Below are 144179 nucleotides of genomic sequence, written 5' to 3'. Positions count from 1 at the left end.
CTTTGTTTTGCCAAAGCATAATGTCAAATAAAGTAACAATAATGCAATGGAAAAGTGGGATGAACAAATAAAAATAATCTTACACGAACATATTAATTGTGTTTTAAAGGGGACATTTCACAAGACTTTTTTAAAGGTGCACAGTGTGTAATTTTTAGAAGGAACTCTTGACAGAAATGTTAAATTATATACAAAACTATATTGTCAGGGGTGTATAAAGACATTTTTATAATGAACTGTTATGTTTTTATAACCTTAGAATGAGACATTTTTATCTATATACACAGAGGGTCCCCTTACGTGGAAGTCGCCATTTTGTGCCACCATGTTTCTACAGACCCCCTTAATGGATAAGTTTTCTCCGTCAATTACACGTTTTTTCCAATGGCATCTACCGTAGCTTCTCTATGCGTTTCAAAGCGAGGGGTGAGTAGTGGACTGAGCCGTTGGTTGCAATTCACAGCCTCACCACTGGATGTCACTAAAATTTACACACTGCACCTTTAAATCATTCACCGCCATTGACGAGTTATCTCGTCATTTATGAGTTCATATTTAACTAATAAATATGCCTTTCTGGACGAATTTCAAAGTGAAAGTGTAATACCGCGTTTATCCACCAGATGGTGCCAAAACGAATTGATCAAAAATGGAAGTTAAAAAGATTTAATGATTTATTTTAACTGCCTTTATGTTTGATAGTCATTCTGAGTCTGATCTCTAACATAAATTTCTTTACAAAACGCAATTTTTTAAGCTTTTCGCTCAAAATGTTGTATTTTTGAAGAGAAATATCCATATTTCAGTGGTTAAATTAAGTAGAAAAAGTAAATATATAATGAAACGTTTTTTCCCCATTTGGTTTGTTTGTTTGTTTGTTTATTGTTTGTTTGAAAGCAGAGGGTGTGTTCTTTAATTTGATATAATTTGTATGTTTATATATTTATAGAAAATAATTTTTCCTGCAAGGAATTTTGTGAAAATTTTGTTAAAATCACAAAACTGCAGGTGGGCAACTTTTCTCAAAAAGGCTGGCGGTGAATGAGTTAAGATGTAAAATAAATCTTTGGTGTCTCCAGAGTACATACAGTATGTGAAGTTCTAGCTAAAAATATCCCACAGATAATTTATTATAACATGTTAACATTTGAAGAGTTTGGTTCCAAAACGCAATAAATCCATTTTGACAAATTTCGGTAAAAACGTGTTTTCTATACCAAGAAAGTGACAAGATGAAAACCAGTATTTTCTGTTACAAACTTTCACATAGCATCTTTAGGTTATAAAAACATAAAAAATTCAAATTCATAACTTGATTTTCAAAGATTTATTATAAAAACTAATTCTTTTTTCCACAAAATGCAATAAATCCATGACAGTTTTTTATTTCAAAATGCTATAAATCTATTAAATCAATGTATAAATGTGCATTCATCTTTACCATTTTATATTTATTTAGTTGATTAGTGGTATACAATGATTAAAAAATAAACATTAATGGCATTAACCAAAACACTTACTTTGTTATATTAAGAACACAATGTTTTAGCATGAGAAGCTTGATGCTGTCTGGAGAACAAGCAACCGAGTGCCTCTCGCGGAAATTATTAGCTGTTGATGGCTTACGTTTCTTTCCCGTCACAGAAAACCATCACAGGTTTGGCAATGCTATTAAAGTATTATTTTGTTTTGTTTGTTGATCACGAAGTACAAAGTAGATGAGGAAAACTAGGACTCCGTGTACTCAGCGCGCCGCCATGTTTGTTTACATTGCGTGAATGGTCCGCTGTAATATCAGAAATGGATTTATTGCATTCTGTAAAAAAGCAGCAGTGGCGTTTGTCGCATTTTGGGAAAAAAGGGAGAAAAGATGACAGAAGATCACGGCGGGTATTGGATTTTGCGTAAAATTAATTATTTACTTTTAACTACTGACCTGATATAATACTGATTTTGGCAGTAACTCATTTTTTTCAAAAATGGCGTTTATTGCGTTTTGGAACCAAACTCTTCATTTATTTACCACTTTGTAGGTGTGAGCAAAATGTGCATTTTTGGGTGTGTCCTTTAAAATGCAAATGAGCTGATCTCTGCACTTAATGACAGTGCCGTGGTTGGATAGTGCAGATTAAGGGGCGGTATTATCCCCTTCTGGCATCACAAGGGGAGCCAAATTTCAATTACCTATCTTTATCACATGCTTGCAGAGAAAAGTTTACCAAAACTAAGTTACTGGGTTGTTATATTTTACATTTTCTTGCACTGGGGACCCAATTATAGGACTTAAACATGGAAAACATGAAATGTCCCTTTAAATTAGATAATTAGATAATAAGCTATGCATATTTTCTTAATGCTAGCCTGAAAGTTTATCTGGTTTGTTACGACATTATTGCAACAAAATCTCATGGCAATATGTAACTACATTACTTTATGGAGTGGCTAATTCGTGTGATCTTATTAGTATAGCAAGTTTTTGTATAATCTACTTTCGCTCCAGTTTCGCCCTGGGTCTTCATTACTGCAGTACTTCTTTACGGCTTTGTATTATTCACATTGTAAGAATTAATGTGACTCAAAAAATGGCTAAAGTAAAATAAATGAGATATACAGTGGTATTGTACAGATAAAAAGAGTCTGCCAGAGGCAAAAATGTAAAAATAAAGACTAAATGCACCAATGATAATGATAATAGCGATAGTCTCTCTCTCTCTCCCTCTCTCTGAAGTGAAGTGAAAGTGCTTCATTGGCATTAGCATTGCTGGTATGATAGTGTTGATGACATGACTTTATTGGCATCTCTCTGTTTCATTCTGGCTTTTAGAGCAGTGGCTAAATTAATTGCATTAATGCACCCGTCCGGCTGTGCAATGCTGAGTCTGAGACACAGGTACCAATCTCGGTAGAATCGATTTCCAGCTGTCAGGACGCCAGCTGCGGAGAGCAGATGGACCCTGATGCCTATTCCTCCAACTTCCTGTTCACTGTGCTTTGTGCACAAATCTAAATACCCACGTGGGCACTGCGTCTGCTGTCCAAATCTGTGCCCACATCAGACAGGTGGGTAGAGACACAGGCCTGGCTAACATAAAGTGACATAAGTGACAAGCAGACGTTTCTTCATTTATTTTTTACGTTGTGCTGCATCTGTGTAGTGCGATTTGGAATATGCATAATGCAACTTGAGTAAAGCGGTGGTGTTGTCCATATGTTCAGTTGAGTTATTTAAAGGCTTTAGTATGCCTTGAGAAACAAAGGCAAGATTTGTATATCCTTCTGGTACAATATGGGCCACACATCTGTCAGTGGGGTATAATGGTGTAATGTCGTGGGGTGAACTTGTGCTGGGGATTATATTTGCTACCGGATTTAAGCACTGCAGGTAAAGATTAAAACTTTGTGCCCAAAACATCATAACTGCACTGACAGATAAGACACTCTAGAATTAACCAACAAACGGTGCTAATTTACAAATTCATGTCTCCTGTTGGATTTATAGCTTCATGTTAGTAAAAGTCTGTCCAAACTGTTTGGTCAAAGGATTTACTCAGGCATTAAATAAACAATGCCTGAAGTATTGTGGGTCTTAACATAGTTAATAAGGATTTGTGTGCTATTACACGTGTGGGATTTTTTCTGTTGTTTTAATTGTATGGACGCACCTGCCTGTGATCACCCAAGTACGCAAGATGTGTTTGTCTATTTAATTAATTGTTTGTGGAAAATGTAATATTAAAACCTGAATTATAAAATGCATTTAAAGCTTCAGTCATGTTTTCGGCTAAAAATAAACGAAAGTCAAGTTGTTTGGCAAGTACATAAAGAATCAGTAGCCATGTTTCCATCACCATGATTTTATGTGCATTTTGAAGTATCGCATCGAAAACGAGTGATCCCTTGAATCGCAAAAAGTTTTTACGCTCGCTTGCGGTGGTTTTTGATTTATGCGAAAAAATAAATGCGAATAATGGGAGATGGAAACGCATTTGCCGAATGCTAGGTTATTTTCAACCTGTATGCAAGTTGGGGTAAATTAACCCAGAAAATGTTTTATTTGACCCAACAATGGGTTAAAATAGCCCAGCATTTTGGGTTGAAACAACCCAGCATAGGTTACATTACAACCCAATGGGCTGCGCTCATCTCTTTTTGACCAAATGCTGGTATTAAACTAACCCAGCATTTTTTAGAGTTTATATACATAAATGTGACTTGACATGATTTATAATTCATCTGATTATTTTTCAATGAGTCAATAAAAATTAGGGCTGTCAAAATAACGTGTTAATTTTGTTGAATTAATCTGAGAAAAAATAACGTGTTAAAAAAAATAAAGCAGGTTAATCCATTCCGTATTGACCTTTGAACCTGGAAACGTTCTAGCCACCATTCGACTGTAAAATAAAGAAGGGAGCGAGAACGTGCTGGCAGTTTTTCTTGAATTTTTCTTGAATTTAGTGTTTAAGAAAAATGTTCAAGATTTTTTGCTTACCCCATTGGCAGATTTTTTTTTGCTTGTTTTATGCAAAAAATCACTTAAATTTGATATTTTTGGTCTATAACTAGACTTATTTTCTTGGGTGGTTTTGCTCATCAAAAAAAGCATCTTAATTTAAGAATTTTTAGAAATTCTTACTGAAATCAAGACACAAATACTAAGATTTTTTTTCTTGAAAATAATTTTTTTGCAGTCTGGAACATTTACTTATTAACAACGGCCTGAAGGAAGTGATGATAAAAATAAAGTTGTCTGCAATGTCTGCAGCAAAGAATTTGCATATCACCAGAGTTCATCCACTCTAAAGTACCACATCAACGCAAAGCATCCAGGAGTTAACGTTAATCCGGAGGTACGACCTAGCACATCCCGTAATACCAAAGGGGCTGACTTTTTATTTAAGGTTTATGTTCAATTGCACAAAAAAGCCCTGCAATTGATATTACACTGTTAAACTTTTGAATTCTGATGTTGTGTGCATTATGACTTTAACCTGAAACAGCAGACCCTACTGGGCAGAACCCTCAACCATCAGAGCAGAAACAGGACACCATACAATTTGTCACAAACATGCACATCAGTGGTCTTATTATACATAGCTACTGTATAAACCAGGTGTCTCCAACCCATTCAACTGCCATCCTTTAGGCTTCATTTCCAACCAAGCTCCAAAACACCTGTCTGTAATTATAAAGCAACCCTGAAGACCTTGATTAGCTTCTTCAGCTGTGTTTGATTGGGGTTGAAGCTAAAATCTGCAGGAAGAGGAGCAGGGCTGGAGACCCCTGGTACTGTAAGACTAAGTCTAGACTAATAATTAAGCGATTATAGCTAAACATCATAGTTCTCCAATCTCTGGCACAAAAGGTTAAGTGCATTAATGTGGGAAAATCTAACCCATGCTTTATGACTGACATTCTGTAATTTATTCCAGTGAAGTGAAGAGCTAAATACCTGAGGCCAGTTGAACAATTAGGATTAATAAGAGAGCGGGTAAATTAAGAGAGAACAAGGGCGGTGTATTCGCCGAGACTCTTTATTATAACGTACGGCTGATTTGAAAATCGTTTCCATGAATTTGTAATGTCAGCAGATGATATTTACTTCAAATGTCAGCTAGAGCGAGTAGCTGTTGTCACAAGAGTTCATGTTAAAGAAGTTAATTTGACACATTAGCAGTGTCTGTGTGGGCAGAACCGACCGCAGAGGAATTAACACTGTGAGGTTTTCATAGCACGACTGACCTTGAGTTCATCTAACAAGATCAAACCACCAAATTGGATCTGGATTTCACAGTTATAAGGCTCAACGGTGACCGCCCCTTTTTTAGTGGCCTGCATTCTGAATTGTTTATTTTTCCTATGAGCATTTCAGAAAATTAATAAAGAATCCTACATCTGAAGCTCGGAGATAAATTAAAACAATTAAGGCAAAGCAGAAAGTGATTAAAAATTGAAAATAAAACACAAGGAACATAATGCAAGACTATATTTACAGCAGATGTGTGTATTTTTTAATATAATAAAACTTTCTATCACAAATTACTGTGCAGATTCAACTATAATTGAGACAATTAAGACAACTATTTAATCAAATCAGTCCACTGTTTTAATGCACTATGGCATGGTTTGGTATAAATACAACATGCTGTACAATACATATCATTGGTAGTTCTAATTTTGGTTGCTATCAATAGCTAATTACAGCTATAACTGTACCACTGCTGTTTATTTCTTATTTACTACTTACTTGTGTTAGTCTGCAAACTCATAAACAAACAAACCAAAGTGCATAACAATTATGGAAATTCTACCTCTTACTCACTATATGTACTATCCATATATTGCACTTAAACTGTATAGACGGTTTCATCGGACGCACGTGCAGTGATGCAATGGCGTGTCTGGTCTGAACTTTACTTCCGATTTCTGTTTGTTTAATGGTCTGACTAGTTGCTAAACTCTTGAACCAATACCTCGTCGAAAATAACAAATGTTTTGGTTTCCTAGGTAATCTACGTGTTGTTTATTTTGCTTGTTAAATAAATAAACTACTTTAAAAGGACTTTGTTGTTATTTTTTCTTAGCTGAGTTTACCAGAAGTTACGTGTTTTCCACGAAAGTCGCTTGTTTATGTTGTTACTGCTAAAACCGAAAAAAAATTAGGAAAAGTGTAATTTTAAAGGATGGAATTTTGATTAGGGATGCACCGATATGGAAATTTTGCCCGATACAGATAACCGATAACTCTTTAAATTTAGGGCCGATAACCGATAACTAAAGGCCGATAATTATTCATATTATTTTCACAATGAAAAACTCGCAGGCCGCGGACATCTTGTCTTTGCGCTAGACTAGCATACTCTTCTTAAGCCCGCAACACATGTCATCTTCGTGCTATGTCACAGAAAGCACCAATCAAAACTCCACATGGTCAGCAATGAGCAAGTGAAGTGGTTCAATAAACCAAAATAATTCATCATTTATCGGCTTTCATTTATCTGCCTAATTTTGCTATCAGACCGATAACCGATAATATTAAAAATAAGCAGTTATCGGCCGATAACGATATGTCGGCCGATATATCGTGCATCCCTAATTTTTATTAAATGTAAAATGACTTCAATATAATTTCACTTTGATCATAAGTAGCACGTTGTTACTTTTGACACTGTTGGCTGGGATGAAAGTAATTCACAGGTGGGTCAAAAGTAACAAAACAAGATAGATTTTTGTGTTACACTTGTTTTTAGTAAATATACATGACTATGACATTGTTAATGTAACTGCAAACATATTTTGTCATTTACCTTTGCAAAAAAATAATTAAATTACATTTTCGTAAAAAAAATTAAGTTTCATTAATTTTTTCAAAAGCGACCCAACAGTACAAACTTGAATTGTTGAAAAAACTTTTTTCAACAGTATAAACACTATAAAAATTTCATTAAATCAAATTAGAAAAATATACATTTCTAACATACTGCAACAGTATTTGCAGCAGGGAATAAATAAACAAGTATTACTTTCGTCCCGACAGGAACTCCTGACTCGATTTACTTTTATTTTGAAAAACTCTGAGAAGTCAAACTTCAGGATGTGTCAGAGCAGTGGTTCCCAAACTTTTTCAAAGAAAATTTGTGACAAAAAAGTTATAAAACTCAGCATTTTAATAAAAAAAGCATTAAACTATACAAAAAAGTTTTTTTATGTTTAATTACACAGAATTCATAATAAATTAATGTATTTCATAAAATGTTATAAAACTGGGGCCCCCCTGGCACCATCTCGTGGCCCCCAGTTTGAAAACCACTCTTTAGAGCCCTAAATAACCTGTAGATTGATCAGTACTGTAACATGAAACCAGAAACACAAGATATTATAAGAAAAAAATACCACTTTAGGAATTTACTTATCATGGTTGAAACAGCTTTCTGGAACTACACGTGCAAAACGGTGAGGAAATAACACAAAATTTGTCAGCTCTGTCAAGGGTTGTGGGCTAATGCTGTGTTCACACCAGCCGCGGTACAGGCGTGAAGCGCGAGTGATTTCAATGTTAAGTCAATGTGAATGTCACAAGCCAGGGGCTGGCCGCTAGTATTTAAGCCACGCCCCTTCTAAACTTCCACCTCGAGGAGGTCCCCAAAACCAACCCAATGACCAGACAACAACGAGTACAGGTAAGTATAAAATATTCTTTATTTATTTAAATAGTTAAAATGTGGGGATTTGGGGAAAAGGGGAATTAAAACTAAGGTCAGAATCTGTCCTCCAGGGGGGCCGCGGCAGAATGGAAGACGGAGGGTAAGGGGAGGGGATTTTGCGTCAGGGAACTGGCTCCCGCCTCTGGTTCCCTCTACCCGTGGCGCGCTCCTCTTCCTTCCTGGAGGCAGAATAAATCACAATGAGTGTTGGTATGGACTTTTCCTGTCAGTGTACCTTTATTCAGCGCACGGCGGTTCGCCGCCTATTTCCCACAGCTCCTTGCTCGTTGACTCACTCTCCTTTCCTATTCTCTCTCTCTCCACAGACTCTGCTGGGACACAAGGACACAGTGAATCGATTCCAAGGTTTTCTCTCTCCTCGGTGCTGGTTACAGCTTCTAGGTAGGTATGGCTCTCTCCACAGCTCAATATCTCAGTGTTCACGCTGGCTCTCTTTCTCTCCACAGACGACTGCTGGAATACAAGGACACAGTGAATTGATTCCAAGGTTTTCTCTCACCTCTGTGCTGGTTACAGCTTCTAGGTAGGTATGGCTCTCTCCACAGCTCAATATCTCAGTGTTCACGTTGGCTCTCTTTCTCTCCACAGACGACTGCTGGAATACAAGGACACAGTGAATTGATTCCAAGGTTTTCTCTCACCTCTGTGCTGGTTACAGCTTCTAGGTAGGTATGGCTCTCTCCACAGCTCAATATCCCAGTGTTCGCGCTGGCTCTCTTTCTCTCCACAGACGACTGCTGGGATACAAGGACACAGTGAATCGACTTCAAGGTTTTCTCTCACCTCTGTGCTGGTTACAGCTTCTAGGTAGGTATGGCTCTCTCCACAGCTCAATATCTCAGTGTTCACGTTGGCTCTCTTTCTCTCCACAGACGACTGAGGGTGGCGGGCTTACGCTGGCTGGCTATGCAAATGCGCCGATTGGACAGTGGTTTGCAATGGGACGCCGGGGACCAAGACCCTCTCGGCGAACTCGTTGGTTGACAGAGGGGCGAGAACGTCGCGCCGGCACACCGGGTCGAGCGCTGCCCTTTCCTCGAGACCCGTTGGTCGATCGAAAACTGGACCGGGGCGCCCTTTCGTCGAGACCTCGGGCCGGCGGATCTCGTTCGCCTCTACTCTGTGGTGATGAAAAAGACACAGGTGAGTTAACACAGTAGATATAATACTCACACACACCGCCAATCGCACAGTTCTTCACCGCCACTCTGTGGTACTGTTGGACTGAAACACACTACAGCATAATCGTACAGGTGTTCTCTAGCGCCGTTTTTCCTCTTCGTCGTCCCGGGACGAGTGACTGAAGGCGGGGTTACGTCAGACAAGACACACTGCAATACACGGCATTACACAGCACCACTTCAAGTGAAAATTTCTACATCCAAAGACTCACCCACCACGCTCAGTGCACACAATAGACACCCGTCTTCTTCCACTTCGCTCTGGGTGAGAATAGGGAGATGGTAGACGGCCTAGTATTTGTTTGTTGTCGTCACTGTAGCTGCTTCCACACAAGAACCCTTCGGCTCACCCACCACGCTGGTACAGGGGTAGGGCCACTCACTCTCTCTTGAAAACACTCAAAACGATGTATAGGTCAAGTACATACAAAGCACCTACTTCAAGGGATTTGGTTACTCACAATTTCTGTCTTTCTTCGTCCTAGGTCGACTTCACGCTGTAATAACTCCAAACGCATAGACAGGGCGTTTTCCAGCCACCAACACCACTTTTCCACAGGTGTATACTCACAACAGTAAGTTTTCCGCTTCCTTCGTTTCTCTCATCCAACGTCAGTATCCGTCTAGTATTCCACCTATAAGGTCGTCGATATCCTTGTTAGTATAGATCTACGATCCAAACGAGAGAGAGAGAGAGCAATACAGCGATCCAAATAGCGTATCCGGCGAGCCCAACTCGGCGCTACGATACACATCAACACACAGCGGATAACATCAGCCAAGACTGTGGTTTAAACTGTTCTTAAATACTCCCCTGGTGTTGCTCTCGTCCAATCACCCGGCGCTCCTCTTAATAACTCCCGGCTATGTGTAATTTGGCTGATTACAGCGTTCGCGACGCTACCGGATGTCCGGTGTTTTCCCTTACCGGTCCGGGCGGAACCAAACTTTCCCAACTTTTGGTTCCGCCAAAAAGATCGTCACTCCTGTGACATGAAGATGCGTTGACGAGCGTTTGGAGGTCTCGCAGAGCGAATGAGGCATTTAGTGTGGCGCGGTAGACACGATTCCGCCTCATTCACGCCTCTGACGCGGTACGCGTGAATGGTGTATTTTTTTTGCATTTTGCGTTTGACGCGAATTTGCGCCTGACGCCTGAAAAAATTTAACTTTGGCGGATTTTCGTGACACGTTAACCAATCAGGACCCTGCTCGGAGTTACTCATACAACATGGAGGAACAGGACCTCGCTTGGAAGAGTGTCAGTGAGGACATCGGGCAACCTGGTAAGTTTTTTTAGATGCGCAAATGCATTCAAAATGTTCAAGCGGCAAACTAGACGTGGTAGACACGATTTTCACGCCTCAAACGCGGCTGGTGTGAACCAACGGTTAAGATGCTGTCATAGTTTGAAATGCAAATGTAGTCAGGGCTCTGAGAAAATCACTTTTGCTGAGTAGTTGTCTCCCCTACTATAACACTAAACTAATTGATTCATTAATTAATAGGTAGCTAGCTAATGTAGCTTACCTCCACTAACCTTAAAAAAGACCTATTGCTGTGAAGATTGATGTGATTTCCATGGTAACAGCAACATCTGATTGACAGTTCTTACTTGAGGATTATGGTTATTGTACTGTAGCACTTCAGTGAGCATTATGCAAGTGAACACTTAAAAAAAATGAAGCTGAAATTACACTGACTTGTTTACTGCAGACAAGTATAAAATTGATAGTGTTCTTATGTTCTTGAAGGTTTATATAGGTACTTAAATACCTGAATAGCATTATTTTTATACGTCTATCAGTGATCTATATGAAGAAGAGCATCAGCGTAGCCGAGGGCCCTTCAGCAGCTCTCTGTTACTGTATGTATCATATACTCAAACTGAATACTTGAGATTATGAAACAGGTTTGTACACTTAATGGCCATTGTGACATGGCAGTTGTTTATACTAATTATATAAACAGAGTGCTAGCAATTTGTTGTCTACTTTTAACAATACAACTGACCAAATCCAACCATATTTCCTTGAGATACATTCTGCTGCAGTGTTTACTACTGTACACAAATTGACAAACCATAAATCCAAGTCAGATGTTTATGAATAATTACTGTGGCAAATTAAAACGGCAAGTCAGTTATGCAGAATGTGTTTATTTAAAGCATCCATGAATATATGTGGCAGCTTAAGTGGATGCAAGTGGATGATCAAGGCTGCTAACAAAAACATTATGTATTTAATTCCAAGTAAGGATAGCCAAGAATAAAATAATTGCTTTACAATCATAATGGCACAAATAAAGTTTGCCTTACATTTAAAATATCTGTGAAATGCCAAGTACCTAACTAGCATAACAACCAGTCTGACGGACAAACAGACTGGAGAGAGAGAGAGAGAGAGAGAGAGAGAGAAAATGAACAGACAGACAGAATCGATGGATGGATGGATGGATGGATGGATGGATGGATGGATGGATGGATGGGTAGATGGACAGGCAAACAAACTCAGTAACAAATAGAGAGACGAAAGATCAGAAAGAGATATGACAGACAGACAGACAGACAGACAGACAGACAGATAGATAGATAGATAGATAGATAGATAGATAGATAGATAGATAGATAGATAGATAGATAGATAGATAGATAGATAGATAGATAGATAGATAGATAGATAGATAATATGGATGGAATGGATTGACAGGCAAACAGACTATGAAACAGAGAGAGACATACAGACAGAAAACATTGGATGAAGGAATAGATGGATTAATGGATGGATGGACAAAAAGATTGAAGGTCAGACCGTTTCAAACAGACAGACAGACAGACAGAATCAATGAATGGATGGATGGATGGATGGACAAGAGAGAGACAGACAGACAGACACAGACAGACAGACAACTTTTGATGGATGGATGAATGGACAAACAGATTGAAGGTCAGACAGTTTCAGACAGACAGAATCAATGGATGGATTGACATGCAAACAGACTGAGAAACAGACAGAGAGATAGACAGACAGAGAGACAGACATAGAAACAGACAGACAGACAAACAGACAGACAATATTGGACAGATGAATGGATGGATAGACAAACAAACAGATTGAAGAACAGACAGTTTCAGAAAGACAGAATCAATGGATGGATGGATAGATGGATGGACAAAAAGATTGAAGTCAGACCATTTCAAACAAACAGACAGACAGACAGAATCAATGGATGGATGGATGGATGGATGGATGGATGGACAAAAAGACTGAAAAACTAAGAGAGACAGACAGACAGAAAGACAGACAATCAGACAGACAACATGTTAGGATGGAAAAATGGATGGGCTGACAGGCAAACAGACAAAGAGAGATGAACAGACAGATAGACAACGTTGGATGGATGGATGGATGGATGGATGGACAAACAGATTGAAGATCAGACAGTTTCAGAAAGACAGACAGACAAAATCAATGGATGGATGGATGGACGGATGGATGCATGGATGGACAAACAGATTGAAGATCAGACAGTTTCAGACAGACAGACAGACAGACAGAATCAATGGATGGATAGATGGATGGACATGCAAACAGACTGAGAAACAGACAGAGAGATAGAAAGACAGAGAGACAGACATAGAAACAGACAGACAGACAAACAGACAGACAATATTGGACGGATGAATGGATGGATAGACAAACAGATTGAAGATCAGACAGTTTCAGACAGACAGACAGACAGACAGACAGAATCAATGGATGGATAGATGGATGGACATGCAAACAGACTGAGAAACATTCAGAGAGATAGACAGACAGAGAGACAGACATAGAAACAGACAGACAGACAAACAGACCGACAATATTGGACGGATGAATAGATGGATAGACAAACAGATTGAAGATCAGACAGTTTCAGAACGACAGAATCAATGGATGGATGGATGGATAGATGGATGGACAAAAAGACTGAAGAACTAACAGAGACAGACAGACAACATGTTTGTATGGATGGATGAACAAACAAACTGTAGAACAGACAGAGATAGACAAAAATCAATGGATAGATGATGGATGAATGGAAAACACACTAAAGAACTGACAGAGACAGACAGACAGACAGACAGACAGACAGACAGACCGACAGACCGACAGACAACATGTATGGATGGAAGAATGGATGGATTGACAGGCAAACAAACAGAGAGAGAGACGGACGACAGACAGATAGACAACATTGGATGGATGGATGAATGGATGGATGGACGGACAAACAGATTAAAGATCAAACAGTTTCAGACAGACAGAATCGATGGATGGATGGATGAATGGATGGATGGATGAATGGATGGATGGATGGATGGATGGATGGATTGATGGATGGATTGACATGCAAACAGACTGAGAAACAGACAGAGATACAGACAAACAGACTATATTGGATGGATGAATGGATGGATAGACAAACCGATTGAAGATCAGACAGTTTCAGAAAGACAGACAGACAAAATCAATAGGTGGATGGATGGGTGGACAAAAAGATTGAAGTCAGACCGTTTCAAACAAACAGACAGACAGACAGAATCAATGGATGGATGGATGGATGGATGGATGGATAAAAAGACTGAAAAACTGAGAGAGAGAGACAGACAGACAGACAGACAGACAATCAGACAGACAACATGTTAGGATGGAAGAATGGATTGGTTGACAGGCAAACAGACAAAGAGAGATGAACAGACAGATAGACAACATTGGATGGATGGATGGACAAACAGATTGAAGATCAGAAAGTTTCAGACAGACAAATCAATGGATGGATGGATGGATGGATGGATTGACATGCAAACAGACTGAGAAACAGACAGAGAGACAGACAAACAGACTATATTTGATGGATGAATGGATGGATAGACAAACAGATTGAAGATCAGAAAGTTTCAGACAGACAAATCAATGGATGGATGGATGGATGGATGGATGGATGGATGGATGGATGGATGGATGGATGGACAAAAAGACTGAAAAACAGAGAGAGAGAGACAGACAGACAGACAACATGTTAGGATGGAAGAATTGATGGGTTGACAGGCAAACAGACAAAGAGAGATGAACAGACAGATAGACAACATTGGATGGATGGATGGACAAACAGATTGAAGATCAGAAAGTTTCAGACAGACACATCGATGGATGGATGGATGGATGGATGGATGGATGGATGGATGGATGGATGGATGGATGGATGAATGGATGGATAGACAAACAGATTGAAGATCAGACAGTTTCAGAAAGACAGAATCAATGGATGAATGGATGGATGGATGGACAAAAAGACTGAAGAACTAACATAGACAGACAGACAACATGTTTGTATGGATGGATGAACAAACAAACAAATTGTAGAACAGACAGAGATAGACAAATATCAATGGATAGATGATGGATGAATGGAAAACACACTAAAGAACTGACATAGACAGACAAACAACATGTATGGATGGAAAAATGGACGGTTGGACAGGCAAACAGACAGACACTCTATGATGGATTCATTTGTAATAACTTGTGATTATAAAGGGGGGTTGGTTATTTAAATCCGCTCCTACTTTTGTTTAAAATGACCACCTGAGTCGAAGACATCAGCGATGAAATGACTCCTCATTAAAATGTGACTAAAAAAGAGATGAGCTCATTATAGTGCTTTCACTGCTGCCGTTAAAATATCAGGGAGTGACAAAACCTGCTGCAGTAATGCGACAGTCCTAACGCAGCGCTCCTGGCCTATGGAGAGTTTTGCCCGCTTATTCTCCAATGCAAACAAGGGCACCGACTGCCCACCGTGACCCCGTGAACGCCAGGGGCGATGGGAGCGGCATCACAATCTCCTGCCACAGTCAGCTAATGAGAACCAGGGCTAGAAAATACCCACACAAACAATGATGCTGATGAATATGAGCACAAACAATAAAAGCGCACACACGAGCACAACGACACAGACGGACATTGAGAAAAATAATTAAATAGCGCACACACACCTGCTTGATCCGCTGGCAGCTCAGAAAACAGAAAAAGCCCCTTCGATTTTTCCAGCAGGGCCGCAGTCAGGCGTAACTGCTCAAGATGGGCGTCTGTTACGGTGCCAAAAACTCTTCTCTTTAAACACAATGCTCTCTGGGAGAAAAAATACAGAGGCAAATAACAGAAGATAAAAAATGTATGTGTACCTCTACCGTTATGACACAGCAATGAATATAAAGTATGCTACTAAAGACAACAATTTACTGTGTAAAGATTTATTGCCTCCCGTGGAAACAGATTGTTGAAACGAGGTAGCAAAGGCAACGTTGTGAAGTCCATGGAAATAAAACACACGGACCATCACGCTTTTGTTTTACATATTTAGTATTACTAACTTTAGCATTAGATTATTATTATTCCTAGCTTGCAAGGCATGATAAGCATCACTACTACAGCACATTTAAGTACATTTAAAAGTTTAGTCTGCATTGCGGTGATGCTGGCACTGTGAGTCCAGAGAAACCGGTGAGCATTAAAGTGACCAAAAGTGCACATCAGGATCAGACGGTTTGTCATTTAAAACTGCGACTGTGTCATGTGATTTATCTGTCTGCTGGTCTCTGTCATTATAGGGCTGATACATCAGTAACTCCAGACAGAACCAGTTTGTTTCTGTCAGAAAATACATTATGATTTACACAGGGATAAAGTCTAAGATGGTAAACTTTTCACGGTCATTTATTTTGACATTTGTTAATAAAAGTTTGGAACGAAATGTAAATACCTGGAATGATACTAATAATAAATTATAATAATAGTGATGTGCAGATAAGAAAAATATGGTACACTTTGTTTAATTTATATTAATTCAATGCACAAGCCATCTTTTATCATTACTGTATTGTACAACTTGGTTGATACTAAGAAAATATTTGTGTAAAATAAAATTTAAATGAAGAAATGCACAATTGAAAAATATCATGTCAACTATTCTTCTATTGCTTGGGTAGTGAATGATTTTCCCATGTCTGCCATATGGAAAATAAGCAGCTGACATTGTCCTTCAGATGACACATCAGGGTCCATCCACTCCTATCATATTCACAGACAAATGACCCATATTGATTTTATGTTATGTTCATGCAGTATGTTGATTTACTGCCAAGAAACAAAATAAAAAATTCAAAAGAGCATAATAAAAACCATAATCATAAAGTATTATAAAATACTCATTAAACTCAATGAACTGTTTTCTATCTACTAAAACTATTCAATAGATTTTTGTGCAGTTAAAGTTGGTTTTCCTTAAAATCTTTATCACATCTGTGTTCACATAAACTAGATAAAGGTTTGTTAACCAGTGTCATGGCTGGTGATGACACTGGTTTAAAATGATGCTATATTCGATATAAAAATTGGTGGGCTTATTTTAAACCATGTTGGGTAAATATTATACAGAAAGCACTGCTGGGTTAAAATTGATCCAATGCTGAGTTGTTTTAACCAAACTGCTGGGTTATTGTCACCCATTGCATAATAACAACCCAACATGAGGTAATTTTTAACCCAGGATATGTTCTGTCCAATATTTACCCATTATGGGTTACAAATAGTCCAGCCATTTTTAGAGTGTTGGAAACAAACTTAAGCTTATTTCCCAGTGCCATTTTGCAAAATACTATTAAAAAATGCCATTTGGAGGAATTTGGGGGTTAGAAATATTTTTATGAATATATCTCCAGTGTAAGCTTCTAACAGATGTAACATTTTTTTTTATAATGTATCATATTTCAATTTGACTTCAAACGATGTTCTTCTCAGACACATTTATAGATGGCTGTGCCAAATATCCACTGACCCCAGAACTGCCCCTGGCATAAAGTAACTTTAGGTCTGTTAGACTTGAAAACGCACCCACATGTAAGATGTCTCCACGGTCACAGCTGGAAGCCTAATATTTATCACACCAGCCCACTATACAGCCAGCAGGGGCGTTTCTCCAGAGGGCATCATTACACCATCCATGCTGTCATTCATTTACTCTGACCTAAGGAAAAATCCTGTTAAACAGAGCCAAAATCAAGCAAATAATACAAAGTGGATATTAGCCTATTACTAAATCAACTAAATCAAGCCTATTATCTGAATCAACCCATAGGAAAGATAAAAACACCCACTGACTTAAACAATAATGTGAGTTTGGGGTGAGATCCATTTTTACCAATTGAAAGAACATTATGTACATTTTTTTAATATTTATTTGCATACTTAATATTTTTGCACTTCCTTTGGCCGATATCATAGTGAAATTAAACAGAAAATACTTTACTTCCAGACATACAAATACTACAAATATTTTATCTTACAAATAGACAAAATACCAGCGGTGTAGAATTTCAACTTTTAGTTTTAAAACATCTCAAACATTCAAAATGAGCAAAACATTTTCAGACAAATTACTCTAAAACTACATAATCTGAGGTTATATTCATATTAATATTACAGCACTGCATAAGAGCATTTAAAACAAATTAAAGTAAAAACTTTGAAAAAATACGCATTTAAACATATTAAAAAAACATTCATCAAAGTTGTTCTAAGACAAGAACGGGTATTGGGTTTTGTTTTACATCATTAATGCACTAAATTATTAAATGTGTTTAAATATATATATATATATATATATATATATATATATAGAGAAAACAGCAACAAGCTCAATTAGGGCAGTGCTAATATCTGCATTGACATATTGAAGCACATCCAGCTGAACTTAGCCCTAACCTAATCCTAACTCAAAAACATACCTTTAAAGTTCTCGAGCTCTAACAACATTGTGTCTATCAAATTATAGCTGAATAACAAGGTTGTATTCCAAGGCAAGATAAGAAAATTCAAGTGAAATTAGTGAACACATACATCAGCAGAAGGAACAGCTTCATAACACCCTACAAACCGTCTAAAAATCTTTTAAAAAAGACTCAGAATACAAACCAACCAGCAGCCATCAACCATCTAGCTGTGCCATAGCAACTGCATCACTGCAACACTTCACACCAGAACCCAACAAGAAAATTGACAACAAGGCAAAATGAGTGTTCCTAGAGCGCTGTGTTAGTGTAACCGGTCCTCCTTGCACTCGCACTGAGTGTTACTCGAACGGGTCCGGTTTGGTATGGGAGTCGAGCGCTCTTACAAGAAGGCTAAAGGCCATGACCTCTAGTGTCTTTTGTTACAGCATCTCTTGAGGTTCACTTTACCGCAAAGCTCTTACAAGCTGGCCTCCATTACACTCACCCCCCCTAAATCTCCCTCCCATATCTTGGTCATGGCACCAATGTAACCGTCCTTCTTGCACCCATCCTGAGTAGGACTTGAACCAGTCAGGAATAGAAGTCGAGCGCTCTAACAAGGAGGCTAAAGGCCATGAAGCGTCTGTCTCTAAAGCACCTCTTGAGAAAAACTTTACAACAAACCTCACTCCCATATCTGGGTCACGGCACCAATGTCTCCGGTCCTACTCCCACCTGTCCTGAGTGTGACTCAATCCATTCTGGTCTGGAATGGGAGTTAGGTGCTCTAACAAGGAGGCTCATGACCTCTAGTGTCTTTTGTTAGAGCACTTCTTGAAGTTTACTTTACTGCAAAGCTTCCTCTAGCTTGCCTCTGTTATACTCACCCCTCTAAACCTCACTCCCATATCTGAGTCACAGCACTAATGTAACTGGTCCTACTCGCACCCATCCAGAGTGGAATTTGAACTGGTCTGGAATAGGAATCGCGGCGCTCTAACTAGGAGGCTAAAGGCCATGACTTCTAGCATCTGTCACTAGAGCACCTCTTGAGGACTACTTTACTGCAAAGCTCCCACTAGCTGGCCTCCATTCCCTCACCCCCCCAAACCTCACTTCCATGTTCGGGTCACGGCACCAATTTAACCAGTCCTACTCACACCTGTCTTGAGCGGGACTCAAACCGTTCCGGTCTGGACTGGGAGTATGACGCTCTAACAAGGAGGCTAAAGGACCTCTAGAGTCTTTGACCTCTAGTGTCTTTCGTTAACGGCACCTCTTGAGGTTTATTTTACTGCAAAGCTCCCACTAGCTGGCCTCCGTTACACTTATCCCCCAAACCTCACTCCCATATCCGAGTCAATGTAAGTCAGGCACCAATGTAACAAGTCCTTGGACTCAAACTGTTCCGGAATAAGAGTCGGCGTTCTAACAAGAAGGCTAAAGGCCATGACCTCTAGTGCCTTTTGTTAGAGCACCTTTTGAGGTTTACTTTACTGCAAAGCTCTCACTAGCTTGCCTCTGTTACATTTCCGGGGTCATGGCACCAATTTAACTGTTCCTTCTTGCATCCATTCTGAGATGGCCTCAAACCGTTGTTGTCTGGAATGGGAGTAGGGAGCTCTAACATGGAGGCTGATGGCCATCACCTCTAGTGTCTTTTGTTGGAGCACCTCTTGAGGTTTACTTTACTACAAAGCTCCCAATAGCTGGTCTTTGTTACACCCCCCCAAACCTCACTCCCGTCCTGAGTGGGACTCAAACCATTCCGGAATGGGACTAGGACACAAGGGTGCCAAATGACCTCTATCATCTGTCGCTAGAGCACCTCCTGATTTTGGTGAATGACATTTACTTTACTGCAAAGCTCTGACTAGCTGGCCTTGCACTAGCCACACATAGGTTGTGGGTTTGAAGCCCACATACTGGGTTAAAACACATGTACAGTGTATTTTGAATGCACTGCAAATTGTTCTGGATAAAGCTGTATCCCAAATGTAAACATTATAACAACTAAGCAACAACCACTCAGCAGCCTTTCAGAATGCAGTAACAATAAACAGTGAAAAGCGGCGACAAACACAAAATGATGATGAAAACAATCAGTCTAGCTCCAATATTATGCAACATAAGGACAAGTACAAATTATTTTCTACAGCAATCTGCTAGTTATTTCCATTGCTGTCTACTTGGTTTTATATAGTTCACAACACTGACTGTAAGTTGTGCTACATGGGAATTAAGAGTGTGTCAAAGCTTAAAGTTATTTGACAAAAAATAATCTAACTTGGCAAAACAACAGAGACCCAATTATCCTGTTATAGCTGAAGATACACTCAGTGTATGATTTTTCCACACTACTGTGTGTTTTTAAAGTACTATGCACAAGCCCATATACTGTGGATGATGATGGCCTGCCTATCATACTTAGTTCCAGCTGACTGCCAGGTACCTTCACCCCCAAATGATAGAGGAGGCATCTAACGGGTCCTGCTGTGTGCCTGTTTCTACTGACCTTCTACACTCATTCATGTCTGTATTTCCCGTTGATCACAGGTTTGTGTTGACCCAAGCATGATTTTTGTCTGAGTCAAGAACTTGCATTGACACCCTCAGGGTCTTTGGGGTTACTTTATATAGACTGTTATTGAGGGCGAATGGGCGCCTATGGCACGTTGTGTTCTGCGTGTTGTCATGAAGCTCTGATTATCAAGGTCACTGATACTCCACACAAGAAGTACCTCTAGTATTTAGCACTGAGAGCACAATAAAAAAATAAAACTACATTTTAATATTTTCAGGAGATGCTGCACTGTCAAATTAACATATATTGTAACAAATTAAGATAAACAATTTTAACTTGTTTTTTTAAGTTATGTCAATTTATTACAAGTCAAATTCAACCAATGGTGAGGCTTAACGACAAAGACAGGGTGACGCGGGAGCCAGAAAGTATATCGCTATCTGAAATATTGCAGAAGACGGCATTACAGGGACGCAGGAAGTATGGCAAGAGAGAAAGCGAACAGTTTAGCACGTGTGCTTAAAAGGCTAGAATTTTTATAATATTATCCTACACTACACAGATAATAATATGGATTTTTCCAGAAAACTTCTTGCATCAAATAGATTCAAGCACTTTCAATTATCTGTATCTACGAATGTATATTTTCAAAAACTTTCCAGGGCCTTGAATTTCCCCCCAGATTCACAAACTTTCAAGGATTTCAAGGACCCGTAGGAACCCTGTATATTTATATTACGCTTACAATCTTTCTGTTGTATTGTGGCCTCATGTAATGACTCAAACGGAGCCGTGCTGATAACCAGTGTATAATAGCACTCGGAAATGTTTGGGGTGGGGTTAGACGGCCCATCTGTTATGCTGTAGCTCAGGAACCAATGACCATCTTAAGACACCCCTGATTACTTTTATAGCTCGAGGGCAATTTGTTGGTCAAAGAACATAAGTTAGTGTGTGTGTGTGATAAAGAAAGAAATGTGAGAGAATGACTTTTGGATGCAAGCCAGGCTATTTGAAATTCGCACTGAGCAATGACTGCTTGTTTTGGCAGGCAGAACTGTTGCAGGCGGCACCCAGACGATGTATTGCACACACAAGCTCAAAAATAAACATGTGCTTGCTCATTTAATGGAGGGAGATGCCACCAAAAATACTCTGAAATACAAACTGAAACAGATACAGATGCATTTTTCATCTATGCGTATGCAATGACATGAAACGGCATCAGCAGGTTACGCGAATGTGCCGTGATCTCCCGGTACTGTAGGAATTTCGGGTAAACTCGTGTGCATTATTTCAAAGAGCCTCTGCCGTGTTCCCAGCTGGTCCTCGAGGGTCTGGCTAGATTTTGTGAAGATCATGTGTGAACTGATTTGAGCTGATGTGCTTCCAAAAATAAATGCACTCGGTTTTCTGATGCTAGGACACAGAGACAATTCAATTGCATGTTCTTGCCATGCAAAATGTCTCATCATTGTACTACGATGTTGGTGCATACAGTGCATGATGAGTTGCATGCCAGAGTTACTTATGATTAGAAGATTTAGAATTATAAGATATTGATTTATGTAAAAAAAAAGTGTACTCAAATTTGTATCAATTTGGATTACAGTGTCCGCTAATTTCTCTGTAAATCTTTAACCCTAAGCATAAGCAATTCAATTATTAGCACTGGAAATCATAGAGACTACAGTATAGTATGTCATCAATATTTCATTTCTGATAACAAAGCATTTTTTCTGAATGACCCGAGGCCGGGCTTAAGCACATTTGAAGGAAAGGTTTACATATAATATGTGCCGAGAACATTCGGTCAATATCATTATCTCATTTATGACGGATGTGGCGCTTAGCTGCATTTGCATCTGAGCTCTTTTTATATCCTCTTCTAAAAATCTTCTAAGAGGTCCCAAGAATTTCCCTAGTGAATTTTAAGTATAAGAGCTCCTCATTATAATGGCAAAAGCCGAATTTCTCAAATCAGCAGATGTTGTCAGTTTGTATTTGGATTTTCAGAAATGAGCTCACGATCAACGACCGCGTCACGTAAGTGAATCTCCCACACACAACTCGATTAATGAGGACTTCCTACAAGCTGCTAAATTTACACCATAAGACGAAAACCTGCTTACGATGCAAACAAGCTTATCATGAGAAATAGCTTACCATAGGAAATTTTCTGAAATGAAATGGGTGTGCAAGTTTGCTGTCAAATAGCAGGAAGCAGGAAAACGGACGCTGTGCACTGAATCATACGTGAATCAACTAAAAACCCACGATGGCCTATATCTAAAAATATATGACAAGGCAAGCAATGTTATATAAATTTAATATAAGGTACAGTTAGATATCGGAACGGTCCTTCCAAATAAAGTACAACCATGCTCTCTATTTTTCAATTACAAAACCGTACCTTAGTTCTGATCCTGATTTGAACTTTACGACGTCTTCATTATTCAGACCTCAGTAATGGTCCATACAGCAGGACGTCTCTGTGAAAAGAGCTCTGTCTCCATCAAACAAGGACATAAGAGTCATTTTATTTAATGAAGTCTAGCAACCGAGTTTGATTTCATCTTTTAGATTGTAGTAATTCAAGGGGACTTTTATATCTGCTCTTGTACTGTCGTCTGATTGGATCAAGCCCCTCATCATCCCAGTTAAAACCTTTAGAGCGATTTTCTTTTATCCATAGTTTCCCATGAGAGGGATTTCAGAGCACAGTTGGAGACTGGAGAAAGTGAAGTATAATTTTCTCCTCTGACAGGCAACAGGTGAGGAACATGCCTAAAAAAATCATATTTAAGTATGGCTTGTCCCAATGATGACACACCTGATCCCTCTTAAAAACTCAACTATATTTTTTTCACATTTGTTATAACCCATAAAATTTTGTTTCAGTTTATGCTGCATCCCAGCAAGCAAAAACCAAGAAGGCTAACTAGACCCAACATAGTTTGGCTATGAATAACCCACTTCTACCCTAAATAACCTTGAATTTGGTTACATGTCTTTTTTGCCAAAATAACAGTATTACATCATGTAAGCTAAGTCAAAAGGTGTTCAAGGGGTTTGCTTCCAAAATAGATGATGTGTTATATGCATCATCTATTCTTGGGCTATGGTTAGACGTCTATTACAGTTTCACTGATAGCCCAAATTTTGCCTTGTTTTAGGCAAAATTGCTTGCTGGGATACTTGTTGGTGTCATTTCCTTTGGGATTAGTTTCTAAAATAATAAAATAAAAAATTACTTTTAATTTTAATGGTACTTAATACCTTTAAATATTAATTTATGCATTTGCATAATAATTAAAAATAATATGTTTTGTGAAGACACCCATCCATAAAGAAATACGTTTAAGCATTACTTTATAAACCTTTGATGAGCTTTAAGAACACAACATACACATTAGATGCAGAGGTGGGTAGTAACGAATTACATTTACTTCGTTACATTTACTTGAGTACATTTTTCGGGTAACTAGTACTTTTAGAGTAAATTTAAGGATGGGTACTTTTACTCTTACTCAAGTACATTTCTAGTGAAAAAACTGTACTTTTACTTCGCTACATTCGGCGGCGTTACTGCGCTACTGTCAAATGGTAATAATTAATGAATATATATTTTTTTAAAGTCTATAGGGCGTGTTCGAAAGTTGCGCGAAAAAGGCTGCATCACCCTTTAGCGCGCGACCGCGAGGTCACCCTTTTAGCGCGCGAAACCGCGCGGCCGCGTAGGGGATAGGAGAAGCAGATGAGGGCGCGTGTGCGTTGTGCGAGTTATCGGAGGCAGATCATGCGTGGCTTCAAGTTCGGTCTATGTTTTCACTCCAAGAGGTCAAAAAGAATAGTTTCATAATGTGATGCATGCTTTGTTCAATAAACGAGCTGACATCTCAGCGAACAGGAATTCAAGATCCAGCCTGAAGTAAGTGTCACAGTATTGTCTATTTGAACACTATTAATGGTCATTTCACACACTGTCCGAGTTTTTTTGCCATATGCACTGTTGTGCAAGCGATTACAAATTCTAATGCAAGTTAAACCATACAAACAGCACGTTCACATCTGCACATTTCCATATAATTTCCCCACAACTAAACAAACTTAACAGCAAATGACTGCATTTATACACAAATCCGGACACCTCACTAATGTGTAGAAAATACATTCAAATAAAAACGGGATTGTATTTTATTTAAATCCTTCCTAAAGAATGAATGAATAAAAATAAAAGAATAAAGATTGATTTGAAAGAAACATGTATTATAAATTATAATAAATGTAGAGATGATTTGCAAAAACAGATACTGTAAGTTCCATATGAAATTCTAAAATGATCATTTTTATTAAGCTCCTGTTTATGTTCAGTAATTGCACTTTAATGGCAATGAAAATAACCTATTCATTTAAAAACATAATAACAAACAGACACACACGTTCTTATTTGTTTACTGTTTGCATGTTTAAAGGCAGACGCTGACAAGTTTGTGTTGTGAACATGAAAATAAATACAGAGTTAACAGTCAGAAAAACATCTGTGTGTGTGTGTGTGTGTGTGTGTGTGTGTTTGAGATTTTTTCTCAAATGACACGTTATGTGATGTTAATGTACCCATTGCAGGACTGAGATAGGCTGCTTACTTGTATATAAGCAGAACAATGAGACTCTTAAGGAGAAGTTTGTGAAAACCCTCCAAGAAGTCTGAAATTCAGTGCTTTTGCGCTACTTCTCTATCAGATCAGAAGTAACGAGTAACTAACTACTTGAGTAGTTTTTTCATCTAATACTTTTTTACTCTTACTCAAGTAAATAATTAGATTGATACTTTTACTTTTACTTGAGTACATTATTGTATAAGTACTTGTACTTTTACTTGAGTACAGATTTTGGGTACTCTACCCACCTCTGATTAGATGTGTCTAAACTATCAACCCATCCTATATGTTATTTTAAAGTAGCTCAAAACATAAAATGTTCTTATTATAGCATTAAGCTGTAAGGACATTTTTGTTTTAAAATTAAAGTATTAAAAACCAACACATTGATACATTTGTTATTTATACAGTAATATTTTGCTAGGTGGATAATTTATTTATATATATATATATATATATATATATATATATATATATATATATATATATATACAGTATTGTTCAAAATAATAGCAGTACAATGTGACTAACCAGAATAATCAAGGTTTTTAGAATATTTTTTTATTGCTACGTGGCAAACAAGACAAAAATGCTAAAAAATGGCATACGCCAAACTGTATTAAGACTTATAAAACAAAGCAATGTTCCCTTTACAAATCACAGATCACCTGCAAGTGTGCGTACATGAATTATCCTCACATCCCACCCTGCAAGCCCATTCTCCTGTCAAGTTTGTTTGTTTTTATAGATCACAACCTTTGCATAGAAGCTGGTCTATGCAAATTTCAAGACCCGTTTTGTGCGTACACACGCTCTATAAATGAGACCCCAGGTCCTTCTCTTACTATATTAATTAGCACCACCTGTTCCCCAATCACCACACATTATATAAACCTCACTCATTCATTCGTTGTCTAGTCTCATAAACTAACCCATGTTTCTGTGCAGAAGTTGTCTACTAGGCACCCAAGACATTCTCCAGCGACCGCCTTCCTCTTCGGCGCTTTCCTTCTCCATTCACTCCAGGATTCCCTACACCGCGATTAAGGACAATTGCCATGACCCGGACTCCTGTGACTTTCCCTGTGTGTGAGGGTGTTTGTGCTGCAACGTTCACGATCATTTTGTTATACATCTGCTTCAATAAATATACATTCTGTTTTACTTATCTCTCTGTCAGACCTGTCTATATCATTACACAGCCCAGAGTCCTGCACAGGTAAATTTTTGTAGACCCACCCGTACCCACAAAATTCAGGACCAGAACCGACACATTACCCTTGATGATATAAAAATGAAATCCGCACCCGCCCAGACCCATTAATATTTGGCCCGTTACCCGATCCGTGCCCACAATAAATCACACAAGCTAAAATCATTGTATGTATGTTTTTTATTTCACACCTCTCTCAACATCACAACAGCATCATGGATGTGCTAATGAAACAGCCTAAAGTGTGCTTTGTTTTGCGCCATTCAAGTAGCCTACCACCGGCACCTATAGGCTATGGAACCCGATAACTATACGCAAATAGACCTATTAATAAAAGAAGAACCTCGTATTACACCACACTTTCTCTATACATCAAATTTTGCCTTTAAAGACTTGTTGTCAACAATTTTTTATTCTCTACTTGCCAACTTTACTTTAACTTCATCCATAGCTACTCCCGCAACACTGCAAAAGTTGCACTGTCGCAGTGGCGGGGATGTGATGGGTCCAATGTCATATGGTTGTTGCGTATGTGTAATGGTAATTTAGACATACAAATATTGCACATATTTTTTATCCATGCTACTACCCGCTGGCAAGGAGTTAATTATCCTCCCGCATCCCGCCCGTGAATTTTAGAACCCAGTCTCACAGAGTTGCGTATAAATAGCACAGAGTGTGAAATTCGTGCAATACATATGCCAAAATCAAATTTGGCATGCATAATGTATGATACGCCAATCCTTCCCATTCATTGAAACGGCACATCTTTTATGTTGTTTTATTTATTGGTTTCTCCATTTTTTTACCATTGTTGCTTGGATTTAGGGTCAGAACAACTTTTTATTACATAAAAATTACATCCTAACCCAAACCCCAATTTTAACCCCAACTCCAAGCTACCATGGCTTAAAATAGACAAAAACATGAAGAAACCTGTATATTAAATAAAATCCTTAAGCAAATCTCAAATCTAACCCTTAACCCAAGCGAAAATGGTTTGAAAAACAGAAAAAAATGGAGAAACCAATAAATAAAATGACAAAACGATTTAAAGAGTTTAAGTGAATGGGAAGGACTGACTCTTAATGGTAATGGTCCATTTGTTAAAATGATTCACAATAAAATATACTCCGTAGGTATGTTGGTGTGTACTGTATGTATAGCAGACATGATAATGATAAAGAGCAGGGTAATGACTGCTTGGAGATGGACACAACCTCCATTGTGTTTATTGTCATCATCTTTTTTAGCAGTTCTTAAATTTTTCCATTGCTAAAATTTGTTGCTTTGCCAGCTCAAAGCAAATAAATGGCTGACATTTGCAAAAATGAATCCATATGTTTGGAGGTCTTTAGTAAAAGCAGCACTCTGGGTCGTAATGAAATGGCACCACAGTTTTAGCTGAATGCTACAAACAACCAAAAAAACAAAACAACTACCAAAAATCACACAGACAGGAGGAACCATAGGCCACTGTGAACTTTACATGATTCATCAGTGACCTTTTCGGGCATCTCTCTGCAGATTTCTCTCCCTGGCTGGCATGGCGGAGAGAAGAGGCGAACAAGATGCAGAGATGAAGAAAGGAGAGCTAATTAAACCAAACCACAGACCAAACCATCTCCATGTTCACTAATTATCCGCAAGAGCTTTTTTTAGGAGGTCAGCGTCGGAAAGAAAGGTAGATCGCTAATAGCACGCTGAGCTTAGTGGCCAAAAAATGTGATCTAGATGAGTTCAGTGTTTCCCGAAGCAGCACTGTAATTAGAGTCTGATAATTAAATGTCGTCGGTGCATGAAATACTGCAACCACAGCTATTGTCAACACCTGCCTTTCACTCACCTCCTCTCGTCTGATCTCTAACCTCATGTTGTACCGCCTGCGGAGTGAATCTCAGCGGATCTGTCAAGAAATAAACAAATATTTTGATGAGATGAGGAAGCCGACTATATTGGCCAAGTGTATATAAAGGAAAATGTTATTGCTCAGTGGTTGCACAGGAGATTTGATGATGTGTTTCATTAAAGGATCAAATTAGTCTCAGAAGTTTCTTTTAAAACTGTTTAGAAGAAATATCAACAGAAACAAATGAATTAATGCATTAAAATGATGGCCTTACACAGAATTTTATAAACACCGATGTCCGAATATGTATTTTGGTAGGAAAAAAATAGATTTTCCTGCTCTACATACAGTATGCACTTTAATAAATATTATTATGTGTAGCCTATGTTTCATGAATCACTTTATTAAAAAGGTGAATTTACTAAAGGCTACCAACAAAACTTTGTTTATTTAGAAGTTTATTAAAGACCACCAAGTTTATTTTAGGCAACTTCACAACTTTTATGAACACGTCAGAAAATTACACCTCAGTGGTAGGTCCGGCCATTGTTGTGTTTATATAATAATCTGGAATTGGATCATTTGATGAAAAATGTATAAGTTCATGTGGCCCTTGACCACAAAACAGTCATAAGGGTATTTTTTTGAAATTGAGATTTATACGTCATCTGAAAGTTAAATAAATAAGCTTTCCATTGATGTGTGGTTTGTTAGGATAGGATAATATTTGTCATGAAGCTAGCATGATTTAACATGATGCTAGCTATATTTAACACGAAGCTAGCTAGATTTAGTATGAAGCTAACGTGATTTAGCATGAAGCTAGCATGTTTTAACATGAAGCTAGCTATATATAACACGAAGCTAGCTAGATTTAGCATGAAGCTAGCGGGATTTAGCATGATTTAACACGAAGCTAACAAATGTGAAGCTAACATGATTTAACATGAAGCTAGCATGGTTTAACGTGAAGCTAGCAAGAATTAACGTGAAGCTAGCTAGATTTAACATGAAGCTAGCTAGATTTAACACCAAGCTAGCTAGATTTAACACCAAGCTAGCTAGATATAGCATGAAGCTTGCATGATTTAGCATGAAGCTAACATGTTTAACATGAAGCTAGCTTGATTTAACATGAAGCTAGCTTGATTTTACGTGAAGCTAATTAACATGAAGCTAGCTAGATTTAACACCAAGCTAGCTAGATTTAGCATGAAGCTTGCATGATTTAGCATGAAGCTAGCATGTTTAACATGAAGCTAGCTTGATTTAACATGAAGCTAGCATGATTTTACGTGAAGCTAGCTAGATTTAGCATGAAGCTTGCATGATTTAGCATGAAGCTAGCATGTTTAACATGAAGCTAGCTTGATTTAACATGAAGCTAGCAAGAATTAACGTGAAGCTAGCTAGTGTCAGGACTCTGCCTTGAAGTCTTGTTATATTTGTATTTTGTCATGGTGGCAGAGTTCTGGCAGTCCCTGGCCTTGTGTGGAGGTTCATGCCTTGTTTTTGTGTTTGGCATGTACCTCCGGTGTCTTGTCATTTGTCCCCGCTCCCTCGTCCTCCTGCTTATTGTTAATTATCACTTATTCCCATCACCTGTTCCCGCTTGTTATCTTGTTTGCTTTCTTCTATTTAATGTCAGTGTATCTTTAGTTCTGTGCAGGTTCATTGTGTTCTGTACCCTGTTATATGTTCTAGTCTAGTCTTGCTATTTGGTAGAGGTTTAGTGTTTCATGTTTCATGTCGTGTACCCCCTCGTGGGTTTTTGTTTTGTTAGTGTTTGTTAAAAATAAAGTGTTTTCTGTTTATCCCTGACATCGTTGTGTTTGGGTTCATCTGTCCAGCAAACCCTCACAGATGAACCTGCCAGAACTGAACCCAGCAACGGTGTCGGGATCAGCTACAATGTTTGTCCTGCTGCCCGTCGCGGTGCGCCCTGTCTCGGATTGGCTGACCAGGCGGGCTCGAGTGCGGCTCTTTGCCGATCTATGGCAGGCCGTCGTTGAGTCCGATCCGGGCCTTGAGGGGTTGGCTGCCTTGTCCGGGCCGATCCTTGGACTGGCCGCTGTCCAGTTTGCCTTAGCCTACGGGATGGTCCAGTCCGCGCCACCCACCGAGTCCGCGCAGCCAGAGCCGGAGCCCGCGCAGTCCGCGCAGCCAGAGCCGGAGCCCGCGCAGTCCGCGCAGCCAGAGCCGGAGCCCGCGCAGTCCGCGCAGCCAGAGCCGGAGCCCGCGCAGTCCGCGCAGCCAGAGCCGGAGCCCGCGCAGTCCGCGCAGCCAGAGCCGGAGCCCGCGCAGTCCGCGCAGCCAGAGCCGGAGCCCGCGCAGTCCGCGCAGCCAGAGCCGGAGCCCGCGCAGTCCGCGCAGCCAGAGCCGGAGCCCGCCCAGTCCGCGCAGCCAGAGCCGGAGCCCGCCCAGTCCGCGCAGCCAGAGCCGGAGCCCGCCCAGTCCGCGCAGCCAGAGCCGGAGCCCGCGCAGTCCGCGCAGCCAGAGCCGGAGCCCGCGCAGTCCGCGCAGCCAGAGCCGGAGCCCGCGCAGTCCGCGCAGCCAGAGCCGGAGCCCGCGCAGTCCGCGCAGCCAGAGCCGGAGCCCGCGCAGTCCGCGCAGCCAGAGCCGGAGCCCGCGCAGTCCGCGCAGCCAGAGCCGGAGCCCGCGCAGTCCGCGCAGCCAGAGCCGGAGCCCGCGCAGTCCGCGCAGCCAGAGCCGGAGCCCGCGCAGTCCGCGCAGCCAGAGCCGGAGCCCGCGCAGTCCGCGCAGCCAGAGCCGGAGCCCGCGCAGTCCGCGCAGCCAGAGCCGGAGCCCGCGCAGTCCGCGCAGCCAGAGCCGGAGCCCGCGCAGTCCGCGCAGCCAGAGCCGGAGCCCGCGCAGTCCGCGCAGCCAGAGCCGGAGCCCGCGCAGTCCGCGCAGCCAGAGCCGGAGCCCGCGCAGTCCGCGCAGCCAGAGCCGGAGCCCGCGCAGTCCGCGCAGCCAGAGCCGGAGCCCGCGCAGTCCGCGCAGCCAGAGCCGGAGCCCGCGCAGTCCGCGCAGCCAGAGCCGGAGCCCGCGCAGTCCGCGCAGCCAGAGCCGGAGCCCGCGCAGTCCGCGCAGCCAGAGCCGGAGCCCGCGCAGTCCGCGCAGCCGGAGCCCGCGCAGTCCGCGCAGCCAGAGCCGGAGCCCGCGCAGTCCGCGCAGCCAGAGCCGGAGCCCGCGCAGTCCGCGCAGCCAGAGCCGGAGCCCGCGCAGTCCCAGCTGCGTCCTCGCCCCAAACCCCCGTGGACTGTCCTGTTTAGTATCCTGTGGACTTCAGTGTGTTTCATAAGTTTTGTTTTTAGCACCTTTTGTTAAGTTTTAGTCTGATGTCTTCTAGTCTTGTCATGTTTATTATCTGTCATGTTCTTGTCTTGTGTGTTCCCTTTTTGGACGCCAGGTGGCGTCCTTTGAGGGAGGGCTACTGTCAGGACTCTGCCTTGAAGTCTTGTTATATTTGTATTTTGTCATGGTGGCAGAGTTCTGGCAGTCCCTGGCCTTGTGTGGAGGTTCATGCCTTGTTTTTGTGTTTGGCATGTACCTCCGGTGTCTTGTCATTTGTCCCCGCTCCCTCGTCCTCCTGCTTATTGTTAATTATCACTTATTCCCATCACCTGTTCCCGCTTGTTATCTTGTTTGCTTTCTTCTATTTAATGTCAGTGTATCTTTAGTTCTGTGCAGGTTCATTGTGTTCTGTACCCTGTTATATGTTCTAGTCTAGTCGTGCTATTTGGTAGAGGTTTAGTGTTTCATGTTTCATGTCGTGTACCCCCTCGTGGGTTTTTGTTTTGTTAGTGTTTGTTAAAAATAAAGTGTTTTCTGTTTATCCCTGACATCGTTGCGTTTGGGTTCATCTGTCCAGCAAACCCTCACAGCTAGATTTAACATGAAGCTAGCTAGATTTAACACCAAGCTAGCTAGATTTAGCATGAAGCTTGCATGATTTAGCATGAAGCTAGCTTGATTTAACATGAAGCTAGCATGATTTTACATGAAGCTAGCTAGATTTAGCATGAAGCTAGCTAGATTTAGCATGAATCTAGCATGATTTAGCATGACATGAAGCTAGCATAAAATATTGGAAGATAGTGTGCAAAAAATCTAAATTTTGAAGTTGTCCAAATTAAGCAACTGCATCCACTAACAAAAATAAAGTTTTTATATTTTTACAGTAAGAACTTCACAAAATATCTTCATGGAACATGATCTTTACATAAAAGGCTATAGCTAATATAAAAAAAATAATATTGATGCAAAACTGAAGATAATTGCAAAAAATCAATGCAAAAAAAATAAACAATAATTTTGTCCCGTGCACATTTGAAATAATATCAATTTTTGATAGCAGACTTGTCAAATCTGAGTTTAGCTTGTGACATTGTTGAGATCTCTTATGAATTGGAGACATTTGTGAGGCTTACAAGTCTTTGTGGAAAAAAAATCTTAATTTGCTCTCCATTTAATCTCATTAAGGAGCTAAATAGTTTAAAATAAACAAGAGATCTCATTTGCCATTTTTCTTTGTGAGTACTTGTGAAGAGACTCTAGATGTGTTTTTCATTGACATTCACCCATGTAATCCTTTACCATATTGGCTCTTCTTGCTAACTTTCTCAGTGTGTTTGGCTTTGTTCTTTTCTCTCTATCAGTGTTTGTTCCTCCTCACATTCTTGTGTTTTATTACGGCGGTGTGCATCTGATGAGAGACTGTCAGGTTATTTCAAAAGTTCAAACTACAATAAAGTCACAAAGAGGATTACAGTGACAGTGCATTCTAGAGAAGTGAAAACAGAGATCCAAGGACAGACGGATGAAGGCAAAAAAAGAGAGAAGATTACAAGGTTTGTAAAGCAACAGGCTATTTCAGAAATCTCTTGATCGCTCTGATATCTTTCCTCACACAATAATACAAGTAAAGAGACGGTCTGACTCCTCAGCAGGCTGAAATTGCCAGATCAGCGCTTTCCTTTGATATTTGCCAGTCAGTCGGTAGGGTTTTAAGGTAAGCTTGGATACAGTACAGGAGAACTGGCAATTCTGCACCACAGACAGTGTTTTCTTCTCTATAATAACATCTGATGGATTAAAATCTATGGTGAAATAAATCTGAGAGCTAAAAGTTAAACTAAGAGAGGTTTGAACAAACGAAAGCCCTAAGTATTAAACACGTTTTTGTGCGATGCATATAAATGATACCTTATATTATGTGACTTATGTTCAGAGATGCCCTGTTACTTTTTATTTTTTACAGAAATTCAATGGACATCTACATACAAAACATCTGCACTCCTTCAAATAAAGGTGCTAAAAATGTAAAAATCCAGTTGTCTACTGGTGAAAAAGTGCATGTGCAAATTCAGTGAATCAAATGAGCCCAAAACGACATGCACACACTAAATGAATAGTGTTTTAAATGCTTTCTTGCCGCTGTCCGTGTCCCTGTCATCACGATTGAGAGAAAAAAGATGTTCGCTTGAATAATGCACAAGGCCCAGAGGACACTACATTACAACTGATGCTTAAAATCAAGGCACACAATCTCTCACCCATTCCATTTTCAACCCTGTCACTTCTTTCATTTGCTAACTGCCTGCTGATGAATAAAATATGGTCCCAAATTTAGTCGTATGTTGATTTGTTGGATGCATGTGAAATTTTGTTCTTGCTTTAGAGAGAAGAATTTCAATTGAGATGTGAAACGAACATCAGTTGGATGATAAAATATGTAAAGGAGTTATATGTTATTCAAACAGGACGAATGATTTATTCTCCTTTTTTATGTCCAACACGTACACATCAACAGACACGACCCAACAACAGCGCTGTGTGTAGACTATTATTCAGTGCCACATGTTTCTCATCTGATTTATATCTTCGGTTTGAATTGAATTACATGTTTGACCTTTAAATCATGATAGGCTCCGCCCACAGTGAAATCTCGTGTTTTGATTCGCTGCAATTTTGTGGCTTCTTACAGGGTTTTGATAAAAAAATACATAATGATGTAAAAGTTGTGTTGCATCTGAGCACGCATTTTAAGAGCTGTTGTGATTAAAATCATGCATTTTCAACTCATTGTCTAGAAAAGAAGAACTAATCTAGAATAAAAGAATTCTGGTGTTAAGAAAAGGATTCAGTGTCAAGCGAATTAACTCCACTCCAAGAAAAGAAACAGAATCTATTCAACAGTGACGGATGACTTTCCATCTGCACAGATGATATTCTTCATAATGTGCCTCAACCTTTCCATAATCATATCTGATACACATAAACTGTCCAATCAGAAGCACTGTCTCCTACATCATATCTACTTCTGTCATATCAGTAAAAAGATAAAAACCTTAATCATCAAAAGAAGAAAAATGGCCAAAAAGAGTCACATGAATTATAGGGAAAATGTTTGTATTATTCTGGAGAAAGAGAGAGAGAGCGAGAGAGAGGGGGGGGGTTGGATAGATGGATGGACAAACATCCTGTAAAATCGACACACAGACAGACAGACAACATGGATGGGTGGAAAGATAGATAGATAGATGGATAGACAGATGGACAAACCGACTGAAAAACAGATAGGGAGACAGACAGACAGTCAGACAACATGGATGGGTGGGTGGATGGATGGACGGATGAATGAATGAATGGAAGGACAAACAGACAGAGAAACAGATAGAGAGATGGACAGACAGACAGACAACGTGGATGGTTGGGTGGATAGACGGATGTATGAATGGATGGAAGGACAAACAGACTGAGAAACAGATAGAGAGACGGACAGATAGACAGACAACATGGATGGTTGGGTGGATAGATGAATATATGAATGGATGGAAGGACAAACAGACAGAGAAACAGATAGAGAGACAGACAGATATACAGAAAACATAGATGGGTGCATGGATGGATGGATGGGTGGATGGATGGATAGAAAACATGAATGGGTAGGTGGATAGATGAATAGATGAATGTATGAATGGATGGAAGGACAAACAGACAGAGAAACAGATAGAGAGACAGACAGTCAGATATACAGACAACATGGATGGATTGGTGGGTGGATGGACAAACAGACTGAAGAACATAGAGTTTCAAACAGACAGTCAGAGTCAGATAGATGGATGGATAGATAGATAGATATATAGATAGAAATATAGATAGATATACAGACAACATGGATGGGTGGGTGGATAGATGAATGTATAAATGGATGGAAGGACAAACAGACAGAGAAACAGATAGAGAGACAAACAGACTGAAAAACAAATGGAGAGACAGACAAATATGCAGAAGAGATGGATGGGTTGGTGGATGGATGTTTGGATGTATGGTTAGATGGACAAACAGATTGAGAAAAATATAAAGAGACAGAAAGAGAGGCAGACAGACAACATGGATGAGAGACAGATGGGTGTGTGTGTGGATGGATGGACGGATGGATGAACAAACAGACAGACTGAAGAACAGACAGAGAGTCAGACAGTAAGAGCCAAATGGATGGGTGGGTGGTTGTGGATGGATGGACAGACAGACAGACAGACAGACAGACAGACAGATAGATAGATAGATATATAGATAGAAATATAGATAGATATACAGACAACATGGATGGGTGGGTGGATAGATGAATGTATGAATGGATGGAAGGACAAACAGACAGAGAAACAGATAGAGAGACAGACAGATATACAGACAACATAGATGGGTGCATGGATGGATGGATGGATAGATGGTTGGATAGATAAAACCAAACTATGCCGTTCAGACTGCACGATTTTAGTCCTGATTTCACAGACAGGTTTTGAGAAATCGCCAAGAAATGCCCAAAATCACAGGCAAATCGGTGAGAACTGATTCTTGAGAACTCTGGTCTTGCATGCGTGACCTCACGTTGTGTTCTTCTTAGATCTCGGGTGCGTTTGTTTGTGAGACGTAGTTTGTGGACGGGGACAAAGTTGTTGGCGATTCTTCCTATGGTAAAGTCATGCAGTGTGAAACCACTTATAAATGATAAAAACACCAGCATATCTACCAGAAGAGTTGGTTCATGCACAAAAAAGCATTTTTAGAGTACAAGAACACAAGATGCAGCCATAGTTTTCTCATAAGGGATTGTTTTGGTGGGGGATAAATTGAACTTTCAGTTGCATATCGGGATAAAACAGATGAATCTGTCAGGGCAGATCTAACAAGCACTCCGATATGTTGTATATGGACAAAATTGGGCTTTTTTGAGATCCGTGCCCTTTGGCTGATTCGAATCCAACTCATATTGATCAAAGCCACAGCTAATTCCATTATCCAATACTACAGAGTAATGCAAGCCTTGAAGCAACAAATTATTATTATGCTAGTATAAATACTCCATTAAATGAAGATTGGACCACCACTTCATACAAAATGAAGCCGCCGTCCAACAAAAAAAGGTCAAAATGTGCTTTGTTTGATCATTCTTACTAAGGCAACTTTGATCTTATAGACAATAAATAGCACATGTGTTGTTTATCATTTCTCAAGGACATCTTTCTCTTTGATATTTTTACTGTCATTGACAGGAGGTTGTTGTTGAAGGTATATCCAATAATAGGAGATTATGAAATACTGCATCCTTCAATACAATGCATGTGATGAAAGAATACATTTCAAGTTGTAAACAGTCAGTCAAAGACATTTTCTACACATAATGCAAAGATTGTGAAACTTGCAAATTATGTGGATAGTAAAGTAAAGTAAAGTAAAGTAAAGGGGCCGTTCACATACAGTACCTTGTCTTTTGCGCGCTCAAGTTTGTTATTTTAACGCGCAACGCGTTCATTTTTTTCCAGGAGCGTCTGCACCGCATTGAGGTAAAAACATCTCAGTTTTTCAGAATGCTGCAAGCGCACCGCATGTCATGTGACAAGAACCAACCAATCAGCTTCTTCACCTTTTTTGTTACTTTAGACCTCAACAGAGAAATGGAGTAGCAGCTCATAACTGCGGTCCAACGGCAGACGCCTCAGGAGCGCAACTGCCCAAGCGCTTATCTAACATTTTCCACGCATTTTAGGCACGACATGTGAATGGCCCCTAAAGTTGCTTTCATTTCTAAACACAGTAATGAACAAACTTTTAAACAGAACTGAGTCTTTGATTAGGAACGAAATAAAATGAGACTGTGGGTTGTTTGCACGTATCTATAAACTAATTTGAATATTCTTTGCATTAATTTCCCCAAAGGAAATTATAAAGTGTGAAGTGTGTTTGTCTTAATGGATATATATTTAAATATATGTTCAAAATGAATGTCCTTTAATCTGAAGTATCCATTGTGTCAAGTTAGAAGGAGCGTTATAAATTTAATTTCACAAACAGGAAAGAAAATAGTGTATGTCTGGAATAACAATATGTTTAGCTCAAATGGAAGGTAGCGATTAGTATGTCGATGAATCAGAGTTGAGCAAATTACAGGATGCGGATTTTGAATAAAAAAAAAAAACAGGATGAGAAATGTACTGCTTGTTAATAAATTAAAGACAGTAAGCACAGGCACACAATACAGAGTGATTTGTTTTTAGTAATAAAATGTGCATGTGCAGACAGCTCATATACATATACGCTACCTTTAAATTTACTAGTCAACATTTAAAGTTAATTTAAAACCTTTCATAAAATTTGTCTTAAAAATTTAAACAATACCCATTCTTGTCTTAGGACAACTTTGGTAAACTTTTTTTGATCCACTTTAAATGTCGACTAGTGTGGTGATATATCATTATAGTGTAATGTTGTCCGTATGATATCATGTACATATTTAATTCGTTTGAATAATGTTGTTCATTTCTAGTTCCTTAAATTTGAATTCTGCGTCTTACATTTAAATGCAGGAATTAGACTGAAATTAAACCGCTGTAAAAAATCTGCAGCATTTTTGTCAAATCAACATATATCTTTATGTTACTTAAACTAAAAAAATAACTTTTAACTTGATTTTATAAGCTAGGTCAAGCCAAAACAAAAAATAGTAGGTTGAATGGAAATAATGGAAAATGGAAATAACTATAATCATTATTAGACCTTATTCTTATGGTACATTCACACAGGGCAAAAGCGTTAACGTTTGACGGAAGGCTTGTCTTGAAGCGTGCCAAAAGCCAATCACAGTGGCCACAACACATGCTCCGTTCTTCTATAAACGTAATTGGCTGGCTCTGCCTAGGTTATTTGCATAAGTTGATCTGATTGGCTGATGCACGCATTGCCGCTTGGAAAGTTGAGAAATGTTCAACTTGTGCCACGAGCAACGGCAGTGACGCGGCGCCGATGTATCCACAATTCAGTTCGGCAATGCATAACGTCACCCATTGAAAGTGAATGTAAAGCGTTAACACTTACACCCCTTGTGAACATACCGTTACCGTGGGTTCACACAAACTGTGTTTGAGGCGTCAAAATCACGTCTACCGCGTCTAGTTTGCTGCTTGAACATTTTTAATGCATTCGCGCGTCTAGAGCGAAGTAGACGGGATGAAAAAGCAAGCATTTGACGCGCGTCAGAGGCGAAATCCACTTCTTCTGGGAGAAGCAAGTGCTATGCGGTTGTCTGTTTACAAGATGGCTGATGTCGATCGTGCAGCAGGCACCAAAGTTCAAACTTTTCAACTCGGACGTCAGACGCAAATTTACGTCAAACGCAAAATGCACAAAAAGCACAATTCGAGCGTTCCACACCAAACGCTCAATTCGCGCCATTCGTGCGAACAAGAAACGCGAATGAGGCGTAATCGCATCTACCGCGCTGCGCTAAACACCTCATTCGCGCCGCGAGACCTCCAGATGCGCGTCAACGCATCTTCACATTGACTTAACATTGAAATCACTTGCGCTTGACGCCTCTACCGCGGCTGGTGTGAACGCAGCATTAGGGGGCTTAGCCATCAGTGAGGACCTGAAGAAGGCGTTCTAATGTGTTTTTGCAAATCGGGACCAGTATTATTATATTAATCGAATTTGTTTACATATTTTACTGTAATATACAGTTCCAAACCCTTTTGATTTATACTCAGTCAAAAAAAGAAAAAAAGAATATATATATATATGTATGTGTATATGTATATGTATGTATGTATGTATGTATGTATGTGACACAGATGACTGTATGAATACTAACAATTTGTTATAGCTTTATAAATCACATCATTTATTTTCAGAGTCATAACATAGCATGCATAGCCCAATTTATAAGCTTACATCAACCTGCACTGATTCTTAAACATGACTGACATAAATCATATGAGCCCTTTAATTCCTGGGGCTTTAATTCCTGGTTAATTACCTGTATCTTGTATCATGTCTATGAAACTATAGACAAAGCTATTTTCAATATAGAAAGAAGCAAAATATCAAGGAAGGGTGACTTCCATCATGATTCTGCAGCCGCCCCAAATAGCACTGATGGAAGTGCGTCTGTGCTTATATTTATTATTTTTATAAACTCTTAATGTAAAAACACTTAATATGTTGCCATGACTTACTGGCCACAATGTGAAGAATGTTTGGAAATGTATTTTGATATGCCAACAAACACTAAAGTAGATTTGAACAAACATCTTAACATTATTATTTATTTTTAATAAAGTATCTATAATGTGCTTAAGACTTCTTACTACATTATAAGCTACTGTATACATTTATAGGTATGCACTTATGTTTTATCAGTATTCACTTTTGCAGTTTATGCAAATCAAAGCTTGAATTTTCTGAAATGTGTTACACAACACGTAACTACTTCAAACAAACCAGAGATTGATTTGATAAAAGTGAGAAACGAGTCTATTGTGATGCACGGCTAAAAGAAACTCCTGAAACTTAATGAATATGAAATATGTGTGCTAACATGAATTTGGCAATTATTTGCCCTGCGAGAATGCCAATCTCACGGACGTGTCTTTAGAGATGTTTTACCAATTTTCTGTGTCGGTTTCTAACAACAGTTGCATTTACACATTTTGATTGGTTTAGTTTTCTGTTATTGTGTAGCTCCAAGCTCTCTGATACATTAAAATATCTAACAATGTTACTGCATTCCTGGCATTAACCAGAAGAACAAACAAACAAACTCAAATGCTCAAAGCACAAAAACATTTGAATAACTCTGATATCAAGTTTTACAAAGTGATAAACACTGTTTGTGATGAGGTAAAAAACATTAAATCAAACAATATCTGTGAATCTCTCATGTTTCCTGAAAAGTAAAATCTAAGAAGCAAGATCTCATATCAGTCTCCATTTGCTCTCTATTTAATCTCATCAGTGTCTAGAAGAAACCAATGAAATATCTTCAATCAATTTTTCATTCATTTGCATTCAGTTCAGTTTTGAACCCGCCGCTTGATTGTCTGCAGAATGCTTGCAGTTAAAAGCTCATATATCACTTTTATGGTGATTAAAATGTGCCAGGATGATGATAACACAGATTGCTTCATCACCTGCACAATACCTTCATGGGAAGAGCAGATGTGACATTCATTCAAACCTTTAGTATAAACCTCGTGCACGTGACGTGAGTTCACTGTGTCGGTTGATTTTGTGAGACTCAACATTACGTACAACAGTTTCTTAACCGATACTCTGAGCGCCATTATGTCAGGTGCTGTGGTTCACTTATTAATGAAATGGGTCTCTTGGCAAACCCCGTGATTTAAACTGCCAGCTGAAATCCCATTCAATCTCAGGGGCCGTCACAGAAAGAAAACAACGACAGCCATTTGAGACTAAACTACATATCTCATTTGCTTGGTCATGGACGGATACAATAAGAAAATTGTGGTCTGTCAACAAACGTGTTTATGTGAAATATAGTCCTTTTGTCAAGACATTCTGGTAAATCTTTACAATGAGGTTTTATTTGTTTTTTTAAACTTTAGCTATTGCACAGTAAAACAAACATGCTGTAAACATATTTTGGTCACTGTTAGTTTTTTATTGTTAATGAATGGAACCTCATTGTTCATGACTTCACATTGTTCATGACGCGATACGCGTCTGGTCCGAACTTTACTTCCGGTTTCTGTTGGTTTAATGGTCTGACTAGTTGCTGAACTGAACTCTTGAAAAAATACCTTGTCGAAAATAATAAATGTTTTGGTTTTCTGTGTAATCTATGAGTTGTTCATTCCGCTTGTTATATAAATAAACTACTTTAAAAAGGACTTTGTTGTTATTTATTCTTAGCGGAGTTTACCGGAAGTTACGTGTTGACCACGAAAGCTGCTTGTTTATGTTGTTACTGCTGAAACCGTCTAACGGACCCTCTGCTTTCAAACAAACAAACACAACTATATTTTTTCTCTGCTTATAAACTCTTAAATATGGGTATTTTTTAGCTTAAATAACTTCATTTTTGTGAAGGAATTTTGTTAGAGATCAGATTCAGAACAATTATCAAAACATACACAGAGTGAATTTTCGCTTCAGTTTTTTTATACATTGGGTAAACTCATCAGGAACAGTTTTTTGTCATGCAAATTTTTTTTTTAATTGACGAGATATCTTGTCAATGGCGGGGAAAGAGTTAAAAATTAAACAGTATGAACACTATGAAAATTAAATTAAATCAAATTATAATAATATACATTTTTTAACATAATGCAACAGTATTAGCAGCGGGACAGAAGTAACAAGTATTACTCATCCTGTCAGGAATTCCTCACATTTAAACCTGATTTACTTTTATTTTGGAAAACTCTGAGGAGGCAAATTTCATGTGTTAATAAATTGATCAGTACTGTAAAACATGAAACCGGAAACATGTTATAAGAAAAATATTTTGCTTTGGGAATTTACTTATCATTGTTGAAAACACCTTTCTGGACCTACTTCCGCAAAACGATGACAAAATGATGTTATATTTGTCAGCTCTGTCAAGGGTTGTGTGCTAAAGATGCTGTCATAGTTAGGAATGCACATGTAATCAGGGGTCTGAGAAAATTGCTTTGCTACTTTCGTCCCGCATTACTTTTGCCCCGGTTCTCCCCTACACTTAATTTAATCTATACATTTTTCTCAATGGTGATTGAACCCCTGAACTGTGTGATGCTAACACAATGCACTACCAGTTGAGCTACAGGAACACAGACAGAAGAAAAGTTACTGTACGTACATTTATTATTCGTGTGACAGGTGAAGTGTATAGTTACAGTGTCAATAAAGTAAGGCAAAGAATAATGTTTTAAGTCTGGTGCAGAAATCTCAGAGAGAGATTTGCAAAAATGAAGCTGAATCAACTCTGTAGGTCTTTATGTGTGGTTTTGATTTTATGTAAGGTTTCACGCAGTGCTGTTTCTGAAAGCAGGAGTAATAACTTGACTGTGAAAATACCGACTGGCCTTCAAGGTTCTTTCTAAGACGCTGAGTTTTGAATCAACAATCCCCAGGCAAACACACAACTTGAGAAATTCATGATAAAATGAATGCTAAGGACCACACTGAGATACTTTATTAAAAATGTTTTACTTTCACAGTGAGAATGTAATCTGCAGAGACAATGAACTAACCTGGAAATACTGGAACATTTAGTTAATTTTCCTCTGTCTATTGTGATAAGTCTTGATGCTAATCTAAGACCTGATAAAACAAAATATTTGGCCATGTTGTGGGTTAGTAAAATCATTGTTTGTGTGTACATGCAAGCTGGTTTACTATTCCCACAACATTAGAAAAAATAGTTTAAAAGGGTCCCAAGCTTTCATTGGGGCAGAACCCTCTAAAATCCCCTAATATGCGTCATTTAATACCTTAATATGAACTCCTTGGTACCAACAGGGGCATCATGCACAATTTTTTAGGGGGCACAGTGTGCACAGCTCACAGAAATTTGAGCATAAACAGACTTTAAAAGAAATATAATGGAGCGTCTTGAGTCTTTTTCTTGGCACTCCCACCATCTCACCATCTTATCACCCCTACCCTACCTTCATGTGAAAAAAACAAAATAAAAGTCCCGTTATTTGAACAATCTTATCACCCCTACCCTACCTTCATGTGAAAACCACCAAAATAAAAGTCCCGTTATTTGGACAATCTTATCACCCCTACCCAACCTTCATGTGAAAACCACCAAAATAAAAGTCCCGTTATTTGAACAATCTTATCACCCCTACCCTACCTTCATGTGAAAACCACCAAAATAAAAGTCCCGTTATTTGAACAATCTTATCACCCCTACCCTACCTTCATGTGAAAACCACCAAAATAAAAGTCCCGTTATTTGGACAATCTTATCACCCCTACCCTCCCTTCATGTGAAAACCACCAAAATAAAAGTCCCGTTATTTGAACAATCTTATCACCCCTACCCAACCTTCATGTGAAAACCACCAAAATAAAAGTCCCGTTATTTGAACAATCTTATCACCCCTACCCTACCTTTATGTGAAAACCACCAAAATAAAAGTCCCGTTATTTGAACAATCTTATCACCCCTACCCTACCTTCATGTGAAAACCACCAAAATAAAAGTCCCGTTATTTGGACAATCTTATCACCCCTACCCTCCCTTCATGTGAAAACCACCAAAATAAAAGTCCCGTTATTTGAACAATCTTATCACCCCTACCCTACCTTCATGTGAAAACCACCAAAATAAATGTGCTGACTAACTTTTAAGGCTGGTTCAGACGAGACGAATTTAAAACCGTCGGCCGATTTTCCAACCCTGAGAGACCACACACAGCGATAAAACATCACAGGTCTAACAGTTTTGGTCGTACAGTGAGTGGTGCGCAGCCACATAGCAAATTCAACAATCACACACAAACCGATTTGACTCCCGAGCATTCCCAGGTCAGAAGGGAAATCTCGCAAAATCTCTCGAGATCAAACGTGATTTCAGAGTAAACAATGTTGGCGGACGAGAGGATGCAGTGGCGATAGTTTGTAGTTTGTTTTTAACCGAGAAAAAAAAACGTTATCAAAAGAAAAGGCGATGGTCAAAGAAGTGGAGACAACGCGAGCATGGACTATACTTGCTACATCATGATATGGAGGGGAGTTGTTGTTTTTCCCGGTGCTTCCTCGCCGCCTCGTCATCTCGCTTTCTCGATTTGCACAACAACTGCATTATGTTATAAAATTAAAGTAATTTCAAGTCCATAAAGTCTATAAAAAAATGAAAATGACAAGTCACGTCATTGATTTTAATGCTCAACTCTGCAAAAGCAATAATGCTGTAACACTTTTTATTTTTAACTTTGTTTGCAAATTTTACTTTAAAACTATGTTTACATAAAATTATTAGAGGAACGCATTTTTGCACAAAATTTTATCTCATATGCACGCATGTGATTTCGCACCCCCATGAACTCTGCCGTTGTACCAAGATGAATCTAGAAATCTACTAATATTACGTTGAGACATTTTAAACCATACATTTTCTACACAGTGGAGGTTAACTGCAAACTACCGTACTGGGGTTTAGAAAAGTTGTGAGCATTTTTGATGAAGTCTTAATTCTTCAGATAGCAAAATGCGGCAGCAAGGAGCCCGCGACCGTGCTCAGATGTTGATGACGTCTGCACCTGCGCTGTTGCGTCTGCAGCGCCTAACTCATGAATAAAGGGACATGTAACACAATCAAAACAGCGAAAATCTCAAAAAAGTGACAAGGTTGCCGCACAGAACTGATAATATTGTGCATATTAAACAGTTAAAAGGACAAGTACCCGATTAATGGACGCTTCTTTGATTTGGATGTTGCATGCAAAATCCATTTGACTCCAAAAAAACTTGAAAGGGCTTGTGCATGACGCCTCTTGGTACCAATATGAGATACTAATATAAATTATTTAGGTGATAGGGTGTACTTTACGAAAAGGTACAGCCCTAGTGAGAGCTAGGGACCAATTTATGTCAACTTTTTCCTTGCAGTGCAAGAAGGATTCAATTTTGATGAAATCCACATGAGCATATAGCAAAATCTACTTACTTTAGTGGATGACTAAAACAGTTTCACAGGAGGTATGTTCAAGAAATCCCAATCAAGTGCAAATATGAAAAGAAATCATGCAGCAACATGACATTTTCATAGTTGCTTGATTTTCCTTTACGTACCGTTGTGCCCATTTAAAAAAATATTTTCTGATTTCACTTCCTTTTCCACATAAATGGAGATTAAACATCAATCGTGTTTTGATTGCCGGTTATTGTACTGAACCATGTAGCACAACTTTTGCTTTCAGTGCACACGGACGAATTAGTCAAACATATACTGTAAATTTTTCAGACTGAATATTTTTATTAAGATTAAACACACACACAAACACACACACCTGTCATAGATTTCTATGTGAACTGAAGCATAAACAGCTGCAATTACCAGGTATCGGACCCCTCTGCCCCTGTTGTCAATGTCCATCTCTAATTGCTATACAAGTGAAGGGAAAATAGCGCGGGTATGCCATGGTGTCACTATGTGTCACGTGGTGAAATGAGTCGTGAGAAACTGCAGACGGTCTGTTATTGGGTCTGTCAACAATGTAGCATCACTTTAAGAATGACAGCACGTTGAAAAAGCTCTGTGCTCGTATATGTGTGTGTGCTGAACTTGAAAAAAAAACCTACATAAAAACTTTCTATGTAAGGCCACCTGATGAAATCTCCGAAAATGAAATGTTGAGTTTTCTTGTTTTGTCTCAATGTATTTTTGCCTGTTTGGCCCCAGATTTATGTTTTTTCTAATGTATTCCAGCATAGAGACACAGCAAACGCTCAGAATCGCATGTCGAAGCTTTGAAGTCACTCGAGTGCGCTTTTCATCTTTCATGTAGCCTTTTTGTTGATTTTTTTCTTGTTTTCCCTTATTTTTTACACAAGTACTTTCCTCCATTCTGTTGGAAATAACAAACAGTCTTTGTTTTGAGGGTCGGTTAAATCAAGATGACAATGTTTGTCTGTTTTGATTTATTCAAAACCGATTGATTGTTTTAATGTACCTGAGTTTCGACTGATGCCTGGTCTGCGAGAGCGTAGGAAACAAACAAAGCCGAGTTTCGCCGAAGATTAAAGCAAATATTACCATAAAATCAGCAAGTCAAATCAGTCATAGACGTCCTGAAGTTAAAACAATTTTGTTGCCATTTTAAATCATTCCCCAAGTTACAGCCGCATAATTCTTTTCATGCGTCACTAATGGACAGACATGAACTCGCGGTGAAATCCCACTCAGTTGCTAAATCAACTATGAGTTGATGTTTTTTCATAGCAAAGAAGTTTCGAAAGTTTGCGAAACTTCATAAATAATTATATTCTTCCTTGAGCCTTGACTAGAAAGTGAAATGCGTTCTGTTTTTCACGTCTTGAAACGAAGCAACGTCCCGTTATTTGATGTCAGACTGCAGCCGCAGGGCAGAAGGGCCGCCGTTCTTTGCTAATGAAATACATGCTCTGCATAAATCCCCTTCGCATAATAAAACCCCAAATAATTACCGTCTCAGTTGGAACACCTCCATCCCATTTCACTCTCGGATAAAAAATATTCAATTATCATTGTTTTCACATACTGTCTAAATATGGAAGGCGCGCCCGGTCCGCCCGCTCCCCGCGGCATCCGTGTCTCCGACTCGCCAGGATTGCCAATTAGAGCAGAAATCAATTTAAAGTCTCCATTGCTTAATTGATACCATCATGTTTACTGTAGAATGAATAATTGATTATTGTATCATTACATCAAAACTTAGCGGTGCGTGAAGTGGGCCCGGCAGGTAGCCACCGCAGAGAGCATCGCATGATTGTCAATAATTAGGGGTTATCATTATATTCTCACTTCCGCTAATGTCACCCTTGGAAATTTCAGACTCACACACGGTTAACGACAGCCATTATTATCACTTTAAATATACTGTATGATCCAAACCAAAACCACAGCAATGCATTTTCCAGAATTATAAAAACATTTTATTTTTAAGATAGTATTACATGTTAAATTTAGACAATATCTACTATACAAAGTTAACAAATGTGAGTGACGAATAATTTACCAGTAAAGCATACACACAGTCACCCAACAATCATAAATAGATATTCATGTGATTGCTCTTCTTTGCTGAAGCTCATCTCTCCGACATGCGTCTATGTCCAAGTGATGGTGAATTCCTTTTCCAGGAGGATATTTTCTGTACTCACAGTAATTTCTAACACCTGAAAATGAGAACAGAAAGAGAGTTACTCGAGAAAAATAGCATAAGGGGATTTGTGACGGCAATAATTTGCTGACAAACTGGAAACTAAAGTGGCCAATCCAACATGTGGTCAATAGATAAATCAAATGGTCATTAAGGAAGCATGCGACCATAATTACGCCCAGCTTCGGATTTGTTGTCTAATGGTCCATGAAGAAATTATTAAAAACAATTAGACAACAGTTGGCAACAAATGCACGCTCCATATAACAAATGGAGCTTGAGACCTTGACGCGATTTTAATGAACAAATATGTGACCCTGCCTGTGAAAACCCAGCTAAGGTGATTATTTATCTACATCATCTACATCTGATTCTAAAATCATTTTAAAAACATTACCTGATCTTTAATATAGTATGTAATATAGTAGTTTAATATAGTATGGTCACCTCAAAGATTGAAATTAAATTGAAATCAGTGAGAGCCTAGACAGCACCAGCTCTGGGCCGGAGACGCACCAGACTTTAAAGATCCTAATTTCATCATTAGATTATGATACTTTACCATAGACTTTAAAGACAGGGTTAAAAAATGTGTTTCCTACTATTTACTTGTGAACAATGAACAGTAAACATTGATAAAACCTGGTGAATTTGCTACCACACAACTTGCCGCTGCGCTGTAATAAATCACATCAGAGGTGATTCTCCGAGATTACAGGCCACTTCTGTCTATGACCTCATTACGACATTATGAAGAAAAATAAAAGGCGTTGGAGAGACTCGCCACCTCCGATCTGACAGAGGCAAACACTCTTGCGTGGAGACAGATGAAGCTGCTTCATGAGAAATAGTAAGAAAGATAAATGATTGTACGTGTGCTGAAACACTATAGTTATTCAAATCTGCATGCACACCGCTCCTTTGTCATTTCCCACACACGATTCGTATAAATCTCTTGCCGGGATTCTTATTATAAGACGCGTGTGGTTGAAGTGCTTGCAACTTGAAAGAGGAGTTTTTTAAAACAACAGTCTGCGCTTCAGTCTGATTCATCTATAGCAGAACAAAAGCTCTCGTTTACATCATATATGTGTGTGTACTGTGTAACTTTGTAAAGATAAATGCACACACATGCATGTATGCTTACATGTGTATAAACATTTGTATAAAATTATATATGCATGTGTGCATATTTATATATACATAATTATTATACACAGTTCACACACATGATGTAAACAAAAACTTTTATTCTGCTATAGATTAATCATGATTAACTCATTCACCGCCATTGACGAGTTATCTCGTCAATTATGAGTTAATATTTAACTAATAAATATGCCTTTCCGGACGAATTTCAAAGTGAAAGTGTAATACCGCTTTTATCCACTTGATGGCGCCAAACCGAATTTATCAAAAACGGAAGTTAAAAAGATTTAATGATTGATTTTAAATGCCTTTATGTTTGATAGTCATTCTGAGTCTGATCTGAACATAAATTCCTTTACAAAAACGCAATTTTTAAGCTTTTTGCTCAAAGTGTTGTATTTTTGAAGAAAAATATCCATATTTCAGTGGTTAAATTAAGTGGAAAAAGTAAATATATAATGAAACGTTTTTTCCCCATTTTGTTTGTTTGTTTTTTTGTTTATTGTTTGTTTGAAAGCAGAGGGTGTGTTTTTTAATTTGATATAATTTGTATATTTATATATTTATAGAAGATCATTTTTCCTGCAAGGAATTTTTTGAAACTTTTGTTAAAATCACAAAAATGCAGGTGGGCAACTTTTCTCAAAAAGGCTGGCGGTGAATGAGTTAATCATTATGCATCCCCAGCTAGCTTTCTACACAAATGAGAAGATATGCAGGGTCAGAAGTGACCCTTAAAAACGTAATGTTTTGTATCAAGGTTAAAATTTCATTTGAAAATCATCTGAAAAAAAAAATCTTATACAATATTTTGTAATGTTCTTGACTGGTAAACCTCAGTCAATAATCAATTTTACTACTTCATAATACGAAATGTAACAACGAAAGTGTAGACAAATTTTCCAAACAGACCAGTAAATAACAAATAAAACTAAGTAACCAATGTTTAAGCATTCCTCATATGTATCATTTCTCATCACAATGTGATTCTGACATTAAGTATATGCCTAAAAGAGTGAGCATCACACCTCAGTTTCTGGGATGTTGAACTTCAAATCGACATCGGGATTTCCATTCACTTTCAAGGTAACCTTAGTGATGGCTGCTGTTCCTGGACCCCACACCTTCACATCACCCAGGGTCAATCTGTCAGCCGCAATCAAACCATTTTTGTCAATCTTGCCAGACAGAGATTTCTGAAAACAAACAAACAGGAGATTTTTTTATTACACTAGAATAAACCCAAGCCCAAACTCGTGTCAAATCCAAGGCTGTTTTTCTTTTTGAGCCTAAAGACAGATTAATCCTGTTTTAGGGCCATTAAGGATATAATACTTTTACTGACATTATTTTCATGACAACTAAATCCATTTCCTCTCAGAATTCTCATTATACTATTATTCCTAAAAGTGATTCTCATTAGATTGTCATTACTTTAATGGAGTATTATATATATATAACATTTATTATATCCTAATTATTATACTCTTTTTCATTATAGATATGACATTTGAGATAAAAGAAGCTTGATTGTCATAAAAATGATTTCTTCCAAGTAATGATTTTGTACTTAAATACGACCTCGACTTTGTGACAAGTTTTGTGATATTCACTCTTCTAGTTCTCTCTTGAATAAAATTAACATTTTGTTAAAAACAGAAAAAACATACAAAAGAGAAATGGGCACTATTGGGATTTATGTCACATCTGTTCTCTGACGATTCAAGATTTGACCTGGTTTTACTCATTCCCAGCTCACCAGTGGACCATTTCCCCCCATTCCTTAACTAATCTCACCACATATGACATCAGGCCCACAGTGCAGAGTGCTTTGACCCGGGCCAAACGGCTTTGGGATGCTACAGCATGAAAGCGTTTTGGATCAGGATTTTATAATAAATAGAGAGTGGCCACAGATGTTTGGCTTCAAGTGTGATGGACAATCTTGGATTCCCTGATGCATTTAATGGCAACTGTGCAAGAGTACAATCCAAATAAATCAACACGCTTAGCTCTCTTCAAAGCATGTCACGTACCTCAGATACAGCGAAAGACATCAGGAGGATTTGTCCCTTCTTGACAGTGTCTGTAAGCAGAAAGGACGACAATGATAGTCAACCAAAAATGTTTTGATAATTAAGCACTACAGTTTAACAAATCTATAAACTCACCGATTCCCTCTCCGTCATCCCAAAAGAGAGATCCTTTTGCTGAACCGTTATCATCAAGAGCGACAAGCAGACCCAGAGGGTTCTTACGACTACAAATAAAAACAAAACAGAAAGAGTCAACACTACTGTATGTCAATGGGACCTCCAGGTAGACGCAGAGAACAGGAAAGCATTTTTTTGTGCTTCGTAGGCTGGACAGAATACGAGCCATTTAAAGTAGCTGCTAGAAAATCAATAAACTCAATTGTCACTGATAAAACAGTGCTATAGTATTACCCTGCTTTCCTGGACATGATGCTATTGCGAAATTGTAGTTTTTAGGGCTTGCAGCATGTTACTACCATAGGGATTTTTTTACCATAGAGAAACATAGCATTACTATAATGTATTAATAAGTTAATCATTCAGTGTCATGTAAGAATATTATGGTATAACTAAGAAAATGTACAACTATTATGTAATGAATTTTTTCATTATGCTTTCACTGCACATGACTATGCAGACATAATCTTTCAAAAAACCCACAGCATTTACAAAACCCAAACCCTTTGCCAATGGGCTAAGCAAAATTGACCAAATTTAAAGAGAAAACTAGATTGTTTTCCTGAACCCTTTGGCATTTTTCTTGTTATACTGTTTCAAATGTGTGTCGGAGCCGATGGTGTAGTGGACAGTGCTCCGACATATGGTGCAAACACACTTCCGGTGACCCAAGTTCGAATCCCGACTTGAAGTCCTTTGCTGATCGCATACCCCTCTCTCCACCCTGTACTTTACTGTCATCTTTCAATAACTTACTGTCTATCAATAAAGGCAAAATGGCCCAAAAAAAGCTTATTACTAAAAAAAGGTGAAATGTGTACATTTTAGGAAATGCAATATAATATACTATACATAACTATATTATTATTGTTGTATAAAGACCTTACATAATTAACCACTACACTGCAAAAAAAAAAATGATTTTCAAGAAAAAAATTCTTAGTATTTTTGTCTTGTTTCCAGTAAAAATATCAAAAAATTCTTAAGATGCATTTTCTTGGGGCTGTTTACACTTGGTATTAAGATGTGTTTTCATCGATCGGATCACAAGTGGACGAGAGAGACACATTACGTTTACACCTGGTATTTAAATCCGTCTCTTTTGTCCACTTTCGACCGCTTCTGTGCTGAATACTATGAGGGGGTGGTCTGTTAGACGTTGGGCGAGTCTCTCTGCTGTCATTCAAACCCGAGCGGGAGTAATTATGAGTTTATATGGACGCAAACTAATATAATGTCGGAGTGCACTGCTTGTTTAGCAAGTAAACATGCTGCACAGTGTTTTGTACATGAGTATGTAAGAGCTTTCTTTGAATTTTCAGCGCAATTGATGAAATAGGATCGCGCAACTTTCACACGCTTTCAAAACGAAACTACGGAGATCAGACGCTTAGTTTTATCAATGAAAGGCTAAAAATAGCGCTGTTCACCGAATGTTCACGCCAGAAGTCAAAAAAGACGTAAAACTTGTGTTTAGTACCTCAGATTAGATAAATGGGCGGAGAGAAGGCGGTCGCGTGTGGCTGTTCGAACGCATTCAACCACATGTGCGTTCCGCAACTCCAAAGCGATCCGATCGAAAGTGGTTTCGACCACCTCTGGATGTGGTTGAAAGTGGTCGAAAGTGGATGAGCTCAAAACGTTTTGAACACCGTTTACACCTGACATTAACGTCGTCCACTTGTGATCCGATCGATGAAAACACATGTTAATGCCAAGTGTAAACAGCCTCCTTGATGAGCAAACAACCCAAGAAAATCTAGTCTAGTTGTTAGACCGAAAATATCAACTTTAAGTGATGTTGTTAAGTGATATTTTTCTTAAACAGTAAATTCAACAAAAATTCTAGAAAAATTTGCTCACCCCATTGGCAGATTTCTTTCTTGTTTTATGCACAAAATCACTTAAATGTGCATTTTTTTGGTCTAAAAACTAGACTTATTTTCTTGGGTTGTTTCGCTCATCAAGAAAAAAACATCTTAATTTAAGAATTTTTTATATTTTTTACTGAAAACAGGACAAAAATACTAAGAATTTGAAAATCTTTTTTTGTCAGTGTATGTTTTTATTACCTTAGAATGAGCCATTTTTATCTATAAACCATGGGTACACCTACATGGAAGTCGCCAAATTGCTCTAAAGAGACTGTTTTGATTGTCCTGTGCCAGCTACCGTAGCTTCTCTATGTGTTTTTGAATGGGAGGGGTGAGCTGTCGACTAACTGTGTATTCACACCGCCACCGGCGAGAGCGTCAAAAAAAGCTCTGGCTGCCCTTCCAATGACGCTATAGAAAAAGTGTAGTGGACGCTCTGACGCTCGAATGCATTCTTTGGAACCTTCTCAAGCGGAGGTTTTCACTTTCCGATTGGTTGCCGCAGAACATTTCCGCCTTCCGATTGGGTGCCGAACCATGTCATAGCTCATTACTATAAAGTTAAACTGATTTCAACTCGCCTCAACGCTTACACCATATGTGACGTGCCGCTGCTCACTGGAGCTCGCCGCCGGCTCTCATTGAAAATGAATGACTTCTGACCACTTCAACACTCACGCCGGTGGCGGTGTAAATCCACAGTAAGCCGTCGGTTGTAATTTGTGATATCACCACTAGATGGCACTAAAATCTATACAGTGCACCTTTAAAGTTTTAAAACTAAGTAAATGCCCATCTCGTTTGAAGGATGTTTAGGTATTATTAATATCGAACAGAACAAGTGTAAGATTTATGTTTATGAGATTAAAGTGGTCCTGAACTGCCTTTCAACATATTATGTTCGATTTTTACATAAAAAAACATCGTAGGCACGGCGGATTGTAGATTCAGAATGTTATGATTGGCTAAGAGTTTTGCAAAAACATATGCATATTTGTTTGACAGTATGCATTCTTCATGGACCCTGCTGTGGTTTAGGTCAAAAAAGCATAAATACTAAGTACATATCCAAAGATCTGTAATAAATGATTTTGGCTGCATCCAAATTCAGCCTACTTCCATAATATATAGTAGGTATAAAGAAATAGGCAAGGCAAGTAGTATGTCCAAATTCATAGTATTATAAAAACAGTAGGTGAAAAGTACCCGGATGATCTACTACTTCCGGCAAGATCCCGAAGTGTTTATTCCAAGGACCCTTTACTACCCCGTGTTATGCAATGAAGAAAAAGCGTTTTTTAATTTTAAAATGTCCACAAGCAGTAATGCGGCTCTATTCAAATGCAAATACAGTACATATATTAAACAGCCCTTGTGGTTAAATTAGTTTAACACCATTCCAGTTAATGACTAACAATGTATCACGGGATGTGGCAGATATAGTACATCCGAATTCATTTATACTATCTAGGGTGAAAATATGTGCCATTTTCTCCGGACAGCATTTCGGGTGCGTCTTCCAGATATCGTAATTGTCGACAGCATACGTGGCTTCAATATACCGTGATTTTTTTAAAAATGATTAACGAGAAAGTTTTGAGTTCTGATACTTACAGGATGTTTTTATAGTATAATGTCCTCTTACTGTATATGTCAAAAGGTCAAGAAAATGTTGATTTCTGAATGTATGAGTGCAGAAAATAGTGGGTGGAAGAATGACCTGTGTTTTGTGTTGCTCTCTGGTTTCTGGCATGGTAAAATATATCCTCCTCTAACATGCAGGTTAATTTTGTCTAATGGTGCATCCATATTCAAGAACTGTCCTCGCACCCCAACAGCTTGACCCTGCATGATTAATCACATAAAACAGATAAGACACTCGATATACAATCAACAATGTGCAGCAGGTTAAATTTGTTTGGACGGCAGCTGTATCGCGACAGGTGTTGCTTACAAAATCTTGCTAATAAAGAACTGCACACTTGCTAATAAAATGCTTGCTTGCAAGCAGATAAAATGCTTACCGTGTAGTAATCATACCAGCGGGCGTTTGGCACGTAGCCTTTGACCATAGTAGCACCCTTTACAAAACAAATAAAAAAAACACAAATATCTTTTATTCAACATTTCATACTTTTAATGTGTTTAGTTCTGCTTTTATCCAAAGTGACTTACAAATGATTGAGACGTGGATTTACACCAAAAACATGCGACCCTGCTTGTTTTCTACATAAAATCATCATGCATAACCTTCTGTGAAAAATATAACTCTGATATATTTAATATTGATAAAGTCAGGTCATGTCAAAAGTTTAAATTAATGAGTGAAATCTTTAATGCTCATTAAAGCATCATTAGATTATGAGACTTCAGTCTGGACTTCACAGAAAGGTTCACATCTCCCTTCATATTTAAAAAGTCATATTTAAGCAGAAATTGGAAATCAAACATTTTTGCTTGTTGTATGAATACAGCTTCAATGTTTAAGTTTGCATACCTGGTCCAAAACAGGTGTGATGAGAAGAGCAGGACCCCAAAGGAACTGCCTGTCGATGGCCCACGTGTTTTCATCTGTGTTAAACCTACATTACAAAACATGTACTGAGACCATTATCTATTCAACAACAGAGAAGATGGTTACTTTCTCCTTGACTGTTAGAAAGAGAATAATAGAGAGAGAAAGAGAGATTGTTCAACATGAAGTGAAAACATGTAGAGGTCAAAGTTTCTAAGCAAAATCATTGCACAGTCAGTTCAATAAATCATCCAGACAAACACAAGGTGTGAAAGAAAAGTTATAGCTATAGCAGCAACAAATAAAACAATAGGTTTAGAAATAAGACCAATATTAAGACAGAAAATATTGCCCAACTTCTGATAAGTAATTCCCATGTTGCTTTGGGAGAAAGGTTGTTGAATGGTTGAATGGATTAAAAATAACAAGGTGTTATGCTGAGATATTTTGGGAGAAAGTGTAGGAAGTAACTTGAAACCAAAACCAAAAGTGAAAATTCTGTAATTTATCACCATCATGTCGTTTCTTTTGACAATAACTAAAAGTTAGGTCTGTCAAAAGATTAATATGGATTAATTGCATACAAAATAAAAGTTTGTGTTTGTGTATTTGTGTGTAAATATTATGTATGTATAAATAGACACATACATAAAAAATACATAATAAAATATATGTATATGTAAGCAATAAGGTACGAGAGGCTGTGCTGTATCGTGAATAAGTAACGGCTGAAGGGCGTTGTTAGGCACGACGCGAAGCGGAGTGCCTGCAACCCCTTTAGCCGTTACTTATTCACGATACAGCACTTGCCTCGAGTACCTTATTGCTTTTATAAAACGGTTACTACACAATATTAAAGTAAAAAAATATTAGTGCATTTTTCATGAAGTTAAATCAATAAAAGCATTCCTTCCGCTAGAAAAAATAGTCCCTGACTGCGAACAATAACATGAAAGCTCAAATAAAAACAACAAACTGTTCTCAGACTTTGTCTCATTATATGTTTATGTGTTGCTAAGGGTGTTACTAAGGGCGCAGTGATATTAAATAGAACCGTTGGGTGAAGCGGTCATAGCAGTGTTTTATCGTGAATAAAGCACACCTATTGACCAATCAGAATCAAGGATTGGAACTAACCGTTTTATAAAAATAATATAAATTATATCAAAATCTAAATAAATAAATAAATACACACTGCAAAAAATTATTTTCAAGAAAAAAATCTTGGTATTTTGTCTTGTTTTCAGTAAAAATGTCAAAAGGTTCTTAAATTAAGATGCTTTTTCTTGATGAGCAAAACGACCCAAGAAAATAAGTCTAGTAAAAAATAAGTGATTTTGTGAATAAAACAAGAAAAAAAAATCTGCAAATTGGGTAAGCAATTTTTTTCTTGCATTTTTCTTGAATTTAATGTGTAAAGAAAAATGTTCAAGATTTTTTTGCTTACCCCATTGGCAGATTTTTTTTTTTTTTGCTTGTTTTATGCACAAAATAACTTACATTTGATATTTTTGCTCTAAAAACTAGACTTATTTTCTTGGGTCGTTTTGCTCATCAAGAAAAAGCATCTTAATTTAAGATTTTTTTAGATATTTTTATCTGAATTTTTTTTTGCTGAAAATCACTTTAGACCAAAAATATCAAATTGTGCATAAAACAAGCAAAAAAATCTGCGAATGGGGTAAGCAAAAAAATCTTGAAATTTTTTCTTAAACACTAAATTCAAGAAAATTTTAAGAAAAATTGTTTTTACTGAAAACATGACACAAATACTAAGAATGTTTTTTCTTGAAAATCTTTTTTTTTTGCAGTGTACATGTAAATGTTTCTTAAATAATTACACGGTGCACACACATTTATTATCCAAAAACAAAGTTATATTTTGTATGCGATTAATTGCATTAATCTTTTGACAGCCCTGCTAAAAGAAATCTCTCCACTCTTAAATCCCATTTGAGTTTGCATGACTTTTTGTGACTCAATAACATCAAATCATACGTCGCACCAGGGGCGTAGCCAGTAATGGGCCAGGGCGGCACTGGCCCGCCCACTTAACTCCCTGGCCCGCCCAGGCAAGTTTCATCAAAATACACTTTTAGTTTATTTTTATTATTCAAATGTATTTAAGAAAATATATTAATATAAACCTGATTTATCTTTGACTGGTGTGTGTTTAATTTGCTTTCTAAATAAAATGGAATTGTTGAAGCAAGTTGTAGGAAGCCGCCGGAACGTAATTGGTTGCTTGGTTGCTAGGGGTTCTTCTGACAGGTAGACTCTGTGGGAAGCGGCGGGCTTAGGCAGCCAGCCAGCTAACTTTGCTAACTGCGTTTTTTAGCTAATATTATTAACATTGCCACAATAATGGCTAAAGTTTCTTTAATGTGTTATTTAAAAACGCAAGTGTTGAGGAAGAAGATACGCCACTGCCGAGTCCTACCAGCCCAGTTCTTCAGACTCATTAACCCACAAGAAGGCTAGTCAGGCGCTGGTGGTGCCGATTGCCGCTTACTCCCTGGCGGCAGTTCCAGTGCTCTCTCCCGGTCAGCCTGACACAGGTTTACCCGCCGATCTAACGGCAATTGATAAACCACCCTCACAACCTAATTTGAATGAATCCATGACTCGATTACTCGCCTCAAAAACCTGTGCCTTTTGTTTTTTGAGAAAAAACTCTGTGACTCTTTGGAATATAATGAGATCATTGCTGTTTTCAACATTAAACCCAGACGCTTGCATCTTGTTTTGTAGAATGAAAACAACAAAGGTAGGCCTGTTGTTTAACTCGTTTCCTTATTTTTGCTCCTGAAGTGATCTAATAATGTGTGTTGTGTATAGATGTACGCCTTATAGGTTAACTTACATTGTTTAATTTAAATGAGTTGCTATGAGTTTATTTATTTCAAACCGTGCTCTGCTGAGAGCTTTCATTTTTTCAATTTTCTGTTACGTTTAGCCTACTTTATTTCAGGTGAACTGTTTTTGCACTGCTGATTAGCCTGAATGAGACAGTTTATTGTCTATGCTGATCTGGTTTGTCCAGCCTTTATTGAGCTCTGTGTTGGTTGAACATGTTTAGAAAATTGCAAAGTAAAGATGTCACTGCTTTGCAGTTTGTCTATTCTTTTTTTTCTACTCTAAGGTTTAATTATTATTCAAGTCATTTTATTCTAATATAAACTATAGGCCCACTCACTTTTGCCCCGGCCCGCCCAAAATACAATTTCTGCCTACGCCCCTGCGTCGCACCAGTTTGAAACGACGTAAAACCCCACTTAAAGTCCGTGTTTTTATGCATACGTGAGCATTGTGAAGCATAGTTAATTTTACTCATACATGTGTGCTGACGTTCGACGAAATTGCAATTCCTCTCATGGCCTACATACTCCAGTATGCACATGTGTGTCCTACGTGTAAAAGTCCGCGTGCACTCTTCTGATGACAAAAATTGCATCACACGCATTGTGCGCGGACCCTCGCGTACGTGTAAAACAGGACTACACTTTCAGCTTTCATTTTTAGTAAACAAATCCTTAAAAAAAAGAGGTCTTGTAGATACTCACTCGTGCAGCACGGGTCTGATTACGGTATTTCCATGGACGTGGGCTTCATACATTAGGGTGTACAAGTAGGGTAGGAGGGTGTATCGAATATTTAGTACATTACGGGAGGCCGTTTTGAATGCGTCATCCCATGCCACTGGATCTTGCCTCTGTCAAAGACAAAAAATAACATATCAAACAGATAAAACTGGAACAACATCACATTTCATACATTATGCAGACTGGCACCATGGGATTAAATGGTTCTGGCCAGACCTATATTTCATATTTTTACGATCCAAATCTGAACAGCTGTGTCCCGCTAATTCCAGACATAACTGTACACCGCATTGAACATCTGTGTCTGTGTTGTTCAGAATGTTAATTGTGTGCCAGACAGAGAGACAGTTTGCCCTGTCGTCTGGCCTGTATGCGGCTAGCACTCGCGGTGAGTGTTGTTAACTGTGGTAGGTGAGCTCATTTGTTCACAAAGATAAAGGTGAACCATATCTGATAATTACTTCTCAGATATTCTGCTTTCACAGATCTGACCGCTAATGCGTGCGTGTCAACAGGCATTTTAAATCTAGACATAACACTTCATGTGTGACCCTTGACCACAAAACCAGTCATAAGTCACATGGGTATATTTGCAGCAATAGCCAACAATACATTGTATGGTTCAAAATTATAATTTTATTTACAATTTTATGCCAAAAAGAATTAGGATATTAAGTAAAGATCATGTTCCATCAAGTTAAATATATGTCAAACATTTATTTATCCGACAGAACCAGCTTAATCTCCGCTTAATCTCCTTATCCGTTTATATGTGTGTATATACATATATATCTCCCAAGGGTTTTTCCCTCTTAGGACTTTTTTTTATTTCCTTGGCTAAACAGCCCGGGGTTTTTTTCTCCTGGGGGGGGGGGTTTACCCCGGGGAGGTAGCCTTCTTGGGCTTAACTTAGCTTCCTCTTCTGGACGTTACATTAGTAATACGCTTGCTTATAATGTCGAGTCATAGTCGCAGCAAATTTAACTGCTTATGCTATCGTGTATTATGTTGTGCTATCTGTCGTTTTTCTGTGCTTTTACTGCTTCTATTAATGTAAAGCTGCTTTGAAACAATTAAGTATTGTGAAAAGCGCTATATAAATAAAATTTAATTGAATTGAATTGAATCATTAGATAGATTTTTTTTATTTGGACAAAATAGTTGTATCTCGACCAAATATTCTCTTATACATCAAACCATACATGAATGGAAAGCTTATTTATTCAGATTTCAGGTGGCGTATAAATCTCAGTTAAAAATTTACCCTTATGAACGGTTCCCTTTTGAGGGAACCTGCGCTTCATCGACGCATTGGGAACGCCTCCAGGCGTGAATGCGTCTAAATTTGTATAGCAAATTTAACCAATGGTGGGACGTGACATTACTGGCGGGATGACACAGGAGCCAGAAAGTATAAAAAGCGACCTTAAAATGCCTTTTGTATCTAAAATATAGCCAAAGATGCAGGTATGCAGGAAGTATTGCAGCTGCACATGTTTATAAGAAAAGAGACGCTCACGTTCACAAAATACACGCAAGACACTCCCTTAACATTAAACTCTGATTACGCATGAGATTATGTGAGTATCTGGCAAACGCGAGCGTCTCTTTTATCATAAACCCTTTCTGCAGCAGGCACAAAACATGTGATACACATAGGATTTCTCCATGCGCAGAACAAATATTTTTAAAAAAGGAATTACACACATGACGGGCTACATACATGTTGTGACGAACTTCGCATTGAGCGCCCTCGAAAAAAGAAGTCACTGGCCGCCACTGCTCTAGTGGGTAAATAAATGTCTTCTGATGTGAAATTATACATTTGTGAAGGGTCATTTTGATGACTTTAATGATGGATGGATGTGCTTTATGTACGTTAACCATGTTAGAAGATTCGGTAACATGATGGCCATATTTGGGTGAAGTATTTCTTTAATTCTCTTGTTAATGATTTTGTGTTGAGGATGTTTATGTATCTAGAAAACAGTACAAAAATACTTCATTAGAATATGATATTATTGCAGGATGCTAACTTAAAAATAAAAATAAAAAACAACACCAGGATAATGCTCTGGGTGTTGTGTGTGGTCACAGGGACATTATATTGCAATGCTTTATACAAGCCCACCTTCAATCTCAATTATATTCTATATATTATATTCGGATCTTTAGACAAGCCACATGTACTTGTTAATGTAAGTCTAAGGGATGCTGTCAAACATCTGACATCTTAGAAAAACAATATCACACCTCACCACAACAAGCTGGTTTCATTTATGTGTAATGTTTTCGTTGAAGTCTACAAATGAGCAATAACAGTGATACCTTAGCAAGCACAGCCAAAGAGCGTAAGTCTTTATTATTTCTGACCATTTGACCACGAGTGTGAAGTGTCGCTCTCCTGATGTGTTGAAGAATACTAATATCTCTATGTAAAAGTGTGTGAATGGACCACAGATCTTTCTCTTAGAGCTTAATGCAAAAAAACCCACAAAATTTCCAAATGTACTGGCCTCTGACTCCATTAGCATGCGACTTAACGTGATGGAGAGACACCCGTGTGATTTCAGTGAACTCAAAGACACTGAAAGCAACGTCAGAATTATAACCCTGATTAATCTCTCTCTCTCTCTCTCTCTCTCTCTCTCTCTCTCTCTCTCTCTCTCTCTTTCTCTCATTTAGACATCTCTTCTTCTTTCTGGGTGACCTTCTATTTGCCTGCATGGCTGCATTAAAGCTAATGACATCTTGGCATGGTAATTAAAGCACTAAGGATAAACCCGGATGGTTACAGGGGTACATGAGAGCAAAGGACACCCTCTTATTGGATCCAGATTGTCGCAGGTGAATGACTAAGAAAAATCATGCAAACCTGCTGTAAAGTAAGTGTTAATTGAACTTTTGCTTTAATAAAGTCCTACATATAAATTCCCTGTTTGTTGCTAGTGTGCAATGAACACCATAGTTTTAGAATTGAACCCAAAATATATTTTAAAAAATAACTTTTTATTGGGGGGTTAAAGATATTTCATGCATTCTGACACCGTTAAAGAGTTGGATTCCTCATGCTAAACGTAGGCAAAGTGTCAAAAAAGCAATTGGACGTATTTTCAAAGTATTTCTGTGCCGAATGCACTTCATCAGAGTTCGTACAAGTTTTAGAAAGGGTTTTTTTTTTCGAACATGAAAGATTCATACGGGCAATTTTAGTGCAGGAAGTATAGTGGAAGTCCCTATGTGGGCACTTTAACCAGAATAGCGCACACACATAAACCAAGAGCTGACACAAAATCAGCATCACCAATGAAGTGTGTTGTTGTTTGTGAGGGAAATTTAAGCTTGCTCAGCGTTCCAAAGAACCCAGCATTTTGGAAACAATGGATATAGTTTGTTTATCCACGGTAGTAGCGGAGTTGTGCGTGTGTGTTTGTTTAATGCTGGTTTTGTTGAAATGGGGCAGTCCCAACTGGGTCATGAGCCGCAGGCGGTAGGTAAAACTGCATCAAATGTGTGTGTTTCCTTTATCGCGTAAGTGCATATAAAGTAAACTACAGAAACAAGAATCATAAGTTATCCAGAGATGGTGGGATAATGTTTTGTGTGTGTTGCTTGGTCGTGACTCGCTCCGCCCGCTGTTCGTGTTTATTCGGAAAGAATCAGTCTTTTAGAAATCTGATAAAACTCAAAGAATCTTTGGATATTTGAAGGATGTAATACAATAACATTAGATATGCAGGAACACCATTTGTTATGTGAGCTTTAAAGTGCATTGTTTATTAACCTAGGCATCAATAAATGAGACATTACATAAGCAGACACACCTACAATAAGGGTGCGTCTCATTTCTCTATCTTCCCCATTCCCCTTCCTCCTTTAACCTCGGTCTTGTGCGTTCATGTGAGGTGAAGTGGTGTCTCAATTCTCAGTTTGATCAAGGGCTAGGGCCAAGGCGTAGGGAAACGAAGTGTGATAAGGACCACACTTGAAAGAGAGGGGTAAACGTTAACGAAGGAATATCTCAGGAGAGCCGGCATCAAGACGTTTTATTGATGAACGTCGAACTGTCAAGGAGTCGCACAAAAGAAAGTAACGTTATTTTCTGCATTTTAATTGAGATTATATTATGACACTCATGTTTTATGATACTTTTAATAAAATGTTCAAGTGGTTTTAATTGTAATGTTTTTGTTTTTAATCGCTAGTTAAGGCGCTAGCTAGCAGCTAAGTTACGTGTTATTTGTTGAGCTCCGCTCAGGCAATCGATACCACAACCTGAGACAACGGCATCTTCTTTGTTTGTCAAAACTTGTCTGTTTACGTAGCAGCCAGTTAGCGGCCTTGGAAGGTGACGCAAACGGTAATCGAGTGGTGTCTCATTTTTTAGACGAACGATCTGTCTTACCCCTTTCCCCTTTACTTGGTTTCGAGGGGCAAGGGGAAGACGAAGACAAAGAGGAAGGTGTAAGACAGAGAAATGAGATTGGCCCTAACTCTAGATTGTATTTCTATTCATTTTTTTGTAATCATGCATTAGTAAAACAATTATAACCTTTAAATCTATAAGTTAACAATAAAGCTGCTGAAACCCTCATTGAGGGATTTTCCTCTCACCGCATCCACACCACTCACTCACAGGGTTTATTGGATTTTTGCGAGTGGGCCTGGTGTTTGTATAGGCCACAAGTGCCACAGTAAATAGCTCACAGCCCACCTGTCTGCTAAACTCGGATATTAGTCAGCACCCTACGTAGGGCCCCGATCGATCGCTGCTCTGTACGTCAAAACATCAAAGATCACTTTCACACTTTCAGAGTAGCATTCAGAGACACATTTATGTAGATCACTGACGTGATGGCCTGTGGTGTGACCCTCGATTTTCAATGACTATGACTCACTGTCAGTGATGATCAGACTTAACATCATATACATCAATTAAATGTCTGATCCACACTTCCCGATGAACTAACTGATGTCCACTGTCAAAAGGACATACATCTTCTGTGGTTTTCAAAACATTGTTTTTTTATTGCATCAAGCACACATTTTTAAAACCATAATGACAATTTTTTATCTGACCTATACACTCTGGTGCAAATAACACACTATTGGCCAGATTTAGTAACAGCTTGAAACAGTGCAAATCATCATTTTGTCGTTAAATGACTGTTGTGATTTAAAAAAGCGTTTTTTTTGCGACTGATATTATTGCATAATTATGCATTTCTAGGAGTTTACCTAATTTTTTAAAAAATTATTCATGCAACACAATTTACTAATGTAATGTAATATTACTGATATTTGCGCCAATATTTAACACAGAAAAAAGCATTTCTTAAATTATTTTGTGCTTGAACTGGCTGCAATTGTTGCTAATAGAAGATGCATCACAGCAACCCATTCTCACCAAAAAGCGTACAAATGACACGCAGTATGATTATCCTGCAATAGATACGCCAAATTCCGATTTTGCGTGCATATGATACGCCAGTCCTTCCCATTCACTTATATGGCGAATCGTTTCGTGACATTTTATTTGTTGTTTTCTCTTTTGTTTTATGTTTTTTTTGCCATTTTCGCTTGGTTTTTGGGTTATAACAACTTTTTATTATATAAAAATGACATCCTAACCCAAACCCCAACTCTAACCCCAACTCCAAGCGACCATGGCTTAAATATAGATAAAAACATGAAGAAACCTGTGTATTAAATAACCTGCTTAAACAAATGTGAAATCTAACCCTAAACCCAAGCGAAAATGGTTTAAAAAACAGAAAACAAATGAGAAAACAATAAATAAAACGTCACGAAACGATTCGCCATTTAAGTGAATGGGAAGGACTGGCGTATCATATGCACGCAAAAGCGGAATTTGGCGTATCTATTGCACGATAATCACACTGCGTGTCATTTGTACGCATCTTGGTGAGAACGGGTAGATCACAGAGAGCGCGTGGTACAAAGCAGAAGATATGTAACAGTTTATTTGGAATGCCAGAGAAACATTTTATTTAAATATATATTGTTTGCCAAGCTATGCTATTTTTTTATTTGCTGGAGGAAATAAAAAAGGGGTCACTCAGGGACGTCACACAATACCAGGTGTTTCAAAACGTCTCATAAACCTTAATTCTTATCAGTGTCCTATGGCATTGTAGCTGGTATTACACACCTCAAATTTTCCGCTGTGATGTCCGTGGTGCTGAACTCAAGCGCATCAGGTGTTAGTAGATCACCTGCACCTCATCACATCTGCTTTTTGCGCCCCTGAACTAATTTGCGCTGCTTTTAGTAGATTGTGTTGGGCATTATGGAAAACAGCTGTAATATAAATCTCGCAGATTTTACCACTTCCATCTGCGCTTTTTTGGAATTGCGCTCTCTTGCTAATTTACCCCAATTGGTAAATCTGGCCCTAAATATATGCCGATAAAGTTGACTTGCGTGTGTGTTTTCTTACAGGATTTTTTATGCTGTTGTGGTTTCTTGAGTATGGATAGAAAGCTCCCAGCTGCATCCAACGCAAGCACATCTCGTATTCGGCAGGGTTAAAGAAACCACAGATATCAGCACCGGTCTGAAACGCAACAATAAGCAGGAAAGCATATATGGTGAGATTCAATAACAGCAACATAGTCAAAACATATAGTCTTGAAGTGCATTCATTTGTGTGTAATGTACCAAACTACAGTAAGCTAAAAATGAGTTGGATTGGAAATAAAGAAAAAAATTAAAATCAATATCTGCTGCAGAAAAAGACACAGACTTACATAAGACATGCCAAATATGCTGAACTCCATCATTCCTAAAAAACACAGTTGTGCATTTATTAAAATATATAATGTAGACAGGAAACATCACGATTCTCTTTTCCAAAAAAAAAAAAAAAAAAAACAATAGACAGACCACAATTTTATGAATGTCGACATTTGAAGAAAAGGACAAGGACAAACTAAAGTGGAAAACACAATGCTGGGCCGGTCTGTGTTATAGCTAGGATTTGTTTGAGCATGAGTTTTCATGTTTCTACAGTTTGTGGCTAATGTTTACTGGTCCATTTCACATATTTCAATGCCCGCCAGGAAAATAGGATAAAACATTATGTTGGAGTTACATTCAAATCAATAATAGAGATGCGTATCTTACAAACACGGCTGATGATTTTTTTATTTAAAACGTGTACATACCCACGATGGATTTCAAAAGTTGATCCCAGCCAGAGTAGTTGTCTCCAAGCCAATGCCCCGCCCACTGACCGCTGGTTGGGTACGTTGACCGGGTAACTACAATGCCTCTCTTTCCAGTTACATCAAGCACAGCACTAAACACACACACAAATCAAAACAACAATTTATGCAACCAAGAAATGACAATGCAAACTACCGGCCTAGGATAACTTTAGAGGTCTCCAGCCGTACCCTGGGTTAAATGAATACAGAGATTAGTAAAGGGTAACTCACTCATAGGTGGGTTTGGTGTGAGACCAGCCATAGAGGTTGTGGACATCGTAATGTTTGACCGGTGTACCATCGGCAAGGATCTGCTCGCTGTTCATGCAAATAGTTTTATGGTTCAGACCTCTTTCTTTGGACTCCAGCGGTGATGACACATACAAATATAAAGAGAAGTTGAGCAATCTTCATAAGGTTTTTTTCATGCATTTAAGTCCAATTTCTGTTTTTATATCTGCCAACAAATTTTCACAACCAGATATAACCCATAATTTGGTTCTTCAGACACCCCAAAAGCTGAGCTTTTATAATGAATACACGTCAGGGTTGAACTTACGGGGCATGTATGGAGGATTTTCCAAAATGTCTTCCCCGAGACATTTCTCTCCGACGGTGCCATGCACGAAACTGGCTGGTTCATTCATGTCCTTCAGAAAGCACAATGGTTATCATTGCAAAGTAAGAGACATTAAACATATAATTCGCCCATAAACATCACTCACAATCCAAATGCCGTCAAACTTCATGATTTTGTCGTAAAACTCCTTAATCTCATTGTGCCACCACGTCGCCGTTCTGTTCCGGAAGAAATCAGGGAATGCCACGTAAGCCCTGTATAGCTAAAAATAGACACAGAGAGAAAGATGCATATACTGTAGTATTATTAAGAAACAGTGTCATACTGACTACATGCTGAATGGATGATACAGTTGTGTGTCAGCTACATGCTGATTGGCTGATATAACAGTGTGCCATGTCATCATCATCTATTTTGCTTGCAATTAGTCCATTGTATTGATGATTTCTGTATGAATGGAGCTGCACAAGTGAAATAATGTCCGGTTCTTTGATGAAAAGAGATCAAATGTGTAAGGAAGGAGAGAAACAGATTTGTACCTCCACTTGAGTATCCCAGTCTAATGAATCGTCCACAATCACATCGGGTCTGTCAGGCCACACCTAAACACACACACACACACAATTAAAATTTCGTTTAACACAAAAACAGAAAAACAATATCTTCACAGACAGATGGACTGACACCAAATAAATGAATGTTTTGTTTTTCTCTTTATGTTTGCCACACCTTCCCCCACACAATTTCACTGCTTAGTGCTGGAGGCCATTTAATAAAAACATCCTGTTGTACCCCGCGAGTGAATGCTGGGTAATCTTCAGTCTCATTAGCTGCTATAGCCGGGTCCTTAAACACACAAACAAACAATGCATTATCAATCAAAAGTACACAACAGTCCAAATGAGCATTCAAGAATAATGTTACATCAGATTTAAAACACTCATTCATATGGACCCACAGTCCCTTAACTGACCATCTGATGTATGGGCAATAAATAATAGAAAGCACTTTCTCGTTCTGGCAAGCTCTAACCTCATTGGCTGGCTTTATGTAGCACTTTATGAGTCAGATTTTACCTGTCTAATGACAACTGGTTAGAAAACAAAACAGAACATCAATTTCAGCTCATTGATATGTAGAGGGGGAATATCTTTTTTCATAATTTTCCATGTTTAAGTGCTATAATTGGGTCCCCAGTTCTTCTATCAACCTAGAAAATGTATAAAAGATTAACCCAGTAACTTAGTTTTGGTAAACCATTTTCACCATGCATGTGAAAAAATAGGTGATTGAAATTTGGCTCCTCTTGTGATGTCATAAGGGGATAGTACCGCCCCTTAATCCGCACTATCCAACCGCGGCACTGCCATTTAGTGCAGCGATCAGCTCATTTGCATTTAAAAAACAAACAAACCCCAAACAACACATTTTTCCTCACACCTACAAAGTGGCGATTTTAACATGTTATAATAAATTATCTGTACGGGATTTTGAGTTAGAACGTCACATATGTATGGGAACATCAAAGATTTTTTTTACCTTTTAAAAAAAGTCTTGTGAAATGTCCCCTTTAAACACATTATTTGTCAGGTTAGTGTCTTTAAATCTGCATATCCATGAGTAGAAATGAATTTATTTATTAATTAATTTATTAATTTATATGATTTTCTAAGCTATAACCTAAACTTGTCATTAAATGGCACCTATTATGCAAAATTCACTTTTACAAGGTGTTTGGACATACATGTTTGTTGGTAGTGTGTGAACACAACTCCCTACAATAAAAAAATCCACCATCTCCTTTTTAATCCCCATTAAAGTAAACATGCTGTTTTGATTCTCTTGTTAATGTGACATCACACTGATAAAGCCCCGCCCACGGCCACTGACTGGTTCATTTTACCCAAAAGCTATTTTAAATGTAATTGCTAGCACTTATGCGGCTAAATATACTATTGTCTCACACTGTTTTTAAGAAATCAGATCTATTTTTAACCAAAATTGCTCATTGTTTGTTGGTAAGGGAGTGGGGAGCTGCAATTCATTAGCATTTAAATGTAGACAGTGCTTTTTTCCTCCCACCCAAATAGGGGCATTATGGACATCCTATAATAAATGATCTGTGGGGTAATTTGAACTTCACTTTCTGGGCACACGAGAGACTTACATTATATCTTGCAAAAATTGGGAAAATTTGTGTACTTTAATACTATTGATTAAGTAGAAATTCAAGTAATTCAAATTCAATGTATAGGAGTTATTAATAATCAAAAGATGTGTGATGTACCAGAATGAAGATGAAACGCATTCCCTCGGCTCTCATCTTGTCCACTAGAGCAGGAAGTCCCTGGAAGTCGTCTTTGTCCAGCGTAAAATCCATCTGTCTCTCCATATAGTCAATGTCTGCATATTGCACATCCTTTGTGAAATCAGAGTTCCCATGTTACTAACAAAACCTAATGTTTGTATTTCTTCCTAATGGATGCTTTTTACATTTCACTGTATTTTTATTTTATTTATTTTATTAACAAAGAAAATGCAAAATAACAATTTCAAATAGCTGATACTCTACATGAAGGCCCTAATTTACAGCTTTATGTTTTTATATTCATAAAGACAGACAGGCAGACAGACACACACAGAAAGGTGATGTCTTACGTAAGGAATCTGTGCAGCTTTCATTTCATTATAAAGGGACTCAATCTCCCTATCGTTGGCGTAACCATAACGACAAAGCTGAAATCCAAGTGTCCAATAGGCTGGAAGAACTGGGCGACCAATGATCTGTCAGACAACATAAGGGTGAAACATTTCAAATTTTGTGTGAATAAATTTGTCATATCTCATGAACATAAATATTGAAGTGTTACAAGCGAATCTAATAAGCTATACATCTATGTCACAAGCAAGCTTGTTTTGAAGAAATATTTATGTTTTTCATTTGTGCATGCGACTTTATGAATGTTATTACATGTTTGTTTGCGTGTGTGTGCTTGGATCGAGTGTACTGTAGGCAATGAGGCAGTCAAACTCCAGATGCTAAATCTTATCAAGCCAAGAACAACACACACACACACACACACACACACACACACACACACACACATGCATCCACACACGCACACACACCTCAGTGTACTGCTGAACCACAAGTTCTGGAGTCAGTCCCAGCACCATGTAGAAGTCCAAGATACCTCCAATAGTACGATAGGTCAATGCTGGAGTTGGCTGCAAGGTCACATCTAAGACAAAACAAGCCAAATGATACATGATATTGTACTAAAGATGTTTTATTTAAAATACACTGAGTTTCCATGTAGGTTCGTGTTGTAATCACATGTTGGCTGAAAATAATTTACTTTATTTCACAAGAATGTAGCATAAGACGTGTTAAAAGGTTTATTGGTAAAACTGCCCACTTTTACAGTAGGCAGTATAATGCATATTGCTGGCTATGCAGTATGATAGTATAATGTCCCTAAACCCACATACAACCTTTTGAAGACAACATTTAACATTTATGAGACTCACTGTGTTGCCAGAGAACCTTATGATATATGCTTACAAATGATGATATATGAAATTAATCTCTTATATAATGTCTGTTTATTATTTAGCTATTCATACCTAATAAAACCCAATAGGCAGATACTATTGGACATTTGCCGTTTTTTTTGCACTTTATCAGAAATATGACTGCAATCCATCAATCTATATTTTTTTTAGGATCAGTTCGAAAAAAGCTAATCAAAGACATCAAAACAGGCAATTAGTTTTTTTTTTCAAAACTGTTTACCAGTAAAGGAATCAATCTAATATGAAAATCCATTGCATTTATTTACATTTTATCTCTGAGACTCTAAATATAAACAATACATTTCATAAAGAATGACTAAAGCATGTTATGAAGTTATTTTTTTGTTTATAATAAGTCATTATATTTTTAAATCACCAACCAGATTATATATATATATATATATATATATATATATATATATATATATATATATATATATATATATATATATATATATATATGACTTTTTAAATCTTTTATAATGGCCTTAAGCTGCCTTTCCACTATACGCGACATTTGGACACAATTGTCAGAGTTCGCCCCCTAGTGGCAGTCCTAATGAAGTTTCCGTTTAATCGTAACATGGGAGTAAAGCTATCTGGAATAAATAAATTAATGCAAATAAATGACATAATAAACAGCTATGCATATAACAAAGACACATATGGACATATGGAGACAAAATTAAAATAATAACGTAAACATATTAAATTAATAATGTATTAGTTGTCAGTATCAGTAACACTTGAATCCTTAAAAAAAAAACTATTGATTAAAGTTAAACAAAAAGGATTAATTTGTTTTTATTGGAATACACTAAAATACATTACTTCCGGTCAGTGTATCGCATACGGTCTAGTCGCAAAAGTTTCATTTTTTTAACGGATGCAACGTTCAAAATGGATCCGAAAATTAAGGATCAGCAGACGGTCGGCACCTCAAGTAGCCCCTTTGCGGCTTTCCATAGGGAATGAATGACTTCTGGTTTATCGTCTGTGGTTTGTTGTGTGCAGTGGAAAGGCGGCTTTTGAGTCTCTCAGACACCAAAGAGAACATGATGGTTAATGGATCTCTAACACAACACTGTTTCTATCCCACAATGCACTGACATAGTTTATGATGTTGTTTGAGTTTTGGGGTTGCATGCCTGTTAGCCTTGAGGCCATTTATTTGCAAGAAAACTCCTAAAAGTGACTAAAACAAACTTTTAGCAAATATACAATGCATTTAAAATACACAGTCTCTCCTTGCAAAAATGTGTTGCAAAGGAATTCTCTTCACAAAGGCTATTTTGTTGTCTTAAAACAGACATGCTTTTAAATCAGTATCGCCCTAACTTTCTGTGTTAATAGAAAATTGGGAGAAAGCTGCCCTTGTCACGCCATTTCTTGGGTTCTTTAATATTCCCCCGAATGCCCATTTCCGAGTCAGTTGGTGCGAGTTATTTAATGCATCTGCATTCAAATTGAAGGGCCACTACTTTGATGTTGTTCTTTTTAGTGGGAAAGGTTCAAAGCGATTCTCCTGCTAAGATTTCCAGAGCGCTCATTTATTCAACCGCCTGTATGGGTGTGTGTTTATGTAATAATTAATGCGAGGCAGTAGTTGAATGCAGAACACTTTCTCAAAGCAAAACTCTTGTTTAAATCCCTCTGCAGCTTTACCATTATGCGTAAGCAGCTTCTATAAAGACCCAACGGTCTCTCGCACAAAAGCTCAATGACAGACGCTCGTCTCTCGCTCTCATCACGACCTCAAGTCCTGCTGACAACACACTTGCCAGTGAGTGATGTACTTGTTAGTTCCAACACTGAGGATGCTTGAGTTTCAGATGCATAATAAAACAAAATTGAAGGACACATATCACATTGAGTGCATTTACATGCAAAGAATAAGAAGGTATTAATCAAAAATCTGCTTATTATAGAAACATGTGTAGTGGGGTTTACATGTAAATTTTTTCCGTCAAAATGAAAACATTTCCGCGGCAATGCTAAATTCAAATTAAAAGAGGTGGAATCGCGTCTACCGCACCACGTCCACATGTGAAAACATGCGCACATGAAAAAAACTGTGAGAAAGCAACTTAAGGTGTTTACATGCAATACGAAATCGGGGAAAAGAGCAAAAAACTACCTGTGCCGATCGGTTTTTGCTTACGCTGTTTATGGGATTTCCATGATAAAACCGTTTTACGCATTTACATGACCTCACACGTTATACGTTTTATAATCATAATCGGTCTAAAACTGTACATGTAAATGCACTCGTAGAGAATAAAGTAAGGATACATAACATTAACTCTTTCTCTGCCATTGATATTTATATCAATTAAGATAAACATTTTCCTGCCAATGGCGCTTTCCTAACAAGTTTTTATGGTAATCTGTAATTCCGCTATTTTCCACTAGATGGCCAAATAAAAAAATGAATTTTTGTTCTTCGTTCTGAATTTGATCTCTAACAAAATGTCTTTACAAAAATGCAATTATTTCAGATTTTTTGCTCTACGTCCCATATGTGTACGTTTATATATTTATAAAAGAACATTTTCCTGGAAGGCATTTTGTGAAACTTTTGTGAAAATCACAAAAAATATTGGCGGGGAATGAGTTAAAGAAATAATTCACCCAAAGAGGAAAATTAGCCCATATTTTACCCACCCTCAAGCCATCCTAGGTGTACAGAATATGACTTTCTTCTTTAAGTCAAACACAGTCAGAGATATATTAAATAATATCCTGACACTTTTTATTTTATAGTGGCATTGGTGGCAGTGGCATATAATGGCAGCCATTTTTACAACTCCAAGAAGCACATCCATCCATCAAAAACGAATATATACAGCTAAAGCATTAAGTTGAACTTTTCTCAACTTTGTCACATAGCTGAACGCATCATCTTCCTGTCGACAACAGTCATTGATGCTCATAACTCTTAACTACACTGTATACTTTATACTTTTAAGAAGCAAACTTTTTAAAAGCATTACACCCCTGTGCATAGGGGCAAGTAACAGTGTCATGTCCGTGTTATCCTCTGTTTTTGCTTTTGCTGGCATACTGTATAAACCGCAAGTGTGTTTTTTTCATGTGGCACTGCGCAGACTGACGAGAGCGATTTGAAAGCAGATGTCATACACCGATGATTCAACACAGTGCCACATGCAAACGTATGAGGAATGTGGAAGAAGTAACCACTTGAATCCTGTCTGTGAATTAAAGGTTATTGGCATTGAGTACAAAGAGTAAAACGTGCTGATAATGTGTGTATGTACCCATTGCATTGCTGTTGAGCAGAAGGACACCGTGTGCATTTTTGGATTTTTCCAGACTCATGTAGAATGGATGGACTCCATAACTGTTTAACTTTTTCTGAAGAAAGATAAAGACAGAGATTTTAAGCTGGCGATTCACTAACATTCAGTTGTCATCAGTGTTAAACAGACAATTAGGTGTTAATAAAATATTTTAATTTGGCTTAAAGGAATGAACCCTGCAAATCCCCTCCCTCTGTTTTAATTAACCCAATTACATCTCGCTCTCTCTCTCTTTCTCTCTCTCTCTCCATAAAGTAAGTCAGAGAAAAGGTCATTAGCAATTTCAGGATGGACGATGGACGTCTGACAGCCAATAACAGAACGGTTAGTTGGCCACAGTCGAGAGGACGCCCTGTGCCTAAATAAATCATTTTTATCACTCCAGGGAGAAAATACTGAAAATCAAATACATGAAATATAGCCACAGAAAAAAATGAAGAGAATTTCAAGATTATTTTCAGTTTTTTAATATTTGCTATTTATAGGCATGATACATTTTATTTCCTTCTGTCAACTACCGGCAACATTTTTGCCAAATTTCTAATAAAAATAAGGTTTTCATTTGCATTGCAAACCGACCAAAAAGATGCACTGTCTTAAAGGAACACTCCACTTTTTTTGAAAATATGCTCATTCTCCAGATCTTCTAGAGTTAAACGTTTGATTTTTACAGTCTTGGAATCCATTCATCTGATCTCCGGGTCTGGCGCTAGCACTTTTAGCATAGCTTAGCATAATCCATTGAATCTGTTTAGACCATTAGCATCGCACTAAAAATAACCAAAGAGTTTTGATATTTTTCCTATTTAAAACTTGACCATTTTTTTGTTACATTGTGTACTAAGACTGACATAAAATTAAAAGTTGCAATTTTGTAGGCAGATATGGTTAGGACTATACTCTCATTCTGGCGTAATAATGAAGGACTTTGCTGCCGTAACACGGCTGCAGAAGGCACAGTGATATTACGCCAGAATGAGAGTATAGTCCTAACCATATCTGCCTACAAAATTGCAACTTTTAAATTTCCATCGGTCTTAGTATGTGATGTAACTACAGAAGAGTCAAGTTTTAAATGGGAAAAATACCAAAACTCTTTGGCTATTTTTAGTGCAATGCTAATGGTCCAATCAGATTCAATGGATTATGCCAAGCCATGCCAAAAGTGCCAGCGCCAGACCCGAGACCAGCCGAATGGATTACAAAACGGCAAAAATCAAACGTTTAACTCCAGAGGATCTGCAAAATGAACATATTTTCAAAAAAGTGGAATGTCCCTTTAAAATCTTGAATACTGCACAGTTTATATTCAATTTTAAACAACACAATACTAATATTTTCACGTGTATTTTAGGATCAATTCAAAATGTTTTATCATGCTCTCAGTCTTTTACATTGCTGTTGGGTGACTTTATGTCACTCCTGAGGTTTGCTTTTATTGGAATTCAACAGACACTGGACTGAAATTGTTACAATACATCTAGAAATGATGATTAAAGGCAACTGAACTGGTCACTTATTTTTTTCTGTGGCTGTGTATAACGGAAAAGCTGTCAATTGGAAAGCTATCATATGGATTTAAAACTCCTTTCCACCGAGCAGAAATAAGCTCTCAAGCCATGTGACCTACGCATACAGCTGAAGCACCATGCATGATGGGTAATCTGTACAACTGGACATAATGGGATGCGTTACACCTCAGTTCTCGATGTAATGTTTACAATTGACCGGATTTTGACCTCAATAAACCAGCACTATATACTAGGCATGACTTTATCATTACTGCTGTGATTATTGCTTTCTGTTAAAGCGTCCAAACTTCAAACTATGTCGGACTGTAAAACAACACAGGTGATGATGCTCACCCCTGGAGGCTGGTCTTTTGCAAACAGGCCGTAAGTGTGAAAGTTGAGGTCATGTTTGTAGCTCCCATGCTCGGTTTCACCCAAGCCATAGATATAGTTTGAGGGGAGGCGTGTGGAAATCTCAATGAAGAAGTCAGAGAATGTGAACCCTGGCAGGGATGAGTCCCATCTGGAGAAAGAGAGAAAAACCCAGCAAATGTTGTCAGGGGTCATTTAGATCTTTGACAGACAACAGAAAAAGCATCAAATGATTTTTTAAAAGCGCACCATCAGAAAAAATAAACTGTTTAAAGCACAAAGCCCAATTATTATAATTTTTTAAAATTAAATAAATAAACAATGAATAAGAGAAAATATAATAAAATAAGCGACATTTGGGCATATGAATATAAATGTCTCGCATCCATACTGCATTATTGCACCTAAAAGCACACTTGTTTTGTGAATTCAGATATGTACTCACATAGTTTCTCCTGTATCTTTTCTGATCACCTGGATCCCAAATGATGGTTCTTGATTTATTTGGACCCTATAGAGTCTCTTTCCTTCATCTGTCTCTGGGGTGGGTGGTAGCGTGAGGTGTACTGGTACCTCATAACGTTTTTTGTCTGGATCAAAGATCTTCAAGAATAGAGAAATTTACTTTAGTTCATAGTTAAAAATAAACCGAAAGGACTGATTTTTTTTTTTTCAAAACATGTGACCCATAACACAAATTCCACTGGCCACATCTAAGTATATAGTCCATATAACTCTACGTACAGTATAAGCCAGAATTTAAGCTATGTTTTTTGCACAGGGCTACTAAAGGGTTAATGGTGCCACATGGTGATCAACAATAAAAATGACAAATTTTACCTCTGTGCATAAGGAAAAACCACAAAGAATAAAAAATTCATGATAATAATGTGTCATGGCTCTGCAATCAAAAAATGTTGTTATAATGGAAGTCAATGGGGCAAAAATGTCCACAAACAATAAATGAGGGAGAAAAAAATCTGATGCTGCACAAAAACTAAAAATGCATCAAAGACAATCTTTTTACTAATCTTTTACATGCCCAAGACTCAGAAAAAGGTAAAAGAAAATCCAGTCCACAATCACTTTTTATATTGAAAATTGGTCATTTTGTGTGTGTGTTTTTTTTCCCAAATCAGTGACACTACTTATAAACTTGGCAATTAAAGAGTTAAAAAAAAAAAAAAATTGAAACATTTGGTGGTTTTGATCAGTACTGAGGTTGATTAACAGATTTATGCAAAAAATTGGAAAAAAAATCATCTGATACATTTTTACTGCAGTTTAATTTAGTGGCCATTTTTTGGCAACTAACAACACATAAGGGTAGTAAATTTGCCCACGGTATATTGTTGAGTTTTTGAAAAATTTCAAAGCATTTTCTTAAAATATTTGTAAATATAAGATGTCGTCACCAAAAATCATTCCATTTGCTGAAACACAGAGAAAGTTGTGGCCAAATTAAGACAAAAAAAAAAATAATAAAAATGGCCAAAAATGGCCCCAACAACACATAAGGGTTAAGATGTCAAATAAATCTTTGGTGTCCATGTGAAGTTTTAGCTCAAAATACCATTCAGATAATTTATTATAACAGTTTAAAATTGCACTTTGTAGGTGTGAGCAAAAATGTACCGTTTTGGGGTCTGTCCTTTAAAATGCAAATTAGCTGATTTCTGGACTAAATGGCAGTGCCGTGGTGGGATAGTGCAGATTAAGAGGCAAAATGATTATAAAAAGATCCCTTTCTGACATCACAAGGGGACCCAAATTCCAGTTACATATTTTCCATAAGTTACTGGGTTGTTATTTTTCGCGTTTTCCAGGTTGATTGAAGCACGTGGGAGTGGGGACCACATCATACAGCACTTAAACATCTAAAAAGTCAGATTTTCATTACATGTCCACTTTAAAACAAGCAATGCAGTATCTAAATTGCATTAAAGGGGACATACCACGAAAATGTGACTTTTTTCATGTTTAAGTGTTATTATTGGGTCCTCTGTGCTTTTATAAACCTAGAAAATGTGAATAACATCAACCAAGTAAGTATGTAAAAAAATAGGTTTATTGAAATTTGGCTCCCTTTGTGATGTCAGAAGGGGATAATACAGCCCTTTAATCTGCACTATCCAACCACGCCACTGCCATTTAGTGCAGAGATGAACTAATTTCCATGTTAAAGGATAAACCCAAAACAGCACATTTTTTTCTCACACCCACAAAGTGACAATTTTAACCTGCTATAATAAATAAATAATCTATATGGTATTTAAAGATAAAACTTCACATACGTACTCTGGGGAAAGCAACGATTTATTTCACATCTTAAAAAAGTCTTGCAAAATGTTCCCTTGAAGTACAATAGATATCTAATGATACACCCAGATATACATTTGATGTGTCTGTGTGTTTATTTAACAGATAAAACAGGTTTATTAAAGTCTTAATTAAAAACTTTATCTAAATGCTAATCACAAATTTAACCTTAACCTTAAATGTTAATTCTAATATAAATTTTTGTCACAGGTTTGTTTGTATCTTAATCACAAAGAGACACTAAATCCTAACCTTCCACCGCAGGCTATGGCCGCTCAGGTACGTGATTTCTACACGGAGTTTGTTGATGTCTGGAGATTGTGGACGCTGAGGGGGATAATCTGTATTGCGTTCTAGATCTATTGTCCAGCCGCTCGATGTGTCATTAACTTTGCTGGCCTTGTAGCCGTAAGCCGCTGGATAATAACACGAAGGTGCGTTGGGAATAGCTGAAGTCTAAACAGAGAAATTTAAAAACATTTTTTGAGCAAAATGGCATATGATATAATCATTTGTAGGTGAAACATTACAGCACAGAAGTTAAATCCACAGGAAGTCAGTCAATATAGAGGTAGATCAAACGTCTCTTTGAAGACAACATGGTTGAATATTGAATACTATCTCTATCTGACCTTCCAGATGCACCCGCGGGCTTTGCATTTTTCCATACTGGAGTTCTCCTCCGGATAGCAATTGAAGCGCTCTGCGCCGCTGACCCATGTCACTTTGTATTCCTTCCCGACATCCAGTTGTAGATTTCTCAGATGCATCACCTAGATGACCACCAAAACACATCCCAAAGATTTATATCACGACAGCTGGTGTGTTCACATCAGAACCCCAGAGACACTTCAAACGGGTACTTGACAAAAATGACTAACGCCGCTGTGTTTTGCGAAGTCTCGTCTCTTTGTATTCCCCGGTTGTATGCCATAACTCAAAGCAGCTGACGTTAATGTGGCGTGCGTGGTTTAAGAGCAAGGTCCGCACGTCCTGTTGTCATTCTAAGACCTTGAGCGCTGGAAGAATGCATCACCCTTCATCACAGCCTAATGTGAGTTTGTATGTGTGTGCTATTGAGAGTCCTGACAAATTCAATCACGGGGCTTTAAGCATCCCTGGATGCTCATTTGGAATGACAAGGGCCCTCTTGGTACCCCAGAGGAATCTTTCTGCTGTTAAACCCAAGTCAGTTTGTTTTATGGACATGATTTATAAGACTGGCTTAATTACCTGGCTTTTTTAACTTCATTTAAATGTCTTCCTGTATGTGAGATGATATAAAACGCATCAGAAAACTTACAACTATGGCTGTAGCTTGTGAATTGATTGTAGTTTTGATGATAATAAAACCATTTAATGTAAAATGATACATTACGCTAATGTTAATGTGTGAAAAAATGTAAAAAAAATGTGTTGCTTCCTAAATGTTGAAGTTCAATCAGATTGATTGATTTAAAAGGCTGTAACAGTATATCGATATGGATCGATGCATCAATCAAATATCTAATGCGTCAATGCAGCCTGTTCTCACAGGAATTTGTACAGATTTTACAAGTTGGCTAATTCGTATGAATGTCTATGAGGTGAATCGTACAAAAGCACACAATTAGCATAAAAAACAATAACAAAACCCCACCCTAGCCCCGCCCCTAACCTAAATGTCATAGGGGTAAAAGTAAAACGTACAAAATGTATGAATATGGTCGTATGAATTAATTTGAATTAGCCACCTGGTAAAATACCTAGAAATTGCCATGAGATAGCGTTGGCCAATACCACATGTAAAAATATCGATATGAGGTAGCTTTATTTTAACATCTCCACAAGTTCATGTAACATCCGTTTGTGCATTTCCAGCAAAGCATGCATTTTAGTTTACTGACAATACTGTTAGTGAATGCATCAGATTGCACAACAAATGGGTGATAGCATTGATAAGACGGACGCAGAAAACTTTGTGTCAGCTGTCAGACGCTGTCTAAATTGATCAATCTACCCATAAAATGAAACAAATCAAAATCATATCACAAAATTTGTGAAGCATAGACATACATTGTAACGCAGGCTGAACATTTTTGAGACCATATCTTGACAAAAACCCCTATTAAGTATCTTAAAAACAAATGTTGATATGACTTATTTTTTCAGTGTACTTTTTACCTTTATTGCATTGCATTTTGTTTGATGGCATTCTTAACCTATATGTTTGGTTTTGTGAAATCGTCAGAAAAGAATGATATTTTGGTGGTGCGTGATTTTGAGACTAGGTTGGAAATGAAATCTCATTAGAAACCTTTCAGCTGTTTTTAAACAAATACACACACTGCAAAAAAAATGTCTTTTTTACTTAGTATTTTTGTCTTGTTTTTAGTATAAATATCAAAACATTTTTAAATCAAGATGCATTTTCTTAATGAGCATAATTACCTAAGAAAATAAATCTCGTTTTTAGACAAAAGGATACAATTTAAGTGAATTAATTACCAAGCCCCTAAGGTGACCTTGGAGTAAAAAATAAAAAGTTTAGTTTCATGTGCTCACGAAACTCATACGAAGCCTTCATGCGCAGATTTTTTTTAAGTTAGTTTCGCGTGCGCACGTGAAACGTTCGATTTCATGTGAGCATGCAAAACTAAACTTAAAAAAATAACTTTATTTAATTTTTGCTCCATATCCCCTTAGAGGATCCAAAAAGTGCGTACAAAATTACTTAAATGTAATATTTTTGTCTTAAAAACTAGACCTATTTTTGATCATCGAGAAAAGGCATCTTGATTTAAGAATTTTTGATATTTGTACATAAAAATACTAAGTAAGAAAGTCATTTTTTTGCAGTGCAAAGTGCAGTGATATTGTATGTATTGCGATGAACGCTGTTGGTGTATTCTGAAATGATTACCTGTTTGTTCTGATCATAATGAATCTGGGACTCAGTCAGAGGAGTAGAGACGTCTCCTTCTATCACAAACACAGCAGTAGGAGACTCAATGATGCCCATGACGGTGATGTTTTCAAACTTCAGGTTGTTTGGATCCGTGTAGCCGTTATGGGCGACGTGCATTGACAAAACATCCTGAAACATCATAACGATAAAGATTTTTGTGAATTAGAATTGCTTGTAATATTTACAATAAGGTTTTTTTTAACATTATTAAAACTATGATGTACTATTATGTTAGTTTTGATAGTTTTGTTAGTTAAAGTTAACTTATACATTTACTACAACCTTATTGTAAATGTAAGTAACCTTAATGTAAGCAATTTAAACAATGCTTTGAAATATAATCTAAGCATGCGATTTATGGTCACCTAAAAATAAAGAAATATGGGATTAAGTTGACATACATCTACCACAGAAAACTGGTAGCGAATGTGTGAGCCAGATACACTATCTAAAAAGAAAAAAAAGAGAGAAGTTTCATTAGACAAAATGATATTTCTATGATCATGCATATGTTGTTTTTGTTAGTGGTCAGTGGATAAGATGCAGGATTTGTGGCTGAAATGTTCCATGTTAAATTGATGTTTAATGAATTCACCCTCAAGTTTAGTGTCTGCTAGAGCAAAAAAGCACAAGTTTTAATCAATGGCTCTAAAAATACCTCGCGATTCTCCGTCATCCCAAAATAGTTCTCCTGATGCTTGGCTGTTGTCATCGAGTGCAACGATCAGCCCCATGGGATGACGACGGCTGAGGGAACACACACACACTTTCATTACACAAACTTTTTAACTAAAGCACTGGAAAAACAAAAGCTGAATCTTTGTCATGAGAGATATCATGTCTCAGACATTAACAGTACAGCAAATCTAGATGAATTCTAAATGACTTAATACTCTTGAATATGTGATTTGTGTGTGTTATTGCTACTTTAAATGCAAGAATACCCTAAAAGATATACTGTAGAGATACAGTAGATTTCCATTTCTGAAGTTGAGGAGTAATTTATTCACTAAGTAAAGCAAAACAATACAAAATTAACTTTTACTGAGCACATAGAGAAATGTAAAAAAATTGCTTAAATGAAACGTTGCCATGTTTTTCCTAATGTGAAAAACTGTGACTTTGTGCATATAAATGGCATATCAATGAGATGGAGATACAACAGAGAATTGTACAGAAAAAAATAACACAAATACAAGTGGGTGGGGCTAAATAACTGTCTGTCAGCAGATTGGCTGGCATTACTGTGACATGTATTTCCAGCATGATTTCACAAGAATTTGTACACATTTTATGAGTTGGCTAACTAGTATGAAGTTGTACGAATTAACTTTTTTTGAAAATATACTCATTTTTTAGCTGTCCTAGAGTTAAAAAATTAATTTTTACCGTTTTGGAATCCATTCAGCTGATCTCCGAGTCTGACGTTATCACTTTTAGCAAAGCTTAGCATAATCCATTGAATCTGATTAGACCATTAGCATCGCGTTAAAAAATAACCAAAGAGTTTGGATATTGAACAACCGCATAATATTAACCTCTTAAACCCTGAGGACCCAGTCCCGGGTACAAAATTTCGTATTTTGACTCAAATAAAATATTCTTTTAATCTTTAATGGTCCATCATGGACCCCAGTAACACATATGAGATACTGTTTGAAAGCTTAGACTCTCTACTTTCTCCAGATATGCATCACTTTGAGAAATCTTTTACTGTAAGAAAGTTATTTACACTTAATTTACACTATCACCCCCCCCCATAATTTTTTATATGATTTAATATTCACATATTTCATATTTTTCAAGTATGACAAACATGGGCAAGTCTTATATCAACTGAAAGCTCTCATTCTCAGGAATAAGGCTACAGCGTTATTTTTGTACTATTATCAACACATATCCAACAATAGTTTAATTAATAATAAGGTAAAAAATAGTATTTTTTAAACATATGGGAAAATTGATTGTGGACTTCCTCATATAGCACATATAGCCACAAATGATACACCATCTTTTCTCTTAGGTCCTACTCTAAAAAATGAGTCCATTCACAGCATTTTCTTAGGTTGTGTGCATGAATAATCCCTTGTTATTTATTATATGTGCTAAACAAAAAATTAATATTTATATGAAAAATGTATTTTCGGACACTTCAGTAAAATGAAAATAACTTTTGAATGCGACATGCTAAAGAGATCATTCTTTTTTTGGGTGTTTACTGTCTGCTGCTGGTAACAACCAGAACTGTCTGCAGTCTGCTAGAGCACACAGAACCAGAGTTATACACTATCAGAGGCAGTATTTACAACATATTAAAAGAAAATTTGGTGTTTCCTCATATGAAAAACAACATAAATAACACTATTTGTCACAAACAGCAGCTTTTTATGTAACTTCAAAGGGTTTTCTTTAAAATGATATAAAGCAATTGCATTTATTCCACTGTATGTGGTTATGGTAGCACTTCAAATGTTTTTTGGCAGAAATTTAACTCCATAAGCGTATTATTCCTCCCATCAGTTGGAGTAAAATAACTTTTGCATAGATTATGATAGAGAAAAAAATCTTTTTTCCTCTATAAGCTGGCAATTGCTGGAATCAAACAAAACTGTCTGCAGGGAGCTGAGGCACTCAGGGCCAGAGTTATACACTTTTAAATAAAAACTTTAGAAAAAAAACATCAAAAAGCGCCTATTTATTTTTGTGTTTATTAGAGGACTGACATCACATACAACCATGTTTAGCACTTTCAACAGTGTTTTATGTAATTTCAAAGGGTTTCCTGTAAAATGATACCAAACATTTGTATGTAAACCTCTGCATGTGGGTATGGGAAGCTTTTGAAATTGGGTAGGCCAAATCCAGGCGAAAATCCCCAAAATAGCTTCAGGGTGGAAGAAGCGCCCGAAAATAGTCCCCTTGGTTCCTTTAATAGCAGGGGACTATTTTCGGGCGATGTGTAATATCATTGCGCCTGCTGCAGCCATGGTACGGCAGAAAAGCCCTTGATTATTACGCTGAAATGAGAGTATAGTTCCTAGTCATATTGGTCTAGAAAATCCCAACTTTTACTTTTCTGTCAATCTTAGTACACAATGAAACTAAAGAAAAGTCAAGTTTTAAATAGGGGTATTTAGTTATTTTTAGCGCGATGCTAATGGTCAACAGATTATGCTAAGCTATGCTAAAAGTGGTACCGGAGATCTCTGGGAGTCTCTGGGAGCTGGAAAATGAGCCTATTTTCAAAAAAGTGGAGTTTCCCTTTAAATGTGCAAAATTATAAGATTTTCATGAAAGAAAAAAAAAACATAATGAAACTCCACTCCTTACCCCGCCCCTAAACCCAACGTTTGGTCGATGTACGAATGTGGTCGTATGAATTAAAACAAATCAGCCACCACATAAAAAAATACAAATTGGCATGATATAGCATTGGTATTTCTACTTACCTGTATGTGGTTGTAACGTCTGGTCGTTGCACAGGTAAAATGGCTCCACCTCTCAGGTGTAAACCGAGCTTATCAGCAGGAAGGTTCATGTCAATCTGCTCTTTACGGTGTGGGATCTTTTCTTCCTAAAAAGCAAGTCAAACTCTTTATAGCAAACACAGATTTTCCAGCGTTCTTTAAAACTCAACCATAGTATTACAATAATTTTTGCTATTATTTTCAATTATAGTCAACAAAACCCTTACAAATATTACCCTGCTCAACAAATTCTCCCTAAAAATAAAAGAGTTAAAGCAAATTACAGATAGATTGCGGAAATACTTTTTAATGTAACTACAGTAACTATAGTATCTTTGCAAAAAGGTTTAAAAAGGTATTATTGTAAGGAAGACTACACAAAGCAAGTCTTTAATTTGCATCACACTGCGTACTTTACCACTCTCTCTCTCTCTCTCTCTCTCTCTCTCTCACACACACACACACACACACACACGATATCTCGCCCCTTTGTGTGAACAGGTCAGTGCAGATATGGTGAGGGATTAAGGGACTCTAGGCTCTATCCATAAGTAATTCCAGATCCAATCAGGTGTCCTTCCTCCATCAAACTCCATGTGGGATCATTCAAGGCCTGCTCGGCCAATTACAGCTACTTTAATTGACTGACATGCACAATGCATGGACCACAGGGGAGCCACTGCAACAAGGGTCTGATCATATCACAGATCACTTAATCTGACTCTTAAAGTACTGATCAGACTCTAGAGAGGCTTAGACAAAAACCACCTCCATGTCAAGATTCGACTAAATAGTAATGCATTGCATTCAATTCCCCAACGCAGCTGACTGCATTGATCTCAAAAACCTGATAACTGTTTGGGGTTAAGTTTCTAACAGTGACAAAATGACTGTTTATTATCCTTGGCTTGCTGTTGTTTACCGTGTCCAAATAATTAAATCAACTGCATGCAACCGCAACAGAGCGGTTCAGAGAAATAGGTGCCAATGTGTGGTCTTACCGTTTCAAAATCATACCAGATGGCATCGGGGATGTAAGCGCTCACTGTGGTAACACCCTGAAATGATTGAAAGAAGAGGGGAAATAGGCTTTGTTAAAGATGTAAATGCGTATCAGTGCTATCTTTGAACATTGTAAGAAGTAATGACTGACATTATTCTGATGAATTACTAATGAGTATAATTCATTAAACTAATGGGCAGCCCATCACGGGTGCTGATACTGGGGCCAATTTTTCAAGCTTACAGTAGAAGAGAGAGAGAGAGAGAAAGAGAGAGAGAGAGAGAAAGAGAGACCTTGAGGAAGATTGTATAGAGATAAAAATTAAAGACACTAACAGGAAGAGAAACATCAAACCATTGAAAAGATGATTCATTCTTTGCCTGAGGGAAGAATATCTGTACACATCAGATGATGTCACTCAAATATGATATTCATATCAACCTAAAAAAGCAGTCGGTACCAGACAGCAGTGACTTACCAAAAGCATTTATATATGTTTTTAAGAGCTGATCGGTTTTGCCACGTGTCCCGTTTAATGACTGTCATTTTGAATGGCACATTCATGCATCAGCGGCATTGAGCGACTGCCAAGTGATTTAGAAATTTTTGGTTTTCTTATAGTTAAAAGCAGTTTCCCCCGCGCAACAATGGTTTCCTTCTTTTTTAAAGTACACTATTGAATATTTAATGTATTTTTATCTTTTGTGAGATAAAAACTGGATTTCTCCTGCATCGTGACACTATATATATATTTTTTTTTTGCAAAGAACTTGTTTTACCTTACGTTCTTTCCAGAAGGTCCAGTAATTATCCCAATCTTTCATGCGAGTGACGCATATGGATTTTCCCGGTGATTGAAGGCTTTACATCACACGGAGCTCTCTAAAGATTTGAACAGCCCTTCTGTTGACGTACACGCATCAATATTCTCCAAACCGGCTTTTTTGTGTTCCCATGGGAAACGCTTTGAACACCGAGAGCTTTTCTCAGTCATAGTCGTGATGAAATGCAAGAAGCCATATTAGACCGTTCAAACAATTCATCACCCATTTTCACATGACCGCAATCTATATTCAGTTTTAATTTCTTCATAATGAGGTCAATGATCTCATTAGAAAGTGAGAGAACAGAGATGAAAACCAGTGGAAAAAGTCCCATTTTTCTCTCATTCGTCCCATATGAGGTCATCTTTATTGGCGTGCGGCATGCAGAAAGCTCTGTGACTGTACAGTAGCTCAATTTTGCTGACAACCCAACGGTTATGGGTTTGATCTCAGGGAACATAAATACTGATAAAAATATATATGGAGCTTGAAGTCAGCTTGGATAATAATGTCTGCAAAATGCATAAATGTGTGTTGTGTACTTACAGGGTCCAGCACAGGTGTGATGAGCAGGTGGGCTCCCCACATGAACTGCCGGTCCACTTTCCATGTTGCATTGTCAGAGAAGAATCTACACAACAGGCAGCGTGATGTTTATTATAAAACACTTTCATTCCAGGATGCTGTAGCATACATTATCTATTTTAGATGATAAAATACATGCAAAACAAATGTTCACAGCTGCTATGTGGATCAACGGTCACATGGACCTACAATGAACCACATTAATCAGGTCAACCATTAATTTACATTAAACTTATTTATGTACGCTCCAAAAGTTTTAGTGTGAAAGAATTTCTACAAAAGAGTCTTTTAGCAACTGTTTTAAACATTACACACAGCAAAAAAAAAATTTCAAGAAACAATTTTCTTAGTATTTTTGTCTTGTTTTCAGTAAAAATATCTAAAATTATTAAATTAAGATGCTTTTTCTTGATGAGCAAGGCGACCCAAGAAAGTGAGTCTAGTTTTTAGACCAAAAATATCAAATTTAAGTGATTTTATGCATAAAAAAGCAATGAAAAAAAATCTGCCAATGGGGTAAGCAAAAAAACGTGAATATTTTCTTAAACACTACATTCAAGAAAAAATCAAGAAAACTTTGCTTACCTTATTGGCAGATTTTTTGAAAATTTTTTAGATATTTTTACTGAAAACAAAACAAAAATACCAATATTTTTTCCTTGAAATTTTTTTTTTGCAAGTGCAAGGTTAGTTTTGCCAAAAATGAAAGTTACCCCATGATTTACTCACCCTAAAGCCACATGATTGTATTTGTCCATCCTTTTTATACGAAAACATATTCAGATATTTTTGAAAGTGTCATAGCTCTTTATAATATATGAATATGGGGTCCGCTCCTTCAAGTCCAAAGAATGTACATCCATCCTTCGCAAAAGTAATCCACATGGATAAATAAAGGCCTTTTAAGGGCCTAATCGATGCAATTTTGTAAGAGAAATATACTTATTTAAAACTTTACCAACAAAAATAACTAGCTTTCGATAACGCTGCCATCTTAGACTCTTCCGGGCGGAGGCAAGGAGCAAAACAATGCTCATCATACGTCATTACGAAATGTGCAACATGATCTCACTGAGAGTTGTGTTACAGTCATGCAAAATTTTATCCATTTATTCATGTCCATGGCATGAAATTCAGCTTTTTATGTGCCTTGAGCACAAATGTTTTTTTTTTTTTTCATGACCCTCGCACAAATTTCTATAAATAGTTTCTCATGTCTGTTGCACAACTTCTTATTAGTGTCATTTTATGTATTGTTTTCTCATTTATTTTCCTATTTTTAAATCATTGTCGCTTGGGGTTAGATTTGGGGTTAGGAGGTCTAAAAATGTAACAGAAAGTGATTTTAACCCCAAGTGACAATGGTAAGAAAATAAGAAAAACAATGAGAAAACAATACATAAAATGACACGAAAAAGAAAGTCGTGCAATGCACACGAAAAACTATAGAAAGAGTTTCACGAAATAAACATTTTAAAAAGCTGAATTTTGTGCCATGGACAGGAATAAATGAATCCATTTTTGCTGACAATAAAACGACTTTCCGTGAGATCAGTCTGGAAAGTGCGTACACTATGCTGATACTCTCTCCTGAATATGAAGGAGTCTAAGATAGCGGCGTTTTCGGAAGTTGGTTATTTTTGTATGTAACTGGGGTGGCTTCAGGGTGAGTAAATCATGGTGTTATTTTCATTATTGACCAAACTATCCCTTTAAAGACTTGGTAACACTTAACATTAAGGTTGTATTTGTCAACATTATTTAATGCATTTGCTAACTTGAACTAACAAGCCAGTGTTTGGTTACTTTATTTTGTGCCCAAACACAGGTTTGGAAGAACTTGAGGTTGGGTAAATTATTTAACACTGGTCATGTTTGGGTGAACTATCCCTTTAATGTAAGTTAAAGCAAATACAGTTGTTAATTCATTATGCATTATGTTAACAAATACAAACTTATTGTGAAGTGTTTTAAAATGATCTCATATAGCAAGTCCATGAGACCAGCACAGGCTGTTTGTTAATGCTGAAATCATCGTGTAACACAAGCAATGCTGTTTGCCTAGACTCACTCGTGCATCACAGGACGGACTACGGTTGCTCCGTTAACATGGGCGTTGTAGAAGAGCGTGTAGAGATAGGGCAGGAGGGAATATCGGATGTTCAGGTAATGCTTGGAGGTGTTCACCAAGAGGGAGTCATCACCGTACCATGCAGGATCCTGGGGTTGGTAGAGGCATAGGATCATAAAAATCAGGGATGGAGAAATAAGAAGGGGAGTACTGGAGAGAAATGGAGAGTGAGAAATGGATTTCACTGTGTGGATACTGATAATATGTTCATCATGGCAAAGACCCATCGGTCGCGCAGACAGCCGTGGAATGATTACTTGCCGACTAAAAGGTCAAATCTTATTCATCTAATTTCACCAAGAATATCATTTTCCATTCATCCTCATTTGCCCCCTCCAACTCTCGCTCCGGAGGTCTGATTGCTTCTCTCACGCCAATCTCACAATAATGATTAGGGAAATAAATCTTCTACAAATAGCATTTAAAGTGAGAGGACACGTTTATAATTCTAAGCGTTGCCGTAGGTCCAGAATCGTGAAGTGCGAATTTTGGAAAAGGAAGACGTTTTGCAGGTTAAATGTTTATGGATATTTAAAGGGCAAGGCGTACTTCGTAATTTTGTGCGTTGTGATTGCGACTGAAAGGGTAAAACGCGCCGACTTGCATCCAGCGTCTGCACAGTTCTTCAGGAGAGTCGTCGAAGAATCCACAGATATCGGCACCAATCTGCAAAAGAATTGTCATTATTAAAATTATTACACAAAACTAAAAATAAGATATTGCAATGTCTCAGTTGGCTCTCATAGACATCAATTATTATTTGGGGATGTTTGCTCTTTGTAATCTCTCTAAAATTCTCAATATGAACTCTAATATTTAATCAAATTCTTCAAATAATACAGTATGTCGACAACTGTCTTGTTTGTATTTATTTAAAATCTAGTAAATTTTAAGGGAATATATTACAAAGTACAGCATGATGAAAAATTTAATTTGATACATTATGTAATGCAACCCCACACGATTTTGGAGACGGCAATAGACGGAGATGTTTACATTGACCGTTCCATGATAAATTCATTGAATGTGACTGTTGAGTCGGTCAGTCAATGTTAATTCAATTCAAACTGGAACACCGCTCCAAAGCGGCCATTCAATTTCTCATTGCATTTCACAGAAACTCAATCAGATCTAAAGTTATTCCCCTTGCTGTCCCTAAAACCTTTCTGTGTCTCTCAGTGGGGCTGTTGTGTTTTTAAAAAGACTTGTGGCTTCAATCAATAGCCCAAGTTGGAAAAGATGTCTGTTTGGATATATTTGATGTCGTAAACGGAGGCAAATTGCTTACATAAGGGATTCCAAAGAGGTTAAACTCCAGCATGCCAGGAATGGCCCACTTAATGTCATTCCAGTTGGCGGCATTGTCTCCCAGCCAGTGCCCTGCGTATTTGCCCACCCCAGGGAAGGAGGAACGGGTGAAGACCATGGAGCGGTTTTTCCCAAATACTTTTCTTGTTGCCCTGGAAGCAAAATGGCAACATGGAGTTAACAAGAGTGTTGGCACAGCAACAGAAGAGCAGCAAACACTGTGCCAACACGGAGAGGACTCAGAAATCTATAGAGGCATAAAAACACAGTCAGGAGTTATGTGGGAGTTACGAATACGAGCAGAAAAAGAGAGGGGGTGGCACAAAAAAGAAAAAAAGTGAAACAAATCAATGAACTTGAAATTAGAAGAAGACTTCCTGGTGAAAATAAAGGATGAAGACAATAAGATGATACAGCTCAATTGCTCTTGACCCCCTTTGAGGAAGCTATCGTGTCATTCGGCACTTGCCGAACGCTACCGAAGCAGTGAATCACGAGCTGTTTGACTCACCACTGCTGTGAGTTTGACTCAGAACTGTCATGTGTTCCTGTATTACATTCATCAAACTCATTGTCAGAACAACACAATTCAAAACTTTTTATTAAGTAACTTGTTCCTTTAAAGGGATAGTTCGGCCAAAAATGATACCAAACCCATGATCCACCCACCCCGAAGCCGTCCGAGATGCACACGTCCATCATTTCTCAGACCATGACATTTTCAGTTATTTTAGAAATTGTTTTAGATCTTTAAGTTAATCAAATAGGAAGTTATGGGGTCCACGACCTTCAAGTCCAAAAACCAGCATCCATCCCTCACAAAACAAATCCAAACGGCTCCACGATGACAAACAAAGTCCTTCTGAGGGTAATCGGCGCAGTTTCGTTGTAGAAATATCCACATTTAAAACTTTATAAACCAAAATAACTTGCATCCGGTAATGCCACCATCTTAATCGCGTCCGGATTCAAGATCAGACTTTACGCAGCGTACAGAGGTTACTCTGCTGCTGCTTTCCCTGCTGAAAAAAACAGCATCAAACCAGCATGGACCAGCATGGGAATTATGCTGGTCTATATATGCTGGTTTAGCTGGTGGTCACCAGCATACCAGCACCAAAACACAACATATGCTGGTATGACCAGCATGGGATGCTGGTGCTAATGCTGGTTTAGCTGGTGCTAATGCTGGTTTAGCTGGTGCTGGTTTAGCTGCTGTTCACTAACAAACCAGCACCAAAACACAACATATCCTGGTCTTGCTGGTTTTTTTCAGCAGGGTTGTGCCCCCTCCCTCCGAATTTGTCATACATCACTAAAAAAAGTGCGTACACTACGCTAATACTCTCTCCTGAATACAGGGGAGTCTAAAATGGCGGCGCTACCGAAAGGTAGTTATTTTGGTTTATAAAGTTTTAAATATGGATATTTCTACAACAACACCGCGCGGATTACCCTCAGAAGACCTTTACTTATCATCACGGATCCGTTTGGATTTATTTTGTGAAGGATGAATGCACATTTTTTTTGACTTGAAGGTCGTGGACCTCGTAACTTCACATTTAATTAACTGAAAGATCAAAAATATTTTCTAAAATAACTGAAAATGTGTTTGTCTGAAAAACGATGGACATATGACAGTTTGGGGGTGAGTAAATCATGGGTTTAATATCATTTTTGGCCGAACTATCCCTTTAAGTGGACATATCCTGGTAACCCAGCAAGCAATAGCTGTCATTTCACTGTATTGGTTAATTTATAATCCGGCTATGAGTAACCCACTTCTAGCCAAAATAAACTTACATTTGTTTACATGTTTTTGTTAAAATAACTTGAGATATATTCAATCATGTAAGACAAGTCAACAGTGATTATAAGATGTATGGTTTTATTTATTTATTTTATTTATTTATTTTCGAACTATATGGTTAGATGTTTAAAGTAGGCGGAGCCTGCCATTGCCATCTTTCACATGTGGATAACCGAAAATAAGCGAAGAGTTGGGACATGGATGGCGGAGGTGTCATGGACATAAATAAATTGATCAAATTTTGCGTGACAATAGCACGACTTTCCGTGAAATCAGTCTGAGCCAATCATAACAGAGAAGATATAAAGGTACAGTAGCAAAAATAAATCCCTTACATTTCTGTGGCTAGGACCATGGAGTATCCGTAAAGACTGTGGACATCATAGTGGTTTCCCCATGTTTGTTTAGCATCCATACACAAGGTCTTACTGTACATGAGGTCATCAAGGATACCTTTGGAGTTAGAAAGAGGATCAGCTATTAGCCGATTCCATCTGCCATTAATAAATCTAGTTGTCTAGCTGTATTTGAGACTCACGTGGGGTGAAAGGAGGGTAGTTGAGGTTGTTATCTTTGCAGCCTTCGATGGATCCCTTCACAAAACTGGAAATCTCATTCATGTCCTAATAAAATAACAAGAAGTTAAGCTCCCTAATGGACAAGCAGCTAATTCCATTAAGAATACAATGACACCGTCTATGGAGATTTTAAAAGCAATGAAGTAGCATTGATAAAAAAAAATGCATGCCAGGATTTGATTTAATCTAACTGGAATTGATTGGATTGTGAGTAGTGGGCACTGGGGCTGGACTTTGAGTTTGTAGTGGATTGTGGAGGATTTACTCTCCTCCTGAAACACACTCAGCTTTGTGACCAGGATGTAAATGTTAAAAAAATAGCTTCACCCTGAGAGCATCTCTGTGAATCGTAAACACATTACCGCATTATCTATTGACAAAATCTATCGACAATAGTAGCTTAAATGGAAAAAGAAAGTTGTTTCAGAGGCAGAGCAAATTAGTTTTATCTTAATGGGAAACTAAGGTTTTTTTGTTGGAATAGCATGCACTGGTAAATCTGGATCAATAAGACCAGGAACTGGATTAAGGATAAATAGCATCAATTCACATATCATGTTGAGAACGTATACAACAGGTAAAAACTAACACTAAACACTTAAAAGTCTACACGGTGACACATAAGGTACTGATATGGGGAAGAATCATTTTCAGGACCTTTACTGACCTTTCCTTCATGTCATGTAAATAATGAGGTTCAATATTAGGTTATTACTGTAGGTGAGGTCTGCAAGTTACTTACAATCCAGAGAGCGTCATGCTTGACTTCTTTATAGAACCGGTCAATTTCATCAACCCACCAATCGACGCAAGCTGGGTTAGTGTAGTCAGGAAACAGCGTTTCACCTGGCCACACCTCACAAAAAAGAGAAATGAGGCGAAGAGGGGAGAGGATAGAAGAGAATGTCATAACAAAGAATAGTTTACATCTGGAAAATACATTTCCTTTGATTTTAGTCACTTAAAAGCATGTTTTTCTTTTATCTCTATGTCTTTTTTATCTTATGCTCTCTTCTAGTTTGACCCAGAGTTGCATGTAAGCTTGATATTAAACGTTAATGCAAAATCAATGAAAACATTGACCTGAAATAAAGCCATAAAAAAGCAATTAGCATCCGGCCGGGTCTAATCGGCTACAAAATCATGACTAGCGATGCTATTGCCACGTGATATGTGTTTTATTGCCCTGCCGAGTGACATAATCTCATAAACTCAAGGTTACAGATGGTAACATAATGGTGACGATCGATCACATGGATGGGTTTCATGCGTTTAGAAAGCACTTGACAAACTTCATGTCAACTTATTCAATGTGCTTTATTCTAATGAACTTATAAATTCAACATAAATGGATGTGTTTATGTCCTTCCCTATCATCACGTTCAATTCAACCGAGACCACAAACTCATAAATTTGGTAAGATATTATTTTTTTATGATCCAGTAGTATTGTTAATGCAATCAGATTCTTTTAGGGTAGTAGTTAGTCTTTTGCTTAAAGCAGAATTGAACCCTAGACTTTTTAACCTGTTATCACAGGTAATTATTTGTCCATTTTGCATTTTACATGAGAAATACAGAAATTTGCAAGATTTTGATTATTAGATTGATAGTGTGTTAAAGCGGAATTTTCGTAATGGTCTTTGATGGACTCAATTAACCAGAATGCACTGCGCGAAACTGAGTCATTAGCTCCACCCACTTACCAATGCAGCCTTCAGGTTTGTTCGACTTCATGCGGTGCCGCAAGTCAACCGACAGCCGGATGACTTCAAGGTTCTGCGAGAGCGATTTAAAAGCAAACACCTCTGTATGATTTCGCGAATCGGTCTCGCGGTACTTTGACGTCACCCAGCTGTCTATTCTTGTGGCGCCGCATGAAGTTGAACAAGCCTAATAACTTCTTTTACCGCTCAACCTGCTCTCAAATCAACTTAAACCTCTTACACTCTGAGGCTATTTTGGGGATTTTCGCCTGGATTTGGCCTACCCAATTTCAAAAGCTTCTCATACCCACAAGCAGAGGTGCACATATAAAAGTTTGGTATAATTTTACAGGAAACCCTTTGAAATTACATAAAACACTGTTAAAAGTGCTAAACATGGTTGTATGTGTTGTCAGTCCTCTAATAAACACAAAAATAAATAGGCGCTTTTTGGTGTTTTTTTTCTAAAGTCTGTATTTAAAAGTGTATAACTCTGGCCCTGAGTGGGAACGAAACCTGCAGACAGTTTTGTTTGATTCCAGCAATTGCCAGCTTACAGAGGAAAAAGGAATTTTTTCTCTATCATTATAAATGCAAAAGTTATTTTACTACAACTGATGGGAGGAATAATACGCTTTCTGTATACTTTGTATATATATTTCTGCCTAAAAACATTTGAAGTGCTCCCATAACCACATACAGTGGAATAAATGCAATTTCTTTATATCATTTTAAAGAAAACCCTTTGAAGTTACATAAAAAGCTGCTGTTTGTGACAAATAGTGTTATTTATGTTGTTTTTCATATGATAAACCACCAAATTGTATTTTTTTATGTCATAAATGCTGTCTCTGATAGTGTATAACTCTGGTTCTAGGTGCTCTAGCAGACTGCAGAAAGTTCTGGTTGTTGCCAGCAGCAGACAGTAAACATCCAAAAAAAGAATGAACTCTTTAGCATGTTGCATTCAAAAGTTATTCTCATTTTACTGAAGGGTGCGAAAATAAATTTTTCATATAAATATTATTTTTTTGTTTTGCACATAAATAGCAAGGGATTATAATATTCATGCACACAACCAAAGAAAATGCTGTGAATGGACTCATTTTTTAGTGTAGGACCTAAGAGAAAAGATGATGTATCATTTGTGGCTATATGTGCTATCTGAGGCAGTCCACACTCAAGTTTCCCATATGTTTACAAAAGACGATTTTTTACCTCATTATTCATTCGACGATTGTAGGATATGTGATAATACTAGGACAAAAATAACACTGCAGTTTTATTCCTGAGAATGAGAGCTTTCATTTGATATAAGACTTGCCCATGTTTGTCATACTTGAAAAATATGAAATATGTGAATATTAAATGATATTCAAAAATATGGGGGGGGTGATAGTGTAAATAAAGTGTAACTAACTTTCTTACAGTAAAACATATCTCAAAGTGATGCATATCTGCAGAAAATAGAGAGTCTAAGCTTTCAAACAGTATCTCATATGTGGTACTGGGTCCATGACAGACCATTAAAAATGAAAGGAATATTTTATATTAAGTCAAAATAAGATAATTCTGGACCCGGTACAGGGTCCACAGAGTCAACTTGAAGTTAGCCGGCCGACCAACCCAACCAAAGAGTAACTCAGCTTTAATGGTCTCAGAAGGGGAAATAACAAAAACCCTACATAAAAGATGATAACCTGTGCAGAATATGGATGTAAGGACAACAAATTCAGGCCACCGGGAGTTTTTATTGTTTACATCAACGCGACACACAACTAACAGATTACTCGAAAATTTGAATATGCAGCCAGCACTTCCGTCAGGAAGATTTTGAGTACTGTTTTCAGCCCAGTTTTTCTGCGGACTCAGGTAATGTAAAATGGTAAAAATATCTAAAACATAAATTTTCTTAGTTGTAGCTTGTTTTGTGTAACTACGATAAACATACTACATAGAAAGTTATTATCATGTTGTTGTTATTATGAACACGAGCAAAGCAAGCTTACGTAAGCTCATCCTGTGCAGCTGTCAATCAAAGAACGTTATCATCTACTGTCAATCATCTCGCCTCAAGACCCGCCCCCATTTAGAACGTTCAGAATTTGACGGGTCATTACTGTAGCAGTTAAAAGCTTTAATTTTTATATGGAGTTTATACATATGATGGCAGCACAATCAACTACATTTATGTGATGAAATTGTTGGAGCATAATGTTGTTTCAGGGTGGACTTCTGCTTCAAGTGAAGAACATTGCAATACCCAACCATAGTAAAAAGACTATAATATTAATCCGTCATGGCTAGAAGAACTTACCTCACCCAATAGGGGTGTTTCTCCATCTGCTTCATTGACCCAAACTTTAGCGTCATTCCCCCTTTTAAGGGTTTCGTATTCCCCATTCAACCTTTTACTTGTGGACACAGCAGGGTCCTATGAAAAAAATATTTTAACTAACGTAACTGTACAAAAATATAGTGTAAACTTGTGTTTACGTATGTGTTTATAAACTTCCTAGACTAACATCCAAATTCAAAAGGAAGTTAATTTGTAATTTTTTTAAGTAATTTCAGTTTATTATTTTAAATGTTGACTAGCGATGCGTTGCTATAACTTATTAAAACAAGTTGAATTTGATAACTTATAGACAAAATGTAAAGGGGGGGTAAGTTGAAATTACTTTTTATTTTTTTCCATAATTAAAAAAAAATAATCATGCAAGCATATTTTTTTGTGAAACCTGCTCACCAGTATGATAATGTACTTCTGCCCCTTCTGATGCATGTAGTCGGCAAATTGAGGTAATTCTTTAAACTTGTCCATATCATAGGTAAAGATCTTTTTGTCTTCCATATAGTCAATATCAGTGAACTGGACATCCTGAAACACAAAACACGCATTTAAGACCACCCTCAAAGCTTAATATTTCCTTAAAGGTCCTTGGTTTCCACCCAGATGGCCTGATGGGTTCAACAACTGGTATCAGAAGGCTTTATATAATCCCATAGCACTCATCCTGTACCTGTAAAAAGACATTAAACTACAGAAATCTTGATTTTGTCTTAATGTCTCCATAAGAATCAGTACTCTCAGCTTTAATGGTGGTTAGCACCTGTTTAGCATGCTAAGATCGTATAGTAGCGCCGTTGTCTGTTCTGATTTTTCTGAAAGGCTTGACTTCCATCACTTATAAGCAGATGGTGAGATTCTCCTGCCAGTAATTTGCTTATGCTAATCAGATGGAGATGCAATATCCTAACATGCTAATGCCCTTTTTGTTCAAATTACATCAAACATTGAGCATCGATGCATCTTTCAGCGATTAAAGCCCTGCCATGAGGTGCTAAACTCTTCCAACTGCAGTGAAAAGTAAAGGTGAAATTCACATTTTTGCAGTCATTTTTCATGAATGTGTAAGATAGCGGCTTTGTTCTGTGCCATTGACTGTGGCTTTTGTAATACTGAGTCGAGCCGCATTTGAAGAACAAAGTAAAAAACCTCCTACAGTTCCTGGCACTTACATATGGAAGGCCAATCGCTCGGTTCCTCTCCACGGTTTTCTTCAGCTCATCCAGGCTGCCGTAGTCCCAGCGAGAGAGCTGGAAGCCCAGAGACCAGTATGGAGGGAGGAAAGGTCTGCCAATCAGCTGGAGACACATAAAATACTGTTAGACACATCGAACATCACAGGAATCCCTTAGGCTAAGTTGGAGGGTTCATCTAGATGACTTGACTTCTACAGCTGGAAGTAGTTAACACTTGTTCACATGAATGAAGAAACATTCTTGATGGCTGCCTCAAAAAGACTTTCATTTTTCCCAAGTAAGGATGTTGATTTTGTGAAAATGAACAGATAACCTCATACGGCATAAAATACATTTCTCTGGCCAAAATATATTTAAAAAATATGCTGAATACATTTTGTAGAAGGTAAAGCTTAATGAAATATATTTTTGAATTTGAAAATATATTTATTTAACCTTCATATATTAACATATATTTCTAAATGTATTTCAGGGGCAAAAAGTACATTTCTAATTTTACAACCCATACGACAATATATATATATATATATTTATTTTTTTTCCCAGGCCATAATATAAGCTTGTATTAAAGTATTAGTATAAAATATCTGGGCCCTATTTTAATGATCTAAACGCATGGTCTGAAGCACACGGCGCACAGTCGGATGTGTCCTAATGCACTTTTGCTAGTTTAAAGACAAAAAAATGGTCTATGCGCCTGGCACACAGTCTAAAAGGGTGGTTCCTATTCTTGTAATGAGTAATGGGTGTGTTTGGGCATAACGTTTAATAAACCAATGAAAGTCTCATCTCTCATACCCTTTAAAAGCAAGTTGTGCTTGTGCCAATTGGGATTGCTTATTTACATGGTGGAGTTTGTAAGCAGAAAAACTGTAGGCAAAAGAAGACCACCAGTTTATTGGTGTTAAAAAATTGCATTGTGTTTTATTTATTGAAATTGTGATTTTGTAATTAAAGCTTTGATTCTCTTTAAACGTCAATATTTCAGTAATGGAGTAATAAGTAAAATAAGTGGTGCTATAAGTGAAGAGTTTCGTTGCAAAACAAGATAACTCTGTTTTTTTTTATTTTTCAGAAATCTAGTTTTTTGGTTGTTCATTCCAATTAATATCAATTCAACTGCAGTTGGTTTGTTTTGATTTAAACCTTCATAACTTAAAAATACAGCACCATAAAACAAAATAACATGATATCATAATAATAAACATGTCTTGACAAAAATGTTAAAAACGTATTTATCTCGTTTTGCAACGAAACTCTTCATATGTATTTCTGAATTATTTATTTATTACAATTGAATTATTATTTTTTTAAATTTATCAGACCAAAGAGGGATCCACACAACACAGCTTTATGCATGTAATAATGTTATCAACGTTTGACTATAAATATTCTTAATTTTTATTTGCTTTTATTCAGTTATTTTCTGATTCTAACCTCAACATGTTTAAAGCAAATAAATGATATATATGTAGCCTATACACTGTAAAAAAAAATTGCTGCCTTAAAATCTTTTGTTAAATCAACTCAGATTTACAAGTCATGTCAACAGAGATGAGTTGTCACAACTTATAAAATATAGTTGAGAAACTTAATTTTATAAGTTATAACAACTCACCTGTAGTTATAACAACTCATGCGTAGTCAAGATAAATAATAGTAAATTGAAATTACGTAAATCCGAGTTGATTCAACAAAAAATTTTAAGGCAGCAAAGTATTTTTTACAGTGTATATATATATATATATATATATATATATATATATATATATATATGATTTACTTGCTTTACACATGTCGAAGTTAGAATCAGACTGAATAAAAGCAAATAAAATATAGTTTATAGTCAAACATTGATAAATATCTGAAACATAACATAGCAACAAGCTGGACTAAAAAAAATATTTACTGTACAATTTGAATCTCCATTCTTGAAACACAAGTAACCTTGGATCAAATTCTATATCCTCCAAAGAATATTACAGTTTTTACACATCTAAGTAAATATGAGACAATATTTCTGAATAGTGTATAAATGTAAGAGCCGGTCTTATAGTCAACATTTTAACGTAATTCACACAGCAGTGAATGAGAAATATATAAGTGATTTTACCACAGTCTAATGAAACTGTCAGAGAGTTGGTTCAGCCTTCGAGCTTACAGGGAAGCCTTTATACAGGAGTAAATCTCTAAATGTGAAACTTCTGGTTCTTTACAAGAAGAGTCAATGAGGTATAGGAACATCTGAGGGTCATGAAAGTTTATTGAGTTTTAAAGGTACACCAAAAGCATTCACACACTCTTGGGAGTCACATAAAAAATGTCTGAATGTCATTGCATTAGATTACAGAATATCAAAGCAGATGCTACAAGAGTTTTAAAGCAAAACTACCTTCACTCTTCACAGCAGATTTTGCTATTGCTTTTTGGCATTAAAGTGGTTTTTAGTGGATGTATGTAGTTCATCACATTAACCATGAACATTTGTCTGACAACCAATTGGACCCACAATGTACATTTATGTATCCTTTTAATAATTTAAAGAAGACATTTCACAAGACTTGTCAAATAAATCTTTGAGTATTATGTGAAGTTTTAGCTTAAAATACCCCACAGATAATTTATTATAACATGTTAAAATTGCCACTTTGTAGGACAAAGATGTGAAGAAAAATGTGCCGTTTTGGGTGTGTCCTTTTAAATGCAAATAAGCTGATCTTTGCACTAAATGGCAGTGCCGTGGTTGGAATGCACAAATTAGGGGCAGTATTATCCCCTTCTGACATCACAAGGGGAGCCAAATTTCAATGACCTATTTTTCACATGATTGCAGAGAATGGTTTATCAAAACTAAGTTACTGGGTTGATCTTTTACACATTTTTAATGTTGATAGAAGCACTGGGGACACAATAATAACACTTAAACATAGAAAAAGATATGTCCCCTTTAAATATCGTGTGTTTTTATTTAAAATGTGTTTTTGTTCTTTAAAATGAAATGCCACTTTCTGTACACTGTAAAAAATACTTTACAAAAATGTATTATTTTTTTAATTTAATCAACTCAGATTTACAAGTCATGTCAACTTACTAGTATTTATCTTGACAAGAGATGAGTTGTTACAACTTATAAAATCAAGTTGACTTTTTTCAACTATATTTTATGAGTTATAACAACTCACATGTAGTTATAACAACTCATCTCTGACTTGTAAATCTAAGTTGATTCAACAAAAACTGTTAAGGCAGTATTTTTTACAGTGTAGATATTTAGTTGTGTAATGCAATGAAATTCATACATTTTAAATTTCCATACTTTTCTTTTTTCTTCGCTATATGCACTTTTTGCATATAGACATGCATAACATCATGGATTTATATTCAGTGGTTCCTAAAACATGTTTAATATAAGATGGGGTCTCTTAGGAAAAAGCCACACTGTACTACACATCAGAAAACGTGTGGTCTCCCCACAAGGACACATTTTTTTTTACATGAAACAGCTATTTCCTCCAAGCAAGCATCTCAAACGTTTCTATTTATATCAAGCAGTAAACGCTCACCTTCGTGAACTCGTCCACAACCGCCTCTGGTGTGTCACCGACAAGGATGTAAAAGTCTAAAACCCCTCCGATGGTCCGGAAGGTCACGGCCGGTGCGGGCTGGAGCGTTACCTCTGTCACAGACATGGAAAGACAGACATGCAGTAAACAACATAAATTGCTTTAATTCTCTAACCTTTAACAAAAGCAGCCATGCTGAACTCACAAACACACACCGAACGCACACAGCACGGCTTGTGGATGGACACAACAAATCATTGTATGAAAGTATACGATTTTAGCCAACGGCGAGACTCATGTTTGTGACTGAGCAAAAATGGCATAACAAGCTTTTAGGGGTAATTTTTTTACCTCCATGGCATTGCTGTTCATGAGGAAAACACCAAAGGATTTTCCGCTCTCATCTTCCAAACATGTGAAGTAGGGATAGTGGCCGTACAGGTTGTGTGTGCCCTGAAAATAAAATAAAATAACAAGAATCCCCTTTCAAGTTTGTAGTAAATTTATATATAAAGTAAATGTTCTGTGGGGTTGCAAAGTCCAAAACCAAATCTGTTTTTCTTCACTTAATTAGAAATAAAGTTACTTGTGATAAGTAATATTTAAAATGCATTTCTAGGTAACACATTTGTGATGCACCATTAAAGCAAGTTAGATGCAGTTTAAAACCTTTTCAAGTCATTATGGGAAAACACGCAGATTTTGAAATTTCACTCAGTTTTGCATTGTTGAAAATATAATTGGTCAAGAAAGGATTTCTATTATACCGAGCCCCTAATGCAGTGCTTCTCAATTATTTTCTGTCACGCCCCCCCTAGGAAGAAGTAAACATTTCGTGCCCCCCCCCCAACTCTCCGCCGCGACTGTAAATAGTATAATTTGTCTATAAAATTACACATCTGCAAAACATTGTATTCTTATTAACATTAAAGAAAACACAAAAAAAAGAAATATCAATCAACTTACAACTTTATTAACATTGTTTTTTTAGTCTGTAACAGAAAAGACTAAAAATGCATCAATTTGCCTGAAATAAAATAAATCAATGCTTATTTACAGTATATTTTTTGACCATTTGATACTGAAAAATTTTATTAAATATAATCAATAAATAATAATAAAAAACTCAAGCGGCTTATCAGCGTGTTTGGGGTGTAATGTCTTTAAGTGACGGTGCAAAAAAAATCACTTCCTGAAAAAGTATTTTCCCCGGGTCTCGCGCGCCCCCCTGGTGTCGCTTCAAGTCCCGCCCCACTATTTGAGAAGCACTGCCCTAATGTGACATTGGAGTAAAAAAATCTAAAGTTTAGTTTCATGTGCTCATGTGAAACTTTCATGTGCAGAATTTTTTTTTAAGTTTAGTATCGCATGAGCACGTGAAACTTTCGTACGTGCGATAGTTTTGCGTGCGATAGTTTCACATGCGCACGCAAAACTAAACTTTATTTAATTTTTCCTCCATGTCCCCTTAGGGGCTCCATACTATTAAATGTGACCCTGGACCACAAAACTAGTCACACGTAGCATGGGTAAATTTGTAGCAATAGCCAACAATACATTGTATGGGTAAAAATTATAAATTTTATGTCAAAAATCATTGGGATATTAAAGGCGGGGTGCATGATTTTTTAAAAACACTGGTAAATGGAGTCGGGCTGAATACAGTACCAAAACACACTTGTAGCCAATCAGCAGTAAGGGCCGTGTCTACTAACTGGCATCGTTGCCTGGGTTGCGCATGTGTGGGTGGGTCTCTCAAAATAGGGTCCAGATTATTTTGGGGTAGGGGCATGTTTGTTTAGGTGACTATAAATGTCAACACTGGCTTTTAGAGATCATGCACCCCGCCTTTAAGTGCAGATCATGTTCCATGAAGATTTTTGTAAATTCCCTACAAATGTGTCACAAGTAGTGGGTATATTTTAGCAAAAGCCAACGATAACATTGTATGGGTCAAAATTATAGATTTTTTTATGCCAAACATCATTAGGATATTAAGTTCAGATCATGTTTCATGAAGATATTTTGTACATTTCCTACCATAAATATATAAAAATATATATTTATCATGAGTAATATGTGTTGCTAAAGATTTTTTTGGCACCCTCAGATTCCAGCTTTTCAAATAATTATATCCCGGCCAAATATTGTCCTATCCTTACAAACCATACATCAATGGAAAACATGTTTACTCAACTTCTAGATGATGTTTAAATCTAAATTTCAAAAAATACCTGTATGACATTCTTGTATTGGGTATTGTGCAATAGAGATGGTATTGACTATAGCAGGAGTTAATGTGGAATTGTCAGGATGGGGTTGGATGTGGGGTATTTTGTAGGCCTATAGGTAATTTGGTGTGTGTTGTGTACAATGTGTCGCCTTGTTCTCTTAAATGCCCAAGATAAACTTCTCCAATAGGAGACGATAAAGGATTATCTTATCTTGTGGTCCAGGGTCACAGATTATTTAAAAAATGCTAAATAAAATAAACTTCACTATAGTTGACTGTTGGGATGTATAAGTATAAATGTACAGTGTACATACAGTACTGTAGCAATGACTTACACCATTGGGAAAGGAATCTCTTGTAAAAATAGGCCAGGTTTTCCAATTGGTGTCATGGAGGAAGTTCTGATGGACGTGTTCTCCAAGCCCATAAATATTATGAGATGGGAGTTTAGCAGAAAGCTGAAGATACTGATCAGCAAAAACCAGCGGACCAATGGTTGTATCAAACCTGAGAGAGATAAAGTGAATCATTTTACAAAGTATGTTTATATAAACCTTGCAAAAGAAGTCACAAAACTTTACCTATGTTGTACTTATGATTTGTGCTAATGCTGTGCAAAGACAACTGTTCTCATTTTTTCTAAGATAAAGACAACCTTAAGACTTTAAATCTTGTGATATAAATGATCCATGCAACCAACGCCTACTCTCAGCATTTTACATACTTCAGATTAACTCTATATCTAAAGATGTGTACTTACAAAAGATTATAAAAACATTCAGATAAGATTAATGAGCGTATTACATTATAATATCAATTTTATAAACTAATGCTATCATCTTAGTCACTTGTTTGTTCGACTATACAGTCATTATTAGGTTTTAAAGTCATAAATGCCAAAAGTCCAGCCAAGAGATAAAAGATTACTGAATCATGCTGAATCAGCGAGCATTTTGCAATGCACATACGGAAAATGATGATGGTCTTAACATTAAATGAGAAAGTAAGATTATAAGATTTTAAATGAGTCACATATGACTCAACACTCACAGGACTTTTTTGGAAGACGACCTCAAAACTTTCAGTCCAAAAGGTTTCTGGATCAACTCCACTTCGTATTGAAGGGGTTCTGTGGGAGGGCTGGAGGGTGGTTTCACGTGTTCGTGAGGTACCTCAAACCTGTCTTTCTTTGCATCGGTGATCTAGTGAACAAAGAAAAAATTACACCAATGTGTACAAAATAAGATGTTGTGGCTGTTTGTGTTAGTTTGAAGGACTTTAATAAGCAAACCTTAAATCGAAGACGATTTTCCGTCTGCTTTTCTACATGGAAGGTCAGCTCCTTAATATCAGCTCCAAACAGTGACGGGGCATCCATTCTTTGCAACTTGCCCTCGATATCTACAGCAGAAGGAGAATATTTCCCATGAGGCCTCAGTATATTGTCTACTTTTTCCGCTGCATGCTCGGTTGCACACTTTTTAAAGTGCAATACAATGGATTAGAACTTTTATAAAGAAAATATGTGTTGCTTTGCAGTATTGCAATGATAAGAATTGAGAGCGCTTCATGGAGCATTGGTTTGGGGTTACTACAGGGCATTTTTTGTGGTTGCTAGAATGTTCTGGGTGTTATTGGCCCAATGACCTTGATCAAAGGCACAATGGTGACTCCACATGTTAAATTACTGGTGGTTATATAATGTCTTATCTACAATCCCTAACTCTATAATGTATTGTGTATCGTAACGTTTTATTACACCAAGCTATCAATGCGAGGCGGACTCACGTGTGCTATCAGTTTTGTGTTCGGTGACAGTGTAGCCATGGTTTTTGGAGAAGTAACACCAGGGGACGTTCGTATCATCCAGTGGACTCCAACAGCATCCTCTTTCCAAACATTTTATCTGGGAAGACATACAAAAAAGTCTTGGCAAAGCATGCTGGGTGGATATATACACTGGTATTTACTATACAAGACGTTTATCTGGGAAGCGCCTGCTTCCGGAAAACAGTCCACTCTCTCTGCTAGCGAAATTTCTGGGCATATTGGAACGATCTCTGTACCTGACCCAGACCCCGACTCTGGACAATATAGAAAAAGTGCATTGTGTTATATTTTCATAGACAATTGAATAATTGGTGACTTTAGACAGAAAAATAGATAAAAGACTCCTATATAAATCCAGCGGTGGCCGGTGACTGCTTTTCAGAGGAGCACGAATTCAAAATATGTGTTTGGAGTGTCATGTGAACCATTTGCATCATGCATCTTGTCAAAATACGTGCCTGGTGCACCCTCGAAAAAGAAGTCACCGGCTGCCAAAACTATATCTTTATCACCTTAACCATAGTAAAAACAATGAAACACAACGTTTCTTATAGCTTTTTGCTTAATCATGTACACAGCAAAATTTTACAAGGTCCCCTTTAATCATTTACAAATGCAACCTTGTGTGATAGGGCTTTTCCAGTTCAAACATGTATAATATATTGCAGCATTTTCTCTTGAAACTTGAGATTTCTCTCTCTCTCTCTCTCTCTCTCTCTCTCTCTCTCTCTCTCTCTTTCTCTCATGTGCGATATGTTTTGCCAAAATATACTTGTTTATTTTGTTCCCTGATCTCCATCAGTACCCTGTACTCCTAAAACAAGGTCGTCTGAAAGCACAGGGACTCCTTCCTCCCAGTCCAGTTGTCCTGGATACAATTTGCTGCTTTAAACATAAACCATTTGACCGACATCAAGGTGGTAAATTAAAATTGAGAGTGACAGATGTCATAATAAGCATGTCTGAGCGTGCTTGAGCTGCTGCTCCCCGTGCGATTCGCTCGCCGATGCGGCTACACGCTTCCTCTGCTTTTAGATTCCTCACTGCTGGGTGTCCTTGATAACTATCAGGGCGGACGTATTTTTTATGCTTTAGTGGAACATCAAAGACTCACATTTCTCGCTGTCCTTGACGAAGCAGACGCTGTGTTTTTATCTTTAATAAACTACTGCTAGGGAGCTGTAGTCCCACAGGACAATATTTCTGCCCTAGGTCCACAACAAACACTTTTTTGAAGTAATATTTTGTATCTAAGAACTGTTTTTTTAGGTTTAGTTTTACTATGCACCACATTGTCATGTCCTCCACATTTTTGTTAAGATACGGCAAAACAATACATTTCTGTATCCAAAAATAATTATAAATATATGCTAAATACATTTTGCAGAAAATTACGGAGCCCCTAAGGGGACATGAAGCAAAAATTAAATAAAGTTTAGTTTTGTGTGCTCACGTGTAACTTTCGCATGCGCACGTGAAACTACTGCGTTTAGTTTTGCTTTTAAAAAAATTCTGCACATGAAGGTTTTGCGTGAGCACATGAAAGTTTCACGTGAGCACATGAAACTAAACTTTAGATTGATTTTACTCCAAGGTCACCTTAGGGGGTCGGTAGAAAATAAAGCTTAATTAAATATGATTTTGAATTTGAAAATATATTTTGTTTTAACCTACAACATATGTTTTCTTCCAATGCGACGTGAATATATTTTCTTGACTTGAAATATATAGAGGCCTAAATATATTTTTAAATGTTTCAAAATATATTTAGTTTTATAAATATAAACAATTTACAAATATGCTAAAAAAAAGTTTGCATAAGTAAAAATAAGGTGCTTTGAAAAATAAAAGTCATCTTACCATATCCAGAGATACAAAGTCATCATATACAATAAATCCCTTATTATGTCTAAGAGACTCAATAATCATATTTTACATTTTAATCCTTTAATTTTTCATATTTAAAAATGTTTGTGTGCTGCTGCTCATCCATGTGTGTAAAAAGCAAGTGCACATTGTTGTCTTGTTTAAAGGCACATATTACTAACGCGCTCTTTAAATAACAAAAATATATATATATATATTGTGGCGTAGTCTATTCTAGTTGCCTTCAGTGTTGGGGGTAATGCATTACAAGTAACATGCATTGCGTAATAATATTTATTTTCTGAAATAAAAGTAACGCATTACTTTTTAAATGTACATATTAATATTTTAGTAACTTAATAATAATGCAAGTTACTTTTTAGTTTAATTAATTTGATAAAAAATATGTACTGAATTAAACTGAACATAGTCACATTATGCACTCTACTGGGAGGTTTACCGGACATGGATTAGACTAGTCCTGTTTTTAGTTAGGCATGTTTGTTCAAACTAGTTATATTTCCCAATTAAATTAAGGCCTAGTCCTGGCTTGAGCTAATCCTTGTCTGGGAAACCACCCTTATGTGTCCACACCTGTGTGGAAAAGTTTGAGTCAGAAACTGAGATGGCAGGCCAGAGCTCGACATCTTTGTGATGAAATATGCAATTTCTTAATGCAGAACTTTTCAGTCATAAAAATACCTGCAAGGCCTAAAAGAGATCAAGCCTTAGCCAAGAAAAAGTAACGCAAAAGTAACCAAAAAGTAATGTAAGCATTACTTTCCATGAAAAGTAACTAATTAACACAATTAGTTACTTTTTTGGGAGTAACTTAATATTGTAATGCATTACTTTTTTCCCAACACTAGATGCCTTAAAATCGAGCAACGTGCCAACGATGCGCCTGAACAACCCTTTTTATTTAGATCAGCACACCCATGGGTGCACAAATGGCCGCAAATGCATTTGCTATTTAAACAACGTTGATGGTGGACGTGAACCCCGCCAAGCTGAAACACACTTGCAAATTGCGCCTGGTGTATGATAGGGCACCTAATATTCCACCATCCTTCAACTTTCGTTTCCATTATGCAAAATTTTTTGCTTTCTTTCCAAAGTTTAACTTTTTAAAGTATACATATTGTATATTATAATGTGTATATTAAAGTATCTTTACCCACCTTCCTTGACGAGTGCCGGCTCCCCAACTGCAAACAGAATGACAAATGCGACGGCAACGATCAACACCAATGCAAACAGCACTATCAGGGTCACCTCCAACCCCGAAAAGCGCCGCTTTCCCATCTGATCAACACAAACACACATAAAGACTGTGTAAACATAATTCATCTTGCTGTATGTATTTGACATGCACAGTAAATGCCCTTGCATAAGTCCATGGTATAAATTATTGTTTTACTCTTTTCTGTTCATTGTTTGCGTGAGTTGTGTATCAAGAAGTGGATGGTGAATATCACCATTACTGTGGTTTATGTGGGCTAGTTGTTTATTAGGCATGAAATCTGGATAAAAGTGTTTAAAATGCATGACATTTTTATGGTCTATTGAGCAATCTTGGATGGACACTGCTGACTGCTGATAACCAGACAAACCTAGATATTATACATCTAGCAACATTAAATCTGAGCCTGTTTAATCTTTGAAAATCGTCTGATTCAGCATGATCTGAAATGTCTTACTTTCAATGAAACTTCACACTACATCTGATCTTCATTACAGTTTTCTATTTTCAGCAAACACAGATTCAGACAATTCCCCCTCTTTGGCTCCTATCCTGAGAACAGAAAGTCTCAGGAGAAGCATGTGATTTATCTTTAATACTGGCAACAACAAGTTTGAAACACTCCCTCTATCTGCCATTGGTTGGTCAAACAGTCCAAACCACAAACCCACACCACTGATTAATACAATGTTATCAGCATAATACTGTCGACATCACAAATTTACAGTTAGTGTGTAAAGATATAACAATCATATCGAATGATAACCACTATGATGATAAAGCTATTGCTCACCATAAAACATGGTTATTTTATAGCAGCATGTTTGGTTAAACCATGGTTAGAGTATTGAAGTCAATTTACAGATTAAAGTTGTCACACTACAGTAAAAACATCAAGCAATTTGGGGCAGTCAAAAGATTAATCACGATTAATCACATACAAAGTGAACATTTTTGCATAATATGTTTATGTGCATGTATGTTTTTATATATTTTATATCATATAAAAATGTAAAAATATATAAAAATGTATGTATTTGTGTATACATAATAATTACACACAAATATATTACACAAACAGAAACTTTTATTTTGTATGCGATTAATCACAATTAATCTTTTGATAGCCCTACAAAAAATATATTTTTTATCAGAATCTTTGTCTTGTTTTTAAGAAAAACATCCAAACATCTTTTCAACAAGATGAATTTAGTCAAGCTGGAATTACTGCATAAGACTTTCAAAGACTTTTTCTTGAATTAAGTTGATTTTTTACTCCATTGGCAATTTGTTTTCCTTGTTGTTTTGAACATAAATCTTAGAAAATTGCTGTGAGGTTAAGATGGGGAAATACATATTTCTCTGTTTTAAGCCTTATTATCTTACACAATATTTTATCTGAAGAAAACTTCAGATGATTTGAACTTGTTTACTGAGAAGAGGAAAAATACTGCTTGAGAAATCTTTTTTCATTTCAATAAACTGTTCAAATGTTCCTATAAAATCCACAAAAATGCAGCCAAATAACCTAAATAAATACAGCCTTTATGTTGATGTCTAATAAAAAAAACCCATTAAGCTTTAAATGAAGTAATTGTAGTAAAGCATGATGAGTATTTCTCTTACTGTACCTTCAGTCTGCTAATTCCTCCCTGTTGTTGTTGTTCAGTGTTTCTGTGTAAAATCACAGCACACCGTTGATGAAGAGCAGATGCTTCTTCTGACACTTTTGTAGCAAAGGAAAGAATAAAATCACTCAGTAGGTGTGTCTAGATTTTACAGCTTTACAACGATAGGTCGCAAACAAAGGCTAAGGTACCACTAAACACAAGCGTCTTTCTGTCACACTCACAAAACATTCACAGACATGCTTGTTTACGTAAAACATGACTTCCTCTAAACAATCTAAAATCCCACAGAAGCAGAGTTAAAAGTTATGATGTAAAACTTCCTTTCTGCACTATTTCTAAATACTGTAAATGTGGACAATTGTGTAATGTTAAGGGGATGTGCACACCAAAGCTTTTAAATGCAGCTAAAACACCAGAGGTACACCGACTGCCAGCTTTCTTCAGCTGAGCGCTTTGGCTGCTTTAATGCTTCGGCTTTGTTTATCAGTTGTTGTACAATGTGATTGGACGGCTGTGTGAGAATTGACATTGACGAGCTGAGCTTTTCAATCAAAGTTGAATAGTTTTCTATCTCAGTGATGGCATGGAAAAAAAACGCAGAGCACTGGCTTTCAGCGTAAAAAAAAACGCAAGCTGCTGGCTTTTTTGAAAAACGCGCACTTCAATTGTAAACAAATGAAAAACATACCCTGGCCGCCAGTGTAAAAGCTTTTGTGTGTACGCCCCTAACACTAAATTATACTATATATATATATATATCTCCTAAACTCCAAACTGAATGTCAAAATGGGAAAGAAAGGTGATTTAAGCAATTTTGAGCATGGCATGGTTGTTAAGTATTTCACAATCTGCCCAGTTACTGGGATTTTCACGCACAACCATTTCTAGAGTTTACAAAGAATGGTGTGAAAAGGGAAAAACATCCAGTATGCGGCAGTCCTGTGGGCGAAAATGTCTTGTTGATGCTAGAGGTCAGAGGAGAATGGGACGACTGATTCAAGCTGATATAAGAGCAACTTTGACTGAAATAACCACTCGTTACAACCGAGGTATGCAGCAAAGCATTTGTGAAGCCACAACACGCACAACCTTGAGGTGGATGGGCTACAACAGCGGAAGACCCCACCGGGTACAACTCATCTCCACTACAAATAGGAAAAAGAGACTAGAAATTGCACAAGCTCACCAAAATTGGACAGTTGAAGACTAGAAAAATTTTGCCTGGTCTGATGAGTCTTGATTTCTGTGGAGACATTCAGATGGTAGAGTCAAAATTTGGCGTAAACAGAATGAGAACATGGATCCATCATGCCTTGTTACCACTGTGCAGACTGGTGGTGGTGTTGTAATGGTGTGGGGGATGTTTTCTTGGCACACTTTAGGCCCCTTAGTGCCAATTGGGCATAATTTAAATTCCACGGCCTACCTGAGCATTGTTTCTGACCATGTCCATCCCTTTATGACCACCATGTACCCATACTCTGATGGCTACTTCCAGCAGGATAGTGCACCATGTCACAAAGCTCGAATCATTTCAAATTGGTTTCTTGAACATGACAATGAGTTCACTGTACGTAAATGGCCCCCAAAGTCCCTAGATCTCAACCCAATAGAGAATCGTTGTTTTTTTTTTCATTTAAATGTAGCTTAAATAAATTGATTGTGACCACTTACCTTAAAAAAAGTTGTAAATTATATATTTATATATAATTATAATATATATATATAGTTTATTTATTTTTTTAAATAAAAGTTTCTCAGATGTTTGAGGTTCTTGAAACTATTCAGCCAACATTATTATATGGCATCGTAAACCATGCCATACACTGAAAAAAATAATTTAATTAAATGTACTCAAATTTTTTAAATTCAGTGGTAGCAATCAATTTATTTAAGCTACATTTAAACAAACAAAAAATAAATGAAAAAACAAAACAAAACAAAAATTTAAATGTAGCTTAAAAATATATATTGTGACCACTTACCTTAAAAAATTGTAAATTGAATGAATAATTTTGATAGCATTTTAAGCATGAACTTTTGCACTTCTACAAACTTAAAATAAGGATTTGCCAGCTTTACAACATGCTGTTATTAAGCAACATTAGGAAATGTAAAATGAACTTTTGAACTCTGTATGATAAAAACATGTATTAAAAAAATCTATGGCATTTCAGCTGTGGTCTTTTGGACCCTGCACCCTAAATGACTTTATTTTTAAACCACAATCCCATTTTACAATCTGTGATGTGTGTAGTCGTTGAACTAAAATTCTCCTCTGCCAGAAATTCCAGGCTGTATTTGTCAGACATCTGTGTTGAACGAAAACAATTTTGCAAGATATTCTCAGCTTCTAAAATATTGCTTGAACTCTTTGAAAATGCCTAAAAGCAGCAATTAGTAAAAACTGATTTCATGAGACTGGATTCAGATGTCTGATTTCCTTTCAGTCGAATTGAAGAAGAGCTTAGAGACATAAAATGAATCTCAGACTAATACGCTCGGCGTAATGAAGTAATTACACGTGTCATTTATGGGTCTCTTTAAAACTTTATTAAGTTGGATTGTTTTACGATCAGAGGATTGACCTTTGACCTGAGAGGAATGAGATGAGTCTGTGAGCGGCATCAAACATTAACGCCTCTAGAGATTGAAATTAGTCGCATGAATCCCACTCAATTTTCTCTTTTTGTAAGCTGTTTAATCGTTTCCGAGACAGACAGACAGACAGAAACCGGTTTTGTTTACATACTTTAATGCTTTACAGACTTAAGACTCAAATTCACCCTTGAGAATGTCTGCACTCAGCCCAATCAAAACATTTATTTCTAAGTCTATCGATATTTGGTATTATGTGTACTATATAAAAAATAAAAATGCATGGTGCAATAGAGAAACATTTTTGGCTGAAAGCCAACGTGTTCGACTGAAGGGTTCGCAAACCCCTGGTGGTTCGGAGGGGAACTGCAGTGGGTACGTAAGTTGATGAAAAAATAATCGATTACAATTACACCGTGAAACGTAAATAAATACATCATTTACTAACAAATTCTATATTTTATTTGTTTCATCTGCATGTCATGTGACCATTACACAACTGCATAAAATAACACCGGATATCATAACATACATCCCCCAAACACAGGGGTATCTGTCCTACAGCAAGTATTACACAATGGTTGACCCGTACAGTCCGTTTCATGTCATGGCACTCGAAACTCAAGCAAACACTTTAACTAATAGCTCACTAAAGTCGTGCTAAAAACTGCTGTGTGTGAGGACGGCGCTCCAATCAGAGCACCCGCTGACAGCATCACACTTTCTCTTTAGCCAGCACAATAAGACACAATGAGCCAGCATTGCGATTTCTCCAGATGTGTCTGTACGCCTCCAGTCAGTCTTTGATGGCCATCTCAGTTTAAGAGCAACGCAAGCAGCTGAGAGCTGTTGCCGACTGTAGGAATCAATACCTCGGGATTGAATTGCCAGTTCTAGTTCCAGGTACCAGAATTGGATTGGAGCTGCCGGTTCACGTGTGAGAGAATAGATTTGAGGCTGACTGTAGGGAAATGGATGTGATAAAAAAGCAAAAGTAAGAGCGGTGCCCAAATTCACAAATTCTGCCAAAGTGCGTTAAGCGCGATGGCTCCAGCTGCTTATGAGGGGAAGATGAGACTAAGGGGCGTGTACACGAAAGCGTTTAAACACGGCTGAAAATGCCAGGCGGATGCCATCTGTGAGGGGGCGTGTACACGAAAGCGTTTAAACGCAGCTGAAAATGCCAGGCGAATGCCGACTGTAGGTGCTCGCCAGCTTTTTTGCAGCTGAGTGCTTTGGTTGCAATTAAACTTCAGCTTTGTATATCAGTCATTGAACGATGCACCGGTTGGTTGTTGTGATATTTGTCCCGCCCCTCCTACACTGTGATTGGACAGCCGAGTGAGAAGTGACATTGACGAGCTGAGCATTTCACCCAAAGTTGAATTTTTTTTAACTCTTGGCGTTCAGCGCTGAACGTGGAAAAACTGCCAAGCGGACAAAACCCGCCAGCTGCTGGCTTTTTTGAAAAGTGCCGCACTTCCACAACAATTGACAACATACGTGGGCCGTCAGCGTAAACGGTTAGGTTTGGACACTACCTGAGTGCTTGCCAGCATTTCTCAGCTAACGGCTTTGGTTGCAATGATACTTCTGTTTTGTTTATCAGTCGTTGAACGATGCTCCGGTTGGTTGTTGTGATATTTGTCCCGCTCCTCCTCCACTGTAATTGGACGGCCGAGTGAGAAGTGACATTGACAAGCTGATTGTTTCCCCGAAAAGGTGTGTGTGATGGAGCACGATCGCCAACCACGCTGAGCAGGCAACACTGGCGCACACACACATACATACATGCACATACACCGCATACACTTACCTTAACTATACTCCGATTCGGCGGCGGGTGCACACGAAGCCGATTCACATGGACATTACAGTCATCAACATTTTCCCCAGTTAATCCTGTTATTTCATACACATGCACACACTTTGTTTTGTTTGTTTGTTTGGTTTGTTTGTTTAGCCAGCCTTCCGGGATGGGATGCTGCGCCGGCGAACCTGAGCGATTGAGCGGCACACGCTTATGACGTCACAGAGTGTGCCGCGCCGGCGCAGTATTCGCGAAGGTTGGCGTAGTCCATTATGTTTGTATATAGGGGGGTGTTGTTTTGTATGTCATTGTTAAAGGGGCTATCTGTTAAATTATGGTTTTAATATGTGTCAAATAGATGTTTTGTTATGTATATATAATGTCATGTTTATGTGTTTAAACTCACTGGATCTGAGTTTAATGGCAATTTAAAATACTTACCTGGTTATGGGAACTCCCATTGAAGGGGAGGAGTCTGGCTCTATAAAGAGGGAGGCCAGACTCACAATCAGGACTTGTTTACCAAGTCGACTGGAGTGAGTGGTTGTGGAGAAGGAAGTTGCTATTTGATATATTGTGAATATTTACTTGTGTATATTTTTTCGTCATTGTTTTGTTTTATTTATTTTTGGTATTTTGGGTTTTGTTTTCCGCACTTGTAAATATAAATATATCACCTTGGTTTTTCTCCTGATTCACTGTAAATAAACTTCACTTTGTACAAGAGTACAGTTGCGGTCTGAGCCATCATTTTTGTTTTGGGGATTTTTTCTTTATTTTTGGGACTTACCCACGTCAAAGGTGAACCGCTGGTGTTCACTTTGTCACATTTGGTGTCAGAAGTGGGATGGCTCCCCGCAAGAAGAAAGGCCAAGCCCGGCCTGAAGTGAAGGCAGTGAGGGAGGATGTAACCTGGGATGCTACTGAGCTGGTCGGCGAGGGGCTGGCTACCGGGCATTCGGGTGCATCACCAAAGAGCAGCTCTCCACTAGGCAAGGCCGCTACACCAGGTCTAGTGGCTGAAGAAGGGATGGTTGCCCTAATGCGCAAGTTCTTGGATGCGCAGGAGCAGAGGGAGGAGCGACAGATGCTGGAGCTCCGAAGCCTACGGGAGGCTGTTCTGCAGTCGACGTCCCATGCTGAGTTTCCAGTGGATGCCAGCGTTCGGATGGAGCTACCAACCCCAGCAGGTCGGAAAGGTATGAGTCGATACGTTCCAGAGTATGACCAAGACCCTCCGCAAAACCCTGCTCCCTTTCAGCCAATGCAACGGGCAGATCCGAAGCTGCCAGCAAGGAGATGATATTGAGAGCTACCTCCGTCGGTTCGAGCGTCTGGCGAAAACCTGGAGATGGCCACAGGAGGAGTGGAGCTACCGTCTGGTCCCATTGCTGACAGGACAAGCGTTGGAGGCATACCTGGCGATGGATGAGGATGAGGCGGAGGTCTACCCTAAGTTAAAGGAGGCAATCCTGGCAAAGTTCAGCATCTCGGCAGAGACCTATCGTCAGCGTTTCCGGGCGACAACAGTACCTGCTGGTGAGTCGCCGACGGAGTCGTACAACCGGCTGAAGGGCCTGTATACACGTTGGGTCCGGCCAGAGGAGCATTCGAAGGAGGAGATCGGCGAGGCCATCATTCTCGAACAGCTGTTGAGGGTGCTACCTTTCGACACACGAATGTGGGTGAAGGAGCATGAGCCGAGATCAGGAATGGAAGCAGCGAAGCTAGCGCAACGATACCTGAATGCTCATCGTGATAGCCCTCGCACTCAACCTCCAAAAGGTACTGTACGCACTGTTACACCATTCAAGATGTCCGATACTGTGGTTCAGAAGAGTGGTAGTGAATCCACTACCTGCGTACAGCCAAGTAAGAGACTGATTTGCTTTTACTGTCAACAGTCGGGGCACAAAGCTGCTGACTGTCCCGTACGTAAAGCAAAATTAACTGGATTTTGTTATGTTCCACGAGAAGGGGACAATGTTAAAGACACTATACATGAACTGAACATTATGTGTGATGTGACCATCAATGGACATTGCTTACGAGCCTTAGTGGACACTGGGAGTTCACTTTCATTGGTTAAGTCATGTCATGTTAACAATGTTGATTATATGCATACATCTGCTGTAAAATGTGTACACGGGGATGTTAAGCAGTATCCCCAAGCAGAAGTCACTGTGGGTATTTGTGACCAAAATTTTCTGTTGAAAGTGGCAATAGTGGACAATTTACCTGCTGATGTAATTCTGGGAGTAGATGTACCTGTCTTATATGATCTCCTAGCATCTAAGAATGTTGAAACCATGTCTTCCAATGTCAATGCTAATCTGTCATGTGCTGTGTTAACTAGAGCCCAAACTAAGGCTGGTCTGCAACCACTGCCAGACTTTGACGATAGTCTGCTGCAGGGTGCAACCAAGGGCCCCAGAAAAACACGCCGACAACGGCGGCTTGCAAAGTACTTGGGTACCCCAGTCGTTGAGTCCTCAGTGGAGGGTCTCAATGTTCATGGCTGGAGGGTCCCAGAAAACATATCTGAGTTACAAAGGGATGATGTTTCTTTAAAACCATTATTTGATAAAGCTGAACAGTTGGGAAATCCAAATGTGTGTGATGAATCATACGTTGTGTTGAATAATGTGTTGTATTTGCAAGTGAAGGATGTAACACGTTTGATTGTTCCTACATGTTGTCGTCCTGTGGTTTTGCATTTGGCACATTCAGTGCCCTGGGCTGGTCACCTTGGCCGCCAGAAAACATATGCACGCATATCATCACGTTTTCACTGGCCAACACTGTTTACTGATGTACAAACATATTGCAACACATGTTCCATCTGCCAAAAGACCAGTGTTGTATCTCAGCGGGGTAGAGCTCCCCTGCAACCCCTCCCTGTTATCTCTGTTCCTTTCAGACGCATCGCGATGGACATTGTCGGACCATTGGAAAAGAGCAGTACAGGATATCAGTACATCTTGGTGGTCAGCGATTATGCAACACGATACCCAGAAGCTTTCCCACTACGGTCGATCACAACAGCCAAGGTAATTCATGCTCTCATCCAGTTATTCTCTAGGGTGGGAATACCCGACGAGATCCTGACGGACCAAGGCACAAATTTTACCTCGAAGCTGATGGGACAGCTGAATCGACAATTGGGCATCACCGCCATAAGAACAACTCCGTATCATCCCCAGACAGATGGCCTGGTGGAGAGATTCAACCAGACTTTGAAATGCATGCTGAGGAAGTTTGTGGCAGACACTGGCAGAGATTGGGACAAGTGGCTACCGTTTGTGCTGTTTGCCTACAGAGAAGTACCCCAAGCGTCAACTGGCTTCTCACCGTTTGAACTCTTGTACGGCTGGCAAGTGCAAGGACCCCTAGACCTACTAAGAACGAGTTGGGAGGGTTCTGCATCTAAACCTGGAGAGAGAGGTATCGTCCAGTATGTGCTAGAGATGCGAGATCGGCTGGAGCGGTATAGAGAAGAGGCAAGGGAGAACCTGCAAGAGGCACAAAGAGCACAAAAGAGTTGGTACGACAGGAATGCAAGGAACCGAGAGTTCAATCCAGGACAAAAGGTACTACTCCTATTACCTACATCATCAAATAAATTGCTGGCCAAGTGGCAGGGTCCATACAGTGTGATCCAGAAGATGGGGCCAGTAACCTACGAAGTCTCTCACCCTGATAAAGGCAAGACCAAGCAAACATACCATGTGAACCTACTGAAAGAGTGGAAGGAGCCAACTGGAAAGATGTCTGAAAAGTCACTGCTGGTGCGGAAGGTGGAGAGTGTGGAGGATGATGCTGCAGAGTCCAGAGTGGAGCAGAGAGCGTCTGTGGTGGATCTGAGTCACCTAGAGGACCTCAAGCAACGAGACCTGCAACAGCTACTGAACCAGTTTCCTGAGATGTTCCGTCAGAGGCCTGGGCGGACGGAGCTGGCACATCACACCATCCACTTATCTGATCCGACACCTTCAAGACAGCGGCCTTACAGAGTGCCAGAGCGGCTAGTCGAACCACTAAAGGAGGAGGTCACAGTTATGAGAGAGCTTGGAGTGATAGAGCCTTCGTCAAGTGAGTGGAGCAGTCCGGTAGTGATCGTACCAAAGAAGGATGGGTCGTTACGGATCTGCATTGATTTCAGAAGATTGAACAGCCAATCTAAATTCGATGCCTACCCAATGCCTAGAGTGGATGACCTTCTGGAAAGAATAGGTAAGGCACAGTACATCACCACATTGGACCTGTGTAAGGGGTACTGGCAGGGACCCTTAGATCCAGCTTCAAGGCCCTACACTGCGTTCCGCACACCTCTAGGACTATTCCAGTTCACGGTCCTGCCATTTGGCCTGCATGGGGCACCGGCGACCTTCCAGAGGTTAATGGACAAGGTGCTTGAAGGATGTGAAGAGTGGTCTGCAGCATACCTAGACGATGTGGTCATCTACAGTCATTCATGGGGTGAGCATCTAAAACATATAGAAAGAACTCTAAAGAAGATTCAAGAAGCAGGTTTGACGTTAAACGTTGACAAGTGTAACTGGGCGAAAGAAGAAACTTGTTACCTGGGTTACCAACTGGGAAGGGGACAGCTGCGTCCTCAAGTGGACAAGGTGGAAGCGATTCGACGGAGCCCCAGACCAACCACAAAGAAAGAGGTGAGGTCTTTCTTGGGTCTTGCTGGGTGGTACCGAAGATTTATCCCTGAATTTGCTGCCATCGCTGTGCCATTAACGAACCTGCTAGGGAAAAACATCAAAAACCCAATACCCTGGACCGCAGATACTGAAGTGGCGTTCAGGACCCTGAAAGATAAGATGTGTGCCAACCCAGTACTCCAAAGTCCCGATTTCACCAAGCGGTTCCTGGTCCAGGTAGATGCCTCAGCAACAGGAGTAGGGGCAGTCCTGGCCCAGGGCGAAGCGGGGCGAGAGTTACCAGTGCTTTACTTAAGCCGGAAGTTGTTGCCTCGAGAGACCAGATACTCGGCGGTGGAAAAGGAGTGCCTAGCCATCAAGTGGAGTCTGGATAGCCTCCGCTATTATCTCCTAGGGCGGGAGTTTGACCTGGAAACAGACCATCGAGCCCTGACCTGGCTGCATACAATGAAGGACAGAAATTCCAGGGTGACAAGGTGGTACCTCAATCTCCAACCCTACAACTTCAAGGTACGGCATCGACCAGGGAAGCAAAATGTGGTCGCCGACTACCTGTCTCGTTTCCCGGCCAGTACGCGGCTTGGAGAGGGGGAAGGTAATGTGATGGAGCACGATCGCCAACCACGCTGAGCAGGCAACACTGGCGCACACACACATACATACACGCACATACACCGCATACACTTACCTTAACTATACTCCGATTCGGCGGCGGGTGCACACGAAGCCGATTCACATGGACATTACAGTCATCAACATTTTCCCCAGTTAATCCTGTTATTTCATACACATGCACACACTTTGTTTTGTTTGTTTGTTTGGTTTGTTTGTTTAGCCAGCCTTCCGGGATGGGATGCTGCGCCGGCGAACCTGAGCGATTGAGCGGCACACGCTTATGACGTCACAGAGTGTGCCGCGCCGGCGCAGTATTCGCGAAGGTTGGCGTAGTCCATTATGTTTGTATATAGGGGGGTGTTGTTTTGTATGTCATTGTTAAAGGGGCTATCTGTTAAATTATGGTTTTAATATGTGTCAAATAGATGTTTTGTTATGTATATATAATGTCATGTTTATGTGTTTAAACTCACTGGATCTGAGTTTAATGGCAATTTAAAATACTTACCTGGTTATGGGAACTCCCATTGAAGGGGAGGAGTCTGGCTCTATAAAGAGGGAGGCCAGACTCACAATCAGGACTTGTTTACCAAGTCGACTGGAGTGAGTGATTGTGGAGAAGGAAGTTGCTATTTGATATATTGTGAATATTTACTTGTGTATATTTTTTCGTCATTGTTTTGTTTTATTTATTTTTGGTATTTTGGGTTTTGTTTTCCGCACTTGTAAATATAAATATATCACCTTGGTTTTTCTCCTGATTCACTGTAAATAAACTTCACTTTGTACAAGAGTACAGTTGCGGTCTGAGCCATCATTTTTGTTTTGGGGATTTTTTCTTTATTTTTGGGACTTACCCACGTCAAAGGTGAACCGCTGGTGTTCACTTTGTCACAGTGTGAATTTTTCAAATCCGAAAAAAGATCCCGAGCTCCGGCGCAGAGTGTGGACAACCCCCCCCAGCTGCTGGCATTTTTGAAAAGTGTGGCACTCTCAATGGAAACAATTTGAAACATATGCAGGCCGCAGGCATCAACACCTTTTTGTACACGCCCTCTAATGCTTCACAAAACATCTAGTAATTATATAAAGAGATATATTTACTTTAATTCATATAAAAATAACAATAAACATATGAGTGACAGAGAACAAGAGATCATACAATATCACTCATTAGTTAAAAACTGTAATAATAATTAATAATTTTATCATTATTGCTCACGTAGCTCAACTGGTAAAGCAAAAGGTTGCAATGCAAAGGTTGTGCATTCAATCTCAGGAAGAACTTACTGATAAAATGAATACCTTATCATGCACCGTAAGTCGCTTTAGATAAAAGCATCCGCAAAATGCATACATGTAAATGATCAATTAAATGCATGCATACCAATGATAATAATCTATAGCTTAAATAAACAATCTATGTTTGTCGCATGCCTGATAATGCCCTGCACGTACAACACCCAGTTATCTCTGTTGATGGTATAGTAATAACAGTGATGTGTGCCTGAATGCATTAATGCAAATTTATTCGCAAAGAAACAATAAACAGCCTAATATTTCTGATATTAAGTCTTGAACTTTATTCCCTAAGCACGTAATTAATAAGATCGCATTTACACAAGAGATGTTCTTACCTGGCCTTGATAAGTGAAATAAATGCCTGAGAGAGAGAGAGAGAGAGAGAGAGAGAGAGAGAGAGAGAGAGAGAGAGAGAGAGAGAGAGAGAGAGAGAGAGATGAGGTTTAATAATTATCAGTCTAAATGTCATGATAAGGTGAGACAGAAGTGGGCAAAAGTCTCTCCGAGTGAACTCTGTACATCACACTAGTTCACTGATAATAAATGCTTTACTGCATATACAAGTAAAATATTTGTATTTACAATAATGTGCTTTGTATGTTAATAATGACGGCATTCTGATTATTTTTGTGGTGATTTAGTATTACTATCGGTAAAAACATTGTAAGCTGAAAATTATGTTGTATTGTATGTCTAATGTTATTGCTTTCCTATGACAAATCGCTTTGCTGTTTTTCTTCGCGTTTGGTTGCTAAATGCCTAAATGTAAAATGCAGTATGTTTTATGTACTTGTGTGTCTGAGGAACAATGTGTGATGTGAGAACTCTTCTCCAATGTGTTTGGTTCAGAAAATAAGGACACAAAGTTGCATAACATAATGGGTAATACACGGGTATCACAACATAAATTGGGTTTATGAGAATATTTCATGTGGTCTCATGAACTGAGAGATTTGAAAAACATGGTTACAAATGTTTTTGTTCATTTAAAGGTTTTTTTGTGAGCATTAGGTTTAGGAGAAGGGAATAGAAAATGTGATTAACTCAACATAAAAACCATTTCACCCGTGGAAAGTAAACCACATATGTTACCCTGGCCTGCAAAACCAGTCGTAATTTTGTAATGGGTCGAAATAATTGATTATTTTATAAAAAAAATAAAATATTAAGTAAAGATCATGTTCCATGAAGATATTTTGTAAATATTCATAAAAAGATATTTATCATTAGTAATATGTGAAGAGTTTGGTTCCAAAACGCATTAAATTCATTTTGACTAAAATTTGGGTCAAATGTGTTATCTATACCAAGAAAGTGAGAAGATGAAAACCACTATTTTCTGTTACAAACTTTCACAAAGCATATTTTGGATATTATAACATTAAACATTTAAATCCATAATTTGATTTTCAAAAATGTATTATAAAAGTGATGTTTTTTTAGCAAAATCCAATGTAAGTTTTTTTTTCAAAATGCTATAAATCTATTGAATCAATATATAAATGTGCATTTATCTTTGCAATGTTATATTCATTTAGATGACTAGTGGTACACACTGATTAAAACATAAACATTAATGGCATGAATCAAAACACTTACTTTGTCATATTAACAAAACTGTCATTGCTGCTGTCATCTTTGGGACGTAGTTGCTGAACTTTTTTGACATCGATCAGCTGTAAAATGTTTTGGTCCTGCTCAATTTCCGTTGACTTCGAGTAAAATAATGTTAAGTTTTTCATAAGATCCCCTGGGGTCAATGTGTTAGCATGACAGAAGCTTGATGTTGTCGGGAGAACAAGCATCAGCCGGCATTTTTCTGTCTAAAGAAAAGATGACAGAAAAACACGGCGGAAATTGTAAAATTAAAATGTACTTTTTAATACTGACCTGATAAAATACTGATTTTGGTGGTAGCTATTAAAAAAATGATGTTTATCGCGTTTTGAAACCAAACTTTTCATCTGTTGTTTAGGACTTCATTTGGACATCTTTAGAAGCGATTTTCTCAATATTTAGATTTTTTGCAATGGACCCTTTTGAGTAGTTTTGAAGTCCAGGGTCACATGTCTTATCTCAAAATTCTTAGATATATCATGATATTTTAGACAAATAAGGTAAGACATCTCACAAACCTTTTGCCTTCCTCCACTGCACTTCTTTCACTGACCTCTTGCCCCAAGAAAAACTTCAAAGAGCTGATGCATTGTTTTAAAATAAAGGTGTCTTGGGTAGGGTAACACCAATGACATAAATTTGGGGGACAAATCTTTATTTGATATTATTCATATTAATAGTGTATTTTTTACCATTTCAGTGTTGTAGTAAATTCATACAGGGTTAAAGGTAAATGTAAATTAGATTTGTTTTATAAAAAACATGGTTTTAAATAATAAGTACACAGTTCAACTTCCATGTATGATCAAAGGGACACGGCAATGTTCAGGGCCAGACATTTAAAAAAAGGGGAAAAAAAGAAAAGGACGTAAATAAACTCTCATCATGTTAAGGACAGTCCATATTTATTAAATATATATCATTATGGGATTATTGGGTCAAATTAAATGATTAAGGGGTCTGCAAAAGCAAGGGACAAGCATTTCCACCTTTTTTGTAGAATGACCCGTATGTGGTTTATGAGGTGTATAACAACATGGACTGTTAAATTATTACAGTAAGAACAGTGTGAATTATGTCATCTACCCTTATGTTTTTTACAGAGTTTTTCGGTCTCCCCAGAGGAGTTTGATTTAACCCCTTGACCACTGTTGGCTTGCTTAATGACAGACTGCTTACATTAGCTTAACTTAAGACTTATTTTGTGCATAACAACAATACTGCTTACATTATTTTGGTACAATTACAATCTTACAGATTTTGTGACTTCACTGTAGTATTATATATTACTATATTATATTATTACCTAATACATCATAAACATTAGAAAATCAATCTGATTACTTCCTTGTACTCCATCCTTGATCATGCTTATAATATTGTTTGGAATGAATTACTATTTGGTTGCTGTCCGATGAAAACATGTATGTCCATTTTGCAGATTTGAGATTTTTCGACGGATTGAATGTCCAGGTTCATTTCCGTATACAGTATGCTTCACATATCTAAATGGACAATGAAAAGTTATGAAATCATGTCATCTGATTTTCACGTATATCCATTTGGTGGTCTTGTGAAGTTTCATCGAAGCTCAGCACTGGATAGATGAAAACACATAGCCTGGTGAGACAATGACTTTCCTTCATTGAGTTAAACGTTTCCCCCTGACGCCAGACGTACGTCTAGGAGTGACAAAATTACAGTAGGACTGTGCAAACAAACTATCTGTCTAGCATAGGTGTTGGGTCCTCACCACTTTTTGAAAGCATTTGGTTAAAATGTTCTGAAAAATCAAGCGATGTTTAAGACTGGTTTTGTGCTCCAGGGTCACATATGTTGCGTTGTATGCTTATGATGTGTTTTCTTTTACATATGTTATGAAATTCATTGTAATCATTGACTAAACACGCTGCTGTTTTCTACGGTATGGTGCTTTGGCACTGTTCGGTTGAGCTGGTGTTGCAGGGACTGTTACATGTGTGTAGTCGACATTGTTGAGGGTTTAGGTATTTTCTTGTTGTTGACTGGCCTACGCTATGCCCATCTTTTGTCCCCACCACTTTTCAACACAAACTGACGCCCCTGCTGTCTAGTATTACCATGTCAGTGTATTGATTCATTATCGGAAGAACGTGTATCAACCACCGTTACTGTAAAATATGCACGTATGTCCATTTAAACTCAATTTTGGTCAAATGTGGATTACATCATTACACTGGCAAGAATATGGTTACATGTAAAGATGCCGTACCAAGTATGACAACACTACATTCAACTGCTTTTGAAATACGGTGTTTTTTTCACTTCCTGAAAAGTAACCGTTTTGGACATTTGTGAGTTTCATCAGGCAGCAACGATTTATTACCTTATTTAAATTAGGAAATACATTTAAATAATTGTTCTACGTTTCTTCTTTTCTGTTTTCTTTGTTTCTATTTCATCTAAAGCTGCATTGGAACAATGTACAATTGTGAAAAGCATTATGAAATTTACCATAAACATGAAAATGGCAATTTCGGTATTTTTATAAAGGAGATATCTCATGTAAATTTGACTTTTTTTCATGTTTAAGTGCTATAATTGTGTCCCCAGTGCTTCTGTCAACCTAAAAAATGAAAAAGATCATCCCAGTAACTTAGTTTTGGTAAACCATTCTCTGCAAGCATGTGAAAAAATAGGTCATTGAAATTTGGCTCCTCTTGTGATGTCAGAAGGGGATCTTATTATAATAATACCGCCCCTTATTCTGCAATATCCAACCACAGCACTGCCATTTAGTGCAGAGATCAGCTGATTTGCATTTTAAAGGACACACCCCAAAAAACAGCAAATTTTTTTCACACATTTTTTGAACTTCACATACGTACTCTGGGGACAGCTAAGATTTATTTAACATTTTTAAAAAGTCTAAAATTGCCAAATGCCTGTGCGGGTTGGGTTTAAGGGTAGTGTTAGGGGACTAGAATATACAGTTTGTTTAGTATAAAAGGTGTGTGTGTGTGTGTGTGTGTGTGCGCGCGTGTGTGTGCGTTTGTGTGTGTGTGTGTGTGTGTGTATCTGCTCCAGCTGAGTTCAGTAATAAAGTCTGACAGCTAATTATCTCCTATTCTAGTCTCACAATACAAGGACCTCCCAAACACACACAGTGAACTCTCTAGAAAATAATTGAAACCTCTTTTTCTTCCAATATTTGTCATATTAATCAATTAATCTGTTTGGATTTGTCTTGAACATGATCTATCTTTTAACGTGCAAAGCATTAGTTACAGTTTTGCATCTATAAATCTGCAATGTTTAGACATTGCAGTTTCAAAACTAAAATTTTCACTTTCATTCATTTTCAACTTTATCTAAGATAATTTTTAAGAACAAAGAAATGTCGGGTTATTTTCAATCCAGCACTGGACGAACTCAACCCTCTGGGTTGTAATTTAACCTATGCTGGGTTGTTTTAATCCATTATTGGGTCAAATATGAACATTTTCTGGGTTAATTTAAGCCAGGGCTTGTCCTTTTTTTGACCTAACACTGGGTTGAAAATTATATCATAACCTTAAAATGACCTCAGATTAGTCTTAATTTTACTGTCAGTTAATGACACCTCATGTTATAACACTGTTATACCACGGGTCTGTTGAATGCTGTATTCTGATTGGCTGAAAAATGTTCCATGGGTGTTGATTGTTTTTTGATAAACGCACACCTAACTTGTCAAATGTCTTAAAATAGGCACCAGAGCAATGTTTGTGGTAAACGTGGTATAAGCAGAATAATTTACTCTGGTTCTTTGAATTATTCAAAAATAATGCACACCCACAGTCCGCTTCGCGTCGTGCCGCATACCACCTTGGGTGTGCATTGTTTTCTTATAATTCAACGGCCCGTCGTCAATTATTCCTTACTTATAAATTTCTAATGATATTTCATCCCACTATCAGTAAGATTGTGACTAGATATCTAGATATCATCTCTGTGTATCAGTAAACATCTGAATATACAATCACAGAGAGAGAGAAGTAATGGTGACACAGCAGTCGTGTCTGTTAATGAATGGCATCATGCAGTCTATTGTTTGTTACCGAGCGGTGACTCACGCATACAGCATTGAAAGTGATTTATTTTGTTGTCAGCAGAGTTTATAGTGACCCACTTCAGCTCATCTGACATATGGAGGAGATGAAGAGAGGAGAACATATACAGGTTGTGAATGAAAGCGAATAAAAGGATGCATTGGAAAAATAATAAGCAAAGAATACTGCATGAAATTATTTTTATAAATCATTACAAATTTAATTTCTGCAGTGAATAGAAGCAAAATTATACATGTGCAAACTACACAATGATATGCAATGAATGACGTTCTGCATGTTCTTCATATCAAGGATCTCAGAACAATTTTGACCACGCCATCATTTGAGGGTTATGAACAAATCACTATTTGAAATGTAAATCTATCAAATAAATGATACAAATGACTAATCAATAATCAAATTTTCATAATTGTGATAAATGTCACCCTTACCAAACATCCAGGCAAAAATATCCAACATTGTGGCAACCACACCCCATCAATCACACCAAATTTCCTGAAAACCACACCCCAGCAAGCAGACCCACAATCCTGTAAACCACACACACACCCCAGCAATCACACTTAACAACCTAAAAACCATACCCATAACCTGTTAATCAGATCCAACATCCTGGAAACCACACCCAACCCCCAGCAACCACTTCCAACAACCTGGCAACCACAACTTAACAATCACACCCAATATCTTGGCAGCCATACCCCAGCAATCAGATCCAACAACTTTGCAACCACACCCCAGCAATCAGACCCAATATCATGAAAACTGCACCCACACCCGAGCAATCACACCCAACAACCTGGCAACCACACCTTAACAATCACACCCAACATCTTGACAGCCACACACCAGCAATCAGACCCAACAACCTGGCAACCACACCCCATCAATCAAACCCAACATCCTGGAAACCACATCTAAACTCCAGCAAGCACACCCAACATCCTGGCAACCACGTCCAACAATCAGATCTGATTACCTGGAAACCACACTCAACATCATGGCTACCACGACCAAACCCCAGCAATCATGCCCAACAACCTGGCAACCACACCCCAGCAATCAGACCAAATATCCTGGAAAACTGCACCCACACTCGAGCAATCACACCCAACAACCTGGCGTCCAAACCCCTACTACCACACTCAACATCCTGGCAACCACACCCCAAACCAAGGAAACCATACACAACATCCTAGCAACCACACCCCAGCAATCAGACCCAATATCCTGGAAACCACACACACACCCAGCAATCACACACAACAACCTAGTAACCACACCCAACAACCTGGCAACCACGGCCAAACCATAGCAACCACACACAACATCCTAGCAACCACACCCCAAGCCCTAGCAATTACACCATATATCATGGCAACCACACCCGAGCAATCACACCCAACAACCTGGCAACCACACCTTAACAATCACACCCAACCTCTTAACAGCCACACACCAGCAATCAGACCCAACCACCTGGCATTCACACCCCATCAATCAAACCCAACATCCTGGAAACCACATCTAAACTCCAGCAAGCGCACCCAACATCCTGGCAACCACGTCCAACAATCAGATCTGATGTCCTGGAAACCACACTTAACATCATGGCTACCACAACCAAACCCCAGCAATCATGCCCAACAACCTGGCAACCACACCCCAGCAATCAGACCCAATATCCTGGAAAACTGCACCCACACTCGAGCAATCACACCCTACAACCTGGTGTCCAAACCCCTACTACCACATCCAACATCCTGGCAACCACACCCCAAACCACGGAAACCACACACAACATCCTAGCAACCACACCCCAGCAATCAGACCCAATATCCTGGAACCCAAACCCCAGCAACCACACCCCAGCAATCACACACAACAACCTAGCAACCACACCCAACAACCTGGCAACCACTCCCAAACCATAGCAACCACACACAACATCCTAGCAACCACACCCCAAACCCCAGCAAATACACCCAATACCCTGCCAATCACATCCCAGCAATCAGACCCAATATCCTAGCAACCATACCCAACAACCTGGCAACCACGCCCAAACCATAGCAACCACACACAACATCCTAGCAACCACACCCCAAACCCTAGCAATTACAACTAATATCCTGGCAACCACATCCCAGCAATCAGACCCAATATCATAGAAACCACACCCAACATCCTGAAAACCACACCTAAATCCCAGCAACCACACCACAGCAATTAAAACCCACAACCTAGCAACCACATCCAACATCCTGGAAACCACACCAAACACCCAAGTGTCATGGTGAAGTTTTACCATTAGTGCCTTTCAAGGGGCAGAGGGCAACCTGCCGGCTACTGTACAGTTACACCTATGGGATCGTTCAACGGGGATATATTCATGTCACTATTCTTCAGAACCTCTGGTAGGGGACAACACCTGAGGTCAAAAACCTAACAGACAAACCAATGTGTTGACACAAACACACAGTCAAACACGTTAAAGATGTCCTGAGCTTGAAATGCAGCAAAATACTGGAGTTTCCCTGAAATGAAAGACGAGTTAGAGGAACTAGAGGAAGGGGAAACAGATGGTAAGTGAAACACACAAATGTTTGGAGCTGACAGAGTCTGATCATCCAGTCAGAGCACGATCTAATCCGGGGATTGGGAGGGGGACTGCTTGGCTGACCCCACAGCCACAGGCTGCATCGGAAATGTTGGTGTGCTGCATCCAAGCACGCTCAAAAAGCCTGCTGTCAGGATAGGGCGAGTGAGAGAGAAAGTGAGTGAGTGAGTGAGAGACGGTGGTAGCAGAAGAAGGCTGTCAAAGGGGACGGCCTGCAGTCATGAATCACCCCGACTGATTCGCTCAGTGTCCACATACTGATCCCATCAGGCTTTAAACAGAGAGAGAGAGAGAAAGAGAGAGAGAGAGAGAGAGAGAGAGGACGTGCAGACTGCGGATTAAACATGAACACAGAAGACAAAATCAAGGTGGTTGTTGCAGAGCAACAGATTTAGGCGTTGAGTTAATAAAACCTGTCAAAAACAGGATCATAAAATAACATGTAACTTAGAAACACTCCATTATGAACACATGCTGCTAAGATGCATGCTGGGTAAATATATGACACAACCTCTCATCTCATCTTCACACTGTATTGTGACAACAGCATACTGTGAATACATTTTAAAATAAAAAAGAGTATGCACTTTAAAGCAGCACCAAAGAGTTTGTTTTACCTTAAAATAACGTATCCAAAAAAGTTTCAGTCGTTCATCCACTCGAAACAAGGTGAACGGCACTTTCACATTCGCTTTGCAGCCCTCTATCAACCAAAACCGCACTAAAGAAGTTTCCAACCGTCGTGTCGTGGTCCTGTAGTTCGAGTGAAAACTACAAAAACTTGCTTTACGGCAGACCTACAATCCAATCAGATCCAGCTTTGCTGCAGTAGGCTTAATTATTTACGACAGTGGTAATGGACAATTTCACTTCCAACCTCTAGGGGGAGAAATGAGCAAAAACCCTTTAGTGTTGCTTTAAGGCCAAATTTAAATAGAAAAACATTGCATTCACCATAAAATGTCAGTAGGATGTGGCCATACTTAATGTGATCATGTAGAGTTGTGATTACTGCAAATCCGCCGGAAAGAGTTTGAAAATCTTCAAAGTCCTCCGGAAAGAGGCTCTTAACCACATCCATTTAGACACTTGCTTATACACATCACACAAGTCAAAGATGAAATTGGTAAAAAACTTTTCGAGATAACAGCAGAAATCATTTCAGTGAGTGATTTTCTATTTCGTTGGTAAGGCAAAACCTCAGCGAGATTATTTAAATTGGAAAACGTATGAAGAGGGGACACTGGATGTAGTGGGCACTTAAAGCCACCTGATCCTGGTTTTGAGAAATCCAGCTCTGACATCATTATAGTGGAAGCTGAAGAACCCTTGAATGCAGACGGAGAATCCACTTATACACGATTACAGCTTGTAGGAAATCAAAATCACAAATGAGATCTCTTCAACATCTCAGTTTTTAAGAGACATCTGTGGGTTCAAATGGAGAGCAAAAGGCATTCATCACCACATTAAATCGACACCGAACATTATCAATTTATCTGACCATCACCAAAAGCATTGTTAGCTAACTATGAACTATGAACTATTGGTAACGACAGAACTTGTGACCATAGTTGCTTTCAGGAAAAGCACCCCAGGACGTCTTATTGTCTCATTTGTGTGTATTTTATACATTTTAGAAGAACGAACTAAACAAAAGTTGACACTTGACTGAATTTTGATGGAATCTCCTGAGATGTGAAAGTTTCCTCTGGGAAAGCATTTCTCACAGTTATCTGTGAGGATATAACAAGAGCAAATATGAAACAGATGGAATATAAGTGATTCTGTGCTAATGAAACTGTTTGGTAAACAGTCACCAGCAGGTTCTACTCATAAGGCAAAGGAGACAGATTAGACGAGAAACATTTGTGCCCACGTATGAATCAACCGAACAGAATTACAGCATGAACATCCGTGAGGTCAGACAGACTAAGATCATTTGATCCAGAACTCATTCAGCTATTTTAATTAAAATATTCTTCATTTGCAGCACTCGCTGGTCTTTTCCAGATTTATAATGCATTAAAACACCACACGTAAGCACACAAGCAATGTGCAAAGCTCACAAAAACTTTTTGGTTTAGTTTTAGTAACACAGATTTTCAGAATTTACCAGCATGAATTCATACATTTTTACGAGTTGGCAAATTAATTCATACAAAGTTTATTATGCAAAAACATATAATTATCTTATACCACGGGTCTGTTGAATGCTGCATTCTGATTGGCTGAGAAATGTTCTATGGGTGTTGATTATTTTTCTGTAAACCGCACACCTAACTTGTCAAATGTCTTAAAAATAGGCACCAGAGTAATCTTTGTGGTAACCGTGGTATAAGTGGAATAATTGACTCCGGTCCTTTGAATTATTTGAAAATAATGCACACCTGCGGTTTAAGGGCACTCCGCTTCGCGTCGTGCCACATTACCACCTTGGTGTGCATTACTTTCTTATAATTCAATGGCCCGTTGTCAATTATTCCTTACATAAAAAACATTAACAAAACCCCAACACCGCACCTAACCCCAACGTCACAGGGATCATGGCAAATCATACACAAATGTTCAAATGTAGTCATACCAATTACGACAATGAATTAACCACCTAATAAAATACGTACGAATTGGCATGAGACAGCGTTGGAATTTACACAATAGCAGCACCGCTACAAACAATAAGGGGCGATTTCTCAGACAGGGATTAACTTAAACCAGGACTAGGCCTTTAATTAGGAAATATATACATAGTTCTAACAAACTACCTCACTAAAACATTACTTGTGTGCATTTTGAGGCAAAACAAAGGGCACTGATGTATTTTACAGCCCAGTCTCACGAAATTTCGTTATATAGTCAAGTTTTTTTTTTTATTCTTTTTTCGTGCTATTATCACGAAATTTCGTATTTTTTCGTGATCGTATAATGAATTCCTGTTTTCGTGTGATTATCACCTATTGGTTACTCGACTGTTTTGTCCTATTTTCTTACCATTGTCACTTCGGTTTAGGGTTAGATTTACATAAAATGACATCCCTAAACAAACCCAACTCTAACCCTAACGCCAGGCGACATATAAAAAAATAAATCAGAAAAAATAGTATAAATCAATATATAAAGTGACATTCTAATGCAAGCACCAAATCTAACCCTAAACCGAAGCGACAATGGTTTAAAAATAGGATAAAACAGTCGAGTAACCAATACGTGATAATCACACGAAAACAGGAATTCGTTATACGATCACGAAAAAACACGAAATTTTGTGATAATAGCACGAAAAAAGAATTAAAAAAATACGTGACTATATCACGAAACTTTGTGAGACTGGGTAGGTATTTTAAGATATGGCAGTGCATGTTGTTTTTAGTTTGGACAGCTCTTACATTTATTTTAGTCTAGGACTAGTCTAATCCCTGTCTGGGAAACAATCAGTCCTAAAAAATCCCTAAAATCAGGCGTCATTTCTTAACCTTTAGCTACATAACACTGCCTTTTAAAGTTGTTTCCATTTTAGAAAAACACACACAACCACTAACAATATCTAGACATACATCAACAACTGTCTGCGACTGATTCTCCGCATCCACTGGCTCGAAACCATCAGCAACCAAGAACAGCCAATAAACAAAGCAATACCCCAGAGGCACTGGGTATGGATTGGCCGCACCCTGCGAAAGCCGCCCTCCAACACCACTAGACAAGCCCTCACGTGGAACCCCCAGGGCGAAGGAAGCAAGGCAAGCCAAGAAAGACCTGGCACTGTGACCTGGATGCAGACTGCAAGAGGGAAGGCTACACCCGGGGGCAGTTGGAGAGACTGGCATGGGACAGACATGCATGGAGGAACTTTGCCAGCGGCCAACAGGTATGCCCCAGAAGGGGTAGTAAGTGAAAGAAGAAACACACACAACACAAATATTTTTGTGCATTAATGGCATGTTAATATTTCAGAGGAAATTAATATCACACAATCAAATGACTCAAACATTACTGATGCTGCTATGCATGGCACAAAACACATTCAAACACACAGGTTTGTAAAGATATTCTTGCGAGGACATCTTTGCGGGGCAGCTGTCCGCCGTGATATTGAACTAGCTGTCCTGCAACCGACGCGGAGTGGCACTTCTCGCCCAGTGTGCGACCCCCTTTACCCAATAGTTCACCCAAAAATTGCATTTCTGTCATCATTTACTTCCTCTCATGTTGTTACAAGATATTTTAAGGAATGTTTATCCCCAAACCGATCATTGACTTCCATAGTATTCTTTATTCCTACTATGGATGTCAGTCTGGCCGGTGACTTCTTTTTTCGAGGGCGCTCAATGCTCGAACATGTATGTAGCCCGTCATGTGTGTGGTTCGTAATTTCAAAATATGTGTTCGGCGTGTCGAGTGAACCTGTGTGCATCATTTGTCTTGTCAGCCTGCTGCAGAAGCGTCTAAAGCCATCTTTCCACTGCACACGACATACCGAAACGACAGTCGGAGTTTTCCTCCTAGTGGCAGTCGTAATGAAGTTTCAGTTTAATTGTATGTGGGAGAGAAGCTCGTTCCAGCGCAATAAGCTTCATTATAATATATTTATGGTGGAATAAATAAATGAATGCAAATGAATGAAACAACAAACAGCTATGCATATATACCGTGGCCTCAGGGTGCAAAAATAAATTACAATGGTAAATTACTTATTTACAAGATTAAAAACAAATTTACAAGTTTTTAAACAAATTTACACGTTTTTTTAACAACTTTACAAGTTTTTAAACAAATTTACAAGTTGTTTTAATGAGTGAATACATTTACAATGAGTGAATAAATTTTAAAGTTTTTTTTAACAAATTTACAAGTTTTTTTTAACAAATTTACAATGACCGAACAAAAGTAAAAGTTTTTTAACAAATTTACAATGAGTGAACAAATGTACAAGTTTTTTAACAAATTTACAATTGTTTAAACAAATTTACAATGAGCGAACAAAATTACAAGTTTTAAAACAAATTTACGTTTATTACGGAAAGGGTAGGTACAACACGCTGACGTCACGCATCTGAGCCTCCGGTGAGAAACCCGGAAGTATCGCCGTGAATCACATGAGAGTTGTGAATGCGATGTTGTGTATTAGGCTGTACATAATATTAACGAAAGAGAGTGATAATATATAACCTTTCATCGCTTCCGAAGTGACTAAAAGGGATATTGGACCTTATTTTCAGGTAAGTGAAATTGTTTTAGTTTGCTAACGCTAGCTTTCCAAGTTGAACACGTTTTGGATGGCAATTATCAAAATAATTCACTGACTTTCTCATTAGATTACAGACAACACGAGAGGGTGCTCCAAACTTTTTAATCAGGACTGCATTGTTTGTTCGCTCCCGGGGTTACATAGACTGAAACGGGGAAGCGTGACGAGTTTGTTTACATGGTGCTATAAACTCCAACCCAGGAGGACACTTCAGAGGAATCACAGGGATAACATGGTGTGATTTTTTTTTTGTCAAAACCAGAACTGACTTCCGAATCCACCTGGAACGCATTTACTTTGATGGAGATTTGGGCGGAGGCTAAACCCTCCAAATAGTATATTTAGAGAAATGGAAGTCAGTAAAAATTAAGTTGGACTCATTGTTTTTAACAACTGGCTACCTAACACATGCTTATAAACCCAGGAATAGCACACACACACACACACACTTCTAACAGACATGCAATGCACACATTAGATACGTGTTAAGAAAAATAACTGTACAGTTTTAGAACAACTCATTTATACATTAAATAAACTTAATTTCACTCATTGTTCAAAATATAGTTTTATTTATAAATGAACTTCAATGTATATTGTCTCAAGTATGAAAAAATATATATGTACATTTTTAGAACCAATCATATTTACATTAAAAGCCAGTGGGTACTAATACACTTTTTTACACAGGGCCATGTAGTTTTGACTTTTTTCCTTTAATATTAAAAACCTTCATTTAAAACCTGCATGTTGTGTTCACTTGGGTTTTATTCTTTGACTAATATTTTAATTTGTTTGATGATCTGAAACATTAAAGTGTGACAAATATGCAATAATAGCATGGGAAATCTGGATGGGGGCTAACACTTTTTCACACCACTGTATATAAAGTTGTTCCAATGTATATTTTCTATCTACTGTACAAATTGTAACAATAAAGCAAAGTAAAAACATTTAAATGAAAAACGTTTGTTTTTGGGATTAAAGGAATTTTTCACCCAAGATATAGATGGTTTGTTTTTTCATTGGAACAGATTTGGAGAAATTAAGCATTACATTGCTTACAATGGGATCCTCTGCAGTGAATGGGTGCTGTGAGAATGAGAGTATTTAACACAAACTATGATTGTGTTTATGGTGTGCAATATAGCGTGTGTTCATGTTTTGTGACAATATTTTTCACATAATTACTCTCTATAGCGCTGTTTTCACTTTCCTAAAAATGAGCTGATGTTTTCTTTGTTCTATAAAGTCCCTCCTTCAGAAATACCTATAGAGTTCTGATTGTGTAGTTTGTTTAGTGTGCTGTGATTCAACAGCAGCTTAGCTTAGTAGAGCCACTTGAGCTTAGCTGGTGACTGACGTATTCCAGTGGGCGGAGGTAAGTAAAAAAAAACTCTTCTTTGGATGTCATTCAAACGGGAAGTAGAGGGCTGTAGTCCAAACTGGCTGTTTGCTATAGGCTTTGAAAGGGAAATTCTATTAAAGAAAATATATTGTTGGTATAGAATTTTGAGCTTTATAATTTTACAGATATTATTTATGCTCTAACAGCAACATTGCACACCAACTAAAGTTTAAATAATGGAATCAGGATAAACGGGACCTTTAAACCTTACAGCTAAATCTGCGGAAAGAAGACCCTGCCTCATACGGCAGAGAAACAAGAAAAACTGATCCAAGACACAAATGTTGCGATAATCTTCCATAATAGGAGATGTTTTCAGGTAATCATAGTGTTGCAATGCCCCAGAATCACTGTTAGATCTGTGTATTGAGAAAGAGGAGAACATTGCATGAAAAAAAGAAAGATCAATGAGGACATAAGATTTATTTGTTCTAATTTTCATCAATGAATTACATGCTTAATTTTTTTTCTCACTCTTCTCTTGTGTTCTGATCAGGAAACGAATGGTGGTCCTCTTCTTCCTTTAGTGTTTCAATATCACAGACACTGGAAATTAACATAATCATGATTGCAGTGAAGTCTATCTATCTATCTATCTATCTATCTATCTATCTATCTATCTATCTATCTATCTATCTATCTATCTATCTATCTATCTATCTATCTATCTATCTATCTATCTATCTATCATAAATGTCAGTTTGCTTAGGCAACATTAGAGTATTTGTAATTTGATAAAACATTACAGTACTGTCACACTCAGAGAGGTTTAAATGATTAAATGAAAACATAATTTATAGTATAAATTTAGCTAATTTTAACAAATCGTCTCATTACATAAAATCCTAATCTTTTAAAGATTATTCAGATTATATCATCGAACAAGTTAACGCACCATTGATTCCTCTGAAGTGTCCTCCTGGGTTGGAGTTTACAGCACCATGTAAACAAACTCGTCACACTTCCTCTTTTCAGTCTTGTAACACCGGGAGCGAACGAACAATGCAGTCCTGATTAAAACGTTCTAAGCACCCTCTCGTGTTGTCTGTAATCCAACGAGAAAGTCAGCGAACCACCCTGATAACCGCCATCCAAAACGTGTGCAACCTGGACAGCCAGCGTTAGCTAACTAAAACTATTTCACTTACCTGAAAATAAGGTCCAATATCCCTTTTAGTCACTTCGGAAGCGATGAAAGGTTATATATTATCACTCTCTTTCCGTTAATATTATGTACAGCCTAATAGACAACATCGCATTCACAACTCTCATCATTCACGGCGATACTTCCGGGTTTCTCACCGGAGGCTCGGATGCGTGACGTCAGCGTGTTGTACCTACCCTTTCCGTAATAAATGTAAATTTGTTTCAAAACTTGTAATTTTGTTCGCTCATTGTAAATGAGTTAAAAATCTTGTAAATTTGTTCACTCATTGTAAATTTGTTTAAAAACATGTAAATTTGTTTAAAAACTTGTAAATTTGTTCACTCATTGTAAATTTGTTAAAAACCATGTAAATTTGTTCACTCATTTTAAATTTGTTAAAAAACATGTAAATTTGTTTAAAAAACTTGTAAATTTGTTCACTCATTGTAAATTTGTTAAAAAACATGTAAATTTGTTTTTAAAAAAATTGTAAATTTGTTAAAAAAATTGTAAATTTGTTTTTAATCTTGTAAATAAGTAATTTACCATTGTAATTTATTTTTGCACCCTGAGGCCACCGTACATATATGACAAAGATTGCCAATATTTTCTTGGAGAAAACATATGAAGACAAGATTAAAATAGTAACGTACACAAATTAAATTAATAATGTATTACTTATCTGTTATCATTTTTTTTAAAGGATTCAAGTGTTACTAATAAAGTTAAACAAAAATGATTAATCATTTTCACCTCACACACAGTTTATGATTGGAATACAATGAAATACATCACTTCCGGTCGGCTTATCACATGTGGTGTGGTCGCACAAGTAAAAAAAAATACAAATACAACGCTCAAAAGGGATCCGAAATTTACGCATCCGCAGATGGTCGGCACCTTATGCAGCCCCTTTGTGACTCTCCGTAGGAAATTAGTGACTTCCGGTTTATCGTCCGTCGTTTGTCGTGTGCAGTGAAAAGGCGGCTTAAAGGGTTTATGATAAAAGAGATGATTGCGTTTGCCAGATACTCGCATAATCAGAGTTTAATGTTAAGGGAGTGTCTTGCGTTTTTTTTTTTTTCTTGAACGTGAGCATTTCTTTTATGTTAACCATGTCAAAATATGTGCCTGCTGAACACGCGTCAAAACCATTTATGGCAGGCACATATTTTGACAAAACACGTGATGCACATGGTTAACATGACGCAACAAACACATATTTTGAAAACACAAGCAACACACGACACTCCGAACACTTATTTTGAATTTGCGCCCCTCGGAAGAGCAGTCATGAGCCGCCACTGCCTCTGATCGGTTTGGTTACTAACACTCCTCAAAATATTTCTTCGTGTTCACCAGAAATCAGAAATTTAAACAGGTTTGTAACAACATAAACGGGAGAAAATTATGAAATAATAAAATTTTTGGTTGAACTATCCCTTTAATCAAAATACAAACGAAGGCACTCCGTCTGAGGTACAAGCCTAGAAAGATAATCCAAACATATATGAAAAATATGCTTGCACACTCACTTGCAAAAAGTTTATTCTGCACAAAGCCTTTGTCAACCTTTAACCATCACAATTAAGTACCTAACCCAGGGGTGGACATTCCTGGTCCTGGAGGGCCACTATCCTACAAAGTTTAGCTCCAACCAAACTTTGTTTCAAAGGCAGCTGGATTACTTAGAACTGGCATTCAGGTGTGTTTGATAAGGCTTGGAGCTAAACTTTGCAGGACGGTGGCCCTCCAGGACCAGAAATGTCACCCCTGGCCTAACCCTAAACCTTAACCCTAAAACCAAATCTTATCCCTCAAACAGCCCTTCACGGAAGTGGTAGAAAGACTAGCCAGAATGTCCCTACTGTATTCACATGGTCTCACTCCAATGGACTAAATCTCAAACTGGTCCTCACAAAGATGTACACACACACACACACACACAACAATTCTCGCACAAATTCCTTAACGACAGGATGAGGTTTTGTCATATTCCAGTGTTAGTAGTATATATCTGACATACCATTTGCAAAATTCAGTATACAACCATCTGATGATAAATCACAAATATATAGATACTTTCAGAGTCATCCCCGCATCCCTATGTATTCTATATCCCCCCACCAAGCACTTATTTTACCCCTCCACACACATCTAGTAGAGTCACAATCAAGTACTTGCATAGATATCTATCGAGCGGTGGCCGGCGCTGCCGGGTTGGATCGATACACTCAGCTGTGTCTCTGGCGCTCTGATGTGCATTCTAATAGCTCAAAGAGCCACAGGAAGTTAACTGCCTTCGATAATACAGTACACAGCAACCTCCTTTCAGCATTCACACAGACCTCACTGAGAGGACATTACAGCAGAAGAGCACCTGCTAATGTCATCACAACATTTACAGAAACATTCACTATACAACCTCACCAATGAGCTCAGCACTCGGCATGCAGGTTTAGCACATACATCCCCAGGATTTGCTTTATAAATGCACTTAAAGAAAAACACCACCGCTTTTCAATATTTACCATGTTCTTACCTTAACTTAGATGAATTCATACATACCTATCTTTTTTCAATGCATGCACTTAATCTTTGTACAGTGCGTCGTGACTCTGTTAGCATTTAGCCTAACCCTATTCATTCCTTAGGATCCAAACAGGGATGAATTTAGAAGCCACCAAACACTTCCATGTTTAAAGACTGTTACATGATTAGTTAGACGAGTAAGTATGGTGGCACAAAATAAAACGTGGCGATTTTAAGCGGATAAAAAATGAGCATGTAACAGTCTTTAAATAGGGAAAACATGGAAGTGTTTGGTGGCTTCTAAATTCATCCCTGTTTGGATCCTAAGGAATGAATGGGGCTAGGCTAAATGCTAACACATTCACGAAGTGCTGTACAAAAATTTAGTGCATGCATTAAAAAAAAAGATAGCTATGAAATAATTTGTCTAAGTTGAAGTAAAAACATAGTAAAATTTTGAAAAATGGTGGTGTTTTCCTTTAATGCAGCACTTTGCCTCTCTCTAAATCTTCATTCCTCCCTTTAACTCCTTGCTAGTGGTGCAATGCTTTGTCTGTCTATCTGACTATCTATACTTCAGACACTTTGTCTCAGTGTTGTGGTTGCTGTGTAAAAAATCATTTCTTTGGCTCTGTGTTTCTAACAACAGCAGATTCCAGTAAAGCATATGTGATTGCTTTTAAACGTCAGACTCGGTCCCATTTCTGTCGCTCTCTATTTATCTATCTGCTCTCATTCTTTGTCCTACATGAATGCATAGCAAAGAAAACCAAGGGACAAAAGATGAGAATAAGCACTGCTGTGTGCTCACACCTAAACATCTGCCAGAACACAAGGCTATCTAACACAATACTTCAATTGCATACTAAATTCACCAAGAGGTTTTCTTTATCGCAAGCACATTCAGTTCTCGTCATTCAGTTTTCCAGCTTTCTGTCTGTCTCCTATTCTGTCTTGCTTATTCAAACTTATCAATACTTAAAGCTCTTGTAACACAGGCATACAAAGCTTATAAGAAAGACAATACATAAATATAAATATAAACATTCTTAAATCAAAATACATTTAATTGATAAGTAAAATAACCCAAGATATTAAAAAAATGAGTGTAGGCTTAAAACAATTAAAAGTATCTGCAAATGGGGTTTGCAAAAAAGTTTATTAAATCAAGTTGAAACTTTTTATACCCCACTGGCAGATATTTTTACTTGTTGTAAACACAAACTTGATTTTACTTTTTCTTTTTATATCTCTTGGGTTATTTTGTTTCTCGGGTAAATATATCTTGACTTTATATTTTTTTACAGAAAAACAAGACAGAAATACTAAAAATCCTGAGACCTTTTTTTGCACTGTACACAGAGATAGAAACATGACAAGTGCTGTATCAGCGTATTGCACTTTTACACAAAAACAATAAAGCATTGAATTAATAAACAAACAAAAGTATTTGTTGCACACATGCTGCATAAAATCCATAAAACTGAAACATGCACTAAGAAAAGTCAATGTTGTAACATCATTTGATGCCGACTGAATGAATGTCAGTATTTTTAAAACCCTTTAGCTTTAAATTAAAAATAAATTCAATGTACATCGAGTCCGGATATTTTTTGCAAGACATACACATATTGGACATTCATTTTGCAAATTCTCAATCCTGCAATCTTTAAATGCTAAGCAAACATGTAAACATTCAATCTCTATACTGTAAGCATGATATTTTATTTCAGCACCTTGGACAGCGACGTTCAGCACCACGAGTCATCAATCTCAAATCTCAAAACTTCTAAAATGCTCTTCATCCTTCTCATAATATCTCACAAAAATCTGAAAGATACTAGCCACAATAATCGGGAAAAAAACACACGCTTGAAGTACATAAACATGCAAGCTACACTTACATTAGATGAATGTTATTGCATTAAGTGACAAAATCTCAAACTAAATGGCCTAAATGTTTAATAAAATAGTTTGTTTTAATATTAGTTTAAATATGATTGTTAGGTTTCAAATGACAATGCAATAGATAGATTATATTGACACACACAGGTTGACAAATACCCAGCATTAGGTCATTTTTAACCAAGCGACGTGGTCTGTCTAATATTTACACTGCCAAGGGTTAAAACTCAGCACTCAGCACTTTAAAGTATATAGTTAATGTGATGGACTACACCTGTAGTTGCTTTGCTCGGATCACGTAAACTGGGAATCAGATTTCATTCACACAGGAATCAGCTTGCGGCTAAACGTAATTGCAAAAGAAATGTGCAGCTAGGTCTGAAGGGTTTAAAAGCAAATGCCACTTGGTTTGATATTTTGTTAACTAATTCAATAAAACTCATGCATTTTTAAGTAAGGCCAATTTTAAATGGCCAAATTGCTAGGGCTGCTGTAGAAATGCCTTGTGATTAAAGAACCAGCAACGTTCCCTTTCCTTCAACACTGACAAAAATACGTTTTCACCTTTGGTGGTTTACTCCAGAAAACACTGTTGGGAAGATAGTACGACTTTACATGCATGAGAGTGTTCCTATAGCTTAGTTAGTATGGGACTGCATTAGCAATGCATAGGTCATGAGGAAGACACATACTGATTGAGTCCCTTTGGATGAAAGCGTCTGCCAAATGTATAAATCTAATGCTAAACATGCTTGGACTGTTCAAATTCAGCTCCCTTTCTTCTCTGTTTTCAGTATAATTCGCCCCCTCAATCTACCTCCTTGATCATTTTTAAGCTAATTAAGCTTTTGAAAAGCCTAATAAGGAACTATCAGGAGTGAGATGTAGACTGAGCGTTTCATCACCAAGCATGCAAGAAAAATTACAACAACACACAAGCAAGTGACAGACACCAGAACAGTTCGTAAGGACCAGGCCACGAACAAATCAATGATCATAATCTATAAAATCCATCAATATCACAATAAGCTACGGTGTCTTGACATAAATCACGTATAGATTGAACAAAAACCAAACAACTGATCGTTTGCCAAGCACAGAACTAACAAGTCAAGATAAACCTTAGAGGAAAGCATTGAACAATATATAAATAGAATTACAAACATGCATGCAACGGGGTCAATATCATGTAAATATATAAAACACTTTCACACAAAATGGTAAAAAATGGCCCTTAGTAGTCACCAGTTACCCTTTCAAAAAGTGCATATTAGTACCAAAAGCATATCTATATATAAGGATCTTTTTAAATTGGGTACTGTCCCAGTGACAGCTTGGGACCATTATTGGACCTTTTTTGACAGTGCACGGTATAGCAGTACCTTTTTTAGCAAAAGCTTGCAGAGTCAAGGACAAAATAAGCAAATCTGATGTAGGTCTGATATCATCAGTTTGATCTTAGGGTGTTTATCACATTTGTCTCTGTGGTGAGAAAGCAAGACAGACCAGGAAGGCACCAATGATTTAAACAATGCTAATAATAACACAATTAAAAATAGCAGGACAAGAATGATGGCTCTAATTACATGTTTTACTCAGGTCACCTCTCAGGTAAAAATTGCACTCTGTAGACACCATACATCATTAGCTTCTCTACCCTTTAGCAAAAAAATAAAAATAAATAAATACATTATGTTGAACGATACAGACAAGGACGACACAGGTGCAAAGCACATCAAGGTGACATTGTCACTGTTACCGTTATGTCCCATGAGCTGATCCAGCCAACAAATAAAGATATTAGAGACCATCTCTAAATGACCGGCAGAAATAGACCAATCACAGAAAAAGACCAAACAAACTTAAGAAACAACAAGAGACCAAATGAATATGCCAACAACAGTTTAAAACACACACACATTTTGGACAGAAGATGCATAATGGCCTTCAGTCCGAATACATTAAGAAAGATCTGCACAAAAGCGAGTGTTGTTTACTGTGGACCAAGCAGAATTTATTACAATATTGACAACCAGGCCGAGTAAATGGTAGTGGTGGGGGTAAAATTCTGGAACAGTATTGAACAAAAACAGAATAAAAACTCTCTGGAGTTACATTTAATAGTAAATAAAGTGTATACCAATATATGCATTTATTTTAATAGTATTCATTTAAAGCTAAAGGTAACTGGCATTGCCAAACAGACATAAAATATTAAGTTTAAAAATAGCCATCTTTGTTGTTAACGGGGAATAGAAAAACAGCACATAAACATCTGAAAATTAAACTTACTCCAATCACACTCTCTCACACACACAAAATGAGAAGTTTTATAGAAAAAGCTATAATTGTCACAAAGTTATATATATATATATAATACCTGACAAAATGAATTTTAATAGGCTCTTGTGTTAAATAATCAAACCATTGATGCCCATTCACAGATGGCGAG

General features: G+C 37.9%; 2 protein-coding genes and 2 long non-coding RNA genes across 10 annotated transcripts in view; 1 reads left to right on the top strand and 3 right to left on the bottom strand.

Moving 5' to 3' along the window:
• Positions 1-47374: 47374 nt before the first annotated feature.
• On the bottom strand, positions 47375-110384 carry si (sucrase-isomaltase). Of its 3 annotated transcripts, none has more exons than XM_073853856.1 (48): positions 110159-110384; positions 108466-108589; positions 105583-105672; positions 105377-105502; positions 104880-104989; positions 104639-104790; positions 103924-104095; positions 101707-101808; positions 101356-101466; positions 97769-97894; positions 96996-97127; positions 96564-96680; positions 93284-93397; positions 92502-92586; positions 92299-92416; positions 90134-90305; positions 89397-89511; positions 88786-88942; positions 86676-86760; positions 85304-85360; positions 84285-84409; positions 81494-81582; positions 81237-81283; positions 80791-80964; positions 78521-78661; positions 78141-78344; positions 76015-76172; positions 75552-75720; positions 73645-73741; positions 69920-70032; positions 69449-69574; positions 69078-69209; positions 67520-67636; positions 67330-67392; positions 66936-67052; positions 66771-66860; positions 66442-66581; positions 66169-66302; positions 65752-65786; positions 65442-65558; positions 58943-59091; positions 55362-55446; positions 54889-54945; positions 54585-54709; positions 50949-51037; positions 50814-50863; positions 49806-49973; positions 47375-47644 (listed from the first exon to the last, which is right to left on the bottom strand). In XM_073853856.1, exons 2-48 carry the CDS (start codon positions 108587-108589, stop codon positions 47576-47578), a joined length of 5445 nt encoding a protein of 1814 aa, XP_073709957.1. In that variant the 5' UTR covers positions 110159-110384; the 3' UTR covers positions 47375-47575. The 3 variants fall into 3 exon arrangements, with proteins under 3 accessions (XP_073709957.1, XP_073709958.1, XP_073709959.1); XM_073853857.1 differs by having other exon boundaries at positions 88786-88946; positions 89401-89511; XM_073853858.1 differs by lacking the exon at positions 110159-110384 and adding an exon at positions 108985-109066.
• Positions 110385-134139: 23755 nt separating this feature from the next.
• LOC129445816 (uncharacterized) lies at positions 134140-135737 on the top strand. The gene is made up of 2 exons (XR_012357768.1): positions 134140-134706; positions 134803-135737. It is a non-coding gene; the product is annotated as an uncharacterized lncRNA (long non-coding RNA).
• Positions 135738-135859: 122 nt separating this feature from the next.
• LOC141349751 (uncharacterized) lies at positions 135860-137457 on the bottom strand. Of its 4 annotated transcripts, none has more exons than XR_012357770.1 (4): positions 137292-137457; positions 137039-137188; positions 136597-136689; positions 135860-136502 (listed from the first exon to the last, which is right to left on the bottom strand). It is a non-coding gene; the product is annotated as an uncharacterized lncRNA (long non-coding RNA). The 4 variants fall into 4 exon arrangements; XR_012357772.1 differs by having other exon boundaries at positions 136618-136689; XR_012357769.1 differs by having other exon boundaries at positions 136597-137188.
• A 5629-nt stretch (positions 137458-143086) lies between these two features.
• slitrk3a (SLIT and NTRK-like family, member 3a) overlaps positions 143087-144179 on the bottom strand; it is a 6585-nt gene continuing 5492 nt past the window's right edge. Inside the window, exon 2 of one of the 2 annotated variants that reach the window (XM_055174797.2) lies at positions 143087-144179. This exon is cut by the window's right edge and continues 3686 nt beyond it. The gene's annotated coding sequence lies outside the window, so the exon portion shown is untranslated. The other variant, XM_055174796.2, reaches the window with a different exon arrangement.

Source organism: Misgurnus anguillicaudatus, chromosome 15 (assembly GCF_027580225.2).
Source record: "Misgurnus anguillicaudatus chromosome 15, ASM2758022v2, whole genome shotgun sequence".
NCBI classification, from domain to species: Eukaryota; Metazoa; Chordata; class Actinopteri; order Cypriniformes; family Cobitidae; genus Misgurnus; species Misgurnus anguillicaudatus.
The sequence above is the reverse complement of the archived record's forward strand: the minus strand, read 5'-3'. Positions and strand labels throughout refer to the sequence as shown.

Excerpts from the sequence above, each read along its gene's own strand:
- si (XM_073853856.1), bottom strand. The coding sequence starts at position 108,589 with ATGGGAAAGCGGCGCTTTTCGGGGTTGGAGGTGACCCTGATAGTGCTG. Across the intron at positions 97,128-97,768 it reads GAGCGATTGGCCTTCCATAT|GATGTCCAGTTCACTGATAT; the intron begins GTAAGTGCCAGG and ends TTTGTGTTTCAG. Across the intron at positions 59,092-65,441 it reads ACAACAGCATAAAAAATCCT|AGGCAAGATCCAGTGGCATG; the intron begins GTAAGAAAACAC and ends TGTCTTTGACAG.